Here is a 111,357-nt window from a genome sequence, read left to right as displayed (position 1 = left end):
AGCAGCAGTACGGTATCATATATAGCAGCAGTACGGTATCATATATAGCAGCAGTACGGTATCGTATGTAGCAGCAGTACGGTATCGTATGTAGCAGCAGTACGGTATCGTATGTAGCAGCAGTACGGTATCGTATGTAGCAGCAGTACGGTATCGTATGTAGCAGCAGTACGGTATCGTATATAGCAGCAGTACGGTATCGTATGTAGCAGCAGTACGGTATCGTATGTAGCAGCAGTACGGTATCGTATGTAGCAGCAGTACGGTATCGTATATAGCAGCAGTACGGTATCGTATGTAGCAGCAGTACGGTATCGTATGTAGCAGCAGTACGGTATCGTATATAGCAGCAGTACGGTATCGTATATGGCAGCAGTACGGTATCGTGTGTAGAAGCAGTACGGTATCGTATATAGCATCAGTACGGTATCGTATGTAGCAGCAGTACGGTATCGTATGTAGCAGCAGTACGGTATCGTATGTAGCAGCAGTACGGTATCGTATATAGCAGCAGTACGGTATCGTGTGTAGCAGCAGTACGGTATCGTATGTAGCAGCAGTACGGTATCGTATGTAGCAGCAGTACGGTATCGTATATAGCATCAGTACGGTATCGTATGTAGCAGCAGTACGGTATCGTATGTAGCAGCAGTACGGTATCGTGTGTAGCAGCAGTACGGTATCGTGTGTAGCAGCAGTACGGTATCGTGTGTAGAAGCAGTACGGTATCGTATATAGCATCAGTACGGTATCGTATGTAGCAGCAGTACGGTATCGTATGTAGCAGCAGTACGGTATCGTATGTAGCAGCAGTACGGTATCGTATATAGCAGCAGTACGGTATCGTGTGTAGCAGCAGTACGGTATCGTGTGTAGCAGCAGTACGGTATCATATGTAGCAGCAGTACGGTATCGTATATAGCAGCAGTACAATATCGTATATAGCAGCAGCACGGTATCGTATGTAGCAGCAGAACGGTATATGTAGAAGCAGTACGGTAACGTGTAGCAGCAGTACGGTATCATATGTAGAAGCAGTACGGTATCGTATATAGCAGCAGTACGGTATCATATGTAGAAGCAGTACGGTATCTTATATAGCAGCAGTACAGTAACATGTGTAGCAGCAGTATGGTATCGTATATGGCAGCTGTACAGTAACGTGTAGCAGCAGTACAGTATCGTATACAGCAGCAGTATGGTAACGTGTAGCAGCAGTACAGTATCATATGTAGAAGCAGTACGGTATCGTATATAGCAGCAGTACGGTATCATATATAGCAGCAGTACAGTAACATGTGTAGCAGCAGTACGGTATCGTATATGGCAGCTGTACAGTATACATGTGTAGCAGCAGTACGGTATGCTGTGAGGACTTACAGGGAATAAGCCGCCCTAGAAGCAGTGAGGAGTATACGGTGGAGCGTGCTGTGTGCTGTCACATGTAAATCCCGTACACCCGCCTCATGTACAACCATTTATTGACATAGAATAATACTCTGTTAGTAGATATTTGGTTAGGCTGTTATCATAAAGCTTTCATCCTGCCAGGACATGACGGAGAGGCCCCGGGACCCTGAACAGCATCAAGAGGAGAGGGGGAGGTTCTCATAATCCTGCCCCACACACCCCTCCTATCACCCTGCAGTGGGAGGAGCCAGTTACATCCCTCACCTTCCGCTCTTGTCACCCTGCAGTGGGAGGAGCCAGTTACATTCCTCACACACACCTCCTGTCACCCTGCAGTGGGAGGAGCCAGGTACATCCCTCACCTTCCCCTCATGTCGCCCTGCAGTGGGAGGAGCCAGTTAGATCCCTCACCTTCCTCTCCTGTCACCCTGCAGTGGGAGGAGCCAGTTAGATCCCTCACCTTCCTCTCCTGTCACCCTGCAGTGGGTGGAGCCAGTTACATCCCTCACCTCCCCATACTGTACATATTAGGATATAAATAATTGCCCTGCTTTAGTACATTCCCTATACCCTGGGCCCCGCAGACCTGTGGGCAGTTCATATGTGTTCTATCTGCCCCCTATCCCATTTGGGGTGGCAGGGGAAGGCCTAGGCACCTGGTCCTTCTTGCTCTTAGTGTTTTTCATCCTCCGTGTCTCCCATATGTCGCCCTCGATACCCTGAGGACAGAGGTTTCCCTTCTATGACCGGTGGTCAGGACAGACCCTGGACACGTCTCATTCACACACATTACATGTCACAAGCAGTAAGATCCCGGCATAACCCAATGTTGAGGGCCGACCCCTTCCCTCAGCAGATGAGTCCACGGTAGCCGCCATGCTGATATCAGACACCGTAGCCTCCTGCCTATTCTTCTTCTGCTGGTGGACTTGTTAGTAGACAGTTCACACTTGGCTTTGGAGCCAGTTACGGGGGTCCAGTTTGGTTTTCAGGCTCTTCAGGTTCTTGCGGGTGTGACGCCCCCTTTCGGAGTCGGGCGTGCTGCTGCCACTGCTGCTGCTGCTGCTGTTTCTTGTGTCAGGACCAGGACTTTTAGCCCTGGTTCTAGAAGGTCCGTGGACAGACGGACTCTCAGACAATTTCAGGCCGCGGCTCTTCAGGGACGTCAGTTTAGCGTCCAGGGAAAGCGTTCGAGGTCTGTGTTTGGAGGTCTGAGCTGGAGGACTGTCACATTCAGACGAGGAAGAACAAGAAGGATGTCCTGGGGAAGAGCTGTGGAAGAAAGATGTCCAAGGTGGTGGGTCAAGACCCCTCTGGAGCTCAAACTCCTTCATCCTCTGAGATAGGAGGTCGGGAATGGGGCCCAGGCCCTCAATAGCTGCGGAGCAGAGAAACTAGATTAGTCAATACACCAAGAAGGTGAAGAGACAGAGACCTACAGACCCCACCGAGGGACAAGACCACTAGATACAGACATCAGTATATATCCAGACTACAGACGACTAGGTGAGCCCCAAGAGGTTTCACTAATTGACAGTCTATGAGATACAGGAGCCATAACAGCCCCTGGGGCAAGAGGAGCAGATCCAGAGGACCCTGCCCATACCTTCACTTCTGACTAGGGGGAGGACATGGTCATACTAGGTCAACCACTACACCTAGCTGCACATTGAGCTCTAGTGAGATCTGCGAGGGGTCACATGTGCACAGGGTCACGTCTTACAAACCTTTCTGTGTAATAGGTGCACAGCAGTGATCGGATTTCAGCAGACACTGCATTATCCTGCAGCAGCAACCCCTCATCACTAGGGGCAGCAGAGAGAGCTGAGCGGAAGGAAGGGCATGGACCATGCAAGAGGAGAAGAGCAAGGACAGAGGAGCGAGGGCGCCATGCAAGGCATGCAGACACAAGAGAGAGAAAAAGAGAGTGTTACTATGAATGTAAGAGACAGACGAGTGTAAGGTTAAAGGTCGTGATCAAGGACACCGCAAGTGATCATCATCCATACCAGGGAAGTGACCGAGGACACCACATGTGATCATCATCCATACCAGGGAAGTGACCGAGGACACCACATGTGATCATTATCTACACCAGAGAAGTGACCGAGAACACCACATGTGATCATCATCCATACCAGAGAAGTGATCCAGGACATCACATGTGATCATCATCTACACTAGAGAAGTGATCGAGGACATCACATGTGATCATCATCTACACCAGAGAAGTGACCGAGGACACCACATGTGATCATCATCCATACCAGGGAAGTGACCGAGGACATCACATGTGATCATCATCTACACCAGGGAAGTGACCGAGGACACCACATGTGATCATCATCTACACCAGAGAAGTGATCGAGGACACCACATGTGATCATCATCTACACCAGAGAAGTGATCGAGGACATCACATGTGATCATCATCCATACCAGAGAAGTGACCGAGGACACCACATGTGATCATCATCTACACCAGAGAAGTGATCGAGGACACCACATGTGATCATCATCTACACCAGAGAAGTGATCGAGGACACCACATGTGATCATCATCTACACCAGAGAAGTGATCGAGGACACCACATGTGATCATCATCTGCACCAGAGAAGTGACCGAGGACACCACATGTGATCATCATCTACACCAGAGAAGTGATCGAGGACACCACATGTGATCATCATCTACACCAGAGAAGTGATCGAGGACACCACATGTGATCATCATCTGCACCAGAGAAGTGACCGAGGACACCACATGTGATCATCATCTACACCAGAGAAGTGATCGAGGACATCACATGTGATCATCATCCATACCAGAGAAGTGACCGAGGACACCACATGTGATCATCATCTACACCAGAGAAGTGATCGAGGACATCACATGTGATCATCATCCATACCAGGGAAGTGACCGAGGACACCACATGTGATTATCATCCATACCAGGGAAGTCACCGAGGACACCACATGTGATCATTATCTACACCAGAGAAGTGACCGAGAACACCACATGTGATCATCATCCATACCAGGGAAGTGACCGAGGACATCACATGTGATCATCATCTACACCAGGGAAGTGACCGAGGACACCACATGTGATCATCATCTACACCAGAGAAGTGACCGAGGACATCACATGTGATCATCATCCATACCATGGAAGTGATCGAGGACACCACATGTGATCATCATCTACACCAGAGAAGTGATCGAGGACATCACATGTGATCATCATCCATACCAGGGAAGTGACCGAGGACACCACATGTGATTATCATCCATACCAGGGAAGTCACCGAGGACACCACATGTGATCATTATCTACACCAGAGAAGTGACCGAGAACACCACATGTGATCATCATCCATACCAGGGAAGTGACCGAGGACATCACATGTGATCATCATCTACACCAGAGAAGTGACCGAGGACACCACATGTGATCATCATCCATACCAGGGAAGTGACCGAGGACATCACATGTGATCATCATCTACACCAGGGAAGTGACCGAGGACACCACATGTGATCATCATCTACACCAGAGAAGTGACCGAGGACACCACATGTGATCATCATCCATACCAGGGAAGTGACCGAGGACACCACATGTGATCATCATCTACACCAGAGAAGTGATCGAGGACATCACATGTGATCATCATCCATACCAGGGAAGTGATCGAGGACATCACATGTGATCATCATCTACACCAGAGAAGTGATCGAGGACATCACATGTGATCATCATCCATACCAGGGAAGTGACCGAGGACATCACATGTGATCATCATCTACACCAGGGAAGTGACCGAGGACACCACATGTGATCATCATCTACACCAGAGAAGTGACCGAGGACACCACATGTGATCATCATCCATACCAGGGAAGTGACCGAGGACACCACATGTGATCATCATCTACACCAGAGAAGTGATCGAGGACATCACATGTGATCATCATCCATACCAGGGAAGTGATCGAGGACATCACATGTGATCATCATCTACACCAGAGAAGTGATCGAGGACACCACATGTGATCATCATCCATACCAGGGAAGTGACCGAGGACACCACATGTGATCATCATCTACACCAGAGAAGTGATCGAGGACATCACATGTGATTATCATCCATACCATGGAAGTGATCGAGGACATCACATGTGATCATCATCTACACCAGAGAAGTGATCGAGGACACCACATGTGATTATCATCCATACCAGGGAAGTGACCGAGGACACCACATGTGATCATCATCTACACCAGGGAAGTGACCGAGGACACCACATGTGATCATTATCCATACCATGGAAGTGACCGAGGACACCACATGTGATCATCATCTACACCAGGGAAGTGACCGAGGACACCACATGTGATCATTATCCATACCATGGAAGTGATCGAGGACACCACATGTGATCATCATCCATACCATGGAAGTGACCGAGGACACCACATGTGATCATCATCTACACCAGGGAAGTGACCGAGGACACCACATATGATCATCATCTACACCAGAGAAGTGATCGAGGACATCACATGTGATCATCATCTACACCAGGGAAGTGACCGAGGACATCACATGTGATCATCATCCATACCATGGAAGTGACCGAGGACATCACATGTGATTATCATCCATACCAGGGAAGTGACCGAGGACACCACATGTGATCATCATCTACACCAGGGAAGTGACCGAGGACATCACATGTGATCATCATCCATACCATGGAAGTGACCGAGGACACCACATGTGATCATCATCTACACCAGGGAAGTGACCGAGGACATCACATGTGATCATCATCTACACCAGGGAAGTGATCGAGGACACCACATGTGATCATCATCCATACCATGGAAGTGATCGAGGACATCACATGTGATCATCATCTACACCAGGGAAGTGATCGAGGACACCACATGTGATCATCATCCATACCATGGAAGTGATCGAGGACATCACATGTGATCATCATCTACACCAGGGAAGTGATCGAGGACACCACATGTGATCATCATCTACACCAGAGAAGTGATCGAGGACACCACATGTGATCATCATCTACACCAGGGAAGTGACCGAGGACATCACATGTGATCATCATCCATACCAGGGAAGTGATCGAGGACACCACATGTGATCATCATCCATACCAGGGAAGTGATCGAGGACACCACATGTGATCATCATCTACACCAGAGAAGTGATCGAGGACATCACATGTGATCATCATCTGCACCAGAGAAGTGATCGAGGACACCACATGTGATCATCATCTACACCAGGGAAGTGACCGAGGACACCACATGTGATCATCATCTACACCAGGGAAGTGACCGAGGACACCACATGTGATCATCATCTACACCAGAGAAGTGACCGAGGACACCACATGTGATCATCATCCATACCAGGGAAGTGATCGAGGACACCACATGTGATCATCATCTACACCAGAGAAGTGATCGAGGACATCACATGTGATCATCATCTGCACCAGAGAAGTGATCGAGGACATCACATGTGATCATCATCTACACCAGGGAAGTGACCGAGGACACCACATGTGATCATCATCTACACCAGGGAAGTGACCGAGGACACCACATGTGATCATCATCTACACCAGAGAAGTGACCGAGGACACCACATGTGATCATCATCTACACCAGGGAAGTGATCGAGGACACCACATGTGATCATCATCTACACCAGAGAAATGATCCAGGACACCACATGTGATTATCATCTACACCAGGGAAGTGACCGAGGACATCACATGTGATCATCATCTACACCAGGGAAGTGATCGAGGACACCACATGTGATCATCATCCATACCATGGAAGTGATCGAGGACATCACATGTGATCATCATCTACACCAGGGAAGTGATCGAGGACACCACATGTGATCATCATCTACACCAGAGAAGTGATCGAGGACACCACATGTGATCATCATCTACACCAGGGAAGTGACCGAGGACATCACATGTGATCATCATCCATACCAGGGAAGTGATCGAGGACACCACATGTGATCATCATCCATACCATGGAAGTGACCGAGGACATCACATGTGATCATCATCTACACCAGTGAAGTGATCGAGGACACCACATGTGATCATCATCCATACCAGGGAAGTGATCGAGGACACCACATGTGATCATCATCTACACCAGAGAAGTGATCGAGGACATCACATGTGATCATCATCTGCACCAGAGAAGTGATCGAGGACATCACATGTGATCATCATCTACACCAGAGAAGTGATCCAGGACACCACATGTGATCATCATCTACACCAGGGAAGTGACCGAGGACACCACATGTGATCATCATCTACACCAGAGAAGTGACCGAGGACACCACATGTGATCATCATCTACACCAGGGAAGTGATCGAGGACACCACATGTGATCATCATCTACACCAGAGAAGTGACCGAGGACACCACATGTGATCATTATCTACACCAGGGAAGTGACCGAGGACACCACATGTGATCATCATCTACACCAGGGAAGTGATCGAGGACACCACATGTGATCATTATCTACACCAGAGAAGTGATCGAGGACACCACATGTGATCATCATCTACACCAGAGAAATGATTCAGGACACCACATGTGATCATCATCTACACCAGAGAAATGATCCAGGACACCACATGTGATCATCATCTGCACCAGAGAAGTGACCGAGGACACCACATGTGATCATCATCTACACCAGGGAAGTGACCGAGGACATCACATGTGATCAGAACTTAGTACAGTTGCTCACCCATTTCATGATAGAGAGAGCCTTGCTTGGCGAGAGCTGCTGCGGGCCTCTTAGGTGGTGGAGTTTCTATTTTCATTAAGTCATCACAGCATTGCTTCCACTGACCTGCAGAAGACGATAAGCTGATGAGGAGACATGACAGTGGTCAGGAGGAAGCAGGCAAGGAGAAGAGGTAGCCAGGCTTGAAACATCACTGTCTGTGTCCAATACATACTCATGTCATAGAAGTGCTGCCAGAAGGCCTCCATCCAGCGACGCAGATCTTCTCGACTCTCGGCTTTGGCGGTGTGAGTCACTTCTTCACAGCCGTAGCGGTTGGTGATGGACAAGGTGTGCACCAGGCACTGACCTTCACGATCTGAACACCGGATCCTGGTCTCCTGAGGGTGGATATCAGAAAGACATCATACAGAAGCCCCCAACCATGTAATATCACACATCATACAGATTCATCTCCCCATGTAATACAGTGGCTGATACTGTGTAATATCACACATGTAATACAAACTCTCCTCCCTCTGTAATATCACACATGTAATACAGACATGATTCATGTAATATCACACATGTAATACAGACATGATTCATGTAATATCACACATGTAATACAGACATGATTCATGTAATATCACACATGTAATACAGACATTATTCATGTAATATCACACATGTAATACAGACATTATTCATGTAATATCACACATGTAATACAGACATTATTCATGTAATATCACACACGTAATACAGACATTATTCATGTAATATCACACACGTAATACAGACATGATTCATGTAATATCACACATGTAATACAGACATTATTCATGTAATATCATACATGTAATACAAACATTATTCATGTAATATCACACGTGTAATACAGACATTATTCATGTAATATCACACGTCATACAGACATTATTCATGTAATATCACACATGTAATACACATGTTCCCCATGTAATACAGAGGCTCCTACTGTGTAATATCAAACATGTAATACAAACTCTTCTCCCTCTGTAATATCATACATGTAATACAGACATTATTCGTGTAATATCACACATGTCATACAAACTCTCCTCCCTCTGTAATATCATACATGTAATACAGACATTATTTGGGTAATATCATACATGTAATACACACTCTCCTCACCATGTAATATCATACATGTAATACACACTCTCCTCACCATGTAATATCATACATGTAATCCAGATGTTCCACATGTAATATCACACATGTAATACACTCTCCCTGTGTAATATCACACATGTAAATACAGATGCTGCTTTGCTCCCATGTAATAACACACATATAATACAGACGCTCCTCCCCCTGTAATATCACACATTTAATATAGACACTCCTCCCCATGTTATAACACACATGTAATACAGATGTTATCCATGTAATAACACACATGTAATACAGATGCTCCTCCCCATGTAATGTTTTCACTGAAATGGAAAGACGGCGCTCTCAGGTCACAACAGGATTTTTTTCTCAGTATAATACGTACTCTATCCTCCTGGTGCATTATGCACCATAGAAAGGGATGTTGTCATTATGTTTCTTCAGTATGGTGCCACAACTATGTAATGAAGATGTTACATCTCTTGGTCATGTCACGTTTTATCTATGTCACTAAAAATTATGATTTATTTACTTATTTACCTTAACCTGTTTGAACTATTTTGACTACAATCAGCCAACTTTGTCTGCTTTTGTTCCTGTTTCACTTGCAACTTATCGCATGTATCACAGATGTTGCTTAATTAATTAACTTCCTGTCTATGTGCAGATGGGAGGGGCCTGGATTTTATGTGTGTCTCTTTTATTTTTATATAAGATTGCAGCATATTACAGCTCTGTATGCCATGAGTAAGGGTCTATCCCGAAACGCGTAGGCTTCTGCTACTCCTATTGCTGCACACAGATTTTTTAATGTAGCAACTACAAGTCAATAAAAGTTAAGTTTTATTTTATACGGATACCTGACTGCAGTGCTGGATTTTCTTCAAATTTGCTTCCATTTGACCTCATCTCAGCCGAGAGAGATTTCCTGGCACCGGTCTTGAGGTTCCACGATTTACAGCAACCAGCAAACGGACAGAGTGAGTGCACAAGGTTTTTTACCTATTTTTGAATTGTATGTCACTTTGGAAGAGGGCTGTAGCTATTTTTCTAGTTTTGGACACAACAGGATTTTATTGAATAAGACAATGATGCACAACGCTAAAAAAGCGCGTATGATGATACAATATGTATACATCTTCCGGACTGACCGAGCTTTGTGTGAACTTACGCACTTGAGACTGCGCGATTTTTTAGCGTTGTGCATCATTGTCTTATTCAATAAAATCCTGTTGTGACCTGAGAGCGCTATCTTCCCTGGCCGTGGCCGGTGTCCATCAGACGTGCTGCCTCCTCCACCTGACGGTAAACCCCAAACGTAGTTGTGAGCGATTGTCACAACCTCATCAGGTGAGAGGCCATTTGGTCTTTTTAAATGACATCTTCTGGTTATTTCCACCCATATGTATCAGACATTCTACACTATATAGTGTGCTCGGTGTCTCTTTTGTTTTTTATCCTCCCCGTGTAATGTCACACATGTAATACAGACTCTGCTCCTCCCCATGTAATATCACATATGTAATACCAATACTGTTACCTTATTAACAGAGACAGTCAGTTCTGGTTCTGTCTCAGACCTTGGAGGACATTGTCCTGTGTAGCAGAGCAGACGACATCCACGTAACACACAGAACATTCGCTTCCAGCTCTTCTGTCCCCGGGCCTGTGAATGTAGACATGTTATATGTAGCTCTCAGGTCACGTCATACAGCCATGTAGCAGGATATTCCATATTACCTGGATGTGCAGAACTCCAGACATCATGTCCTGATTCATGCAGTCTGGCTGTGCAGTAAGGCGACAACACACGCTTCCATATAATGGCAGCCAGCAGGAGCTCTCATCTGTAAGGACATCAGCCGGAACTCAACCAAAGAGGTCCACATGTACCCACCCAGTCTGGAAGGAGGACCCTTACACAAGGGTTTGCTATGGGGTCACCCAACTCGCCCCTTCTGATTAGGCCCTCCATTCCCCAGTCAAAAAACCTCCAGGGTTCCCCTCCTTGAAGACTACATGAAGTGGGGACACAGAACTCAGGTTCTTGGATGGAGAAGGACTGATCTCCCAAATCATTATAAGCCCACCGTACAGACATTGTGCAACATCTGATGATCCAGACTAGGAGGCACAACCTCCAGACATCCCCAACAGATTGGGGGGGGGGGGGGGGGGATAAAGAGATCTAGAATATCACCACCAGCCCAGGGATCGCACCCTAGACACCAAGCCTTAGAGACCTCCTACAGACTCCACCTCATGGGGCCTTGTTCCTTACCAGAGCTGCTGATGGTGAGATCGTGAGTCCTGAAGCCATCTTGTACGTGTGCCAAGGTCAGCTTGGTATGGGCTAAGAGTTGAAATTTGGGCCCCCTGAAATACAAGAGAGACCCAATATAATCCAAACCTGGAGCCTGGACAGAGGGGTTCTTATAGGACAGGTCCTTCTATATATGCAGGACTCACGGGAAGCTGGGAGGTGGTAGCAGAATGGGGCTCCCTCCTCCATTACTGCCGGCCCCATCCATGGCAGCTCGTAACCTGCGGCCAGAAGATCTCCCCAGTGAACTGCTCAGTCTGGTGGACAATCTTCTCGGTGTCCCAGAGAGCGAGAAGTCTTCATCCACGGCACAGCTGTAGAGCTGTAGGCTGAGCTCAAACCCGGGGTCCACGTCGGAGCTGGAGAGGACACAACAGGTTAGTTGACAATGACTAGTGGGGGGGGGGGGGGGGCACCATGTCAGTAGGTTCTTGTGGATAAGGCCGTCATAGTGGAGAGATCAGGAAGAAGACACTCACAAGACGATGGCATTCTCAAAGCAGATATCTGTGGAGGTCCGATCCACAAAGACCATCTCAGTGTCGTAAACCTCTCCGCGGATCTGCAGGGCGCAAAACACTGCACATCGATGGAGCTCTGCAATACAAGCAAGTGAAAGATGAAGCAGAGGAAGTATGTGAACCCCTCTAAGTCACCGGAACGTAGGTAAAGACTCCACCATATCTGGTTATCTCAAAAAAATAGGAGAAAAGTCCCCGAGTATTATCATACAAACTAGCCGGCGTCATTAAGGGGAGCTCCGGCCATGTCCCGGCTCCACTGCTGAGGATGCCATACTGCCCCCTGCTGGCCTCAGTAGCAGCTGACTGGCATTGTGCTGGAAGGTAAACTAGATGCTCCTAGGCATTTTTCAGAAATCTCAAGTTGGGCTCCTCATAGACATTGACGTCCCCCATGAGACTACTGTGGCCCGGTCACAAGCCTCAGTGCTGAGCTGGGACCATGAAACTGAGGAGGCCGTGAGACAATGGTGGTGCCCTGGAATGAAGACCAGATGGAGCCCTGGAATTAGGACTGGTGAGTGCGGCCCCTCCGGGTATAAAGGAGTACTCACCGCCTTTATTCCTAAAATATTCACTGTCCTTCCACATCAGCGGGATCCGCAGGTCTGAGGGGAACAAGAAGAACATACAATGTCTGAAAAGTATAATGAACAACTAGAAGGAAGGTGGGTACTGAACCTGCTGAGTTATATGGGGGGTGATACACCTGACAGTGATCCCGAGAGGACTGACTGTTGGCGGACACCTGCTAGGGGCATGTCACCCATGTTGCAGAGTTAGGCTTAGTTCACACAGAGTTTTTTGGTCCGGGTTTTGAAGCCGTATCCGCCTCAAAACGATGACCAAAAAGATGGCTCCCATTGAAATTAATGGGATCCGCCTCAGGTTCCGATCCAAAAAACTCTGTGTGAACTAAGCCTTATAGGGATGTGATATGTCACACCTGACAGAGTTTTGGTGGGGACTGGTTGTTGGGATGTACCCAGTAAGGGCGTCTATGACCCAATTTGTGAGTCACAGAAGCAACTGTGGCTGAAAGTCAAAGCTTGCCTTTGGTCTGTCTATGCAGTACCACCATGGAGGTCACCTTTGTACAGTGCACACTGTTTCACTGATACCGCAGCCCTTAAACCTGTATTCTTCTCCAGTATTTTGAGGGTCCACAGTTTTGTGTTTATTTGGTATACGATTCGATGAAGTCTCCTCTGTCACTTTCGTCAAGCTTTGACTTTTGGCCACAGCAGCTTGTGTCAATCTTTACATACTGAGATGTCATCACAGAACCAGTAGATCTCAACAGTCCCATCAACTTGCCAAGTACCAAGCACACAGCAACAATCCGTACTTCGAGGAACCTGTTAGGTCTGAATATTACAGCCCTACAACTCAGAAACTTTGGTCACAGATGCCCCAACCAGGCATACCCCAAGAATCAGTCCACTATGGAACCTGCTAGATCTGACACCCCTAGAATAGTACAGCAAATATAAAGGTTATCAGCAATGATATAAGTGACATTAATGAGAAAAAAGGGCATTACCAGTGTCAGAAAGGGTTAAATTTGGGTATGTAAAACTAGCATGCTCATATTATTGCCCCAGATACAGCCCCTGCTCATCTATTACCCCAGACAGTATTAGACATGCGTACCTGACAACGACAGTTTTCCTTTGCAAGGTAGACGCTCATCCACACTGCCCCCATCTGAAGGTCTGGAAAACAAAGGTATTGCACCATATAATACACATTACCAAATGTACAGTCACCGCCATATAATACTGAGGTGCAGGGGTAACACAGATCACGTCTCTTCTAACACTTTATGCGCCCACACCTATAGCATACATGTATCTCACATCTAGGTCATGTGATGTCCCATCATACCTGCGTGTACTGTGCTGGAGAACCTGCTCCTCCTTGCGGTGCTGTAGTTCGGACATGTAGGTCATGATACGACTATTACACACCAACAGACTCTTTGCTGCCTCCAGGGCCTGTTCCTTCTGAGTACACGCTCCCAGAAGCTTCACCGCTCCCTCCCGTATTCGCACCTCATGGTCTATACGCTTTTGGATGTCTGTGTCCTGCAAGAAAATATGGAAATCTCAGAAATCCACCTGGCGTCAGGTCAAGAAATACCCATGGTGTCAGGTCAAGAAATACTCATGGTGTCTAGTCAAGAAATACTCATGGTGTCTAGTCAAGAAATACTCATGGTGTCAGGTCAAGAAATACTCATGGTGTCTAGTCAAGAAATACTCATGGTGTCAGGTCAAGAAATACTCATGGTGTCTGGTCAAGAAATACTCATGGCATCTGGTCAAGAAATACCAATGGCATCTGGTCAAGACATACCAATGGCGTCTGATCAAGAAATACCCATGGTGTCAGGTCAAGACATACCAATGGCGTCTGGTCAAGAAATACCCATGGTGTCTGGTCAAGAAATACCCATGGTGTCTGGTCAAGACATACCAATGGCATCTGGTCAAGAAATACCCATGGTGTCAGGTCAAGAAATACCCATGGTGTCAGGTCAAGAAATACCCATGTGTCAGGTCAAGAAATACTCATGGTGTCTGGTCAAGACATACCAATGGCGCCTGGCCAAGACATATCCATGGCGTCAGGTCAAGAAATACCCATGTGTCAGGTCAAGAAATACCCATGGTGTCTGGTCAAGACATATCCATGGTGTCAGGCCAAGAAATACCCATGGTGTCAGGTCAAGAAATACCCATGGTGTCAGGTCAAGAAATACGCATGGTGTCTGATCAAGAAATATCCATGGTGTCTGGTCAAGAAATACCCATGGTGTCAGGCCAAGAAATACCCATGGTGTCAGGTCAAGAAATACCCATGGTGTCAGGTCAAGAAATACGTATGGTGTCAGGCCAAGAAATATCCATGGTGTCTGGTCAAGAAATACCCATGGTGTCAGGCCAAGAAATACCCATGGCGTCAGGCAAGAAATACCCATGGTGTCTGATCAAGAAATACCCTTAGTGTCTGGTCAAGAAATACCCATGGTGTCTGGTCAAGACATACCAATGGCGTCTGGTCAAGGAATACCCATGGTGTCAGGCCAAGACATACCAATGGCGTCTGGTCAAGACATACCAATGGTGTCAGGTCAAGAAATACTCATGGAGTCAGTCCAAGAAATACCCATGGAGTCAGGCCAAGAAATAACCATGGAGTCAGGCCAAGAAATAACCATGGAGTCAGGCCAAGAAATACTCATGGAGTCAGTCCAAGAAATACCCATGGAGTCAGGCCAAGAAATAACCATGGAGTCAGGCCAAGAAATACCAATGGTGTCAGACCAAGAAATAACCATGGCATCAGGCTGGGAACATCAAACATACAGTGGGGCAAAAAAGTATTTAGTCAGTCACCAATAGTGTAAGTTCCACCACTTAAAAAGATGAGAGGTGTCTGTAATTTACATCATAGGTAGACCTCAACTATGAGAGACAAAATGAGAAAACAAATCCAGAAAATCACATTGTCTGATTTTGTAAGAATTTATTTGCAAATTATGGTGGAAAATAAGTATTTGGTCAGTAACAAAATTTCATCTCAATACTTTGTTCTCTCTCCTTTGTTGGCAATGACAGAGGTCAAACGTTTTCTGTAAGTCTTCACAAGGTTGGCACACACTGTTGTTGGTATGTCGGCCCATTCCTCCATGCAGATCTCCTCTAGAGCAGTGATGTTTTGGGGCTGTCGCTTGGCAACACGGACTTTCAACTCCCTCCAAAGGTTTTCTATAGGGTTGAGATCTGGAGACTGGCTAGGCCACTCCAGGACCTTGAAATGCTTCTTACAAAGCCACTCCTTCGTTGCCCTGGCGGTGTGCTTTGGATCATTGTCATGTTGAAAGACCCAGCCACGTTTCATCTTCAATGCCCTTGCTGATGGAAGGAGGTTTGCACTCAAAATCTCACGATACATGGCCCCATTCATTCTTTCATGTACTCGGATCAGTCGCCCTGGCCCCTTTGCAGAGAAACAGCCCCAAACCATGATGTTTCCACCCCCATGCTTTACAGTAGGTATGGTGTTTGATGGATGCAACTCAGTATTCTTTTTCCTCCAAACACGAAAAGTTGTGTTTCTACCAAACAGTTCCAGTTTGGTTTCATCAGACCATAGGACATTCTCCCAATACTCTTCTGGATCATCCAAATGCTCTCTAGCAAACTTCAGACGGGCCCGGACATGTACTGGCTTAAGCAGTGGGACACGTCTGGCACTGCAGGATCTGAGTCCCTGGTGGCGTAATGTGTTACTGATGGTAGGCTTTGTAACATTGGTCCCAGCTCTCTGCAGTTCATTCACTAGGTCCCTCCGCGTGGTTCTGGGATTTTTTCTCACCGTTCTTGTAATCATTTTGACCCCACGGGGTGAGATTTTGCGTGGAGCCCCAGATCGAGGGAGATTATCAGTGGTCTTGTATGTCTTCCATTTTCTAATTATTGCTCCCACAGTTGATTTCTTCAATCCAAGCTGGTTGCCTATTGCAGATTCAGTCTTCCCAGCCTGGTGCAGGGCTACAATTTTGTTTCTGGTGTCCTTCGACAGCTCTTTGGTCTTCACCATAGTGGAGTTTGGAGTCTGACTGTTTGAGGGTGTGCACAGGTGTCTTTTTTATACTGATAACAAGTTTAAACAGGTGCCATTACTACAGGTAATGAGTGGAGGAAAGAGGAGACTCTTAAAGAAGAAGTTACAGGTCTGTGAGAGCCAGAAATCTTGATTGTTTGTAGGTGACCAAATACTTATTTTCCACCATAATTTGAAAAAAAATTCTTACAAAATCAGACTGTCACGGAGCAAAGGTATACGTCTTCCTCCGGATGGTCTTTTGAATCAACACGGACGCAAGAGGTCGGGAGACAACAGCAATTTATTCTAATCCACAAAGTTAGTAGCCGGCGGCGGTCACATCAACCGTAATAACAATAAGTCCACAGAAGTCACAATCCAATGATAGCTTTGGCTCCTTGGTCCTGTAACTAAATCCTGGCTCTCTGCAGAGCTGTGCACAGGCCAGCTAACACATACCAACTGCTAGCTATATACTATATACTAAGACTGTTACACCTATATCTGTGGGTGGGAAGGGCTGAGTCACAGATCCTTCCCCCCTCACCTATACCAAGGAGAGCAGACTCCCTGTCTCCTGTGGACAATGCACCGTCCAACATCTTCTTGGAGACACCGATCAGATTATCTCCACCCATTGTCCTCACTAGTTAGAGGTATTTGCATACAATGTGCTAACACACTAGACCCCAATCAGCCAACTACACATTGATGTATACAACAGGTTAGAGAATACATTCCACATGAAATATATATTACACATTGCCTATAGTATAGACTCTAACCATCCCGTGACAACCCCTCCCCCTCTCAAAACATGTGCATGACACAATTGGCCTACACAGGTAAATTGGGGAATGCACATCAGTCTCTATAGCTCATATGTCTTCCTGCCGGGATAACCCATCTGCGTTCTGGTGCTGGTTCCCTTGGCGGTACTGAATGGTAAAGTTGTAGGGTTGAAGGGCTGGCATCTGGCAGAAAATCCGGTGGATCCCTGAGCTTGGCTTCGGGTCACTGCTCCCACAAAGTGGCACTGTAGATTTCCAACATCGTTGCCTAACAGAACATCAGCCGGCAGCCCGCTCATCACACCAATTGTGCATCGTTTTGGTCCATAACCATAGTCGAGTTCCACGGTAGCTTTAGGAATACGTCTCCGAGTACCTCCTGCCAACTCGATAGAAAGGCCAGGGCCCTCCTCTAGGGCCTCGGGTCGAACCACTCGGGGGTCCACTACCGTTAGGAAAGCTCCCGAGTCCCGGAATCCAACAACTGTTCGGCCATCCAGTAGGACCTCCTGCAAGTGCTTCCGCTGAAGGTTTGCGGGATGTGTGGCGGAGGGCTGAATCCCATAGACCCCTGGAGGTGGAACAGATGGGTCATTCATGGAGTCATCTGGAAATGGGGCCAAACTTTCAGTCCTAGGGGTGGTTCCCAGGTAGTGAATAGGCCGGGATGCCACGGTGGCCCGTGCCCCCATGTTAACAGGGCAACTAGCTTGCAAATGTCCAGGCCGCCCGCACCCAAAACATCTGCGCTCTAGCATTCTTCCAGTAGGTCGTTGTCTAGGGACAGGGTTGTTCATAGCTGGAGGCCGATGGGCTGGGGCAAGGGTAGAGGGGAAATTGTAATCCTGAGGCCGGGCACGAAAGGTGGGTGGCTGGTTGAAGGGTGTCTGGCGGACTGTGGTAGTTTTCCGCTCCTCTGCAAACAACCTCTTCCACTGCGGCTTGATGGTCAGGCCCTCATCTGCAAGAGAAGCAGCTTGCTCAACTGTGGCTGGGTTCCGTTCCAGCACCCACTCACGGATCTCAGCGGGGCACTGGGAAAAGAACTGTTCCTTAATTATGACTTGGAGGATCTTATCGACTGTGACAGCCTCCTCTCCTTCTAGCCAGCGCTTGCATGCTTGCTTCAACTTGTGGGCGAACATGTGGAAGGAGCTTCCCCCATTGTAAGACAAAGAGCGGAACTGAACTCGGTAGGTCTCTGGAGTGACTGCATAATACTTCTGCACCGCTCTTTTAATGGCCTCATAGTCCCGCTGATCACTAGGGTCCATGGCTCTGAGAGCTTCCGCAGCCCCATCCCGTAGGTGCCCCACCAGATACCGGACCCAATCCTTCTCTGGGACTTCCATCAGGTGGCACTGGTGTTCGAAGTCCTGAAAATATCCATCAACATCCCCAGCCGCTTCATCAAAGATCTTGAAGTGTTTATGGGAGACATATGGTGGTTCTCTCACTGTTGGGCTGGGGGTCGACGTTTGATTATAATTCCGCGTAGTTATCTCAGCCATTCGCATTTCATGCGCCATTCTTTCCTTTTCATGCGCCATTCTCTGTTCCTCCTTCTCCGTTTCCTGAGCCCTCTGTAATGCTCTACTCCTTTGCTCTGCAGTTGCTTCTAGCCCCAGCACTGCCAATTCCTCCTCATACAAAACAACCCATCTGCTCTTTTGGGTCTGTACCTGCCACTCCCGTATCTCTACGGTCTCCTGGGGGCAGCCCTCCTCATGGTCGCTTTGCAGGGTCATCTCCTCCAGTGCCTCGATCAGTTGATCTTTCGTTCTTCCCTGGTAACTCAGGTTTAGTTCCCGGGCCCTTACTTGTAGACTTGCCATAGTCCAGTTCCTGTATTCTGAGGTTGTGGCTCCATTAATCGCTGAGCTGTTGTAGTCCATCTCGCTGTCCGCTGTTGATCCCACCGCTGCCAACCAGTTGTCACGGAGCAAAGGTATACGTCTTCCTCCGGATGGTCTTTTGAATCAACACGGACGCAAGAGGTCGGAAGACAACAGCAATTTATTGTAATCCACAAAGTTAGTAGCCGGCAGCGGTCACATCAACCGTAATAACAATAAGTCCACAGAAGTCACAATCCAATGATAGCTTTGGTTCCTTGGTCCTGTAACTAAATCCTGGCTCTCTGCAGAGCTGTGCACAGGCCGGCTAACACATACCAACTGCTAGCTATATACTATATACTAAGACTGTTACACCTATATCTGTGGGTGGGAAGGGCTGAGTCACAGATCCTTCCCCCCTCACCTATACCAAGGAGAGCAGACTCCCTGTCTACTATGGACAATGCACCGTCCAACATCTTCTTGGAGACACCGATCAGATTATCTCCACCCATTGTCCTCACTAGTTAGAGGTATTTGCATACAATGTGCTAACACACTAGACCCCAATCAGCCAACTACACATTGATGTATACAACAGGTTAGAGAATACATTCCACATGAAATATATATTACACATTGCCTATAGTATAGACTCTAACCATCCCGTGACACAGACAATGTGATTTTCTGGATTTGTTTTCTCATTTTGTCTCTCATAGTTGAGGTCTACCTATGATGTAAATTACAGACGCCTCTCATCTTTTTAAGTGGTGGAACTTGCACTGTTGGTGACTGACTAAATACTTTTTTTCCCCACTGTATAACTAGCACACCAGTCTTTTGTAGATCATCATAACAATCATGCATGCGTTCCCGGCTCATCATCTTCATCAGTCTTCCGGTCTCTTGGACTTCTTATTAACCTCTGCGGCACTTCTAAATGTCCCCCTAAACCCCAATTGACCCCATTTCTATAAGGCTTCTGACACCAGCAAGTGTCTAAGTCTTCAGCCATCATGTGTCTCCACTTACACTCCAAGCATCTCCAGCCACCTCCTGCCACCCTGCAAGGTTTCCATACGTCCTCCATGAACTGCCCCTCAAAATGTCTTATGACAAAGATCTCTTGATAAAACCTGAACATCTAGTGGTATCAAAGACCTGACCATGGTTCTCCAGCCTTCTCCATGCCATGTCCTCCTGCTCCATACTTACTGTTCTGTGTTCTTCTCTCTCCATGACTTGTTTATACACTTGTGGTTGTCAAATGGTATCAGGTGTGATGAATGTCCGTAACTACACCAGTGGATTATAAGACCATGGATACAGATGGTTGTGTTCTACTCTAATTGCTTAATAGGAAGCTGTAGCCTACTTGCCTACAGGCGGCTGTGACCTACGTACTTACTGGCGGATGTATCCTATGTGCCTACAAGCGGCTGTGACCTACGTACGTACTGGCGGATGTATCCTATGTGCCTACAAGCGGCTGTGACCTACGTACTTACTGGCGGATGTATCCTATGTGCCTACAAGCGGCTGTGACCTACGTACTTACTGGCAGATGTATCCTATGTGCCTACAAGCGGCTGCAGCCTACGTACGTACTGGCGGATGTATCCTATGTGCCTACAAGCGGCTGTGACCTACGTACTTACTGGAGGATGTATCCTATGTGCCTACAAGCGGCTGTGACGTACGTACTTACTGGCGGATGTATCCTATGTGCCTACAAGCAGCTGTGACCTACGTACTTACTGGAGGATGTATCCTATGTGCCTGCAAGCGGCTGTGACCTACGTACTTACTGGCGGATGTATCCTATGTGCCTACAAGCGGCTGTGACCTACGTACTTACTGGCGGATGTATCCTATGTGCCTACAAGCGGCTGTGACCTACGTACGTACTGGCGGATGTATCCTATGTGCCTACAAGCAGCTGTGACCTACGTACTTACTGGAGGATGTATCCTATGTGCCTACAAGCGGCTGTGACCTACGTACTTACTGGCGGATGTATCCTATGTGCCTACAAGCGGCTGTGACCTATGTACTTACTGGCGGATGTATCCTATGTGCCTACAAGCGGCTGTGACCTACGTACGTACTGGCGGATGTATCCTATGTGCCTACAAGCGGCTGTAACCTACGTACTTACTGGAGGATGTATCCTATGTGCCTACAAGCAGCTGTGACCTACGTACTTACTGGAGGATGTATCCTATGTGCCTACAAGCGGCTGTGACCTACGTACGTACTGGCGGATGTATCCTATGTGCCTACAAGCGGCTGCGACCTACGTACTTACTGGCGGATGTATCCTATGTGCCTACAAGCGGCTGTGACCTATGTACTTACTGGCGGATGTATCCTATGTGCCTACAAGCGGCTGCGACCTACGTACTTACTGGCGGATGTATCCTATGTGCCTACAAGCGGCTGTGACCTACGTATGTACTGGCGGATGTATCCTATGTGCCTACAAGCGGCTGCGGCCTACGTACTTACTGGCGGATGTATCCTATGTGCCTACAAGCGGCTGCGACCTACGTATGTACTGGCGGATGTATCCTATGTGCCTACAAGCGGCTGCGACCTACGTACTTACTGGCGGATGTATCCTATGTGCCTACAAGCGGCTGTGACCTACGTACTTACTGGCGGATGTATCCTATGTGCCTACAAGCGGCTGTGACCTACGTACTTACTGGCGGATGTATCCTATGTGCCTACAAGCGGCTGTGACCTACGTACTTACTGGAGGATGTATCCTATGTGCCTACAAGCGGCTGTGACCTACGTACTTACTGGCGGATGTATCCTATGTGCCTACAAGCGGCTGCGACCTACGTACTTACTGGCGGATGTATCCTATGTGCCTACAAGCGGCTGCAGCCTACGTACTTACTGGCGGATGTATCCTATGTGCCGACAAGCGGCTGTGACCTACGTACTTACTGGCGGATGTATCCTATGTGCCTACAAGCGGCTGTGACCTACGTACTTACTGGCGGATGTATCCTATGTGTAGCAACTATAACTGTAGCACTTATGCGTGTATATGTGTGTAGTAAGTGTAGCTGGAAGTGTACATCTAGGAGTGTGTATGTATGTGTGTACTATGTGTGTATATAAGTGTGCAGTATGTGTGCAGATGTAGGTTTATGAGGAGTGTGTATATAAGGGTCTACTATGTGTGCAGATGTAGGTGTACGTGTATATGCAGTGTGTAGTATGTGTGAAGATATAGGTGTACGTGTATGCAGGCCGTGGTCCCAGCAGCTGCAGTGGATGGAGGAGTGTAAGGAGGGAGGGGGCACAGGCTGTAAATGGTCAGTGCAGAGAGGAAGGAGGAGGCTGTAAGTGGACAGATAGGAAGTGGAGGGGGGGGCTGGCCATAAATGTACAAGCTAAAAATATAAATGGAGGCGGAGGACCCCCAGCAGCTGACAGCGACCCCCACCATCAATACCAGCAACACACAACATAGTATATATACTGTACACACGCTACGTAGTATATATACTGCACACAAACTACATAGTATAGAGACAGAACAGACCACCCTACAATGACAGGTCACTCAGAGACACAGCAGACCACCCTATGGATGGAAATCCTGGCTGATCCATGCCTGATTCATCTTCACAAAATTGAGTCTCTACAAATTTTGGGTGGACAGGTGAGTTCTCCTTGGGGTAACTATGACCCTTGCCGTAATAAACACCCGCTCTGATGTCACACTACTGGACGGGCAGGACAGCTTTCCCAGGGCAAACTCCAGTTGTGCCCACTATTCCAGTTGTGCTGCCCAGAACTCCAGCGGATCTTCCACAATGGGTGGCAGGGTGCACTCTAAGTATGCCACCACCCGCTTGGTCAAGTACTGCTCTGTCTCTAGCTGCTGATGAGCAAATTCTTCACTATGCGGATGAAGAAAGATTCTCATCAGAGACTCTGGGCTCAGGCTGCTGCTGATGGAGCCCAAACTGCTCCTGCCACCCCCACCCCCTCCCACAGATGCCAAGCCAGTGCAAGTTGAGCACTCAGGGCTTCCTTGGTAGGATATGCGAGAGGATGGACGATGTTACAGATAGGCAGCGGCCAGCTTGCTACATAGGATGTCTCTATAGTCGTTCAGTTTGTCCCCCCTTTCAGTGGGGATAAAAAAGGCCCCCATCTTTCCCCGGTAGCGAGGGTCTAACATGATGGAGAGCCAGTAGTCATCCCAATTGTGATCGGCTACTTCATCATCCACTAATCTCTGCAGATCACTGTTGTCATCCTCAACGTTCTCTAAGCCAGTAGCCTGACCGCTCGCAACACCATCTCCCACATCACTCTCCTCATCACTACCACCAGAGGAAGCGGCAGATGTCTCCTCCAGATCTTGGCTGGGCACTAGCTGCTGACTGTCCTGTAGTAGGTCCTCACTGTATAGTTGATCTGAGACCACAGCATAGAGTAATTCTCTAGCTGAGGGAACATAAATGTCAGGACACCTGAGGGCACAGGGCCTGCCCCCGGGCCATGCCATCTAAGGGTTGTGCCTGATGAACCCACTGACTCTTGGCTGGGGGTGTCTGATGTGACTTGGGATGGAGTGGATGACTGAGTCCTCCAGTCTACAATTTTTGAGTCGCTGGTCAACACGCGACTTGACACTGGGAGCTCAGGCCTCTGTGAGTGACCCCTGCTGCCAAGGCCCCTTACTCTGCTGCGACCTGTGCCTGCACCAGAAACATTTAGGCCTATGGCCCTCCCCCGTGCATGGCCTGTCCCCTCTCTGTCTGACATACTGAGAAATGGCCTGTAATTGTATACTCGGAACACAATGGCTAATAAGTCCCTAATTTCTTTCCCCCTATTGAACGCCTTTAAAAAGACGTGAGAACAGCTGAGTGCAGAGATTAGTGGATGATAAATCACTGTGTTATTCCTGTACAAGGCTTGTTGTGTTGCACCTTGTACACACAGGTGAGTAATGAGTAGCAGTATAGCGGCAGTGAGCGCCACAATGTGTAGTGAGTTTCTTTCTGGTAACGACGCTGCGACTTCCCCAAATTCTTCTTTGATTTTCCTCTTTATATTTTCCCTTCACTAGCAATCCCGAACTTCTATCTGTTTTCTCTCCCTGTCCCAATTGATGTCTTTCCCTGCAGTAAGCGTTATGTGAAATGACTGAACCTAAAATGGCTGCTGGTTTTTATAGGGCTGTGACATCACCGGGGCAGCTGATTGGCTGCACGCTTGGCATTGTAGGTGATCCCGCATTTCCAGCCCCTTGTCCTAACATGTGCAGCAGCCATTTTATTAAAAAATGTGATTCGATGCATCGAAGCGTGAAGAAACCCGGATTCTTGGCGAATCGAAGATTTCCTGAAATTTTGATCAAATTCCACTTCTGCAGAATCGATTTGCTCATCTCTAGGCATAACCTTGACTTAATGTTCTCCAAGGTTTCTCTGGTAACACATACACTGCCATCAGTAGTCAACCTCATTCCTCTATCAGCCACAACCCCATCTGACAATGTTCTCCAAGGCTTCTCATGTACTACATATCCATTATCAGTCATGACATTATCTCACCGTCTTCTCCAAGGCTTTTCCTGTACTAACCATCCAACCTATGTCATAACCACATCCCATCATCTCTTCCAAGACTTCTGAACTTTACGTCCATTGTGAGTCCTAACATCTATCCATCTCTTCTACAACTTCTCCTGTACTAAGTGCCCATCAGTCATTACCTCATCTGACCATCTTCTCCGGCTCTTCCTCCATTATTCAGTCCTAACCTTGTCCAACCCTTCTTCCCAATGCTTTATCTATTCAGGTGTCTTCATCGGTCATAGCCTCATCTCACTGTGCTTTGTCAGGCTACTTCTGTACTGCACCACCACCAGTTATAAACTAATCTCACCAGCTTCTCCAAGATCTCTCCTGACCTACAAAGAATTCCATCATCAGTCATGAGTCTATTATACTGTACAATCTCCTTCAAGGATTCTTCTATGTTGCACCTCCACACCTCCATCATCAGTCACAATCTCATTCTCTCATCTCTTCAAAGACTTTTCTGGGACTACACTTCAAACATCAGTCATAACTTCATCTGAACATGTCCAAGACTTCCACTGTACAACCTAGTCTCACCTTCTTCTCCAAGGCTCAATCATCAGACACATCTTAACCAGATCATGATTTTCAGAGGTTTCTAATCTATTACATGTCCATCAGCTATAACTTCATTCTACCATCTCTTTGAAGTCTTCTTCTGTGCTACATATCCAACATCAGTCATAAATTAATTTCCACAATTTCTCCAAGGCTTGACTGTGTCGGAACCTTCATCACCAGTTATAACCTCATCTAGGGCTGGCGATTGTCCCAAATCACAATTAATTGAACATTTCACCTCGATGACAATTAAGGAAGGATTCTTTTCAGACGCTCCTGGTTTTACATGCCACAATCCTTATTTATATGCCACTGACTTTTGGTTTTGGTTACTCACATAGCAATGCTGATTGGATAGCGTACACTCAGTGACAAATCCATTGGCCAATGGCAGCGTGAGACAGGATGGCATGGGTGAAAAATAATGGAAATAATCAATATGGTCCACAGAAATTAATTGAGCCGACTTATGATTTTGGTTATTTTCCAGCCCTCTCTTCTCCAAGACTTCTCCTTATACTACATGTCCATCATCCGTTATAACTGTATCTGACCATATTCTCCAAGACTTCTCCCTTTACATGCATCATCAGTCACAACCTCATCTTACTATCTTCTACAAGTCTTCTCCCTGTCCATCATCTAGTCATACCCTCATCTGATGATCTCCAGGGCTTCTCCAGCTACACCTCCATCATCTAGTCATACTCTCATCTGATGATCTCCAGGGCTTCTCCTGCTACACCTCCATCAGCAGTCATACCCTCATCTGATGATCTCCAGGGCTTCTCCAGCTACACCTCCATCACCAGTCATACCCTCATCTGATGATCTCCAGGGCTTCTCCTGCTACACCTCCATCAGCAGTCACACCCTCATCTGATGATCTCCAGGGCTTCTCCAGCTACACCTCTATCATCCGTCATACCTTCATCTGATGATCTCCAGGGCTTCTCCAGCTACACCTCCATCATCTAGTCATACTCTCATCTGATGATCTCCAGGGCTTCTCCAGCTACACCTCCATCATCTAGTCATACTCTCATCTGATGATCTCCAGGGCTTCTCCAGCTACACCTCCATCACCAGTCATACCCTCATCTGATGATCTCCATGGCATCTCCAGCTACACCTCCATCATCAGTCATACCCTCATCTGATGATCTCCAGGGCTTCTCCAGCTACACCTCCATCATCAGTCATACCCTCATCTGATGATCTCCATGGCATCTCCAGCTACACCTCCATCATCAGTCATACCCTCATCTGATGATCTCCAGGGCTTCTCCAGCTACACCTCCATCATCTAGTCATACTCTCATCTGATGATCTCCATGGCATCTCCTGCTACACCTCCATCAGCAGTCATACCCTCATCTGATGATCTCCATGGCATCTCCAGCTACACCTCCATCACCAGTCATACCCTCATCTGATGATCTCCAGGGCTTCTCCTGCTACACCTCCATCATCAGTCATACCCTCATCTGATGATCTCCAGGGCTTCTCCAGCTACACCTCCATCATCAGTCATACCCTCATCTGACGATCTCCATGGCATCTCCAGCTACACCTCCATCACCAGTCATACCCTCATCTGACGATCTCCATGGCATCTCCAGCTACACCTCCATCACCAGTCATACCCTCATCTGATGATCTCCATGGCATCTCCTGCTACACCTCCATCAGCAGTCATACCCTCATCTGACGATCTCCATGGCATCTCCAGCTACACCTCCATCATCAGTCATACCCTCATCTGATGATCTCCAGGGCTTCTCCAGCTACACCTCCATCATCTAGTCATACTCTCATCTGATGATCTCCAGGGCTTCTCCTGCTACACCTCCATCAGCAGTCATACCCTCATCTGATGATCTCCATGGCATCTCCAGCTACACCTCCATCATCAGTCATACCCTCATCTGACGATCTCCAGGGCTTCTCCAGCTACACCTCCATCATCAGTCATACCCTCATCTGATGATCTCCAGGGCTTCTCCAGCTACACCTCCATCATCAGTCATACCCTCATCTGATGATCTCCATGGCATCTCCAGCTACACCTCCATCATCAGTCATACCCTCATCTGATGATCTCCAGGGCTTCTCCTGCTACACCTCCATCATCAGTCATACCCTCATCTGATGATCTCCAGGGCTTCTCCAGCTACACCTCCATCATCTAGTCATACTCTCATCTGATGATCTCCAGGGCTTCTCCTGCTACACCTCCATCAGCAGTCATACCCTCATCTGATGATCTCCATGGCATCTCCAGCTACACCTCCATCATCAGTCATACCTTCATCTGACGATCTCCAGGGCTTCTCCAGCTACACCTCCATCATCAGTCATACCCTCATCTGACGATCTCCATGGCATCTCCAGCTACACCTCCATCATCAGTCATACCCTCGTCTGATGATCTCCAGGGCTTCTCCAGCTACACCTCCATCATCTAGTCATACTCTCATCTGATGATCTCCATGGCATCTCCTGCTACACCTCCATCAGCAGTCATACCCTCATCTGATGATCTCCATGGCATCTCCAGCTACACCTCCATCATCAGTCATACCCTCATCTGATGATCTCCATGGCATCTCCAGCTACACCTCCATCATCAGTCATACCTTCATCTGACGATCTCCAGGGCTTCTCCAGCTACACCTCCATCATCTAGTCATACTCTCATCTGACGATCTCCATGGCATCTCCAGCTACACCTCCATCATCAGTCATACCCTCATCTGATGATCTCCAGGGCTTCTCCAGCTACACCTCCATCATCTAGTCATACTCTCATCTGATGATCTCCAGGGCTTCTCCTGCTACACCTCCATCAGCAGTCATACCCTCATCTGATGATCTCCATGGCATCTCCAGCTACACCTCCATCATCAGTCATACCCTCATCTGACGATCTCCATGGCATCTCCAGCTACACCTCCACCACCTGTCATACCCTCATCTGACGATCTCCATGGCATCTCCAGCTACACCTCCATCATCAGTCATATCCTGGTCTTCTTCTGTCTCCAAGATTTTACCCACTTTCATTGGAGACTGACTAAGTCATTGCTATAAATCTAGTCACTGATGATACTTTTGGACACCCTCTGAATCCCTGTCACAGTTGTGACTGATCCCTCTATATGGCCCCCATACTTCATAGTTGTTTCAGTTCTTCTTGAGATACACAGTTACTTGTCAGTCATGACTCAGTAGTGGCCAGGCCAAGCACATAGATGAGTCCAGAATGTGTCCTCCCCCTACAGAATCTTCTTGTACCATGTTCTAAGCATGTTTCCCATATAACAGCACGTCGGTTATTGTCATATTGTGTCCCTCCACCACCTTGCTCTTATCTCTAGTGTAAGGCATGAAGGAGTTAATTTTGTGACGTTAGCAGTGCGGGGGACCCGTAGACCCCAATATCCTCTCAAAATGTCAGAAGACAGAGAGAGACACAGAAATCATTGTGTGATTGGCATCTCAGAGCGAGCCTGCCGGCCCCTGACATAATCCTACAGATGGCTGCCCAGATACTGACCTCAGTTTGTATAATAGACACAATGAAGTTTTCTGGGGGTACTGTGACCCAAACTCCTGATCCCTTTACTAAGACCTTCCCCAGATTAGGTCATATATTGTACAGAAGGAATATTGGAACACCAAAAACAGTATAGGCCTTGGGTCAAATACTCCCATAACATCTGCTCGGCAAGTATCCTGCGTATCAGCCCATAGTTCCCTCCATATCCCAGTATACACCAGTCAAACCCCTCAAAGCCAGATACGGGGCCAATATACGACAACATCTCCCCCAACTCACTTCTGTGGGGGCTCCCTCCCATTTGAGAACTCTATAGGGGGCAACTCTATGGGAACTCATATCTGGTATCTCTATGGGGACTCAACCAGTCACTTCTATTGGGGCTTGTAACTATTGCCTTTACAGGGGCTTGTATCTGTCATGTCTATTGGGGGTTCATGTCCGTCACCTCTAAGGGGGCTTATGTCACCTGTACAGGGTGCTCATGACTGTCACTTCTATGGGGGAAGCTCATGCCTGTCACTTCTAAGAGGGAGGGGGCTCCTGCCCGTCACCACTACAAGGGGCTCCTGCCCATCACCTCTACTGGGGGTCTCATGCCCATCACCACTACGAGGGCCTCCTGCCAGTCACCATTACGAGGGGCTCCTGCCAGTCCCCACTACGAGGGGCTCCTGCCAGTCACCATTACGAGGGGCTCATGCCAGTCACCACTACGAGGGACTCCTGCCCGTCACCACTACGAGGGGCTCCTGCCCGTCACCATTACGAGGGGCTCATGCCAGTCACCACTACGAGGGGCTCATGCCAGTCACCACTACGAGGGACTCCTGCCCGTCACCACTACGAGGGGCTCCTGTCAGTCACCATTACGAGGGGCTCCTGTCAGTCACCATTACGAGGGGCTCCTGTCAGTCACCATTACGAGGGGCTCATGCCAGTCACCACTACAAGGGGCTCATGCCCATCACCACTACGAGGGACTCCTGCCCGTCACCACTACGAGGGACTCCTGCCAGTCACCATTACGAGGGGCTCATGCCAGTCACCACTACAAGGGACTCCTGCCAGTCACCACTACGAGGGACTCCTGCCAGTCACCACTACGAGGGGCTCATGCCAGTCACCACTACGAGGGACTCCTGCCCGTCACCACTACGAGGGACTCCTGCCAGTCACCATTACGAGGGGCTCCTGCCAGTCACCATTACGAGGGACTCCTGCCAGTCACCACTACGAGGGACTCCTGCCAGTCACCACTACGAGGGGCTCCTGCCCGTCAGCACTACGAGGGGCTCATGCCAGTCACCACTACAAGGGGCTCATGCCAGTCACCATTACGAGGGGCTCATGCCTGTCACCACTACAAAGGACTCCTGCCCGTCACCACTACGAAGGATCCCTGCCTGTCACCACTACGAGGGGCTCCTGCCCGTCACCACTACGAGGGACTCCTGCCAGTCACCACTACGAGGGACTCCTGCCAGTCACCACTACAAGGGGCTCATGCCAGTCACCATTACAAGGGGCTCATGCCTGTCACCACTACAAAGGACTCCTGCCCGTCACCACTACGAAGGATCCCTGCCTGTCACCACTACGAGGGGCTCCTGCCCGTCACCACTACGAGGGACTCCTGCCAGTCACCATTACAAGGGGCTCCTGCCAGTCACCACTACGAGGGACTCCTGCCAGTCACCACTATGAGGGACTCCTGCCCGTCACCACTACGAGGGGCTCCTGCCAGTCACCACTACAAGGGGCTCATGCCAGTCACCACTACAAGGGGCTCATGCCAGTCACCATTACGAGGGGCTCATGCCTGTCACCACTACAAAGGACTCCTGCCCGTCACCACTACGAAGGATCCCTGCCTGTCACCACTACGAGGGGCTCCTGCCAGTCACCATTACGAGGGGCTCCTGCCAGTCACCACTACGAGGGACTCCTGCCAGTCACCACTACGAGGGGCTCATGCCAGTCACCACTACGAGGGACTCCTGCCAGTCACCACTACGAGGGACTCCTGCCAGTCACCACTACGAGGGACTCCTGCCCGTCACCACTACGAGGGGCTCCTGCCAGTCACCACTACAAGGGGCTCATGCCAGTCACCACTACAAGGGGCTCATGCCAGTCACCATTACGAGGGGCTCATGCCTGTCACCACTACAAAGGACTCCTGCCCGTCACCACTACGAAGGATCCCTGCCTGTCACCACTACGAGGGGCTCCTGCCAGTCACCATTACGAGGGGCTCCTGCCAGTCACCACTACGAGGGACTCCTGCCAGTCACCACTACGAGGGGCTCATGCCAGTCACCACTACGAGGGACTCCTGCCAGTCACCACTACGAGGGGCTCATGCCAGTCACCACTACGAGGGGCTCCTGCCCGTCAGCACTACGAGGGGCTCATGCCAGTCACCACTACAAGGGGCTCATGCCAGTCACCATTACGAGGGGCTCATGCCTGTCACCACTACAAAGGACTCCTGCCCGTCACCACTACGAAGGATCCCTGCCTGTCACCACTACGAGGGGCTCCTGCCCGTCACCACTACGAGGGACTCCTGCCAGTCACCACTACGAGGGACTCCTGCCAGTCACCACTACAAGGGGCTCATGCCAGTCACCATTACGAGGGGCTCATGCCTGTCACCACTACAAAGGACTCCTGCCCGTCACCACTACGAAGGATCCCTGCCTGTCACCACTACGAGGGGCTCCTGCCCGTCACCACTACGAGGGACTCCTGCCAGTCACCATTACAAGGGGCTCCTGCCAGTCACCACTACGAGGGACTCCTGCCAGTCACCACTATGAGGGACTCCTGCCCGTCACCACTACGAGGGGCTCCTGCCAGTCACCACTACAAGGGGCTCATGCCAGTCACCACTACAAGGGGCTCATGCCAGTCACCATTACGAGGGGCTCATGCCTGTCACCACTACAAAGGACTCCTGCCCGTCACCACTACGAAGGATCCCTGCCTGTCACCACTACGAGGGGCTCCTGCCAGTCACCATTACGAGGGGCTCCTGCCAGTCACCACTACGAGGGACTCCTGCCAGTCACCACTACGAGGGGCTCATGCCAGTCACCACTACGAGGGACTCCTGCCAGTCACCACTACGAGGGACTCCTGCCAGTCACCACTACGAGGGACTCCTGCCCGTCACCACTACGAGGGGCTCCTGCCAGTCACCACTACAAGGGGCTCATGCCAGTCACCACTACAAGGGGCTCATGCCAGTCACCATTACGAGGGGCTCATGCCTGTCACCACTACAAAGGACTCCTGCCCGTCACCACTACGAAGGATCCCTGCCTGTCACCACTACGAGGGGCTCCTGCCAGTCACCATTACGAGGGGCTCCTGCCAGTCACCACTACGAGGGACTCCTGCCAGTCACCACTACGAGGGGCTCATGCCAGTCACCACTACGAGGGACTCCTGCCAGTCACCACTACGAGGGGCTCATGCCAGTCACCACTACGAGGGGCTCCTGCCAGTCACCATTACGAGGGGCTCATGCCAGTCACCACTACAAGGGGCTCATGCCAGTCACCATTACGAGGGGCTCATGCCAGTCACCACTACAAGGGGCTCATGCCAGTCACCACTACAAGGGGCTCATGCCAGTCACCATTACGAGGGGCTCATGCCTGTCACCACTACAAAGGACTCCTGCCCGTCACCACTACGAAGGATCCCTGCCTGTCACCACTACGAGGGGCTCCTGCCTGTCACCACTACGAGGGGCTCCTGCCAGTCACCATTACGAAGGGCTCATGCCAGTCACGACTACAAGGGGCTCATGCCAGTCACCACTACGAGGGGCTCCTGTCACCTCTACGCGGGGGCTTATGCATGTCACCACTACGAGGGGCTCCTGTCACCACTACGTGGGAGTTTATGCATGTCACCACTACGAGGGGCTCCTGCCCGTCACCACTACGCGGGGGTTTATGCATGTCACCACTACGAGGGACTCATACCCGTCACCACTACGTGGGGGCTTATGAATGTCACCACTAGGAGGGGCTCCTGCCTATCACCACTACGAGAGGCTCCTGCCCATCAACACTACGAGGGGGCTTATGCATGTCACCACTACGAGGGGCTCCTGCCCGTCACCATTACGAGGGGCTCCTGCCTGTCACCACTACTAGGGGCTCCTGCCCGTCACCATTACGAGGGGCTCCTGCCTGTCACGACTACGCGGGGGCTTATGCATGTCACCACTACGAGGGACTCATACCCGTCACCACTACGAGGTGCTCCTGCCCGTCACCAGGGTCTCTGTCTTTGCATTGAGCTATGTCTGCCCCGTCCACCACTCAGCATGGACACCTATCACATGGGCAGATCCCGGCTCCAGTGCTGCAGATATCTCATATCCCTATCTTTGACCCCTCGGTCCAGGAAAGATTTTGGTGATTACCTGCAGGCTGAGGGCGATCTGCCGGATGTATAACATGTTCATATCTTGTAGGATCCATAGCTTCTCCTCCATATCGGACCACAAGTCCGGGGGCTCCCAAGGACGTCCTTTGTCCTGCGCCATCACCGTACCCCGATCCCCTGCAAACTAATATCTGTCACCCCAAAGCCTGGAAGTCTTACTCCCCTATACCCCATGGACCCCAGAAACTGTCTGCAGAGCATTACATACAGGGATATACAGAGGGCAGGAGGTCATAATGTTATCATGTCTGCAGACTGCTATACATGGACTATATAGAGTGCAGGATACTATAGAGTGTTATAATCTGGGATATACAGACAGCAGAGTGTTATACTGGGAACAGGGAGTGTTATACTGGGGGGGCAGGGAGTGTTATACTGGGGGGGCAGGGAGTGTTATACTGGGGGGGCAGGCAGTGTTATACTGGGAGCAGGGAGTGTTATACAGGGGGCAGAGGGTGTTATACTGGGGAGCAGGGAGTGTTATACTGGGAGCAGGGAGTGTTATACTGGGGGGAAGGAAGTGTTATACTGGGGGGGCAGGGAGTGTTATACTGGGGGACAGGGAGTGTTATACTGGGGGGGGCAGGCAGTGTTATACTGGGAGCAGGGAGTGTTATACTGGGGGGCAGGGAGTGTTATACTGGGGGACAGGGAGTGTTATACTGGGGGGGCAGGCAGTGTTATACTGGGGGGCAGGGAGTGTTATACTGGGGGGCAGGGAGTGTTATACTGGGGGGCAGGCAGTGTTATATAGGGGTATTATATAGAATATTATAGTTATACGGGGGGCAGAGGATTATAGTTATATAGGGGTATTATATAGAGTATTATAGTTATATAGGGGCAGAGAATTATAGTTATATCGGGGGCAGGCAGTGTTATATAGGGGTATTATATAGAGTATTATAGTTATATGGGGGCAGAGAATTATAGTTATATCGGGGGCAGGCAGTGTTATATAGGGGTATTATATAGAGTATTATAGTTATACGGGGGGCAGAGCATAATAGTTATATAGGGGTATTATATAGAGTATTATAGTTATATAGGGGCAGAGAATTATAGTTATATCGGGGGCAGGCAGTGTTATATAGGGGTATTATATAGAGTATTATAGTTATACGGGGGGCAGAGGATAATAGTTATATAGGAGTATTATATAGAGTATTATAGTTATATAGGGACAGAGGATAATAGTTATATAGGGGTATTATATAGAGTATTATAGTTATATAGGGACAGAGGATAATAGTTATATAGGGGTATTATATAGAGTATTATAGTTATATAGGGGCAGAGAATTATAGTTATATCGGGGGCAGGCAGTGTTATATAGGGGTATTATATAGAGTATTATAGTTATATAGGGGCAGAGGATAATAGTTATATAGGGGTATTATATAGAGTATTATAGTTATATAGGGGCAGAGAATTATAGTTATATCGGGGGCAGGCGGTGTTATATAGGGGTATTATATAGAGTATTATAGTTATATAGGGGCAGAGAATTATAGTTATATCGGGGGCAGGCAGTGTTATATAGGGGTATTATATAGAGTATTATAGTTATATAGGGGCAGAGGATAATAGTTATATAGGGGTATTATATAGAGTATTATAGTTATATAGGGGCAGAGAATTATAGTTATATCGGGGGCAGGCGGTGTTATATAGGGGTATTATATAGAGTATTATAGTTATATGGGGGGCAGAGGATAATAGTTATATAGGGGTATTATATAGAGTATTATAGTTATATAGGGACAGAGGATAATAGTTATATAGGGGTATTATATAGAGTATTATAGTTATATAGGGACAGAGGATAATAGTTATATAGGGGTATTATATAGAGTATTATAGTTATATAGGGACAGAGGATAATAGTTATATAGGGGTATTATATAGAGTATTATAGTTATATAGGGACAGAGGATAATAGTTATATAGGGGTATTATATAGAGTATTATAGTTATATAGGGGCAGAGGATAATAGTTATATCGGGGGGCAGGCAATGTTATATAGGGGTATTATAGTTATATAGGGGCAGAGGATTATAGTTATATCAGGGGCAGGCAATGTTATATAGGGGTATTATATAGAGTATTATAGTTATATAGGGGCAGTGAATTATAGTTATATCGGGGGGCAGGCAATGTTATATAGGGGTATTATATAGAGTATTATAGTTATACGGGGGGCAGAGGATTATAGTTATATCGGGGGCAGGCAGTGTTATATAGTGGTAATATATAGAGTATTATAGTTGTATAGGGGCAGAGGATAATAGTTATATAGGGGTATTATATAGAGTATTATAGTTATACGGGGGGCAGAGGATAATAGTTATATAGGGGCATTATATAGAGTATTATAGTTACATAGGGGCAGAGAATTATAGTTATATCGGGGGGCAGGCAATGTTATATAGGGGTATTATATAGAGTATTATAGTTATATAGGGGCAGAGAATTATAGTTATATCGGGGGGGCAGGCAATGTTATATAGGGGTATTATAGTTATACGCGGGGGCAGAGGATTAGTATTACACAGGGGTCAGGCACAGCACGGTGTAGCGTATTATTAGGGAGTCCCCTGTATATACACACATATAGGGTCCGGCTGGCTGCTGTCCCTCACGGTCCACGTCCTTCTCCTTCTCCTCTTCCTCTCTCCAGTACTTTCCTTCCGCCTCTGCCTGTCCCTCCTGCTCAAAGACCTCCATTCATCGCCAGCCCCCTCCCCCCAAACCAAGTATTAACCCCTCACACCCTGGCCACTGTACATTATAAATCACACCGCAAAATACAGAACGTATCCTGTGGGGGGCAGTATGGAGTAATAGGAGGGGTAATAAGGAATAACAGGAAGGGTAATATGGAGGAATTGTAGGGGTAATATGTAATAAGGGGAATACACTGTGTGCAGAATTATTAGGCAGGTTGTATCTGACAGGATTCTTTTTATTATTGTTCAACAACTCTGTTCTCAATCAGCCCAAAAGCTTCATATTTTTTGAAGTTGGAGTGGGGTTTTGTTAGATTTGGCTATTTTAGGAGGAGATCTTGGACGGATATGGCCGCCTTTCTATACAATGACACTCAGAAGCCTTCCATCCATAGATTGTGTCAGTTGCTTGATCTGTTTGCGTTGCGTGCCGCGGCCACTATGGCCTCCCAGGGACTGCTTTCCCTCGCCATTTCATCAGTCCATAAAACCTTAGAATCAGTCTTAAGCTCTGTCTTGGCCCAGTCTTGACCTTGTATATTATGTTTCTCAGCCTTCCTTCCTTGGGCCATGTCCCTGAGTATCGCGCACCTTCTGCTCTTTGATACTCCAGTAACATTGCAGCTCTGAAATACGGCAAAACTGGTGGCCAAAGAGATCTTGGCAGCTTCACGCCTGGTTTTCCTCAATTCAGTTATTTTGCACCTTTTTTATCAGCACGCTTCTTGCGCCCCTGTTGGCTATTGGCCATGAAACGCTCGATAGTTCGGTGATTCCAGACTGCGGCCTCCCTCTGCAGCACATCGCACAATGTGTGACGCTTCACAGTCCCTCACATCTCTATTCTGACCCAAAGGAAAGCAAGTTGCCTAATATATAGGGTGATGATGTCATTAGATCACACCCCTCCTCATTACAGAGATGCAAATCACCTGATTTACATAATTGATAGTAAGCTTTCAAGCCTTTACAACTTGGATTAGGACGACATGTATAACAAGGAGGATGTGATCAAAATACTCATGTGCCTAATAATTCTGCACAGTGTATGTAATAATAGGAGGGGTAATATGGGATAATAGGTGGGGTAATATGTAATAATAGGTGGGGTAATATGTAATAATAGGAGAGGTAATATGTAATAATAGGAGAGGTAATATGTAATAATAGGAGGGGTAATATGGGATAATAGGATGGGTAATATGTAATAATAGGATGGTTAATATGTAATAATAGGAGAGGTAATATGGGATAATAGGAGAGGTAATATGTAATAATAGGATGGTTAATATGTAATAATAGGAGGGGTAATATGTAATAATAGGTGGGGTAATATGTAATAATAGGTGGGGTAATATGTAATAATAGGAGAGGTAATATGTAATAATAGGAGGGGTAATATGTCATAATAGGAGGGGTAATATGTAATAATAGGAGGGGTAATATGGGATAATAGGATGGGTAATATGTAATAATAGGATGGTTAATATGTAATAATAGGAGGGGTAATATGGGATAATAGGAGAGGTAATATGTAATAATAGGATGGTTAATATGTAATAATAGGAGGGGTAATATGTAATAATAGGTGGGGTAATATGTAATAATAGGTGGGGTAATATGTAATAATAGGAGGGGTAATATGTAATAATAGGAGACGTGATATGTAATAATAGGAGGGGTAATATGTAATAATAGGAGGGGTAATATGTAATAATAGGAGAGGTAATATGGGATAATAGGAGAGGTAATATGGGATAATAGGAGGGGTAATATGTAATAATAGGAGGGGTAATATGTAATAATAGGATGGTTAATATGAGATAATAGGAGAGGTAATATGTAATAATAGGAGACGTGATATGTAATAATAGGAGGGGTAATATGTAATAATAGGAGAGGTAATATGTAATAATAGGAGGGGTAATATGTAATAATAGGAGAGGTAATATGTAATAATAGGAGGGGTAATATGTAATAATAGGAGGGGTAATATGGGATAATAGGAGAGGTAATATGTAATAATAGGAGACGTGATATGTAATAATAGGAGGGGTAATATGTAATAATAGGAGGGGTAATATGTAATAATAGGAGAGGTAATATGTAATAATAGGAGGGGTAATATGTAATAATAGGAGAGGTAATATGTAATAATAGGAGGGGTAATATGTAATAATAGGAGAGGTAATATGTAATAATAGGAGGGGTAATATGTAATAATAGGAGAGGTAATATGTAATAATAGGAGAGGTAATATGTAATAATAGGAGGGGTAATATGTAATAATAGGAGGGGTAATATGTAATAATAGGAGAGGTAATATGTAATAATAGGAGGGGTAATATGTAATAATAGGAGGGGTAATATGGGATAATAGGAGAGGTAATATGTAATAATAGGAGAGGTAATATGTAATAATAGGAGAGGTAATATGTAATAATAGGAGGGGTAATATGTAATAATAGGATGGTTAATATGAGATAATAGGAGAGGTAATATGTAATAATAGGAGGGGTAATATGTAATAATAGGAGGGGTAATATGTAATAATAGGAGGGGTAATATGGGATAACAGGAGAGGTAATATGTAATAATAGGAGACGTGATATGTAATAATAGGAGGGGTAATATGTAATAATAGGAGGGGTAATATGTAATAATAGGAGGGGTAATATGTAATAATAGGAGGGGTAATATGTAATAATAGGAGGGGTAATATGTAATAATAGGAGAGGTAATATGTAATAATAGGAGGGGTAATATGTAATAATAGGAGAGGTAATATGTAATAATAGGAGGGGTAATATGTAATAATAGGAGGGGTAATATGGGATAATAGGAGAGGTAATATGTAATAATAGGAGAGGTAATATGTAATAATAGGAGAGGTAATATGTAATAATAGGAGGGATAATATGGGATAATAGGAGAGGTAATATGTAATAATAGGAGGGGTAATATGTAATAATAGGAGAGGTAATACGTAATAATAGGAGGGGTAATATGTAATAATAGGAGGGGTAATATGTGATAATAGGAGGGGTAATATGGGATAATAGGAGAGGTAATATGGGATAATAGGAGGGGTAATATGTAATAATAGGAGGGGTAATATGTAATAATAGGATGGTTAATATGAGATAATAGGAGAGGTAATATGTAATAATAGGAGACGTGATATGTAATAATAGGAGGGGTAATATGTAATAATAGGAGAGGTAATATGTAATAATAGGAGGGGTAATATGTAATAATAGGAGAGGTAATATGTAATAATAGGAGGGGTAATATGTAATAATAGGAGGGGTAATATGGGATAATAGGAGAGGTAATATGTAATAATAGGAGGGGTAATATGTAATAATAGGAGAGGTAATACGTAATAATAGGAGGGGTAATATGTAATAATAGGAGGGGTAATATGTGATAATAGGAGGGGTAATATGGGATAATAGGAGGGGTAATATGGGATAATAGGAGGGGTAATATGGGATAATAGGAGGGGTAATATGGGATAATAGGAGAGGTAATATGGGATAATAGGAGGGGTAATATGTAATAATAGGAGGGGTAATATGTAATAATAGGAGAGGTATTATGTACACACATTTTGTGGAGGAGGGGGGGGAGTGGTGTCCCGGGGGACGGGGGGTGTCCGGCGGGGAGAGGGTGTCCTGGGCAGGGGGGGGGGGGGGGGCGGGGCTAGGGGATGTCCCCCGGTCGGTGTCCCCAGCTTCAGTTCCCCCCGTGTAGAAACACTCACCTTGGTCTCCTTCGCTTCTGTGTGTGTGCTGGCTGACTGCATACACTTCGCGGCCGGCTGCCTGTGAGTCCGATATGAAGCACAGCAAGCTCCGGCGTCTGGTTGCTATAACGCCGGAGCTCAGTCTGCTACATAAATGACACACAGGCAACAGCACGAGAAGTCTATGCAGGCAGCCAGCACACACAGGAGCACAGGAAAGAGACACAGGTGAGTGGTACTACACGGGGGCTGCTGTGGGGGGGGGGGGGCATGAAGCCGGGGGCAGAGATGGGGTGGCATGAAGCCGGGGGCAGAGATGGGGTGACATGAGACTGGGGGGCAGACATGGGGGGGGAAAGAAACTGGAGGTAGAGATGGGGGGGCCATAAAGCTGGGGCCAGAGATGGGGGGACATGACACTGGAGGGCAGACATAGGGGGGAGAAACTGGAGGCAGAGATGGTAGGAGAGCAGGAAGCTGGGGGCAGAGATGGGGGGACATGAGACTGGGGGGCAGAGATGGGGGGGAAGAAACTGGGGGCAGAGATGGGGGGACATGAGACTGGGGGGCAGAGATGGGGGGAAGAAACTGGGTGCAGAGATGGGGGGGCGCATGACGCGGGGGGCAGAGATGAGGGACATGAGACTTGGGGGCAGAGATAGGGGGGGAGAAACTGGGCAGAGATGGGGGCAAGAAACTGGGGGCAGAGAAGGGGGGACATGAAGCTGGGGGCAGAGATGGGGGGAAGAAACTGGGAGCAGAGATGGGGGGGACAAGATACTGGGGGCAGAGATGGGGGGGCATGAAGCTAGGGGCAGAGATGGAGGGGAGAAGATACTGGGGGCACGGATAGGGGGACAAGAAATATAAGCGGTTCGGCGCCACCGCCAACCCGCAGACGAAGTCGCGGGTAACTGCTAGTATGTAATAATAGAAGAGGTAATATGGGATAATAGGAGGGGTAATATGGAATAATAGGAGGGGTAATATGTAATAATAGGAGGGGTAATATGGAATAATAGGAGGGGTAATATGTAATAATAGGAGGGGTGATTGTAAGGATTGGAGTCAGGGTCAGGCAGTGCAAAGTGACACAGCTGGGAAAGCAACACTGTGCAACTAATGACAAAAGGGGTCACAGGCCCTGCAGCTATAACTATGCTGTAATATCTGAGATGAGGCAGACCCATGCACTTCCTAATTAAAGTGCGCCTACCACGGCTCCTAACCTTCTATCCGGCGGCTAGGATAAGGGGAGAGGAGGCCCTGAAAGTCCTAGGGACTGGAGTCACGGGGTCACACCTAAACAGAAAGCACAGTGTAACTGCAATGCAAAACAAAAGACTAAACAGCATGGAACCAGGGAGGACCACAAGTCCCAGCAAGACACAGAAGAGAAGGCGAGGTCAGATGAGCAAGAGGTCGAGCCAGGAGATATAATAAAGATACCAAATCAAAAGACAAGGGATAGCCAAAAATACAAGCCGGGTAAATAAACCAAGAAACATATGGAATACAAACAGACAGGGAATCAGACTGAGCAGGGGACCAGGAAACACAAAGTGAATGGCTGGCAAGGATCCATGCCTGGGTGGGGATTAAATAGCAGCAGAGAACACACCTGATGGCTAATGACATGGAGACTGAAGGCAAGGAAAAGATTAACCCTTAATGACCTAAGCACACCCAATAGAACTCCTAACACGTCTCCCAGGGAGACGCCGCGCAGCAAGGAGACCGCGGCGACTCCGTATCCTGACAGTACCCCCCCTTTGAGGAGGGGCCTCCGGACCCTCAAGAGGACCCCCTGGCTTAGTAGGGTAAGAACGGAAAAACTTCTCCACCAATCTAGGAGCGTGAAGGTCTCTGGCTGCCACCCAAACACGCTCCTCTGGTCCATACCCCTTCCAATGTATGAGGAACTGAAGGGAATTCCGCACTCTGCGTGAATCAATGACCCGTTCCACCTCATACTCTAGTTCCCCCTGAACGATCACTGGCTCGGGTGGGGAACGAGTGACCATTGCCGGAACATACTTTTTGAGTAGGGACTTATGAAAAACTGGGTGAATATGGAGGGACCTAGGAAGTGGTAATTTGAATGACACAAGGTTGATTATTTCAGAGATGGGATATGGACCAATAAAACGCGGGGCAAACTTAGAAGATGGAACACGAAGTTGGAGATTTTTAGTGGATAACCAGACCTTGTCACCCACCACAAAGTCAGGTCCAGGGCGGCGCTTTCTGTTGGTGAAATTGACTTGATTAGCCTGGGCTTTTCTCAGCGATGCCAGGCTTTCAGCCCATACAGTACAGAGAGATTTAGCAACGTCCTCTACTGAGGAAAAGGCGAATTCATTGCCTGTTCCTGAGGAGAATCTGGGCTGAAAACCATAGTTAATGTGGAAAGGAGACGACCGAGTCGAGGAGGTGACATGATTATTTAGTGCAAACTCAGCCATGGGCAAATATTCCCTCCATTTATCTTGGCAATCAGACACCAAGCACCTCAAATACTGTTCTAAAGATTGATTCAATCTCTCTGTTTGACCGTTAGTCTCTGGGTGGAAGGCTGAGGAGAAAGAAAGAGAGACTTCCAACCTGTTACAAAAGGCTTTCCAAAACCTGGACACAAACTGTACGCCCCTGTCCGACACCACATTAGAAGGAATACCATGCAGACGTAAAATGTGGCGGATAAACAACCAGGCCAACAATTTAGCTGAGGACCCAGGTTTGCTTCATTTCTCTCTACGCCTTTCCCTAAGCCTCCTATCAATAGAAATAGCCAAGGACATAAAGTCTCCTAGATTTTCAGGGACTGGATGACTTACTAGAGCATCTTTTACAGAATCAGATAAGCCTTGTCTAAAAAGGGTTAACAAAGGTCTGTCTGTCCACCCTGACTGCGAGCTCCACTGACGAAACTCCGTACAATAATCTTCGGCAGTTCTAACTCCCTGCTGAATAGACAACAGATGGGACTCGGCCAAGGCAACTCTATTAGGGTCATCATAAATCTGACCTAATGTTTGAAAAAACTTATTTAACGAATTCCATTCAGGAGCTCCAGCAGGTAGAGCCAAGGCCTAGTCTTGTGGTGACCCTCGTAGAAGGGACACCACCAGCGCCACCTGCTCTGCTTCAGAAGAAAGGAAATTAAAACGAAAAAATAAATGGCAAGATTCCCGAAATGTTCGGAATCTGTCTGGTTTACCGTCAAAACGGTCAGGCAAGAGCATTTTAGGATCCTGACGGGTATTCAATGTGGGAAAAACTGGCGTTTGAATAGAAGAACCTGCAGCGGCTGATGCTGGATCAGGCAAAGCCTCCAGACGCTGCGAGACTTAGTTAATTAACCCAGCCATGCCCTGCACCTGTCTTGACAGTTCGTCCAGGCGGTCAGTTACGGAGTGCTCGGCATCCATACTAAACCGCCGGGCGGCCTGCCTAGGGTAAGGGCCAGCCATTATGTAAGGATTGGAGTCAGGGGCAGGCAGTGCAAAGTGACACAGCTGGGAAAGCAACACTGTGCAACTAATGACAAAAGGGGTCGCAGGTCCTGCAGCTATAACTATGCTGTAATATCTGAGATGAGGCAGACCAATGCACTTCCTAATTGAAGTGCGCCTACCACGGCTCCTAACCTTCTATCTGGCGGCTAGGATAAGGGAAGAGGAGGCCCTGAAAGTCCTAGGGACTGGAGTCACGGGGTCACACCTAAACAGAAAGCACAGTGTAACTGCAATGCAAAACAAAAGACTAAAACAGCATGGAACCAGGGAGGACCACAAGTCCCAGCAAGACACAGAAGAGAAGGCGAGGTCAGACGAGCAAGAGGTCGAGCCAGGAGATATAATAAAGGTACCGAATCAAAAGACAAGGGATAGTCAAAAATACAAGCCGGGCAGATTAACCAAGAAAACAAACCGAATATTAACAGACAGGGAATCAGACTGAGCAGGGGACCAGGAAACACAAGTGAATGGCTGGCAAGGATCCATGCCTGGGTGGGGTTTAAATAGCAGCAGAGAACACACCTGATGGCTAATGGCATGGAGACTGAAGGCAAGGAAAAGATTAACCCTTAATGACCTAAGCACACCCAATAGAACTCCTAACACGTCTCCCAAGGAGACGCCGCGCAGCAAGGAGACCACGGCGACTCCGTATCCTGACAGTGATATGTAATAATAGGAGAGGTAATATGTAATAATAGGAGGGGTAATATGGGATAATAGGAGGGGTAATATGTAATAATAGGATGGTTAATATGTAATAATAGGAGGGGTGATATGTAATAATAGGAGGGGTAATATGTAATAATAGGAGGGGTGATATGTAATAATAGGAGGGGTAATATGTAATAATAGGAGGGGTAATATGTAATAATAGGAGGGGTAATATGCAATAATAGGAGGGGTAATATGTAATAATAGGAGGGGTAATATGTAATAATAGGAGGGGTAATATGTAATAATAGGAGGGGTAATATATAATAATAGGAGGGGTAATATGGGATAATAGGAGGGGTAATATGTAATAATAGGATGGTTAATATGTAATAATAGGAGGGGTGATATGTAATAATAGGAGGGGTAATATGTAATAATAGGAGGGGTGATATGTAATAATAGGAGGGGTAATATGTAATAATAGGAGGGGTAATATGTAATAATAGGAGGGGTAATATGCAATAATAGGAGGGGTAATATGGGATAATAGGAGGGGTAATATGTAATAGGAGGGGTTATATGGGATATTAGGAGGGGTAATATGGGATAATAGGAGGGGTAATATGTGATAATAGGAGGGGTAATATGTAATAATAGGAGGGGTAATATGTAATAATAGGAGGGGTAATATGTAATAATAGGAGGGGTGATATGTAATAATAGGAGGGGTAATATGTAATAATAGGAGGGGTAATATGTAATAATAGGAGGGGTAATATGCAATAATAGGAGGGGTAATATGGGATAATAGAAGAGGTAATATGCAATAATAGGAGGGGTAATATGTAATAATAGGAGGGGTAATATGTGATAATAGGAGGGGTAATATGTAATAATAGGAGGGGTAATATGTAATAATAGGAGAGGTAATATGGGATAATAGGAGGGGTAATATGTGATAATAGGAGGGGTAATATGTAATAATAGGAGGGGTAATATGTAATAATAGGAGGGGTAATATGTAATAATAGGAGGGGTAATATGTAATAATAGGAGGGGTAATATGCAATAATAGGAGAGGTAATCCTATTAATATTATAAATGTGAAAGTTTGTGGGTTTGTGTGTTTGCATGTTCGGATGTTTGTTCCTCAATCACGGAAAAAACGCTCGATCGATTCGGCTGAAATTTTCCACAAACATAGTCATTACACTCGATTAAACAATAGGCTACTTTTCGTCACAATAGCGCACATACGTTTGTGCCAGGACCCCCACAAAACCCAAACTCACACCACCATCTCTGCAATCTCACACACTTTGGACCATAGCAAGCCACAAAATTCATATTGCCCTCTTCAGCCTCGCCCCTAACCCCACACAATCTCATATACATAGACTTTACCACTTTGCCCCTCACCTTAACGATACTCCAGGAGGTTCTCTTTAACGCTCCGGAGCAGCCATGTTTGCCGACCCCCACCGCTCTGACAATCCGCGACACCGCCCACCCATGTCAATACCCCTAGGCGGTCTAAAAAATGCAAAAATTTTTTTTTTTTTTAAAAAAAAGTAAAAAAAATATAAAAAAAAATTAAAAAGGATTAAAAATTCAAATCACCCCCTTTTCTCTAGAACACATATAAAAGTACTTAAAAACTGTGAAACACATACATGTTAGGTATCCCCGCGTCCGAAATCGCCCGCTCTACAAAGCTATACAAATATTTTTCCTGTTCGGTAAACGCCGTAGCGGGAAAAATGGTCAAAAGTGCCAAACCGCTGTTTTTTCACTGTTTTGATTCTGATACAAATTTGAATAAAAAGTGATCAAAGCAATAACATTTCCCGAAAATGGTAGAACTACAAAGTACACCCGACCCCGCAAAAAAAGACGCCCTATACATCCCCGTACACGCACGTATAAAAAAGTTACGGCTGTCGGAATATGGCGACTTTTCAAAAAAAAAGTTTTAAACACAGTTTTGGATTTTTTTTTTAAGGGGTCAAAATGTAACTAAAACCATATAAATTTGGTCTCCCCGGAATCGTAACGAAACACAGAATACAGGGGACATGTCATTTTGGTTGCACAGTGAACGCCGTAAAACCAAAGCCCGTAAGAAAGTCGCAGAAATGCATTTTTTCTTGAAATCCACCCCATTCTGAATTTTTTCCCTGCTTCCCAGTACATTATATAGAATAAATAATGGCGGCATCATGAAGAAAAATTTGTCCCAGGAAAAATTAAGACCTCCTATGGCTCTGGGAGCGGAGAAATAAAAAAGTTATGGGGTTTAGAAGGAGGGGAGTCAAAAACGAAAATCAAAAAATGCCATCGGCGGGAAAGGGTTAACTTCAAATACTTCTGTCCCAAAGTCACTATGTACAGTATATACCAACACCGTATATATAGCAGCGCAAATACAAAGTAACTGCAACACAAAAGTCTCACGGATTCTCTGAATTACAGCAACAACAAGATACAAAGTTACATTTCATATCCCATCCCTTATACACAGTACGGAAACCTTACCCCCGCCTGTATATACCCACTGCTACAATCACCGCAGACCAAGTCGCAGGTACCAGCTAGTATGTAATAATAGGAGGGGTAATATGTAATAATTGGAGGGGAAATATGTAATAATAGAAGAGGTAATATGGGATAATAATAGGGGTAATATGTAATAATAGGAGGGGTAATATGTGATAATAGGAGGGGTAATATGTGATAATAGGAGAGGTAATATGTAATAATAGGAGAGGTAATATGTAATAATAGGAGGGGTAATATGTAATAATAGGAGAGGTAATATGTGATAATAGGAGAGGTAATATGTAATAATAGGAGAGGTAATATGTAATAATAGGAGAGGTAATATGTGATAATAGGAGAGGTAATATGTAATAATAGGAGGGGTAATATGTAATAATAGGAGGGGTAATATGTCATAATAAGAGGGGTGATATGTAATAATAGGAGGGGTAATGTGTAATAATAGGAGGGGTAATATGTAATAATAGGAGGGGTAATATGTAATAATAGGAGGGATAATATGGGATAATAGGAGGGGTAATATGTAATAATAGGAGGGGTAATATGTAATAATAGGAGGGATAATATGTAATAATAGGAGGGGGTTATATGGGATAATAGGAGGGGTAATATGGGATAATAGGAGGGGTAATATGGGATAATAGGAGGGGTAATATGTAATAATAGGGGGGGTAATATGTAATAATAGGAGGGGTAATATGGGATAATAGGAGGGGTAATATGGGATAATAGGAGGGGTAATATGGGATAATAGGAGGGGTAATATGTAATAATAGGAGGGGTAATATGCAATAATAGGAGGGGTAATATGGGATAATAGAAGAGGTAATATGCAATAATAGGAGGGGTAATATGTAATAATAGGAGGGGTAATATGTGATAATAGGAGGGGTAATATGTAATAATAGGAGGGGTAATATGTAATAATAGGAGAGGTAATATGGGATAATAGGAGGGGTAATATGTGATAATAGGAGGGGTAATATGTAATAATAGGAGGGGTAATATGTAATAATAGGAGGGGTAATATGTAATAATAGGAGGGGTAATATGTAATAATAGGAGGGGTAATATGCAATAATAGGAGAGGTAATATGCAATAATAGGAGGGGTAATATGTAATAATAGGAGGGGTAATATGTAATAATAGGAGGGGTAATATGTAATAATAGGAGGGGTAATATGTAATAATAGGAGGGGTAATATGTAATAATAGGAGGGGTAATATATAATAATAGGAGGGGTAATATGGGATAATAGGAGGGGTAATATGTAATAATAGGATGGTTAATATGTAATAATAGGAGGGGTGATATGTAATAATAGGAGGGGTAATATGTAATAATAGGAGGGGTGATATGTAATAATAGGAGGGGTAATATGTAATAATAGGAGGGGTAATATGTAATAATAGGAGGGGTAATATGCAATAATAGGAGGGGTAATATGGGATAATAGGAGGGGTAATATGTAATAGGAGGGGTTATATGGGATATTAGGAGGGGTAATATGGGATAATAGGAGGGGTAATATGTGATAATAGGAGGGGTAATATGTAATAATAGGAGGGGTAATATGTAATAATAGGAGGGGTAATATGTAATAATAGGAGGGGTGATATGTAATAATAGGAGGGGTAATATGTAATAATAGGAGGGGTAATATGTAATAATAGGAGGGGTAATATGCAATAATAGGAGGGGTAATATGGGATAATAGAAGAGGTAATATGCAATAATAGGAGGGGTAATATGTAATAATAGGAGGGGTAATATGTGATAATAGGAGGGGTAATATGTAATAATAGGAGGGGTAATATGTAATAATAGGAGAGGTAATATGGGATAATAGGAGGGGTAATATGTGATAATAGGAGGGGTAATATGTAATAATAGGAGGGGTAATATGTAATAATAGGAGGGGTAATATGTAATAATAGGAGGGGTAATATGTAATAATAGGAGGGGTAATATGCAATAATAGGAGAGGTAATCCTATTAATATTATAAATGTGAAAGTTTGTGGGTTTGTGTGTTTGCATGTTCGGATGTTTGTTCCTCAATCACGGAAAAAACGCTCGATCGATTCGGCTGAAATTTTCCACAAACATAGTCATTACACTCGATTAAACAATAGGCTACTTTTCGTCACAATAGCGCACATACGTTTGTGCCAGGACCCCCACAAAACCCAAACTCACACCACCATCTCTGCAATCTCACACACTTTGGACCATAGCAAGCCACAAAATTCATATTGCCCTCTTCAGCCTCGCCCCTAACCCCACACAATCTCATATACATAGACTTTACCACTTTGCCCCTCACCTTAACGATACTCCAGGAGGTTCTCTTTAACGCTCCGGAGCAGCCATGTTTGCCGACCCCCACCGCTCTGACAATCCGCGACACCGCCCACCCATGTCAATACCCCTAGGCGGTCTAAAAAATGCAAAAATTTTTTTTTTTTTTTTAAAAAAAGTAAAAAAAATATAAAAAAAAATTAAAAAGGATTAAAAATTCAAATCACCCCCTTTTCTCTAGAACACATATAAAAGTACTTAAAAACTGTGAAACACATACATGTTAGGTATCCCCGCGTCCGAAATCGCCCGCTCTACAAAGCTATACAAATATTTTTCCTGTTCGGTAAACGCCGTAGCGGGAAAAATGGTCAAAAGTGCCAAACCGCTGTTTTTTCACTGTTTTGATTCTGATACAAATTTGAATAAAAAGTGATCAAAGCAATAACATTTCCCGAAAATGGTAGAACTACAAAGTACACCCGACCCCGCAAAAAAAGACGCCCCTATACATCCCCGTACACGCACGTATAAAAAAGTTACGGCTGTCGGAATATGGCGACTTTTCAAAAAAAAAGTTTTAAACACAGTTTTGGATTTTTTTTTTAAGGGGTCAAAATGTAACTAAAACCATATAAATTTGGTCTCCCCGGAATCGTAACGAAACACAGAATACAGGGGACATGTCATTTTGGTTGCACAGTGAACGCCGTAAAACCAAAGCCCGTAAGAAAGTCGCAGAAATGCATTTTTTCTTGAAATCCACCCCATTCTGAATTTTTTCCCTGCTTCCCAGTACATTATATAGAATAAATAATGGCGGCATCATGAAGAAAAATTTGTCCCAGGAAAAATTAAGACCTCCTATGGCTCTGGGAGCGGAGAAATAAAAAAGTTATGGGGTTTAGAAGGAGGGGAGTCAAAAACGAAAATCAAAAAATGCCATCGGCGGGAAAGGGTTAACTTCAAATACTTCTGTCCCAAAGTCACTATGTACAGTATATACCAACACCGTATATATAGCAGCGCAAATACAAAGTAACTGCAACACAAAAGTCTCACGGATTCTCTGAATTACAGCAACAACAAGATACAAAGTTACATTTCATATCCCATACCTTATACACAGTACGGAAACCTTACCCCCGCCTGTATATACCCACTGCTACAATCACCGCAGACCAAGTCGCGGGTACCAGCTAGTATGTAATAATAGGAGGGGTAATATGTAATAATTGGAGGGGAAATATGTAATAATAGAAGAGGTAATATGGGATAATAATAGGGGTAATATGTAATAATAGGAGGGGTAATATGTGATAATAGGAGGGGTAATATGTGATAATAGGAGAGGTAATATGTAATAATAGGAGAGGTAATATGTAATAATAGGAGGGGTAATATGTAATAATAGGAGAGGTAATATGTGATAATAGGAGAGGTAATATGTAATAATAGGAGAGGTAATATGTAATAATAGGAGAGGTAATATGTGATAATAGGAGAGGTAATATGTAATAATAGGAGGGGTAATATGTAATAATAGGAGGGGTAATATGTCATAATAAGAGGGGTGATATGTAATAATAGGAGGGGTAATGTGTAATAATAGGAGGGGTAATATGTAATAATAGGAGGGGTAATATGTAATAATAGGAGGGATAATATGGGATAATAGGAGGGGTAATATGTAATAATAGGAGGGGTAATATGTAATAATAGGAGGGATAATATGTAATAATAGGAGGGGGTTATATGGGATAATAGGAGGGGTAATATGGGATAATAGGAGGGGTAATATGGGATAATAGGAGGGGTAATATGTAATAATAGGGGGGGTAATATGTAATAATAGGAGGGGTAATATGGGATAATAGGAGGGGTAATATGGGATAATAGGAGGGGTAATATGGGATAATAGGAGGGGTAATATGGGATAATAGGAGGGGTAATATGTAATAATAGGAGCGGTAATATGTAATAATAGGAGAGGTAATATGTATTAATAGGAGGGGTAATATGTAATAATAGGAGGGGTAATATGTAATAATAGGAGGGGTAATATGTAATAATAGGAGGGGTAATATGTAATAATAGGAGGGGTAATATGTAATAATAGGAGGGGTTATATGGGATAATAGGAGGGGTAACATGGGATAATAGGAGAGGTAATATGTAATAATAGGAGGGGTAATATGTAATAATAGGAGGGGTAATATGGGATAATAGGAGGGGTAATATGGGATAATAGGATGGGTAATATGGGATAATAGGATGGGTAATATGGGATAATAGGAGGGGTAATATGTAATAATAGGAGGGGTAATATGTAATAATAGGAGGGGTAATATGTAATAATAGGAGGGGTAATATGGGATAATAGGAGGGGTAATATGGGATAATAGGATGGGTAATATGTGATAATAGGAGGGGTAATATGTAATAATAGGAGGGGTAATATGTAATAATAGGAGGGGTAATATGTAATAATAGGAGGGGTAATATGTAATAATAGGAGGGGTAATATGTAATAATTAGAGATGAGCGAACACTAAAATGTTCGAGGTTCGAAATTCGATTCGAACAGCCGCTCACTGTTCGAGTGTTCGAATGGGTTTCGAACCCCATTATAGTCTATGGGGAACATAAACTCGTTAAGGGGGAAACCCAAATTCGTGTCTGGAGGGTCACCAAGTCCACTATGACACCCCAGGAAATGATACCAACACCCTGGAATGACACTGGGACAGCAGGGGAAGCATGTCTGGGGGCATAAAAGTCACTTTATTTCATGGAAATCCCTGTCAGTTTGCGATTTTCGCAAGCTAACTTTTCCCCATAGAAATGCATTGGCCAGTGCTGATTGGCCAGAGTACGGAACTCGACCAATCAGCGCTGGCTCTGCTGGAGGAGGCGGAGTCTAAGATAGCTCCACACCAGTCTCCATTCAGGTCCGACCTTAGACTCCGCCTCCTCCGGCAGAGCCAGCGCTGATTGGCCGAAGGCTGGCCAATGCATTCCTATGCGAATGCAGACTTAGCAGTGCTGAGTCAGTTTTGCTCAACTACACATCTGATGCACACTCGGCACTGCTACATCAGATGTAGCAATCTGATGTAGCAGAGCCGAGGGTGCACTAGAACCCCTGTGCAAACTCAGTTCACGCTAATAGAATGCATTGGCCAGCGCTGATTGGCCAATGCATTCTATTAGCCCGATGAAGTAGAGCTGAATGTGTGTGCTAAGCACACACATTCAGCACTGCTTCATCAAGCCAATACAATGCATTAGCCAGTGCTGATTGGCCAGAGTACGGAATTCGGCCAATCAGCGCTGGCTCTGCTGGAGGAGGCGGAGTCTAAGGTCGGACCTGAATGGAGACTGGTGTGGAGCGATCTTAGACTCCGCCTCCTCCAGCAGAGCCAGCGCTGATTGGCCGAATTCCGTACTCTGGCCAATCAGCACTGGCTAATGCATTGTATTGGCGTGATGAAGCAGTGCTGAATGTGTGTGCTTAGCACACACATTCAGCTCTACTTCATCGGGCTAATAGAATGCATTGGCCAGCGCTGATTGGCCGAATTCCGTACTCTGGCCAATCAGCGCTGGCCAATGCATTCTATTAGCGTGAACTGAGTTTGCACAGGGGTTCTAGTGCACCCTCGGCTCTGCTACATCAGATTGCTACATCTGATGTAGCAGTGCCGAGTGTGCATCAGATGTGTAGTTGAGCAAAACTGACTCAGCACTGCTAAGTCTCTGCATTCGCATAGGAATGCATTGGCCAGCCTTCGGCCAATCAGCGCTGGCTCTGCCGGAGGAGGCGGAGTCTAAGGTCGGACCTGAATGGAGACTGGTGTGGAGCGATCTTAGACTCCGCCTCCTCCAGCAGAGCCAGCGCTGATTGGTCGAGTTCCGTACTCTGGCCAATCAGCGCTGGCCAATGCATTCTATTAGCTTGATGAAGCAGAGTGTGCACAAGGGTTCAAGCGCACCCTCGGCTCTGATGTAGCAGAGCTGAGGGTGCACAAGGGTTCAAGTGCACCCTCGGCTCTCCTACATCAGAGCCGAGGGTGCGCTTGAACCCTTGTGCAGCCTCGGCTCTGCTACATCAGAGCCGAGGGTGCGCTTGAACCCTTGTGCACACTCTGCTTCATCAAGCTAATAGAATGCATTGGCCAGCACTGATTGGCCAGAGTACGGAATTCGGCCAATCAGCGCTGGCCAATGCATCCCTATGGGAAAAAGTTTATCTCACAAAAATCACAATTACACACCCGATAGAGCCCCAAAAAGTTATTTTTAATAACATTCCCCCCTAAATAAAGGTTATCCCTAGCTATCCCTGCCTGTACAGCTATCCCTGTCTCATAGTCACAAAGTTCACATTCTCATATGACCCGGATTTGAAATCCACTATTCGTCTAAAATGGAGGTCACCTGATTTCGGCAGCCAATGACTTTTTCCAATTTTTTTCAATGCCCCCGGTGTCGTAGTTCCTGTCCCACCTCCCCTGCGCTGTTATTGGTGCAAAAAAGGCGCCAGGGAAGGTGGGAGGGGAATCGAATTTTGGCGCACTTTACCACGTGGTGTTCGATTCGATTCGAACATGGCGAACACCCTGATATCCGATCGAACATGTGTTCGATAGAACACTGTTCGCTCATCTCTAGTAATAATAGAGGTAATATGTAATAATAGGAGGGGTAATATGTAATAATAGGAGGGGTAATATGGGATAATAGGAGGGGTAATATGTAATAATAGGAGGGGTAATATGGGATAATAGGAGGGGTAATATGGGATAATAGGAGGGGTAATATGGGATAATAGGAGGGGTAATATGGGATAATAGGATGGGTAATATGGGATAATAGGAGGGGTAACATGGGATAATAGGAGGGGTAATATGTAATAATAGGAGGGGTAATATGTAATAATAGGAGGAATAATATGTAATAATAGGAGGGGTAATATGTAATAATAGGAGGGGTAATATGGGATAATAGGAGGGGTAATATGGGATAATAGGAGGGGTAATATGGGATAATAGGAGGGGTAATATGTAATAATAGGAGGGGTAATATGTAATAATAGGAGGGGTAATATGTAATAATAGGAGGGGTAATATGGGATAATAGGAGGGGTAATATGTAATAATAGGAGGGGTAATATGTAATAATAGGAGGGGTAATATGGGATAATAGGAGGGGTAATATGGGATAATAGGAGGGGTAATATGGGATAATAGGATGGGTAATATGGGATAATAGGATGGTTAATATGGGATAATAGGAGGGGTAATATGTAATAATAGGAGGGGTAATATGTAATAATAGGAGGGGTAATATGTAATAATAGGAGGGGTAATATGTAATAATAGGAGGGGTAATATGGGATAATAGGAGGGGTAATATGGGATAATAGGAGGGGTAATATGGGATAATAGGAGGGGTAATATGGGATAATAGGAGGGGTAATATGGGATAATAGGAGGGGTAATATGGGATAATAGGAGGGGTAATGTGTAATAATAGGAGGGGTAATATGTAATAATAGGAGGGGTAATATGTAATAATAGGAGGAATAATATGTAATAATAGGAGGGGTAATATGTAATAATAGGAGGGGTAATATGTAATAATAGGAGGGGTAATATGTAATAATAGGAGGGGTAATATGGGATAATATGAGGGGTAATATGTAATAATAGGAGGGGTAATACGTAATAATAGGAGGGGTAATATGTAATAATAGGAGGGGTAATATGTAATAATAGGAGGGGTAATATGGGATAATAGGATGGGTAATATGGGATAATAGGAGGGGTAATATGGGATAATAGGAGGGGTAATATGTAATAATAGGAGGGGTAATATGTAATAATAGGAGGGGTAATATGGGATAATAGGAGGGGTAATATGGGATAATAGGAGGGGTAATATGGGATAATAGGAGCAGCTGTGTATCTAATCCTATCCTGTGTGATACTGTATACTGAGCTGTATCTAATCCTATCCTGTGTGATACTGTATACTGAGCTGTATCTAATCCTATCCTGTGTGATACTGTATACTGAGCTGTATCTAATCCTGTCCTGTGTGATACTGTATACTGAGCTGTGTATCTAATCCTATCCTGTGTGATACTGTATACTGAGCTGTGTATCTAATCCTGTCCTGTGTGATACTGTATACTGAGCTGTGTATCTAATCCTATCCTGTGTGATACTGTATACTGAGCTGTGTATCTAATCCTATCCTGTGTGATACTGTATACTGAGCTGTGTATCTAATCCTATCCCGTGTGATACTGTATACTGAGCTATGTATCTAACCTATCCCGTGTGATACTGTATACTGAGCTGTGTATCTAATCCTATCCCGTGTGATACTGTATACTGAGCTGTGTATCTATTCCTATCCTGTGTGATACTGTATACTGAGCTGTGTATCTAATCCTATCCTGTGTGATACTGTATACTGAGCTGTGTATCTAATCCTATCCTGTGTGATACTGTATACTGAGCTGTGTATCTAATCCTATCCTGTGTGATACTGTATACTGAGCTGTATCTAATCCTATCCTGTGTGATACTGTATACTGAGCTGTGTATCTAATCCTATCCTGTGTGATACTGTATACTGAGCTGTGTATCTAATCCTATCCTGTGTGATACTGTATACTGAGCTGTATCTAATCCTATCCTGTGTGATACTGTATACTGAGCTGTATCTAATCCTATCCTGTGTGATACTGTATACTGAGATGTGTATCTAATCCTATCCCGTGTGATACTGTATACTGAGCTGTGTATCTAATCCTATCCCGTGTGATACTGTATACTGAGATGTGTATCTAATCCTATCCTGTGTGATACTGTATACTGAGCTGTGTATCTAATCCTATCCTGTGTGATACTGTATACTGAGCTGTGTATCTAATCCTATCCTGTGTGATACTGTATACTGAGCTGTGTATCTAATCCTATCCTGTGTGATACTGTATACTGAGCTGTGTATCTAATCCTATCCTGTGTGATACTGTATACTGAGCTGTATCTAATCCTATCCTGTGTGATACTGTATACTGAGCTGTATCTAATCCTATCCTGTGTGATACTGTATACTGAGCTGTGTATCTAATCCTATCCTGTGTGATACTGTATACTGAGCTGTGTATCTAATCCTATCCTGTGTGATACTGTATACTGAGCTGTATCTAATCCTATCCTGTGTGATACTGTATACTGAGCCGTGTATCTAATTCTATCCTGTGTGATACTGTATACTGAGCCATGTATCTAATCCTATCCTGTGTGATACTGTATACTGAGCCGTGTATCTAATCCTATCCTGTGTGATACTGTATACTGAGCTGTATCTAATCCTGTCCTGTGTGATACTGTATACTGAACCGTGTATCTAATCCTATCCTGTGTGATACTGTATACTGAGCTGTGTATCTAATCCTATCCTGTGTGATACTGTATACTGAGCTGTGTATCTAATCCTATCCTGTGTGATAATGTATACTGAGCTGTGTATCTAATCCTATCCTGTGTGATACTGTATACTGAGCCGTGTATCTAATCCTATCCTGTGTGATACTGTATACTGAGCTGTGTATCTAATCCTATCCTGTGTGATACTGTATACTGAGCTGTATCTAATCCTATCCTGTGTGATACTGTATACTGAGCTGTGTATCTAATCCTATCCTGTGTGATACTGTATACTGAGCTGTATCTAATCCTGTCCTGTGTGATACTGTATACTGAGCCGTGTATCTAATCCTATCCTGTGTGATACTGTATACTGAGCTGTGTATCTAATCCTATCCTGTGTGATACTGTATACTGAGCTGTGTATCTAATCCTATCCTGTGTGATACTGTATACTGAGCTGTGTATCTAATCCTATCCTGTGTGATACTGTATACTGAGCTGTGTATCTAATCCTATCCTGTGTGATACTGTATACTGAGCTGTATCTAATCCTATCCTGTGTGATACTGTATACTGAGCCGTGTATCTAATCCTATCCTGTGTGATACTGTATACTGAGCTGTGTATCTAATCCTCTCCTGTGTGATACTGTATACTGAGCTGTATCTAATCCTATCCTGTGTGATACTGTATACTGAGCCGTGTATCTAATCCTATCCTGTGTGATACTGTATACTGAGCTGTGTATCTAATCCTATCCTGTGTGATACTGTATACTGAGCTGTGTATCTAATCCTATCCTGTGTGATACTGTATACTGAGCCGTGTATCTAATCCTATTCTGTGTGATACTGTATACTGAGCTGTGTATCTAATCCTATCCTGTGTGATACTGTATACTGCGCTGTGTATCTAATCCTATCCTGTGTGATACTGTATACTGCGCTGTGTATCTAATCCTATCCTGTGTGATACTGTATACTGAGCTGTATCTAATCCTATCCTGTGTGATACTGTATACTGAGCCGTGTATCTAATCCTATCCTGTGTGATACTGTATACTGAGCTGTGTATCTAATCCTATCCTGTGTGATACTGTATACTGAGCCGTGTATCTAATCCTATCCTGTGTGATACTGTATACTGAGCTGTATCTAATCCTATCCTGTGTGATACTGTATACTGAGCCGTGTATCTAATCCTATCCTGTGTGATACTGTATACTGAGCCGTGTATCTAATCCTATCCTGTGTGATACTGTATACTGAGCTGTATCTAATCCTATCCTGTGTGATACTGTATACTGAGCCGTGTATCTAATCCTATCCTGAGTGATACTGTATACTGAGCTGTGTATCTAATCCTATCCTGTGTGATACTGTATACTGAGCCGTGTATCTAATCCTATCCTGTGTGATACTGTATACTGAGCCGTGTATCTTATCCTATCCTGTGTGATACTGTATACTGAGCCGTGTATCTTATCCTATCCTGTGTGATACTGTATACTGAGCCGTGTATCTAATCCTATCCTGTGTGATACTGTATACTGAGCTGTGTATCTAATCCTATCCTGTGTGATACTGTATACTGAGCTGTATCTAATCCTATCCTGTGTGATACTGTATACTGAGCTGTGTATCTAATCCTATCCTGTGTGATACTGTATACTGAGCTGTATCTAATCCTATCCTGTGTGATACTGTATACTGAGCTGTATCTAATCCTATCCTGTGTGATACTGTATACTGAGATGTGTATCTAATCCTATCCCGTGTGATACTGTATACTGAGCTGTGTATCTAATCCTATCCCTGTGTGATACTGTATACTGAGATGTGTATCTAATCCTATCCCGTGTGATACTGTATACTGAGCTGTGTATCTAATCCTATCCTGTGTGATACTGTATACTGAGCTGTGTATCTAATCCTATCCTGTGTGATACTGTATACTGAGCTGTGTATCTAATCCTATCCTGTGTGATACTGTATACTGAGCTGTGTATCTAATCCTATCCTGTGTGATACTGTATACTGAGCTGTATCTAATCCTATCCTGTGTGATACTGTATACTGAGCTGTATCTAATCCTATCCTGTGTGATACTGTATACTGAGCTGTATCTAATCCTATCCTGTGTGATACTGTATACTGAGCCGTGTATCTAATCCTATCCTGTGTGATACTGTATACTGAGCCGTGTATCTAATCCTATCCTGTGTGATACTGTATACTGAGCTGTGTAGCTAATCCTATCCTGTGTGATACTGTATACTGAGCTGTGTATCTAATCCTATCCTGTGTGATACTGTATACTGAGCTGTGTATCTAATCCTATCCTGTGTGATACTGTATACTGAGCTGTATCTAATCCTATCCTGTGTGATACTGTATACTGAGCCGTGTATCTAATCCTATCCTGTGTGATACTGTATACTGAGCTGTGTATCTAATCCTATCCTGTGTGATACTGTATACTGAGCTGTGTATCTAATCCTATCCTGTGTGATACTGTATACTGAGCCGTGTATCTAATCCTATCCTGTGTGATACTGTATACTGAGCCGTGTATCTAATCCTATCCTGTGTGATACTGTATACTGAGCCGTGTATCTAAGCCTATCCTGTGTGATACTGTATACTGAGCTGTATCTAATCCTATCCTGTGTGATACTGTATACTGAGCTGTGTATCTAATCCTATCCTGTGTGATACTGTATACTGAGCCGTGTATCTAATCCTATCCTGTGTGATACTGTATACTGAGCTGTATCTAATCCTATCCTGTGTGATACTGTATACTGAGCTGTGTATCTAATCCTATCCTGTGTGATACTGTATACTGAGCCGTGTATCTAATCCTATCCTGTGTGATACTGTATACTGAGCTGTATCTAATCCTATCCTGTGTGATACTGTATACTGAGCTGTGTATCTAATCCTATCCTGTGTGATACTGTATACTGAGCTGTATCTAATCCTATCCTGTGTGATACTGTATACTGAGCCGTGTATCTAATCCTATCCTGTGTGATACTGTATACTGAGCTGTGTATCTAATCCTATCCTGTGTGATACTGTATACTGAGCTGTATCTAATCCTATCCTGTGTGATACTGTATACTGAGCCGTGTATCTAATCCTATCCTGTGTGATACTGTATACTGAGCTGTGTATCTAATCCTATCCTGTGTGATACTGTATACTGCGCTGTGTATCTAATCCTATCCTGTGTGATACTGTATACTGCGCTGTGTATCTAATCCTATCCTGTGTGATACTGTATACTGAGCTGTATCTAATCCTATCCTGTGTGATACTGTATACTGAGCCGTGTATCTAATCCTATCCTGTGTGATACTGTATACTGAGCTGTATCTAATCCTATCCTGTGTGATACTGTATACTGAGCTGTATCTAATCCTATCCTGTGTGATACTGTATACTGAGCCGTGTATCTAATCCTATCCTGTGTGATACTGTATACTGAGCCGTGTATCTAATCCTATCCTGTGTAATACTGTATACTGAGCTGTGTATCTAATCCTATCCTGTGTGATACTGTATACTGAGCTGTATCTAATCCTATCCTGTGTGATACTGTATACTGAGCCGTGTATCTAATCCTATCCTGTGTGATACTGTATACTGAGCTGTATCTAATCCTATCCTGTGTGATACTGTATACTGAGCTGTGTATCTAATCCTATCCTGTGTGATACTGTATACTGAGCCGTGTATCTAATCCTATCCTGTGTGATACTGTATACTGAGCCGTGTATCTAATTCTATCCTGTGTGATACTGTATACTGAGCCGTGTATCTAATCCTATCCTGAGTGATACTGTATACTGAGCTGTGTATCTAATCCTATCCTGTGTGATACTGTATACTGAGCTGTGTATCTAATCCTATCCTGTGTGATACTGTATACTGAGCCGTGTATCTTATCCTATCCTGTGTGATACTGTATACTGAGCCGTGTATCTAATCCTACCCTGTGTGATACTGTATACTGAGCTGTATCTAATCCTATCCTGTGTGATACTGTATACTGAGCTGTGTATCTAATCCTATCCTGTGTGATACTGTATACTGAGCTGTGTATCTAATCCTCTCCTGTGTGATACTGTATACTGAGCTGTGTATCTAATCCTATCCTGTGTGATACTGTATACTGAGCGGTGTATCTAATCCTATCCTGTGTGATACTGTATACTGAGCTGTGTATCTAATCCTATCCTGTGTGATACTGTATACTGAGCTGTATCTAATCCTATCCTGTGTGATACTGTATACTGAGCTGTGTATCTAATCCTATCCTGTGTGATACTGTATACTGAGCTGTGTATCTAATCCTACCCTGTGTGATACTGTATACTGAGCTGTATCTAATCCTATCCTGTGTGATACTGTATACTGAGCTGTGTATCTAATCCTATCCTGTGTGATACTGTATACTGAGCTGTATCTAATCCTATCCTGTGTGATACTGTATACTGAGCCGTGTATCTAATCCTATCCTGTGTGATACTGTATACTGAGCTGTGTATCTAATCCTATCCTGTGTGATACTGTATACTGAGCTGTATCTAATCCTATCCTGTGTGATACTGTATACTGAGCTGTGTATCTAATCCTATCCTGTGTGATACTGTATACTGAGCCGTGTATCTAATCCTATCCTGTGTGATACTGTATACTGAGCTGTATCTAATCCTATCCCGTGTCACCCCCTGCTGCCTGACGTCATACACTGTGAGTCATGTGAAAGTCATTGTACACTCCATGTAATGTGACTGTGGAGAATCTCGGACCCCGGGGGAGGGGGCGCCGCTTCTTGCAGAGACCCTGGGATGTTTCTTCCCCACAAGATGCTGGGTAGGATCCTGACACCCTGCAGTGTAAGAGTTAATGTCCCCTTGTGCTATACTCTGATAGAGTCCCTGCACCCCCCCCCCCCATAGTTGTAATCGCTCGGGTGATGGCCCCTGCAGTGTAAGGGTTAATGGCAGGCTCTGTAATGGTGTAAGGGGTTAATGTCCCTGTATATTATATTGTTATAAAGCCGTATTCCGCCTCTTCCTCACTGATTGCTCCGATCACTGGGGTCCTGGCCCCCGGCAGTCACAGCACAGATTGCTCCGATCACTGGGGTCCTGGCCCCCGGCAGTCACAGCACTGATTGCTCCGATCACTGGGGTCCTGGCCCCTGGCAGTCACAGCACAGATTGCTCCGATCACTGGGGTCCTGGCCCCCGGCAGTCACAGCACAGATTGCTCCGATCACTGGGGTCCTGGCCCCCGGCAGTCACAGCACAGATTGCTCCGATCACTGGGGTCCTGGCCCCCGGCAGTCACAGCACAGATTGCTCCGATCACTGAGGTCCTGGCCCCCGGCAGTCACAGCACAGATTGCTCCGATCACTGGGGTCCTGGCCCCTGGCAGTCACAGCACAGATTGCTCCGATCACTGGGGTCCTGGCCCCCGGCAGTCACAGCACAGATTGCTCCGATCACTGGGGTCCTGGCCCCCGGCAGTCACAGCACTGATTGCTCCGATCACTGGGGTCCTGGCCCCCGGCAGTCACAGCACAGATTGCTCCGATCACTGGGGTCCTGGCCCCCGGCAGTCACAGCACAGATTGCTCCGATCACTGGGGTCCTGGCCCCCGGCAGTCACATCACTAATCGCTCTGATTATTCGGGTCCCGGCCCCGGCCATCACACCAGAGGGACCTTCACTTACCTGTGGGGTGTCCACCAACATGCTCCTCCGAAACCGCCCTCTCCGGATTTCCATCTCCAGTGCAGAACATCGCGCCACGGTGACTCGACTGCGGTGGTTACGACAAAACATGATGGGACTGGAGCGACCTAGAAAGAGGGACGATCAGGATCCAAACTTCTAGAGGAGACTCCTGGGAATTCCAGAGGGGATTATTGAGTGCGGAGCAGAGACGGTCAGCCTCCGCCCCTCAGCCAGGGACTACTCCTCCCACACACTCACCTCGTACCTGCCAGGCCCTCCTCCAGAAAGGGATGGGGAGCCTGCACAACCACCCACACACAGCACTGCCAGCCAGAAGGCAAGATACAGCCTGTGATATGTGTCCTCTCCTGATATCTGTCACTATTCACTGCTATGAAGGAATGTATGCATGCTACATGTGTGAGATTACACTGCAAGAATGTCTGTATTACATGTGTGATATCACACTGTAAGAGTGTCTGTATTACATGTGTGATATCACACTGCAAGAGTGTCTGTATTACATGTGTGATATCACACTGTAAGAGTGTCTGTATTACATGTGTGATATCACACTGTAAGAGTGTCTGTATTACATGTGTGATATTACACTGCAAGAGTGTCTGTATTACATGTGTGATATTACACTGCAAGAATGTCTGTATTACATGTGTGATATTACACTGCAGGAGTGTCTGTATTACATGTGTGATATCACACTGCAAGAGTGTCTGTATTACATGTGTGATATTACACTGCAAGAGTGTCTGTATTACATGTGTGATATCACACTGCAAGAGTGTCTGTATTACATGTGTGATATCACACTGTAAGAGTGTCTGTATTACATGTGTGATATCACACTGTAAGAGTGTCTGTATTACATGTGTGATATTACACTGCAAGAGTGTCTGTATTACATGTGTGATATTACACTGCAAGAATGTCTGTATTACATGTGTGATATTACACTGCAGGAGTGTCTGTATTACATGTGTGATATCACACTGCAAGAGTGTCTGTATTACATGTGTGATATTACACTGCAAGAGTGTCTGTATTACATGTGTGATATCACACTGCAAGAGTGTCTGTATTACATGTGTGATATTACACTGCAAGAGTGTCTGTATTACATGTGTGATATCACACTGCAAGAGTGTCTGTATTACATGTGTGATATTACACTGCAAGAGTGTCTGTATTACATGTGTGATATCACACTGCAAGAGTGTCTGTATTACATGTGTGATATCACACTGCAAGAGTGTCTGTATTACATGTGTGATATCACACTGCAAGAGTGTCTGTATTACATGTGTGATATCACACTGCAAGAGTGTCTGTATTACATGTGTGATATCACACTGTAAGAGTGTCTGTATTACATGTGTGATATCACACTGCAAGAGTGTCTGTATTACATGTGTGATATCACACTGCAAGAGTGTCTGTATTACATGTGTGATATCACACTGCAAGAGTGTATTACATGTGTGATATCACACTGCAAGAGTGTCTGTATTACATGTGTGATATCTCACTGAAAGAGTGTCTGTATTACATGTGTGATATCACACTGCAAGAGTGTCTGTATTACATGTGTGATATTACACTGCAAGAGTGTCTGTATTACATGTGTGATATTACACTGCAAGAGTGTCTGTATTACATGTGTGATGTTACACTGCAAGAGTGTCTGTATTACATGTGTTATTACACTGTAAGAGTGTCTGTATTACTTGTGTGATGTTACACTGCAAGAGTGTCTGTATTACATGTGTTATTACACTGTAAGAGTGTCTGTATTACTTGTGTGATGTTACACTGCAAGGGTGCATGCACACTGAGTAACGCCGGGCGTGTATGAGAGCCGTACACGCCGGCGTTACAGCAGGGCTGCTGAACACTTCCCATTCACTTCAATGGGAGCGCTCGTAAACGTCGCTGTTACGAGCGCTCCCATTGAAGTGAATGGGAAGTGTTCGGCAGTCTGCTGTAATGCCGGCGTGTACGGCTCTCATACACGCCCGGCCTTACTCAGTGTGCATGCACCCCAAGAGTGTCTGAATTACATGTGTGATATCACACTGCAAGAGTGTCTGTATTACATGTGTGATATTACACTGCAAGAGTGTCTGTATTACATGTGTGTTATTACACTGCAAGAGTGTCTGTATTACATGTGTTATTACACTGTAAGAGTGTCTGTATTACATGTGTGATATTACACTGAAAGAGTGTCTGTATTACATGTGTGTTATTACACTGCAAGAGTGTCTGTATTACATGTGTTATTACACTGTAAGAGTGTCTGTATTACATGTATGATATCACACTGCAAGAGTGTCTGTATTACATGTGTGTTATTACACTGTAAGAGTGTCTGTATTACATGTGTGATATTACACTGCAAGAATGTCTGTATTACATGTGTGATATTACACTGCAGGAGTGTCTGTATTACATGTGTGATATCACACTGCAAGAGTGTCTGTATTACATGTGTGATATCACACTGCAGGAGTGTCTGTATTACATGTGTGATATCACACTGCAAGAGTGTCTGTATTACATGTGTGATATCACACTGCAAGAGTGTCTGTATTACATGTGTGATATTACACTGCAAGAGTGTCTGTATTACATGTGTGTTATTACACTGTAAGAGTGTCTGTATTACATGTGTGATATTACACTGCAAGAATGTCTGTATTACATGTGTGATATTACACTGCAGGAGTGTCTGTATTACATGTGTGATATCACACTGCAAGAGTGTCTGTATTACATGTGTGATATTACACTGCAGGAGTGTCTGTATTACATGTGTGATATCACACTGCAAGAGTGTCTGTATTACATGTGTGATATCACACTGTAAGAGTGTCTGTATTACATGTGTGATATTACACTGCAAGAATGTCTGTATTACATGTGTGATATTACACTGCAGGAGTGTCTGTATTACATGTGTGATATCACACTGCAAGAGTGTCTGTATTACATGTGTGATATTACACTGCAAGAGTGTCTGTATTACATGTGTGATATCACACTGCAAGAGTGTCTGTATTACATGTGTGATATCACACTGTAAGAGTGTCTGTATTACATGTGTGATATCACACTGTAAGAGTGTCTGTATTACATGTGTGATATTACACTGCAAGAGTGTCTGTATTACATGTGTGATATTACACTGCAAGAATGTCTGTATTACATGTGTGATATTACACTGCAGGAGTGTCTGTATTACATGTGTGATATCACACTGCAAGAGTGTCTGTATTACATGTGTGATATTACACTGCAAGAGTGTCTGTATTACATGTGTGATATCACACTGCAAGAGTGTCTGTATTACATGTGTGATATTACACTGCAAGAGTGTCTGTATTACATGTGTGATATCACACTGCAAGAGTGTCTGTATTACATGTGTGATATTACACTGCAAGAGTGTCTGTATTACATGTGTGATATCACACTGCAAGAGTGTCTGTATTACATGTGTGATATCACACTGCAAGAGTGTCTGTATTACATGTGTGATATCACACTGCAAGAGTGTCTGTATTACATGTGTGATATCACACTGCAAGAGTGTCTGTATTACATGTGTGATATCACACTGTAAGAGTGTCTGTATTACATGTGTGATATCACACTGCAAGAGTGTCTGTATTACATGTGTGATATCACACTGCAAGAGTGTCTGTATTACATGTGTGATATCACACTGCAAGAGTGTATTACATGTGTGATATCACACTGCAAGAGTGTCTGTATTACATGTGTGATATCTCACTGAAAGAGTGTCTGTATTACATGTGTGATATCACACTGCAAGAGTGTCTGTATTACATGTGTGATATTACACTGCAAGAGTGTCTGTATTACATGTGTGATATTACACTGCAAGAGTGTCTGTATTACATGTGTGATATCACACTGCAAGAGTGTCTGTATTACATGTGTGATATTACACTGCAAGAGTGTCTGTATTACATGTGTGATGTTACACTGCAAGAGTGTCTGTATTACATGTGTTATTACACTGTAAGAGTGTCTGTATTACTTGTGTGATGTTACACTGCAAGAGTGTCTGTATTACATGTGTTATTACACTGTAAGAGTGTCTGTATTACTTGTGTGATGTTACACTGCAAGGGTGCATGCACACTGAGTAACGCCGGGCGTGTATGAGAGCCGTACACGCCGGCGTTACAGCAGGGCTGCTGAACACTTCCCATTCACTTCAATGGGAGCGCTCGTAAACGTCGCTGTTACGAGCGCTCCCATTGAAGTGAATGGGAAGTGTTCGGCAGTCTGCTGTAATGCCGGCGTGTACGGCTCTCATACACGCCCGGCCTTACTCAGTGTGCATGCACCCCAAGAGTGTCTGAATTACATGTGTGATATCACACTGCAAGAGTGTCTGTATTACATGTGTGATATTACACTGCAAGAGTGTCTGTATTACATGTGTGTTATTACACTGCAAGAGTGTCTGTATTACATGTGTTATTACACTGTAAGAGTGTCTGTATTACATGTGTGATATTACACTGAAAGAGTGTCTGTATTACATGTGTGTTATTACACTGCAAGAGTGTCTGTATTACATGTGTTATTACACTGTAAGAGTGTCTGTATTACATGTATGATATCACACTGCAAGAGTGTCTGTATTACATGTGTGTTATTACACTGTAAGAGTGTCTGTATTACATGTGTGATATTACACTGCAAGAATGTCTGTATTACATGTGTGATATTACACTGCAGGAGTGTCTGTATTACATGTGTGATATCACACTGCAAGAGTGTCTGTATTACATGTGTGATATTACACTGCAGGAGTGTCTGTATTACATGTGTGATATCACACTGCAAGAGTGTCTGTATTACATGTGTGATATCACACTGCAAGAGTGTCTGTATTACATGTGTGATATTACACTGCAAGAGTGTCTGTATTACATGTGTGTTATTACACTGTAAGAGTGTCTGTATTACATGTGTGATATTACACTGCAAGAATGTCTGTATTACATGTGTGATATTACACTGCAGGAGTGTCTGTATTACATGTGTGATATCACACTGCAAGAGTGTCTGTATTACATGTGTGATATTACACTGCAGGAGTGTCTGTATTACATGTGTGATATCACACTGCAAGAGTGTCTGTATTACATGTGTGATATCACACTGTAAGAGTGTCTGTATTACATGTGTGATATTACACTGCAAGAATGTCTGTATTACATGTGTGATATTACACTGCAGGAGTGTCTGTATTACATGTGTGATATCACACTGCAAGAGTGTCTGTATTACATGTGTGATATTACACTGCAAGAGTGTCTGTATTACATGTGTGATATCACACTGCAAGAGTGTCTGTATTACATGTGTGATATTACACTGCAAGAGTGTCTGTATTACATGTGTGATATCACACTGCAAGAGTGTCTGTATTACATGTGTGATATCACACTGCAAGAGTGTCTGTATTACATGTGTGATATCACACTGCAAGAGTGTCTGTATTACATGTGTGATATCACACTGCAAGAGTGTCTGTATTACATGTGTGATATCACACTGTAAGAGTGTCTGTATTACATGTGTGATATCACACTGCAAGAGTGTCTGTATTACATGTGTGATATCACACTGCAAGAGTGTCTGTATTACATGTGTGATATCACACTGCAAGAGTGTATTACATGTGTGATATCACACTGCAAGAGTGTCTGTATTACATGTGTGATATCTCACTGAAAGAGTGTCTGTATTACATGTGTGATATCACACTGCAAGAGTGTCTGTATTACATGTGTGATATTACACTGCAAGAGTGTCTGTATTACATGTGTGATATTACACTGCAAGAGTGTCTGTATTACATGTGTGATATCACACTGCAAGAGTGTCTGTATTACATGTGTGATATTACACTGCAAGAGTGTCTGTATTACATGTGTGATGTTACACTGCAAGAGTGTCTGTATTACATGTGTTATTACACTGTAAGAGTGTCTGTATTACTTGTGTGATGTTACACTGCAAGAGTGTCTGTATTACATGTGTTATTACACTGTAAGAGTGTCTGTATTACTTGTGTGATGTTACACTGCAAGGGTGCATGCACACTGAGTAACGCCGGGCGTGTATGAGAGCCGTACACGCCGGCGTTACAGCAGGGCTGCTGAACACTTCCCATTCACTTCAATGGGAGCGCTCGTAAACGTCGCTGTTACGAGCGCTCCCATTGAAGTGAATGGGAAGTGTTCGGCAGTCTGCTGTAATGCCGGCGTGTACGGCTCTCATACACGCCCGGCCTTACTCAGTGTGCATGCACCCCAAGAGTGTCTGTATTACATGTGTGATATCACACTGCAAGAGTGTCTGTATTACATGTGTGATATCACACTGCAAGAGTGTCTGTATTACATGTGTGATATCACACTGTAAGAGTGTCTGTATTACATGTGTGATATCACACTGCAAGAGTGTCTGTATTACATGTGTGATATCACACTGCAAGAGTGTCTGTATTACATGTGTGATATCACACTGCAAGAGTGTATTACATGTGTGATATCACACTGCAAGAGTGTCTGTATTACATGTGTGATATCTCACTGAAAGAGTGTCTGTATTACATGTGTGATATCACACTGCAAGAGTGTCTGTATTACATGTGTGATATTACACTGCAAGAGTGTCTGTATTACATGTGTGATGTTACACTGCAAGAGTGTCTGTATTACATGTGTTATTACACTGTAAGAGTGTCTGTATTACTTGTGTGATGTTACACTGCAAGAGTGTCTGTATTACATGTGTTATTACACTGTAAGAGTGTCTGTATTACTTGTGTGATGTTACACTGCAAGGGTGCATGCACACTGAGTAACGCCGGGCGTGTATGAGAGCCGTACACGCCGGCGTTACAGCAGGGCTGCTGAACACTTCCCATTCACTTCAATGGGAGCGCTCGTAAACGTCGCTGTTACGAGCGCTCCCATTGAAGTGAATGGGAAGTGTTCGGCAGTCTGCTGTAATGCCGGCGTGTACGGCTCTCATACACGCCCGGCCTTACTCAGTGTGCATGCACCCCAAGAGTGTCTGAATTACATGTGTGATATCACACTGCAAGAGTGTCTGTATTACATGTGTGATATTACACTGCAAGAGTGTCTGTATTACATGTGTGTTATTACACTGCAAGAGTGTCTGTATTACATGTGTTATTACACTGTAAGAGTGTCTGTATTACATGTGTGATATTACACTGAAAGAGTGTCTGTATTACTTGTGTGATGTTACACTACATGAGTGTCTGTATTACATGTGTGATATTACACTGCAAGAGTGTCTGTATTACATGTGTGATATTACACTGCAAGAGTGTCTGTATTACATGTGTGTTATTACACTGCAAGACTGTCTGTATTACATGTGTGTTATTACACTGCAAGAGTGTCTGTATTACATGTGTTATTACACTGTAAGAGTGTCTGTATTACATGTGTGATATTACACTGAAAGAGTGTCTGTATTACTTGTGTGATGTTACACTACATGAGTGTCTGTATTACATGTGTGATATTACACTGCAAGAGTGTCTGTGTTACATGTGTGATATTACACTGCAAGAGTGTCTGTATTACATGTGTGATATTACACTGCAAGAGTGTCTGTATTACATGTGTGATATTACACTGCAAGAGTGTCTGTATTACATGTGTTATTACATGAGAAGGAATGTTTGTACTACATGTGGGCTACTATACAAGGAGGGACGTTTATATTACACGTGAGTTATTACATGAAGAGGAGTATTACATGCGTGCTATTACATGAGGAGGAGTGTCTTTATTACATGTGTATTCTTACATGTAGAGGAGTGTCTATGTTACATATGTGATATTACATGAGGAAGAGTGTCTGTACTGCATGTGGGATACTGTAAGAGGAGGGACTTCTATATTACATGTGAGCTATTACATGGAGAGGAATGTCTGTACTACATATGGGATACTAGCTTCTGCCCGTGACTTCGTCTGCCTGTGACTTCGTCTGCCGATGATCCTCGTCAGCTCCGCTTGAGGAGAACTCTGGGACTTCTGGCTCCTTCATCGCTCTCGTTGTTTGTGACAAATTAGATTTTCTTTTTCCCGCCATGTTTAATATCAGCAAACTGCCAATGTGGAGTAAAGGGGTTTGCCCATCCAGTGTGTCAGCACTGCCTGGAGCAGATCAGATAATATGCAGCTGCTTGTACACAATGGACTGAGGGTTAGCTGAGTGTTACATAGAGAGATAACAGATCTGGGACCTGAGATAAGCGGCTGCAGGAGCAGTGTAATATAGTATGTGACCATCAATCCAGAACAGTAGTGAAGCCATGTCATGTACCGGGATACAAAGTAGCCGATGTGTTACTCCAGGTTACAGAGTATCTATGGGACATGTAATATAGTATGTGACCATAAACCCAGAACAGTAGTGAAGCCATGTCATTTACCGGAATACAAAGTAGCCGATGTTTTACTCCAGGTTACAGAGTATCTATGGGACATGTAATATAGTATGTGACCATAAATCCAGAACAGTAGTGAAGCCATGTCATTTACCAGGATACAAAGTAGCCGATGTGTTACTCCAGGTTACAGAGTATCTATGGGACATGTAATATAGTATGTGACCATCAATCCAGAACTGTAGTGAAGCCATGTCATGTACTGGGATACAAAGTAGCCGGTGTGTTACTCCAGGTTACAGAGTATCTATGGGGCAAATCTCATCCAAATCCGCTCAGTGGTTTATGTGATTGAGGAGCAAACACCCAAAGTGTCACATGTATAATATTAGGACAATGAGAGCTATGAAGGAGCCAGAAGTCACAGAGTTCTCCTCAAGCAGAGCTGAGGGGATCATCAGCGCCAACAACACGCTCATTATATGGCGTCCCAGCGAGCTGCTGAGATGTCGGAACAATCACAGACACAGTGTGAGAAACAAGTTCAGCAGCAGGACAGCTTGAGAGCTGCCGAAACCCCGGAGCAGGCAAACCATCGACGGCAGCAGTTTTCTGAATATAGGCAGATCAACGACGCCAACAACATGCAGACGAAATTTCAGGCAGAGGCTAGTGTCATATAATACAAAGATTATATAATAAATGTGATATTACATGGAGAGAGGTTTTTATTCTATGAAGATAGTAAATAGTGTGATATAACATATTAGGGAGTAGTGTATTTGTAATATATTTCCCCCTTGTGTAATTTCGTCATTAAAAGTTTTATTGAAATTTTTCATTAACACATATGTGGGGATACACCAACAGAGGGGGATGGGGGGAGCAGGAGAGGGGCAGAACCTGGAGCAAGAAGTGAGGGTGGGATATTGGCATAAGGGCAACAATGGCAGCGGGAGGGGGAAGTAAGGGAGGCAACATAATACCCTGACGCAGCAGTGTCAAATAACAGATGAGCTCAACCAATAAGAAAAAACATCAGTAAAAGAGAAGAATCCAAGCGGAAAAGCAAAGTCAGGGGGACACAGAAGGGAAATGGGCGGAGTAGTAGAAGTGGCTCCAAGGGCGCCATGTCTGCGGATGCCCTCTATCGTCCTGCTGAAGCTCAGCCACCAGGCTTTCCATTGAGTGGAAGCTAAGGAGCTCCTTTAGCCAAGATAGAAGCGTAGGGGGTGTCGGAGACTTCCACAGTCTGGGAATGACCCACCTCGCTGCCACTACTATGAATCCTGTGAGTCTATGGGGGGGGGGTTCCTGAATTCACGAGAGAAGATGGAGAGGAGTAGCGGGACGGGATCGTCTGACAAGTCAACCCCATAACTTGTAGGATAAGTCGACAAACTCCAGACCAAAAGGAGCGTAGAAGAGGGAATCCCCACCAAATGAGGACCATCGTGCCTCGTTCAGCACCTATCCCAAGTGGAGGGAATAATTTCATGGAGGACAGCCGGAACTCTGCACCACCTAGAAGGTACTTTATAATTAGTCTCCCGTGCTTTGCATGAGATGGAGAACTTGTGGCACGCATGGAAGGCAGAGGACCATGCACCCGGTGGGAATGAGACCCCCAGTTCCCTCTCCCAGCTATCCTGTGAATGGAGGCAAGGCACCATCAGGATCCTCCATCAACATACCATACAGGTGGGAAACAGTGTGAGTGAGGGGCAAAGATGTTCAAAGGGAAGCAGCGCCCTATGGAGATCACCAGAAAGTTTCAAAGAGGAGTAGAAATGGGTGAGTTGCGTATATTGCCAGTGGAGGGCAACTAAGTCAGGGCGTGAAGTCTGGGCTAATAAGTCAGCACAGGGAAGAAGAGGGGGGAAGGCTGGGTTGCTCGAGATCGGAGTCAAAGGACCGTCGTTTGTGAAGAGCTTCCGCGTTACCTCATATAGGCGGCACACCCCCAGCACCTGTCGAGCAACAAAGGGGAGCAGGAGAGTCTTACTGTCAGTCCAGTGCCTCTTATGAAGCCAAGGTAGAGCAGTGAGAGGTAAAGGACACAGCGACTCCTCAAGAGCAACCCAGAGTTTGGAGCGACCAAAGTGGTGTCAGTCAAGAATGTGCGTGGCAACCAAAATAATATTTAGCACAATCCGGGACAACTAACCCGCCTCTCCGTTCGGACCTGAACAGGGTGGACCTGGTGATCCGTGGTGGCCCAGAAGCCCAGATGAACTTGCTGAAAGCCTGCCCCACCACTGAGAAAAACCAGGACGGTAGAATCGCAGGGACAGCGGCCCAGCCATGAAAGGCCCTTGGTGTGTCATCGCGCTAGGTCATCCTGCAAGGTGCGGAGGATCAGGAGAACATTTAACGAGTCACATTATATCCATCACATTAGGCGCACCCTCAAGTATTTAATGGACCTAGAGGACCACGAGAACGGAAAGAAGGAGCGCAGGGCACCAAGGACCGTCTCTGGCAGGGAAACATTAAAGGGATCCTATCAGTCACACACAATTTTTTGTAGGTACCACGTCGGAATAGCATTAAGAAAGGCTATTTGTCTTCTACTTCGTCGTCTTCCCCGCACCGCCGTTCGCCTACAATCCCGGTTCTTGTCCGTATGTAAATTAGTTCTTTCGCAGCACTTGAGGTGGGCCCCAGCACTCAAACAGCACTGGAGGCGGCCCCAATGCTGCGAGAGAACTCTCTACATCGCCACCTCTTCTTCTTCAGCAGCGTCATCTTCAGCCTCTTCTTCCGGTGGTGGCTTGTAACTTCTAAGGCCTTGGGCAGAGTAGACTGCACATGCTCACAGGTCACAAGAAAATGGCCGCTTGCACAATATTGTAAGAAGAGGAGGAGGCTGAAGATGATGCTGCTGCAGAAGGAGGCGGCGGCGCCGGAGAGAGTTCTCTCACAGCATTGGGGCCACCCCCAGTGCTGTCTGAACGCTGGGGCCCACCTCCAGTGCTGCAAAAGAACTCATTTACATACCGACAAGAACCAGGATTGTAGGCGAACGGCGGCGCGGAGAAGACGACGAAAGGTTGAGATGAGATAGCCTTTCTTAAGGCTATTCCGATGTGGTACCTGCAAAAAATTGTGTCTGACTAATCCCTTTAAGGGCAGTACTTTTAGTTACTGTAAAAGCTATAGATACTGATTTCCTGCAGGATGGAGCGAAGGAAGGTGAGCGGATGAGTAACAAAAAGGAGGACATCGTCCGCGAACGCTGATACGAGTGCATACAGCAGCAGGGAGAGAGGGCATCCCTGCCGAGGGCCATTACAGATAGTGAAGGGGGAAGAAAGCGAGTCGCTCACCGGAACACAAGTAATACAGGCGTACCATCAGGTACAATATCACACATGTAATACAGGCGTACCATCAGGTACAATATCACACATGTAATACAGGCGTACCATCAGGTACAATATCACACATGTAATACAGGCGTACCATCAGGTACAATATCACACATGTAATACAGGCGTACCATCAGGTACAATATCACACATGTAATACAGGCGTACCATCAGGTACAATATCACACATGTAATACAGGCGTACCATCAGGTACAATATCACACATGTAATACAGGCGTACCATCAGGCACAATATCACACATGTAATACAGGCGTACCATCAGGTACAATATCACACATGTAATACAGGCGTACCATCAGGTACAATATCACACATGTAATACAGGCGTACCATCAGGCACAATATCACACATGTAATACAGGCGTACCATCAGGTACAATATCACACATGTAATACAGGCGTACCATCAGGTACAATATCACACATGTAATACAGGCGTACCATCAGGTACAATATCACACATGTAATACAGGCGTACCATCAGGTACAATATCACACATGTAATACAGGCGTACCATCAGGTACAATATCACACATGTAATACAGGCGTACCATCAGGTACAATATCACACATGTAATACAGGCGTACCATCAGGTACAATATCACACATGTAATACAGGCGTACCATCAGGCACAATATCACACATGTAATACAGGCGTACCATCAGGTACAATATCACACATGTAATACAGGCGTACCATCAGGTACAATATCACACATGTAATACAGGCGTACCATCAGGCACAATATCACACATGTAATACAGGCGTACCATCAGGCACAATATCACACATGTAATACAGGCGTACCATCAGGCACAATATCACACATGTAATACAGGCGTACCATCAGGCACAATATCACACATGTAATACAGGCGTACCATCAGGTACAATATCACACATGTAATACAGACATTCCTCCCCATGTGCAATTACACATATAACACCAATGCTCCTCCCAGTGTAATAACATACGTGTAATACAGACTTTCCTCCCCATGTGTTATAAGACGCTCCTGTCTGTAATATTACACATGCGATACAGACACTTTTAACCATTTAATTTCACACCTCCTCAAAGCATTTAATATAGACCCTACCCTCCATGTCTAATATCACAAAAGTAATACAAACCCACCCCTGTGTAACACAGACAGTACATGTGTGAGGTTACACACATTAGCTGTGTAATATTACATAATATAATAATCATCTGTGATAGTGAGTGAGCAGATATGTCAGGGATTCCACCTGCGCGGCCCCCCACCCCATGCTGTACAGGTAGTTGTCTTCAGATGATGGCAATGAGCTCATACATAGATCGCGCCTCTACTTGATGGTCCAGTGAATTATTTACAGCAGAAGATGGAGAAAAGCGCCGGGTGAGACGCCCACCAGAGACACAGGAAGCCGATCCTGGGCCCGCGCCAGCTCCAGATGGTGACAACCACACAGAGGAACACTGCGGCCTTAACTCTGTCACTACCACATCACATAGCATGACTCCCTACCCTTCCAGATAGCAAAAACTACCAGACTGGCACCGCGACAGACACGACCACACTGGCACGGGTACACCGACAACTACCACACTGGCACGGGTACCGACAACTACCAGACTGATACCAGTACACCAACAACGACCAGAGTGACAACAGTACACCGACAACTACCAGACTGGCACCGGTACCAACAACTACCAGACTGGCACCGGTAGAGTAAACTACCAGACTGACACCAGTACCAACAACTACCAGAATGACACCAGTACCAACAACTACCAGACTGGCACGGGTAGCGACAACTACCAGACTGATACCAGTACACCGACAACGACCAGACTGACACCAGTACACCGACAACTACCACACTGGCACCGGTACCAACAACTACCAGACTGATACCAGTACCAACAACAACCAGACTGGCACCGATAGAGTAAACTACCAGACTGACACCAGTACCAACAACTACCAGACTGATACCAGTACCAACAACTACCAGACTGACACCAGTACCAACAACTACCAGACTGACGCGGGTACCGACAACTACCAGACTGACACCAGTACACCGACAACTACCACACTGGCACCGGTACCAACAACTACCAGACTGATACCAGTACCAACAACAACCAGACTGATACCAGTACCAACAACTACCAGACTGGCACCGATAGAGTAAACTACCAGACTGACACCAGTACCAACAACTACCAGACTGATACCAGTACCAACAACTACCAGACTGACACCAGTACCAACAACTACCAGACTGACGCGGGTACCGACAACTACCAGACTGGCACCGATATCAACAACTACCAGACTGGCACCGATAGAGTAAACTACCAGACTGACACCAGTACCAACAACTACCAGACTAACATCAGTACCAACAACTACCAGACTGGCACCAGTACACCAACAACTACCAGACTGACGCGGGTACCGACAACTACCAAACTGACACCAGTACCAACAACTACCAGACTGAAACCAGTACCAACAACTACCAGACTGGCACCAGTACCAACAACTACCAGACTGACACTAGTACCAACAACTACCAGACTGAAACCAGTACCAACAACTACCAGACTGGCACCAGTACCAACAATTACCAGACTGACACCAGTACCAACAACTACCAAACTGACACCAGTACCAACAACTACCAGACTGAAACCAGTACACCAACAACTACCAGATTGACGCAGGTACCGACAAATACCAGACTGGCACCAGTACCAACCACTACCAGACTGGCACCGATAGAGTAAACTACCAGACTGACACCAGTACCAACAACTACCAGACTGACGCAGATACCGACAACTACCAGACTGACACCAGTACCAACAACTACCAGACTGACACCAGTACCAATAACTACCAGACTGACACCAGTACACCAACAACTACCACACTGGCACCGGTACCAACAACTACCAGACTGACACCAGTACCAACAACTACCAGACTGACACCAGTACACCAACAACTACCACACTGGCACCGGTACCAACAACTACCAGACTGACACCAGTACCAACAACTACCAGACTGACACCAGTACCAACAACTACCAGACTGGCACCGATAGAGTAAACTACCAGACTGACACCAGTACCAACAACTACCAGACTGACACCAGTACCAACAACTACCAGACTGACACCAGTACCAACAACTACCAGACTGGCACCGATAGAGTAAACTACCAGACTGACACCAGTACCAACAACTACCAGACTGACACCAGTACCAACAACTACCACACTGGCACCGATAGAGTAAACTACCAGACTGACACCAGTACCAACAACTACCAGACTGACACCAGTACCAACAACTACCAGACTGACACCAGTACCAACAACTACCAGACTGACACCAGTACCAACAACTACCAAACTGACACCAGTACCAACAACTACCAAACTGACACCAGTACCAACAACTACCAGACTGACACCAGTACCAACAACTACCAGACTGACGCGGATACCGACAACTACCAGACTGACATCAGTACCAACAACTACCAGACTGGCACCGATAGAGTAAACTACCAGACTGACACCAGTACCAACAATTACCAGACTGACACCAGTACCAACAACTACCAAACTGACACCAGTACCAACAATTACCAGACTGACACCAGTACCAACAACTACCAAACTGACACCGGCACCGACAACTACCAGACTGATACCAGTACACTGACAACTACTAGACTGGCTTGGGTACCGACAACTACCACACTGGCACCGGTACACCGACAATGACCAGACTGACACCAGTACACCAACCATTACCAGACTGACACCAGTACCAACAACTACCAGACTGGCACGGGTACTGACAACTACCAGATTGGCTAAGATACATTCAACTAGCAGACTGGCACCAGCAACAACGACCAAACTGGCACCAGAACTGTCAACTACCATCGAGACAAAATAAGGGTAAATGGTAAAAAAAAGTTTAATAAAGCCCCTCCGGACTACGGCCACACCTGGGCTCTAATCTACGTAGTGTCATAACTGAGTACTCAAAGCCAGGACCCACAATACAGACCCCAGACCAGAAATATCATCCCCATAGTGGTGTCTATACAGTAATATCTTTGTCCATACAGTGTGAGCGCCCCCAGTCTGTGGTGTATCTTCTATATGTGACGTGTATATAGCGCCCCCTGTCTGTGGTGTATTTTCTATATGTGACGTGTATATAGCGCCCCCTGTCTGCGGTGTATCTTCTATACGTGACGTGTATATAGCGCCCCCTGTCTGTGGTGTATCTTCTATACGTGACGTGTATATAGCGCCCCCTGTCTGTGGTGTATCTTCTAGATGTGACGTGTATATAGCGCCCCCTGTCTGCGGTGTATCTTCTATACGTGACGTGTATATAGCGCCCCCTGTCTGTGGTGTATCTTCTATACGTGACGTGTATATAGCGCCCCCTGTCTGTGGTGTATCTTCTATACGTGACGTGTATATAGCGCCCCCTGTCTGTGGTGTATCTTCTATACGTGTCGTGTATATAGCGCCCCCTGTCTGTGGTGTATCTTCTATATGTGACGTGTATATAGCGCCCCCTGTCTGTGGTGTATCTTCTATATGTGACGTGTATATAGCGCCCCCTGTCTGTGGTGTATCTTCTATACGTGACGTGTATATAGCGCCCCCTGTCTGTGGTGTATCTTCTATACGTGACGTGTATATAGCGCCCCCTGTCTGTGGTGTATCTTCTATACGTGACGTGTATATAGCGCCCCCTGTCTGTGGTGTATCTTCTATACGTGACGTGTATATAGCGCCCCCTGTCTGTGGTGTATCTTCTATACGTGACGTGTATATAGCGCCCCCTGTCTGTGGTGTATCTTCTATACGTGACGTGTATATAGCGCCCCCTGTCTGTGGTGTATCTTCTATACGTGACGTGTATATAGCGCCCCCTGTCTGTGGTGTATCTTCTATACGTGACGTGTATATAGCGCCCCCTGTCTGTGGTGTATCTTCTATATGTGACGTGTATATAGCGCCCCCTGTCTGTGGTGTATCTTCTATACGTGACGTGTATATAGCGCCCCCTGTCTGTGGTGTATCTTCTATACGTGACGTGTATATAGCGCCCCCTGTCTGTGGTGTATCTTCTATACGTGACGTGTATATAGCGCCCCCTGTCTGTGGTGTATCTTCTATACGTGACGTGTATATAGCGCCCCCTGTCTGTGGTGTATCTTCTATACGTGACGTGTATATAGCGCCCCCTGTCTGTGGTGTATCTTCTATACGTGACGTGTATATAGCGCCCCCTGTCTGTGGTGTATCTTCTATACGTGACGTGTATATAGCGCCCCCTGTCTGTGGTGTATCTTCTATATGTGACGTGTATATAGCGCCCCCTGTCTGTGGTGTATCTTCTATACGTGACGTGTATATAGCGCCCCCTGTCTGTGGTGTATCTTCTATACGTGACGTGTATATAGCGCCCCCTGTCTGTGGTGTATCTTCTATACGTGACGTGTATATAGCGCCCCCTGTCTGTGGTGTATCTTCTATACGTGACGTGTATATAGCGCCCCCTGTCTGTGGTGTATCTTCTATATATGTCGTGTATATAGCGCCCCCTGTCTGTGATGTATCTTCTATATGTGACGTGTATATAGCGCCCCCTGTCTGTGGTGTATCTTCTATATGTGACGTGTATATAGCGCCCCCTGTCTGTGGTGTATCTTCTATATGTGACGTGTATATAGCGCCCCCTGTCTGTGGTGTATCTTCTATACGTGACGTGTATATAGCGCCCCCTGTCTGTGGTGTATCTTCTATACGTGACGTGTATATAGCGCCCCCTGTCTGTGGTGTATCTTCTATATGTGACGTGTATATAGCGCCCCCTGTCTGTGGTGTATCTTCTATACGTGACGTGTATATAGCGCCCCCTGTCTGTGGTGTATCTTCTATACGTGACGTGTATATAGCGCCCCCTGTCTGTGGTGTATCTTCTATACGTGACGTGTATATAGCGCCCCCTGTCTGTGGTGTATCTTCTATACGTGACGTGTATATAGCGCCCCCTGTCTGTGGTGTATCTTCTATATATGTCGTGTATATAGCGCCCCCTGTCTGTGATGTATCTTCTATATGTGACGTGTATATAGCGCCCCCTGTCTGTGGTGTATCTTCTATATGTGTCGTGTATATAGCGCCCCCTGTCTGTGGTGTATCTTCTATATGTGTCGTGTATATAGCGCCCCCTGTCTGTGGTGTATCTTCTATACGTGACGTGTATATAGCGCCCCCTGTCTGTGGTGTATCTTCTATATGTGTCGTGTATATAGCGCCCCCTGTCTGTGGTGTATCTTCTATATGTGTCGTGTATATAGCGCCCCCTGTCTGTGGTGTATCTTCTATACGTGACGTGTATATAGCGCCCCCTGTCTGTGGTGTATCTTCTATACGTGACGTGTATATAGCGCCCCCTGTCTGTGGTGTATCTTCTATACGTGACTTGTATATAGCGCCCCCTGTCTGTGGTGTATCTTCTATATGTGTCGTGTATATAGCGCCCCCTGTCTGTGGTGTATCTTCTATACGTGACGTGTATATAGCGCCCCCTGTCTGTGGTGTATCTTCTATATGTGTCGTGTATATAGCGCCCCCTGTCTGTGGTGTATCTTCCTCTACCTCACTGACATGGCGCTCGGTTTCTCCCTCAGTATTTTCCCGCCCTTTCTCCTCACACACAGATGCTGGCACTTCCGCCTCCACTAATATGGCGCCCGCTTAGTTCCGCTTCTCTCTCGTTAGTTTCATTCGCCTCTCTATATATGGCGTCCTATCGCCGTTGTGTGCCGGTCTCATCATCTTCCCCGGATACTGGAGACGCACTATTACGTTCCGGATCATTTGTTGATGCTCGGATTTATTGGTTGCACCCGGTAAGAAGCCTTGTATTTCCGGGAAGAGCATCCGGACACGGCCATGGATGTAGTAGGTGAGAGACTTACTCTGTGTATCAGTATATATGGTATATACCGAGCACATACAGTATACATGTAATGGACATACTGGAGTCAGGACCATATTATCACCTGTATATTACACGTCCTCCTCACATATAGCACAGTAAGGAGTCACATCACATATGTAATATATATATATATATATATATAATGGACATACTGGAGTCAGGGCCATATTATCACACCTATCAGTATATTACACGTCCTCCTCACATATAGCACAGTAAGGAGTCACATCACATATGTAATATATATATATATATATATATAATGGACATACTGGAGTCAGGGCCATATTATCACACCTATCAGTATATTACACGTCCTCCTCACATATAGCACAGTAAGGAGTCACATCACATATGTAATATATATATATATATATATATATATATATATATATATATTGGACATACTGGAGTCAGGGCCATATTATCACACCTGTATATTAGATGTCCTCCTCACATATAGCACAGTAAGGAGTCACATCACATATATAATATATATATATAATGGACATACTGGAGTCAGGGCCATATTATCACACCTATCAGTATATTACACGTCCTCCTCACATATAGCACAGTAAGGAGTCACATCACATATATAATATATATATATATAATGGACATACTGGAGTCAGGGCCATATTATCACACCTGTATATTAGATGTCCTCCTCACATATTGCACAGTAAGGAGTCACATCACATATATAATATATATATATAATGGACATACTGGAGTCAGGGCCATATTATCACACCTATCAGTATATTACACGTCCTCCTCACATATAGCACAGTAAGGAGTCACATCACATATATAATATATATATATATAATGGACATACTGGAGTCAGGGCCATATTATCACACCTGTATATTAGATGTCCTCCTCACATATAGCACAGTAAGGAGTCACATCACATATATAATATATAAATATAATGGACATACTGGAGTCAGGGCCATATTATCACACCTATCAGTATATTACACGTCCTCCTCACATATAGCACAGTAAGGAGTCACATCACATATATAATATATATATATATAATGGACATACTGGAGTCAGGGCCATATTATCACACCTATCAGTATATTACACGTCCTCTTCACATATAGCACAGTAAGGAGTCACATCACATATATAATATATATATATAATGGACATACTGGAGTCAGGGCCATATTATCACACCTATCAGTATATTACACGTCCTCTTCACATATAGCACAGTAAGGAGTCACGTACCATCCATAGGTCCAACCTCCAAGGCTGATCATATAACATACGCCATCTTCCATATAGAAGCACCGTCACCTCCACCTGCAGCCCCTACACATGTTTGGCCTGTCTTATACTATAGTGAGGAGTAACCTACAGGGGAGGGGTCCTGATCATGGCTATACAGACACAGCGCCCCCTATACTGACCTCTATACGTCATATATGTGTGATATTTGGCCTCTCAGGTGATGACGATGATGTTGCATCTCACGGGCTTCACAAGAAAAAACACAAGAAGCACAAAAAACATAAGAAGAAGCATCACCAGGAGGGCGGCGCCACCGCGCACACACCGAATCGTATTGCTGATACAAAGACTGTACAGAAACCACAGCTCCGCCTCAAGATCAAGCTGGGGGGACAGGTGCTCGGTACAAAGAGGTAATTCCCCCCCCTCCCCCGTCCTCGCACAGGACTCCCTGTGTGTGCAGACCTCTCACAAGGATCTTCTCTTGCCACAGTGTCCCCACTTTTACCGTCATCCCTGAACAGTCCCGTTCTCAGTCCCCTCTGATGGTGGTGGATGAAGATGACGAGCACCTGGAAGGCGTCCCCATAGAGCAGTACCGAGCATGGCTGGGTGAGGACCACTGTAGAGTTGCTGAGGATGCTTATGGGCGGTGGCCGGAGTATGGCAGATGATCCTGTGTATCAAGGACATGAAGGTGGTTGAGGGTCTGTAGAGAAGGCGAAGTGTTGAGGGAGGATGATGGTGAGACCCTAGTAGTGGTGGTGCCTATCAGATGGACTTTGGTGCTCTCCACCAGTAGTCTGTCCCTTAATTATAACATAGTTAGGACAAAGGGAAAATGGAAATGTTATACTCAGCCCTCCTGCAGTAGCCCTTCAATGCTTCTTTGAAGTCCGATATCCACCATGTATCTGCGAACTTGCCCGGATGAAAAACTCCCTCGGTACGGAGTTAAATGGCAAAGGTAAATATGGAGGAATCATCCAGCAACGAAACCAGGATATGAAATCAATTCCTTTCTTTATTTCATGTTCGTAGAAAATAAAAAGTCTGACGCAAGCTTTCTATTCCTTGTAGACTGCATGTTTTATTTTATTTTTTGATATATTTTCTACGAACATGAAATAAAGAAAGGAATTGATTTCATATCCTGGTTTCGTTGCTGGATGATTCCTCCATATTTACGTCTGTCCCTTAAGGTGGTGATGGTATGTTTCATCCTCTGGTGGTTTGGAACAAGATATCTGTTCATGGTTTAGGACAATGAAGGTTTAATGGTGGAAAGTCTTTACTGGTTTGGTTGGCATTGAATATGGCAAAGGGTCAGTTCGATCATCTGGTGGTTGATGATGCTTGTGGGCAGCCGTAGTGATGTCGGCATTATCCTGGTGGCCATGAGTGTTATATATTATAGTCATGGTAGGAGTCCTCTAGAGGTTGATGGCCTTGGTGGATGAGGGTCAGTATAATCCCCTGGTGGTGGTTGTGCTGGCATCCCTTGGTGATTGACCGTGTTGGTGGTCAAGGTAGCTGATGATGGTAATGGTGAGGTATTTGATAAGACTGGTCTTGAACATGAAGGTGGCTGAGGGTCCGTGTAATTCTATAGAAGTCGGGGATGGTCGTCTTCTGGTGGTTGATCATATTGGCCATGAAGCTGTTTGAGATTTGGTTGAGTTTTCTAGAAGCTGAGGGTTATGGTGATGTAGAATGATTATGGGATTGGATATGATGATGGTACAGGATGATGTTGGTCATGACCATATAATCATCTGCAGGTTGGGAGTGATGATTGTTGGTTGAGGAGGATGATGATGGTTGTGGAAGCTTTTCCATATTGGCGGCAATGATGGTGGACGTGGCTGAGGCTCAGTATAATTCTCTGGAGATTGAGAATGATGGTTGGTGGATAAAGATGATGATCGTTGTGCTGAGTGATAATCTTGGTCAACGTGGTGGTCATAATGGTGGCTGATCTGGAGGTTGGGCGTGATAGTCGGTGTAGTAGTGGAGGTCTTTGCCATGATCATGAGGCTGACTGAGGGTCCGGAGGATATATAGTGCTACAGTAGATTATGGTCCGTGGTTGGAGATTGGTGGTGATGATGACTGATGGGACACCCTCCATGATATCTCCGGCAGTTGTATAGAGATGATTGCACGTGGATCCTCTTGGTGATGACTTTCCATGTGTCTCCAGATGAGGACAGTAACATGGACCCGCTGCCCTCTCCCGCTGGGGCTCCGGTGTCTGAGCAGGATGAGGAGATGCGCTGGTTGGACGCTCTAGAGAGGGGAGATCTGGATGTCAATGGCGATCTGAAGAGAGAGACTGATGAAAGCTTGCTGACGGCTCGCCAGGTGAGTGCTGGCCGGGGGGACACCGACCTTATTTGTGGTGATAGTGTAATGTGTGACTTTATGGTGTCTTGTCCACAGAGAGCCCTTTTGCAGAAGCAGCAGACCCCCGCCGCCCCTCTGTACCCCCCAGCTGTGTACACACGTCCTCCGCAGGAGATGTCTCAAGAGATGTTGGTGAAGAGGGAGGAGAAAGCTCGAAAAAGGAGACTGCAGGCGGCCAAGAAGGCTGAGGAAAGCAAGAAGCAGACCATCGAGAGACTGACCAAGACCTTGAAATCTCGGGGTACCAAACCTGCACTGGGGAGGAGGGGAGGACGCCAGCCACCCTGCCCCACCGTCCACTACCAGAACAGTGCACATAGTATTACTGTGTCCTATCCTCCGGGAGTTCCCTACCCCGTCCCTACAGAACCACAGGCCGCATTGCCTGCCCCACAGCTCTGCGGCGCCCCCGGATGTGCTAACCCGAAAAAATACTCCTGTTCTAAGACTCAAGTCCCTGTGTGCAGTCTAGAGTGTTACCGGAGGAATCTGGAGGTCCTCCGTCACCAGAGCCCTGAGAGGAACCAAGGACTAAACATGGAGGGTTGTTGATGGTGGTTGTTATACTTTATAAAAAAAAAAAAAAAAATGATGTAAATTTCCAAAATGTATAAATAAAGAGAATTTTACAACATTACAACAACATAGACATAGGGGGCAGTATTATACATAGAGGGTATGTACGTACACGGTGTATTATTAGGTGTACAGGTAGGTGTAGTCCTCAGTGATGTGTATGTACACGCTGTATTATTAGGTGTACAGGTAGGTGTAGTCCTCAGTGATGTGTATGTACACGGTGTATTATTAGGTGTACAGGTAGGTGTAGTCCTCAGTGATGTGTATGTACACAGTGTATTATTATTAGGTGTACAGGTAGGTGTAGTCCTCAGTGATGTGTATGTACACGCTGTATTATTAGGTGTACAGGTAGGTGTAGTCCTCAGTGATGTGTATGTACACGCTGTATTATTATTAGGTGTACAGGTAGGTGTAGTCCTCAGTGATGTGTATGTACACGCTGTATTATTAGGTGTACAGGTAGGTGTAGTCCTCAGTGATGTGTATGTATACGGTGTATTATTATTAGGTGTACAGGTAGGTGTAGTCCTCAGTGATGTGTCTGTACACGGTGTATTATTAGGTGTACAGGTAGGTGTAGTCCTCAGTGATGTGTATGTACACGCTGTATTATTATTAGGTGTACAGGTAGGTGTAGTCCTCAGTGATGTGTATGTACACGCTGTATTATTAGGTGTACAGGTAGGTGTAGTCCTCAGTGATGTGTCTGTACACGGTGTATTATTAGGTGTACAGGTAGGTGTAGTCCTCAGTGATGTGTATGTACACGCTGTATTATTATTAGGTGTACAGGTAGGTGTAGTCCTCAGTGATGTGTATGTACACGCTGTATTATTAGGTGTACAGGTAGGTGTAGTCCTCAGTGATGTGTATGTATACGGTGTATTATTATTAGGTGTACAGGTAGGTGTAGTCCTCAGTGATGTGTATGTACACGCTGTATTATTATTAGGTGTACATGTAGGTGTAGTCCTCAGTGATGTGTATGTATACGGTGTATTATTAGGTGTACAGGTAGGTGTAGTCCTCAGTGATGTGTATGTACACGGTGTATTATTATTAGGTGTACAGGTAGGTGTAGTCCTCAGTGATGTGTATGTACACGCTGTATTATTAGGTGTACAGGTAGGTGTAGTCCTCAGTGATGTGTCTGTACACGGTGTATTATTAGGTGTACAGGTAGGTGTAGTCCTCAGTGATGTGTATGTACACGCTGTATTATTAGGTGTACAGGTAGGTGTAGTCCTCAGTGATGTGTATGTACACGCTGTATTATTAGGTGTACAGGTAGGTGTAGTCCTCAGTGATGTGTATGTACACGCTGTATTATTATTAGGTGTACAGGTAGGTGTAGTCCTCAGTGATGTGTATGTACACGCTGTATTATTATTAGGTGTACAGGTAGGTGTAGTCCTCAGTGATGTGTATGTACACGCTGTATTATTAGGTGTACAGGTAGGTGTAGTCCTCAGTGATGTGTATGTACACGGTGTATTATTAGGTGTACAGGTAGGTGTAGTCCTCAGTGATGTGTATGTACACGCTGTATTATTATTAGGTGTACATGTAGGTGTAGTCCTCAGTGATGTGTATGTATACGGTGTATTATTAGGTGTACAGGTAGGTGTAGTCCTCAGTGATGTGTATGTACACGCTGTATTATTAGGTGTACAGGTAGGTGTAGTCCTCAGTGATGTGTATGTACGCGCTGTATTATTATTAGGTGTACAGGTAGGTGTAGTCCTCAGTGATGTGTATGTACACGCTGTATTATTATTAGGTGTACAGGTAGGTGTAGTCCTCAGTGATGTGTATGTACACGCTGTATTATTATTAGGTGTACAGGTAGGTGTAGTCCTCAGTGATGTGTATGTACACGCTGTATTATTATTAGGTGTACAGGTAGGTGTAGTCCTCAGTGATGTGTATGTATACGGTGTATTATTATTAGGTGTACAGGTAGGTGTAGTCCTCAGTGATGTGTATGTACACGCTGTATTATTATTAGGTGTACAGGTAGGTGTAGTCCTCAGTGATGTGTATGTACACGCTGTATTATTAGGTGTACAGGTAGGTGTAGTCCTCAGTGATGTGTATGTACACGCTGTATTATTATTAGGTGTACAGGTAGGTGTAGTCCTCAGTGATGTGTATGTACACGCTGTATTATTATTAGGTGTACAGGTAGGTGTAGTCCTCAGTGATGTGTATGTACACGCTGTATTATTAGGTGTACAGGTAGGTGTAGTCATCAGTGATGTGTATGTACACGTTGTATTATTATTAGGTGTACAGGTAGGTGTAGTCCTCAGTGATGTGTATGTACACGCTGTATTATTATTAGGTGTACAGGTAGGTGTAGTCCTCAGTGATGTGTATGTACACGCTGTATTATTATTAGGTGTACAGATAGGTGTAGTCCTCAGTGATGTGTATGTACACGCTGTATTACTAGGTGTACAGGTAGGTGTAGTCCTCAGTGATGTGTATGTACACGCTGTATTATTAGGTGTACAGGTAGGTGTAGTCATCAGTGATGTGTATGTATACGGTGTATTATTAGGTGTACAGGTAGGTGTAGTCCTCAGTGATGTGTATGTACACGCTGTATTATTAGGTGTACAGGTAGGTGTAGTCATCAGTGATGTGTATGTATACGGTGTATTATTAGGTGTACAGGTAGGTGTAGTCCTCAGTGATGTGTATGTACACGCTGTATTATTAGGTGTACAGGTAGGTGTAGTCCTCAGTGATGTGTATGTACACGCTGTATTATTAGGTGTACAGGTAGGTGTAGTCCTCAGTGATGTGTATGTACACGCTGTATTATTAGGTGTACAGGTAGGTGTAGTCCTCAGTGATGTGTATGTACACGGTGTATTATTATTAGGTGTACAGGTAGGTGTAGTCCTCAGTGATGTGTATGTACACGCTGTATTATTAGGTGTACAGGTAGGTGTAGTCCTCAGTGATGTGTATGTACACGCTGTATTATTATTAGGTGTACAGGTAGGTGTAGTCCTCAGTGATGTGTATGTACACGCTGTATTATTAGGTGTACAGGTAGGTGTAGTCATCAGTGATGTGTATGTATACGGTGTATTATTAGGTGTACAGGTAGGTGTAGTCCTCAGTGATGTGTATGTACACGCTGTATTATTAGGTGTACAGGTAGGTGTAGTCCTCAGTGATGTGTATGTACACGCTGTATTATTAGGTGTACAGGTAGGTGTAGTCCTCAGTGATGTGTATGTACACGCTGTATTATTAGGTGTACAGGTAGGTGTAGTCCTCAGTGATGTGTATGTATACGGTGTATTATTATTAGGTGTACAGGTAGGTGTAGTCCTCAGTGATGTGTATGTACACGCTGTATTATTATTAGGTGTACAGGTAGGTGTAGTCCTCAGTGATGTGTCTGTACACGGTGTATTATTAGGTGTACAGGTAGGTGTAGTCCTCAGTGATGTGTATGTACACGCTGTATTATTATTAGGTGTACAGGTAGGTGTAGTCCTCAGTGATGTGTATGTACACGCTGTATTATTAGGTGTACAGGTAGGTGTAGTCCTCAGTGATGTGTATGTACACGCTGTATTATTATTAGGTGTACAGGTAGGTGTAGTCCTCAGTGATGTGTATGTACACGCTGTATTATTATTAGGTGTACAGGTAGGTGTAGTCCTCAGTGATGTGTATGTACACGCTGTATTATTATTAGGTGTACAGGTAGGTGTAGTCCTCAGTGATGTGTCTGTACACGGTGTATTATTAGGTGTACAGGTAGGTGTAGTCCTCAGTGATGTGTATGTACACGCTGTATTATTATTAGGTGTACAGGTAGGTGTAGTCCTCAGTGATGTGTATGTACACGCTGTATTATTAGGTGTACAGGTAGGTGTAGTCCTCAGTGATGTGTATGTACACGCTGTATTATTATTAGGTGTACAGGTAGGTGTAGTCCTCAGTGATGTGTATGTACACGCTGTATTATTAGGTGTACAGGTAGGTGTAGTCCTCAGTGATGTGTATGTACACGCTGTATTATTATTAGGTGTACAGGTAGGTGTAGTCCTCAGTGATGTGTATGTACTACGCTGTATTATTAGGTGTACAGGTAGGTGTAGTCCTCAGTGATGTGTATGTACACGCTGTATTATTATTAGGTGTACAGGTAGGTGTAGTCCTCAGTGATGTGTATGTACACGCTGTATTATTAGGTGTACAGGTAGGTGTAGTCCTCAGTGATGTGTATGTACACGCTGTATTACTAGGTGTACAGGTAGGTGTAGTCCTCAGTGATGTGTATGTACACGCTGTATTATTAGGTGTACAGGTAGGTGTAGTCCTCAGTGATGTGTATGTACACGCTGTATTATTATTAGGTGTACAGGTAGGTGTAGTCCTCAGTGATGTGTATGTACACGCTGTATTATTAGGTGTACAGGTAGCTGTAGTCCTCAGTGATGTGTATGTACACGCTGTATTATTAGGTGTACAGGTAGGTGTAGTCCTCAGTGATGTGTATGTACACGCTGTATTATTAGGTGTACAGGTAGGTGTAGTCCTCAGTGATGTGTATGTACACGCTGTATTATTAGGTGTACAGGTAGGTGTAGTCCTCAGTGATGTGTATGTACACGCTGTATTATTATTAGGTGTACAGGTAGGTGTAGTCCTCAGTGATGTGTATGTACACGCTGTATTATTATTAGGTGTACAGGTAGGTGTAGTCCTCAGTGATGTGTATGTACGCGCTGTATTATTAGGTGTACAGGTAGGTGTAGTCCTCAGTGATGTGTATGTACACGCTGTATTATTATTAGGTGTACAGGTAGGTGTAGTCCTCAGTGATGTGTATGTACACGCTGTATTATTAGGTGTACAGGTAGGTGTAGTCCTCAGTGATGTGTATGTACACGCTGTATTATTATTAGGTGTACAGATAGGTGTAGTCCTCAGTGATGTGTATGTACACGCTGTATTACTAGGTGTACAGGTAGGTGTAGTCCTCAGTGATGTGTATGTACACGCTGTATTATTATTAGGTGTACAGGTAGGTGTAGTCCTCAGTGATGTGTATGTACACGCTGTATTATTAGGTGTACAGGTAGGTGTAGTCCTCAGTGATGTGTATGTACACGCTGTATTATTATTAGGTGTACAGGTAGGTGTAGTCCTCAGTGATGTGTATGTACACGCTGTATTATTATTAGGTGTACAGGTAGGTGTAGTCCTCAGTGATGTGTATGTACACGCTGTATTATTAGGTGTACAGGTAGGTGTAGTCCTCAGTGATGTGTATGTATACGGTGTATTATTATTAGGTGTACAGGTAGGTGTAGTCCTCAGTGATGTGTATGTACACGCTGTATTATTAGGTGTACAGGTAGGTGTAGTCCTCAGTGATGTGTATGTACGCGCTGTATTATTAGGTGTACAGGTAGGTGTAGTCCTCAGTGATGTGTATGTACGCGCTGTATTATTATTAGGTGTACAGGTAGGTGTAGTCCTCAGTGATGTGTATGTACACGCTGTATTATTAGGTGTACAGGTAGGTGTAGTCCTCAGTGATGTGTATGTACACGCTGTATTATTATTAGGTGTACAGGTAGGTGTAGTCCTCAGTGATGTGTATGTACACGCTGTATTATTATTAGGTGTACAGGTAGGTGTAGTCCTCAGTGATGTGTATGTACACGCTGTATTATTAGGTGTACAGGTAGGTGTAGTCCTCAGTGATGTGTATGTACACGCTGTATTATTATTAGGTGTAGTCCTCAGTGATGTGTATGTACACGCTGTATTATTATTAGGTGTACAGGTAGGTGTAGTCCTCAGTGATGTGTATATACACGCTGTATTATTAGGTGTACAGGTAGGTGTAGTCCTCAGTGATGTGTATGTACACGCTGTATTATTATTAGGTGTACAGGTAGGTGTAGTCCTCAGTGATGTGTATGTATACGGTGTATTATTAGGTGTACAGGTAGGTGTAGTCCTCAGTGATGTGTATGTACACGCTATATTATTAGGTGTACAGGTAGGTGTAGTCCTCAGTGATGTGTATGTACGCGCTGTATTATTAGGTGTACAGGTAGGTGTAGTCCTCAGTGATGTGTATGTACACGCTGTATTATTAGGTGTACAGGTAGGTGTAGTCATCAGTGATGTGTATGCACACGTTGTATTATTATTAGGTGTACAGGTAGGTGTAGTCCTCAGTGATGTGTATGTACACGCTGTATTATTATTAGGTGTACAGGTAGGTGTAGTCCTCAGTGATGTGTATGTACACGCTGTATTATTAGGTGTACAGGTAGGTGTAGTCCTCAGTGATGTGTATGTACACGCTGTATTATTATTAGGTGTACAGGTAGGTGTAGTCCTCAGTGATGTGTATGTACACGCTGTATTATTATTAGGTGTACAGGTAGGTGTAGTCCTCAGTGATGTGTATGTATACGGTGTATTATTATTAGGTGTACAGGTAGGTGTAGTCCTCAGTGATGTGTATGTACACGCTGTATTATTATTAGGTGTACAGGTAGGTGTAGTCCTCAGTGATGTGTATGTATACGGTGTATTATTAGGTGTACAGGTAGGTGTAGTCCTCAGTGATGTGTATGTACACGCTATATTATTAGGTGCACAGGTAGGTGTAGTCCTCAGTGATGTGTATGTACACGCTGTATTATTATTAGGTGTACAGGTAGGTGTAGTCCTCAGTGATGTGTATGTACACGCTGTATTATTATTAGGTGTACAGGTAGGTGTAGTCCTCAGTGATGTGTATGTACACGCTGTATTATTATTAGGTGTACAGGTAGGTGTAGTCCTCAGTGATGTGTATGTATACGGTGTATTATTAGGTGTACAGGTAGGTGTAGTCCTCAGTGATGTGTATGTACGCGCTGTATTATTATTAGGTGTACATGTAGGTGTAGTCCTCAGTGATGTATATGTACACGCTGTATTATTATTAGGTGTACAGGTAGGTGTAGTCCTCAGTGATGTGTATGTACACGCTGTATTATTATTAGGTGTACAGGTAGGTGTAGTCCTCAGTGATGTGTATGTACACGCTGTATTATTATTAGGTGTACAGGTAGGTGTAGTCCTCAGTGATGTGTATGTACACGCTGTATTATTAGGTGTACAGGTAGGTGTAGTCCTCAGTGATGTGTATGTACACGCTGTATTATTAGCTGTACAGGTAGGTGTAGTCCTCAGTGATGTGTCTGTACACGGTGTATTATTAGGTGTACAGGTAGGTGTAGTCCTCAGTGATGTGTATGTACACGCTGTATTATTATTAGGTGTACAGGTAGGTGTAGTCCTCAGTGATGTGTATGTACGCGCTGTATTATTATTAGGTGTACAGGTAGGTGTAGTCCTCAGTGATGTGTATGTACACGCTGTATTATTATTAGGTGTAGTCCTCAGTGATGTGTATGTACGCGCTGTATTATTATTAGGTGTACAGGTAGGTGTAGTCCTCAGTGATGTGTATGTACGCGCTGTATTATTATTAGGTGTACAGGTAGGTGTAGTCCTCAGTGATGTGTATGTACACGCTGTATTATTAGGTGTACAGGTAGGTGTAGTCCTCAGTGATGTGTATGTACACGCTGTATTATTATTAGGTGTACAGGTAGGTGTAGTCCTCAGTGATGTGTATGTACACGCTGTATTATTATTAGGTGTACAGGTAGGTGTAGTCCTCAGTGATGTGTATGTACACGCTGTATTATTATTAGGTGTACAGGTAGGTGTAGTCCTCAGTGATGTGTATGTACACGGTGTATTATTAGGTGTACAGGTAGGTGTAGTCCTCAGTGATGTGTATGTACACGGTGTATTATTAGGTGTACAGGTAGGTGTAGTCCTCAGTGATGTGTATGTACACGCTGTATTATTTGGTGTACAGGTAGGTGTAGTCCTCAGTGATGTGTATGTACACGGTGTATTATTAGGTGTACAGGTAGGTGTAGTCCTCAGTGATGTGTATGTACACGCTGTATTATTAGGTGTACAGGTAGGTGTAGTCCTCAGTGATGTGTATGTACGCGCTGTATTATTATTAGGTGTACAGGTAGGTGTAGTCCTCAGTGATGTGTATGTACACGCTGTATTATTATTAGGTGTACATGTAGGTGTAGTCCTCAGTGATGTATATGTACACGCTGTATTATTAGGTGTACAGGTAGGTGTAGTCCTCAGTGATGTGTATGTACACGCTGTATTATTAGGTGTACAGGTAGGTGTAGTCCTCAGTGATGTGTATGTACACGCTGTATTATTATTAGGTGTACAGGTAGGTGTAGTCCTCAGTGATGTGTATGTACACGCTGTATTATTATTAGGTGTACAGGTAGGTGTAGTCCTCAGTGATGTGTATGTACACGCTGTATTATTATTAGGTGTACAGGTAGGTGTAGTCCTCAGTGATGTGTATGTACACGCTGTATTATTATTAGGTGTACAGGTAGGTGTAGTCCTCAGTGATGTGTATGTATACGGTGTATTATTAGGTGTACAGGTAGGTGTAGTCCTCAGTGATGTGTATGTACACGCTGTATTATTATTAGGTGTACAGGTAGGTGTAGTCCTCAGTGATGTGTATGTACACGCTGTATTATTAGGTGTACAGGTAGGTGTAGTCCTCAGTGATGTGTATGTACACGCTGTATTATTATTAGGTGTACAGGTAGGTGTAGTCCTCAGTGATGTGTATGTACGCGCTGTATTATTATTAGGTGTACAGGTAGGTGTAGTCCTCAGTGATGTGTATGTACACGCTGTATTATTATTAGGTGTAGTCCTCAGTGATGTGTATGTACGCGCTGTATTATTATTAGGTGTACAGGTAGGTGTAGTCCTCAGTGATGTGTATGTACGCGCTGTATTATTATTAGGTGTACAGGTAGGTGTAGTCCTCAGTGATGTGTATGTACATGGTGTATTATTAGGTGTACAGGTAGGTGTAGTCCTCAGTGATGTGTCTGTACACGGTGTATTATTAGGTGTACAGGTAGGTGTAGTCCTCAGTGATGTGTCTGTACACGGTGTATTATTAGGTGTACAGGTAGGTGTAGTCCTCAGTGATGTGTCTGTACACGCTGTATTATTATTAGGTGTACAGATAGGTGTAGTCCTCAGTGATGTGTATGTACACGCTGTATTATTATTAGGTGTACAGGTAGGTGTAGTCCTCAGTGATGTGTATGTACACGCTGTATTATTATTAGGTGTACAGGTAGGTGTAGTCCTCAGTGATGTGTATGTACACGCTGTATTATTAGGTGTACAGGTAGGTGTAGTCCTCAGTGATGTGTATGTACATGCTGTATTATTAGGTGTACAGGTAGGTGTAGTCCTCAGTGATGTGTATGTATACAGTGTATTATTATTAGGTGTACAGGTAGGTGTAGTCCTCAGTGATGTGTATGTACACGCTGTATTATTATTAGGTGTACAGGTAGGTGTAGTCCTCAGTGATGTGTATGTATACGGTGTATTATTAGGTGTACAGGTAGGTGTAGTCCTCAGTGATGTGTCTGTACACGGTGTATTATTAGGTGTACAGGTAGGTGTAGTCCTCAGTGATGTGTATGTACACGCTGTATTATTATTAGGTGTACAGGTAGGTGTAGTCCTCAGTGATGTGTATGTACACGCTGTATTATTATTAGGTGTACAGGTAGGTGTAGTCCTCAGTGATGTGTATGTACACGCTGTATTATTATTAGGTGTACAGGTAGGTGTAGTCCTCAGTGATGTGTATGTACACGCTGTATTATTAGGTGTACAGGTAGGTGTAGTCCTCAGTGATGTGTATGTACACGCTGTATTATTAGGTGTACAGGTAGGTGTAGTCCTCAGTGATGTGTCTGTACACGGTGTATTATTAGGTGTACAGGTAGGTGTAGTCCTCAGTGATGTGTATGTACACAGTGTATTATTATTAGGTGTACAGGTAGGTGTAGTCCTCAGTGATGTGTATGTACACGCTGTATTATTAGGTGTACAGGTAGGTGTAGTCCTCAGTGATGTGTATGTACACGCTGTATTATTATTAGGTGTAGTCCTCAGTGATGTGTATGTACACGGTGTATTATTATTAGGTGTACAGGTAGGTGTAGTCCTCAGTGATGTGTATGTACACGCTATATTATTAGGTGTACAGGTAGGTGTAGTCCTCAGTGATGTGTATGTACACGCTGTATTATTAGGTGTACAGGTAGGTGTAGTCCTCAGTGATGTGTATGTACACGCTGTATTATTATTAGGTGTACAGGTAGGTGTAGTCCTCAGTGATGTGTATGTATACGGTGTATTATTAGGTGTACAGGTAGGTGTAGTCCTCAGTGATGTGTATGTACACGCTGTATTATTAGGTGTACAGGTAGGTGTAGTCATCAGTGATGTGTATGTACACGGTGTATTATTAGGTGTACAGGTAGGTGTAGTCCTCAGTGATGTGTATGTACACAGTGTATTATTATTAGGTGTACAGGTAGGTGTAGTCCTCAGTGATGTGTATGTACACGCTGTATTATTAGGTGTACAGGTAGGTGTAGTCCTCAGTGATGTGTATGTACACGCTGTATTATTATTAGGTGTACAGGTAGGTGTAGTCCTCAGTGATGTGTATGTACACGCTGTATTATTATTAGGTGTAGTCCTCAGTGATGTGTATGTACACGCTGTATTATTATTAGGTGTACAGATAGGTGTAGTCCTCAGTGATGTGTATGTACACGGTGTATTATTATTAGGTGTACAGGTAGGTGTAGTCCTCAGTGATGTGTATGTACACGCTGTATTATTAGGTGTACAGGTAGGTGTAGTCCTCAGTGATGTGTATGTAAACGCTGTATTATTATTAGGTGTACAGGTAGGTGTAGTCCTCAGTGATGTGTCTGTACACGGTGTATTATTAGGTGTACAGGTAGGTGTAGTCCTCAGTGATGTGTATGTATGCAGTGTATTATTATTAGGTGTACAGGTAGGTGTAGTCCTCAGTGATGTGTATGTACACGCTGTATTATTAGGTGTACAGGTAGGTGTAGTCCTCAGTGATGTGTATGTACACGCTGTATTATTAGGTGTACAGGTAGGTGTAGTCCTCAGTGATGTGTCTGTACACGGTGTATTATTAGGTGTACAGGTAGGTGTAGTCCTCAGTGATGTGTATGTACACGGTGTATTATTAGGTGTACAGGTAGGTGTAGTCCTCAGTGATGTGTATGTACACGCTGTATTATTATTAGGTGTACAGGTAGGTGTAGTCCTCAGTGATGTGTATGTACACGCTGTATTATTAGGTGTACAGGTAGGTGTAGTCCTCAGTGATGTGTATGTACACGCTGTATTATTATTAGGTGTACAGGTAGGTGTAGTCCTCAGTGATGTGTCTGTACACGGTGTATTATTAGGTGTACAGGTAGGTGTAGTCCTCAGTGATGTGTATGTACACGCTGTATTATTAGGTGTACAGGTAGGTGTAGTCCTCAGTGATGTGTATGTACACGCTGTATTATTATTAGGTGTACAGGTAGGTGTAGTCCTCAGTGATGTGTATGTATACGGTGTATTATTAGGTGTACAGGTAGGTGTAGTCCTCAGTGATGTGTATGTACACGCTATATTATTAGGTGTACAGGTAGGTGTAGTCCTCAGTGATGTGTATGTACGCGCTGTATTATTAGGTGTACAGGTAGGTGTAGTCCTCAGTGATGTGTATGTACACGCTGTATTATTAGGTGTACAGGTAGGTGTAGTCATCAGTGATGTGTATGCACACGTTGTATTATTATTAGGTGTACAGGTAGGTGTAGTCCTCAGTGATGTGTATGTACACGCTGTATTATTATTAGGTGTACAGGTAGGTGTAGTCCTCAGTGATGTGTATGTACACGCTGTATTATTAGGTGTACAGGTAGGTGTAGTCCTCAGTGATGTGTATGTACACGCTGTATTATTATTAGGTGTACAGGTAGGTGTAGTCCTCAGTGATGTGTATGTACACGCTGTATTATTATTAGGTGTACAGGTAGGTGTAGTCCTCAGTGATGTGTATGTATACGGTGTATTATTATTAGGTGTACAGGTAGGTGTAGTCCTCAGTGATGTGTATGTACACGCTGTATTATTATTAGGTGTACAGGTAGGTGTAGTCCTCAGTGATGTGTATGTATACGGTGTATTATTAGGTGTACAGGTAGGTGTAGTCCTCAGTGATGTGTATGTACACGCTATATTATTAGGTGCACAGGTAGGTGTAGTCCTCAGTGATGTGTATGTACACGCTGTATTATTATTAGGTGTACAGGTAGGTGTAGTCCTCAGTGATGTGTATGTACACGCTGTATTATTATTAGGTGTACAGGTAGGTGTAGTCCTCAGTGATGTGTATGTACACGCTGTATTATTATTAGGTGTACAGGTAGGTGTAGTCCTCAGTGATGTGTATGTATACGGTGTATTATTAGGTGTACAGGTAGGTGTAGTCCTCAGTGATGTGTATGTACGCGCTGTATTATTATTAGGTGTACATGTAGGTGTAGTCCTCAGTGATGTATATGTACACGCTGTATTATTATTAGGTGTACAGGTAGGTGTAGTCCTCAGTGATGTGTATGTACACGCTGTATTATTATTAGGTGTACAGGTAGGTGTAGTCCTCAGTGATGTGTATGTACACGCTGTATTATTATTAGGTGTACAGGTAGGTGTAGTCCTCAGTGATGTGTATGTACACGCTGTATTATTAGGTGTACAGGTAGGTGTAGTCCTCAGTGATGTGTATGTACACGCTGTATTATTAGCTGTACAGGTAGGTGTAGTCCTCAGTGATGTGTCTGTACACGGTGTATTATTAGGTGTACAGGTAGGTGTAGTCCTCAGTGATGTGTATGTACACGCTGTATTATTATTAGGTGTACAGGTAGGTGTAGTCCTCAGTGATGTGTATGTACGCGCTGTATTATTATTAGGTGTACAGGTAGGTGTAGTCCTCAGTGATGTGTATGTACACGCTGTATTATTATTAGGTGTAGTCCTCAGTGATGTGTATGTACGCGCTGTATTATTATTAGGTGTACAGGTAGGTGTAGTCCTCAGTGATGTGTATGTACGCGCTGTATTATTATTAGGTGTACATGTAGGTGTAGTCCTCAGTGATGTGTATGTACACGCTGTATTATTAGGTGTACAGGTAGGTGTAGTCCTCAGTGATGTGTATGTACACGCTGTATTATTATTAGGTGTACAGGTAGGTGTAGTCCTCAGTGATGTGTATGTACACGCTGTATTATTATTAGGTGTACAGGTAGGTGTAGTCCTCAGTGATGTGTATGTACACGCTGTATTATTATTAGGTGTACAGGTAGGTGTAGTCCTCAGTGATGTGTATGTACACGGTGTATTATTAGGTGTACAGGTAGGTGTAGTCCTCAGTGATGTGTATGTACACGGTGTATTATTAGGTGTACAGGTAGGTGTAGTCCTCAGTGATGTGTATGTACACGCTGTATTATTATTAGGTGTACAGGTAGGTGTAGTCCTCAGTGATGTGTATGTACACGCTGTATTATTAGGTGTACAGGTAGGTGTAGTCCTCAGTGATGTGTATGTACGCGCTGTATTATTATTAGGTGTACAGGTAGGTGTAGTCCTCAGTGATGTGTATGTACACGCTGTATTATTATTAGGTGTACATGTAGGTGTAGTCCTCAGTGATGTATATGTACACGCTGTATTATTAGGTGTACAGGTAGGTGTAGTCCTCAGTGATGTGTATGTACACGCTGTATTATTAGGTGTACAGGTAGGTGTAGTCCTCAGTGATGTGTATGTACACGCTGTATTATTATTAGGTGTACAGGTAGGTGTAGTCCTCAGTGATGTGTATGTACACGCTGTATTATTATTAGGTGTACAGGTAGGTGTAGTCCTCAGTGATGTGTATGTACACGCTGTATTATTATTAGGTGTACAGGTAGGTGTAGTCCTCAGTGATGTGTATGTACACGCTGTATTATTATTAGGTGTACAGGTAGGTGTAGTCCTCAGTGATGTGTATGTATACGGTGTATTATTAGGTGTAAAGGTAGGTGTAGTCCTCAGTGATGTGTATGTACACGCTGTATTATTATTAGGTGTACAGGTAGGTGTAGTCCTCAGTGATGTGTATGTACACGCTGTATTATTAGGTGTACAGGTAGGTGTAGTCCTCAGTGATGTGTATGTACACGCTGTATTATTATTAGGTGTACAGGTAGGTGTAGTCCTCAGTGATGTGTATGTACACGCTGTATTATTATTAGGTGTACAGGTAGGTGTAGTCCTCAGTGATGTGTCTGTACACGGTGTATTATTATTAGGTGTACAGGTAGGTGTAGTCCTCAGTGATGTGTATGTACACGCTGTATTATTATTAGGTGTACAGGTAGGTGTAGTCCTCAGTGATGTGTATGTACACGCTGTATTATTAGGTGTACAGGTAGGTGTAGTCCTCAGTGATGTGTATGTACACGCTGTATTATTATTAGGTGTACAGGTAGGTGTAGTCCTCAGTGATGTGTATGTACGCGCTGTATTATTATTAGGTGTACAGGTAGGTGTAGTCCTCAGTGATGTGTATGTACACGCTGTATTATTATTAGGTGTAGTCCTCAGTGATGTGTATGTACGCGCTGTATTATTATTAGGTGTACAGGTAGGTGTAGTCCTCAGTGATGTGTATGTACGCGCTGTATTATTATTAGGTGTACAGGTAGGTGTAGTCCTCAGTGATGTGTATGTACATGGTGTATTATTAGGTGTACAGGTAGGTGTAGTCCTCAGTGATGTGTCTGTACACGGTGTATTATTAGGTGTACAGGTAGGTGTAGTCCTCAGTGATGTGTCTGTACACGGTGTATTATTAGGTGTACAGGTAGGTGTAGTCCTCAGTGATGTGTCTGTACACGCTGTATTATTATTAGGTGTACAGATAGGTGTAGTCCTCAGTGATGTGTATGTACACGCTGTATTATTATTAGGTGTACAGGTAGGTGTAGTCCTCAGTGATGTGTATGTACACGCTGTATTATTATTAGGTGTACAGGTAGGTGTAGTCCTCAGTGATGTGTATGTACACGCTGTATTATTAGGTGTACAGGTAGGTGTAGTCCTCAGTGATGTGTATGTACATGCTGTATTATTAGGTGTACAGGTAGGTGTAGTCCTCAGTGATGTGTATGTATACAGTGTATTATTATTAGGTGTACAGGTAGGTGTAGTCCTCAGTGATGTGTATGTACACGCTGTATTATTATTAGGTGTACAGGTAGGTGTAGTCCTCAGTGATGTGTATGTATACGGTGTATTATTAGGTGTACAGGTAGGTGTAGTCCTCAGTGATGTGTATGTACACGCTGTATTATTATTAGGTGTACAGGTAGGTGTAGTCCTCAGTGATGTGTCTGTACACGGTGTATTATTAGGTGTACAGGTAGGTGTAGTCCTCAGTGATGTGTATGTACACGCTGTATTATTATTAGGTGTACAGGTAGGTGTAGTCCTCAGTGATGTGTATGTACACGCTGTATTATTATTAGGTGTACAGGTAGGTGTAGTCCTCAGTGATGTGTATGTACACGCTGTATTATTATTAGGTGTACAGGTAGGTGTAGTCCTCAGTGATGTGTATGTACACGCTGTATTATTAGGTGTACAGGTAGGTGTAGTCCTCAGTGATGTGTATGTACACGCTGTATTATTAGGTGTACAGGTAGGTGTAGTCCTCAGTGATGTGTCTGTACACGGTGTATTATTAGGTGTACAGGTAGGTGTAGTCCTCAGTGATGTGTATGTACACAGTGTATTATTATTAGGTGTACAGGTAGGTGTAGTCCTCAGTGATGTGTATGTACACGCTGTATTATTAGGTGTACAGGTAGGTGTAGTCCTCAGTGATGTGTATGTACACGCTATATTATTAGGTGTACAGGTAGGTGTAGTCCTCAGTGATGTGTATGTACACGCTGTATTATTAGGTGTACAGGTAGGTGTAGTCCTCAGTGATGTGTATGTACACGCTGTATTATTATTAGGTGTACAGGTAGGTGTAGTCCTCAGTGATGTGTATGTATACGGTGTATTATTAGGTGTACAGGTAGGTGTAGTCCTCAGTGATGTGTATGTACACGCTGTATTATTAGGTGTACAGGTAGGTGTAGTCATCAGTGATGTGTATGTACACGGTGTATTATTAGGTGTACAGGTAGGTGTAGTCCTCAGTGATGTGTATGTACACAGTGTATTATTATTAGGTGTACAGGTAGGTGTAGTCCTCAGTGATGTGTATGTACACGCTGTATTATTAGGTGTACAGGTAGGTGTAGTCCTCAGTGATGTGTATGTACACGCTGTATTATTATTAGGTGTACAGGTAGGTGTAGTCCTCAGTGATGTGTATGTACACGCTGTATTATTATTAGGTGTACAGGTAGGTGTAGTCCTCAGTGATGTGTATGTACACGCTGTATTATTATTAGGTGTACAGGTAGGTGTAGTCCTCAGTGATGTGTATGTACACGCTGTATTATTATTAGGTGTAGTCCTCAGTGATGTGTATGTACACGCTGTATTATTATTAGGTGTACAGATAGGTGTAGTCCTCAGTGATGTGTATGTACACGGTGTATTATTATTAGGTGTACAGGTAGGTGTAGTCCTCAGTGATGTGTATGTACACGCTGTATTATTAGGTGTACAGGTAGGTGTAGTCCTCAGTGATGTGTATGTACACGCTGTATTATTAGGTGTACAGGTAGGTGTAGTCCTCAGTGATGTGTATGTAAACGCTGTATTATTATTAGGTGTACAGGTAGGTGTAGTCCTCAGTGATGTGTCTGTACACGGTGTATTATTAGGTGTACAGGTAGGTGTAGTCCTCAGTGATGTGTATGTATGCAGTGTATTATTATTAGGTGTACAGGTAGGTGTAGTCCTCAGTGATGTGTATGTACACGCTGTATTATTAGGTGTACAGGTAGGTGTAGTCCTCAGTGATGTGTATGTACACGCTGTATTATTAGGTGTACAGGTAGGTGTAGTCCTCAGTGATGTGTCTGTACACGGTGTATTATTAGGTGTACAGGTAGGTGTAGTCCTCAGTGATGTGTATGTACACGGTGTATTATTAGGTGTACAGGTAGGTGTAGTCCTCAGTGATGTGTATGTACACGCTGTATTATTATTAGGTGTACAGGTAGGTGTAGTCCTCAGTGATGTGTATGTACACGCTGTATTATTAGGTGTACAGGTAGGTGTAGTCCTCAGTGATGTGTATGTACACGCTGTATTATTATTAGGTGTACAGGTAGGTGTAGTCCTCAGTGATGTGTCTGTACACGGTGTATTATTAGGTGTACAGGTAGGTGTAGTCCTCAGTGATGTGTATGTATACGGTGTATTATTATTAGGTGTACAGGTAGGTGTAGTCCTCAGTGATGTGTATGTACACGCTGTATTATTATTAGGTGTACATGTAGGTGTAGTCCTCAGTGATGTGTATGTATACGGTGTATTATTATTAGGTGTACAGGTAGGTGTAGTCCTCAGTGATGTGTATGTACACGCTGTATTATTATTAGGTGTACAGGTAGGTGTAGTCCTCAATGATGTGTATGTATACGCTGTATTATTATTAGGTGTACAGGTAGGTGTAGTCCTCAGTGATGTGTATGTACACGGTGTATTATTAGGTGTACAGGTAGGTGTAGTCCTCAGTGATGTGTATGTACACGGTGTATTATTAGGTGTACAGGTAGGTGTAGTCCTCAGTGATGTGTATGTACGCGCTGTATTATTATTAGGTGTACAGGTAGGTGTAGTCCTCAATGATGTGTATGTATACGCTGTATTATTATTAGGTGTACAGGTAGGTGTAGTCCTCAGTGATGTGTATGTACACGGTGTATTATTAGGTGTACAGGTAGGTGTAGTCCTCAGTGATGTGTATGTACACGCTGTATTATTATTAGGTGTACAGGTAGGTGTAGTCCTCAGTGATGTGTCTGTACACGGTGTATTATTAGGTGTACAGGTAGGTGTAGTCCTCAGTGATGTGTATGTATACGGTGTATTATTAGGTGTACAGGTAGGTGTAGTCCTCAGTGATGTGTATGTACACGCTATATTATTAGGTGTACAGGTAGGTGTAGTCCTCAGTGATGTGTATGTACACGTTGTATTATTATTAGGTGTACAGGTAGGTGTAGTCCTCAGTGATGTGTATGTACACGCTGTATTATTAGGTGTACAGGTAGGTGTAGTCCTCAGTGATGTGTCTGTACACGGTGTATTATTAGGTGTACAGGTAGGTGTAGTCCTCAGTGATGTGTATGTACACGCTGTATTATTAGGTGTACAGGTAGGTGTAGTCCTCAGTGATGTGTATGTACACGCTGTATTATTATTAGGTGTACAGGTAGGTGTAGTCCTCAGTGATGTGTATGTACACGCTGTATTATTAGGTGTACAGGTAGGTGTAGTCCTCAGTGATGTGTATGTACACGCTGTATTATTATTAGGTGTACAGGTAGGTGTAGTCCTCAGTGATGTGTCTGTACACGGTGTATTATTAGGTGTACAGGTAGGTGTAGTCCTCAGTGATGTGTATGTATACGGTGTATTATTATTAGGTGTACAGGTAGGTGTAGTCCTCAGTGATGTGTATGTATACGGTGTATTATTATTAGGTGTACAGGTAGGTGTAGTCCTCAGTGATGTGTATGTACACGGTGTATTATTAGGTGTACAGGTAGGTGTAGTCATCAGTGATGTGTATGTACACGCTGTATTATTATTAGGTGTACAGGTAGGTGTAGTCCTCAGTGATGTGTATGTACACGGTGTATTATTAGGTGTACAGGTGGGTGTAGTCCTCAGTGATGTGTATGTACACGCTGTATTACTAGGTGTACAGGTAGGTGTAGTCCTTAGTGATGTGTATGTACACGCTGTATTATTATTAGGTGTACAGGTAGGTGTAGTTCTCAGTGATGTGTATGTATACGGTGTATTATTAGGTGTACAGGTAGGTGTAGTCCTCAGTGATGTGTCTGTACACGGTGTATTATTAGGTGTACAGGTAGGTGTAGTCCTCAGTGATGTGTATGTACACGCTGTATTATTATTAGGTGTACAGGTAGGTGTAGTCCTCAGTGATGTGTATGTACACGGTGTATTATTAGGTGTACAGGTAGGTGTAGTCCTCAGTGATGTGTATGTACACGCTGTATTATTATTAGGTGTACAGGTAGGTGTAGTCATCAGTGATGTGTATGTACACGCTGTATTATTATTAGGTGTACAGGTAGGTGTAGTCCTCAGTGATGTGTATGTACACGCTGTATTATTATTAGGTGTACAGGTAGGTGTAGTCATCAGTGATGTGTATGTACACGCTGTATTATTATTAGGTGTACAGGTAGGTGTAGTCCTCAGTGATGTGTATGTACACGCTGTATTATTATTAGGTGTACAGGTAGGTGTAGTCCTCAGTGATGTGTATGTACACGCTGTATTATTATTAGGTGTACAGGTAGGTGTAGTCCTCAGTGATGTGTATGTACACGCTGTATTATTAGGTGTACAGATAGGTGTAGTCCTCAGTGATGTGTATGTACACGCTGTATTATTATTAGGTGTACAGGTAGGTGTAGTCCTCAGTGATGTGTATGTACACGCTGTATTATTATTAGCTGTACAGGTAGGTGTAGTCCTCAGTGATGTGTATGTACACGGTGTATTATTATTAGGTGTACAGGTAGGTGTAGTCCTCAGTGATGTGTATGTACACGCTGTATTATTATTAGCTGTACAGGTAGGTGTAGTCCTCAGTGATGTGTATGTACACGGTGTATTATTATTAGGTGTACAGGTAGGTGTAGTCCTCAGTGATGTGTATGTACACGCTGTATTATTATTAGGTGTACAGGTAGGTGTAGTCCTCAGTGATGTGTATGTATATGGTGTATTATTAGGTGTACAGGTAGGTGTAGTCCTCAGTGATGTGTATGTACACGCTGTATTATTAGGTGTACAGGTAGGTGTAGTCCTCAGTGATGTGTATGTACACGCTGTATTATTATTAGGTGTACAGGTAGGTGTAGTCCTCAGTGATGTGTATGTACACGCTGTATTATTATTAGGTGTAGTCCTCAGTGATGTGTATGTACACGCTGTATTATTATTAGGTGTAGTCCTCAGTGATGTGTATGTACACGCTGTATTATTATTAGGTGTACAGATAGGTGTAGTCCTCAGTGATGTGTATGTACACGCTGTATTATTATTAGGTGTACAGGTAGGTGTAGTCCTCAGTGATGTGTATGTACACGCTGTATTATTAGGTGTACAGGTAGGTGTAGTCCTCAGTGAGGTGTATGTACACGCTGTATTATTATTAGGTGTACAGGTAGGTGTAGTCCTCAGTGATGTGTATGTACACGGTGTATTATTATTAGGTGTACAGGTAGGTGTAGTCCTCAGTGATGTGTATGTACACGCTGTATTATTAGCTGTACAGGTAGGTGTAGTCCTCAGTGATGTGTATGTACACGGTGTATTATTAGCTGTACAGGTAGGTGTAGTCCTCAGTGATGTGTATGTACGCGCTGTATTATTATTAGGTGTACAGGTAGGTGTAGTCCTCAGTGATGTGTATGTACACGCTGTATTATTATTAGGTGTACAGGTAGGTGTAGTCCTCAGTGATGTGTATGTACACGCTGTATTATTATTTGGTGTACAGGTAGGGGTAGTCCTCAGTGATGTGTATGTACACGCTGTATTATTATTAGGTGTACAGGTAGGTGTAGTCCTCAGTGATGTGTATGTACACGCTGTATTATTAGGTGTACAGGTAGGTGTAGTCCTCAGTGATGTGTATGTACACGCTGTATTATTATTTGGTGTACAGGTAGGGGTAGTCCTCAGTGATGTGTATGTACACGCTGTATTATTAGGTGTACAGGTAGGTGTAGTCCTCAGTGATGTGTATGTATTCTTCAGTGTAGGTGCGGTATACGGTGTATTATACGGTGTACTCGTTGCGGTATACGGTGTATTATTATTCGGTGTAGGTGCGGTATACGGTGTATTATTCGGTGTAGGTGCGGTATAGGGTGTATTATTATTCTGTGTAAGTGCTGTATACTGTGTATTGTTGTTCGGTGTACTCCTCGGTGTGGTATACGGTGTATTATTATTCAGTGTAGGTGCGGTATACGGTGTATTATTATTCGATGTACTCCTTGCTGCGGTATACGGTGTATTATTATTCGGTGTACTCCTTGGTGCGGTATACGGTGTATTATTATTCGGTGTAGGTGCAGTATACGGTGTATTATTATTCGGTGTAGGTGCGGTATACGGTGTATTATTATTCAGTGTAGGTGCGGTATACGGTGTATTATTATTCGGTGTACTCCTTGGTGCTCTATACGGTGTATTATTATTCGGTGTAGGTGCGGTATATGGTGTATTATTCGGTGTAGGTGCAGTATACGGTGTATTATTATTCGGTGTAGGTGCGGTATGCGGTGTATTATTATTCAGTGTACTCCTCGCTGCGGTATACGGTGTATTATTTTTCGGTGTAGGTGCGGTATACGGTGTATTATTATTCGGTGTACTCCTTGGTGCTCTATACGGTGTATTATGATTCGGTGTAGGTGCGGTATACGGTGTATTATTATTCGGTGTAGGTGCGGTATACGGTATATTATTATATGGTGTACTCCTCGCTGCGGTATACGGTGTATTATTCGGTGTAGGTGCGGTATACGGTGTATTATTCGGTGTAGGTGTGGTATACGGTGTATTATGATTCGGTGTAAGTGCAGTATACGGTGTATTATTCGGTGTAGGTGCGGTATACGGTGTATTATTCGGTGTAGGTGCTGTATACGGTGCATTATTCGGTGTAGGTGCGGTAAACGGTGTATTATTATTATTCGGTGTAGGTGCGGTATACGATGTATTATTATTCGGTGTACTCGCTGCGGTATACGGTGTATTATTCGGTGTAGGTGCGGTATACGGTGTATTATTCGGTGTAGGTGCGGTATACGGTGTATTATTATTCGGTGTAGGTGCGGTATACGGTGTATTATTATTCGGTGTAGGTGCGGTATACGGTGTATTATTATTCGGTGTAGGTGCGGTATACGGTGTATTATTATTCGGTGTAGGTGCGGTATACGGTGTATTATTATTCGGTGTAGGTGCGGTATACGGTGTGTTATTATTCGGTGTAGGTGTGGTATACGGTGTATTATGATTCTGTGTAGGTGCAGTATACGGTGTATTATTCGGTGTAGGTGCGGTATACGGTGTATTATTCGGTGTAGGTGCAGTATACGGTGTATTATTATTATTCGGTGTAGGTGCGGTATACGATGTATTATTATTCGGTGTACTCGCTGCGGTATACGGTGTATTATTCGGTGTAGGTGCGGTATACGGTGTATTATTCGGTGTAGGTGCGGTATACGGTGTATTATTATTCGGTGTAGGTGCGGTATACGGTGTATTATTATTCGGTGTAGGTGCGGTATACGGTGTATTATTATTCGGTGTAGGTGCGGTATACGGTGTATTATTATTCGGTGTAGGTGCGGTATACGGTGTATTATTATTCGGTGTAGGTGCGGTATACGGTGTATTATTATAAGGTGTAGGTGCGGTATACGGTGTATTATTATTCGGTGTAGGTGCGGTATACGGTGTATTATTATTCGGTGTAGGTGCAGTATACGGTGTATTATTATTCGGTGTACTCCTCGCTGCAGTATACGGTGTATTATTATTCGGTGTAGGTTCGGTATACGGTGTATTATTATTCGGTGTAGGTGCGGTATACAGTGTATTATTATTCGGTGTAGGTGCGGTATACGGTGTATTATTATTCGGTGTAGGTGCGGTATACGGTGTATTATTATTCGGTGTAGTTGCGGTATACGGTGTATTATTCGGTGTAGGTGCGGTATACTGTGTATTATTATTCGGTGTAGGTGCTGTATATGGTGTATTATTCGGTGTAGTTGCGGTATACGGTGTATTATTATTCAGTGTAGGTGCGGTATACGGTGTATTATTATTCGGTGTAGGTGCGGTATACGGTGTATTATTATACGGTGTAGGTGCGGTATACGGTGTATTATGATTCGGTGTAGGTGCGGTATACGGTGTATTATGATTCGGTGTAGGTGCGGTATACGGTGTATTATGATTCGGTGTAGGTGCGGTATACGGTGTATTATGATTCGGTGTAGGTGCGGTATACGGTGTATTATGATTCGGTGTAAGTGCGGTATACAGTGTATTATTATACGGTGTAGGTGCGGTATACGGTGTATTATTATACTGTGTATTCCTCGCTGCGGTATACGGTGTATTATTATTCGGTGTAGTCCTCGCTGCGGTATACGGTGTATTATTATTCGGTGTAGGTGCGGTATACGGTGTATTATTATACGGTGTACTCCTCGCTGTGGTATACGGTGTATTATTATACGGTGTAGGTGCGGTATACGGTGTATTATTATACGGTGTACTCCTCGCTGCGGTATACGGTGTATTATTATTCGGTGTAGTCCTCGCTGCGGTATACGGTGTATTATTATTCGGTGTAGGTGCGGTATACAGTGTATTATTATTCGGTGTAGGTGCGGTATACGGTGTATTATTATTATTCGGTGTAGGTGCAGTATACGGTGTATTATTATTCGGTGTAGGTGCGGTATACGGTGTATTATTAGTGAGGTATAGATGCGGTATACGGTGTATTATACGGTGTAGGTGCGGTATACGGTGTATTATACGGTGTAGGTGCGGTATACGGTGTATTATTATACGGTGTAGGTGCGGTATACGGTGTATTATTATTCGGTGTAGGTGCGGTATACGGTGTATTATTATACGGTGTAGGTGCGGTATACGGTGTATTATTATTCGGTGTAGGTGCGGTATACGGTGTATTATTATTCGGTGTAGGTGCGGTATACGGTGTATTATTATTCGGTGTAGGTGCGGTATACGGTGTATTATTATTCGGTGTAGGTGCGGTATACGGTGTATTATTATACGGTGTACTCCTCGCTGCGGTATACGGTGTATTATTATTCGGTGTAGGTGCGGTATACGGTGTATTATTATACGGTGTACTCCTCGCTGTGGTATACGGTGTATTATTATTCGGTGTAGGTGCGGTATACGGTGTATTATTATTCGGTGTAGGTGCGGTATACGGTGTATTATTATTCGGTGTAGGTGCGGTATACGGTGTATTATTCGGTGTAGGTGCAGTATACGGTGTATTATACGGTGTAGGTGCGGTATACGGTGTATTATTATTCGGTGTAGGTGCGGTATACGGTGTATTATTATTCGGTGTAGGTGCGGTATACGGTGTATTATTATTCGGTGTAGGTGCGGTATACGGTGTATTATTATACGGTGTACTCCTCGCTGCGTTATACGGTGTATTATTATTCGGTGTAGGTGCGGTATACGGTGTATTATTATTTGGTGTAGGTGCTGTATACGGTGTATTATTATTCGGTGTAGGTGCTGTATACGGTGTATTATTCGGTGTAGGTGCAGTATACGGTGTATTATTATTATTCGGTGTAGGTGCGGTATACGGTGTATTATTATTCGGTGTACTCCTCGCTGCGGTATACGGTGTATTATTATTCGGTATAGGTGCGGTATACGGTGTATTATTATACGGTGTACTCGCTGCGGTATACGGTGTATTATTATTCGGTGTAGGTGCGGTATACGGTGTATTATTATTCGGTGTAGGTGCGGTATACGGTGTATTATTCGGTGTAGGTGCTGTATACGGTGTATTATTATTCGGTGTAGATGCGGTATACGGTGTATTATTATTCGGTGTACTCCTCGCTGTGGTATACGGTGTATTATTATTCGGTGTAGTCCTCGCTGCGGCATACGGTGTATTATTATTCGGTGTAGGTGCGGTATACGGTGTATTATTATACGGTGTACTCCTCGGTGCGGTATACGGTGTATTATTCGGTGTAGGTGCAGTATACGGTGTATTATTATTCGGTGTAGGTGCGGTATACGGTGTATTATTATTCGGTGTAGTCCTCGGTGCGGTATACGGTGTATTATTATTCGGTGTACTCCTCGTTGCGGTATACGGTGTATTATTATTCGGTGTAGATGCAGTATACGGTGTATTGTTATACGGTGTAGGTGCGGTATACGGTGTATTATTATTCGGTGTACTCCTCGCTGTGGTATATGGTGTATTATTATTCGGTTTAGTCCTCGCTGCGGTATACGGTGTATTATTATTCGGTGTAGGTGCGGTATACGGTGTATTATTATACGGTGTACTCCTCGGTGCGGTATTATTCGGTGTAGGTGCTGTATACGGTGTATTATTATTCGGTGTAGGTGCGGTATACGGTGTATTATTATTCGGTGTAGTCCTCGGTGCGGTATACGGTGTATTATTATTCGGTGTACTCCTCGGTGCGGTATACGGTGTATTATTCGGTGTAGGTGCGGTATACGGTGTATTAGTCGGTGTAGGTGCGGTATACGGTGTATTATTATTCGGTGTAGTCCTCGGTGCGGTATACGGTGTATTATTCGGTGTAGGTGCGGTATACAATGTATTATTCGGTGTAGGTGCGGTATACGGTGTATTATT

The 111,357-nt window shown here is 44.4% G+C and overlaps 2 protein-coding genes across 7 annotated transcripts; one reads left to right on the top strand and one right to left on the bottom strand.

Annotated features, from left to right (window-relative positions):
• Window positions 1–1,474: 1,474 nt before the first annotated feature.
• Window positions 1,475–62,581, bottom strand: RTKN (rhotekin). Of its 6 annotated transcripts, XM_075261274.1 has the most exons (14): window positions 36,306–36,393; window positions 33,668–33,807; window positions 14,118–14,317; window positions 13,884–13,945; window positions 12,785–12,838; window positions 12,189–12,306; window positions 11,856–12,068; window positions 11,668–11,762; window positions 11,127–11,233; window positions 10,927–11,052; window positions 8,461–8,626; window positions 8,247–8,351; window positions 3,138–3,234; window positions 2,671–2,788 (listed from the first exon to the last, which is right to left on the bottom strand). In XM_075261274.1, the coding sequence occupies exons 2-14, from the start codon at window positions 33,788–33,790 to the stop codon at window positions 2,782–2,784; spliced, it is 1,473 nt and encodes a 490-aa protein (XP_075117375.1). In that variant the 5' UTR covers window positions 33,791–33,807; window positions 36,306–36,393; the 3' UTR covers window positions 2,671–2,781. The 6 variants fall into 6 exon arrangements, with proteins under 6 accessions (XP_075117377.1, XP_075117371.1, XP_075117373.1 ...); XM_075261276.1 differs by lacking the exon at window positions 3,138–3,234 and having other exon boundaries at window positions 1,475–2,788; window positions 36,306–36,413; XM_075261275.1 differs by lacking the exons at window positions 33,668–33,807; window positions 36,306–36,393 and adding an exon at window positions 62,410–62,581.
• An 18,571-nt stretch (window positions 62,582–81,152) lies between these two features.
• Window positions 81,153–85,633, top strand: INO80B (INO80 complex subunit B). The gene is made up of 5 exons (XM_075261284.1): window positions 81,153–81,326; window positions 82,834–83,029; window positions 83,110–83,228; window positions 84,820–84,980; window positions 85,059–85,633. Exons 1-5 carry the CDS (start codon window positions 81,314–81,316, stop codon window positions 85,572–85,574), a joined length of 1,005 nt encoding a protein of 334 aa, XP_075117385.1. The 5' UTR covers window positions 81,153–81,313; the 3' UTR covers window positions 85,575–85,633.
• Window positions 85,634–111,357: the final 25,724 nt, after the last annotated feature.

The sequence above is a fragment of the Leptodactylus fuscus genome, unplaced genomic scaffold, assembly GCF_031893055.1.
Source record: "Leptodactylus fuscus isolate aLepFus1 unplaced genomic scaffold, aLepFus1.hap2 HAP2_SCAFFOLD_102, whole genome shotgun sequence".
Lineage (NCBI taxonomy): Eukaryota > Metazoa > Chordata > Amphibia > Anura > Leptodactylidae > Leptodactylus > Leptodactylus fuscus.
This window is presented reverse-complemented; position numbering and strand designations above follow the sequence as displayed.

What these genes read in the sequence shown, in the direction of transcription:
- RTKN (XM_075261276.1), bottom strand. Translation starts at nt 33,790, where the DNA reads ATGGCGCAGGACAAAGGACGTCCTTGGGAGCCCCCGGACTTGTGGTCC. An exon ending in CTCCAGCACAGTACACGCAG is followed by an intron (nt 13,946 to 14,117) that starts GTATGATGGGAC and finishes TTTGTTTTCCAG; the next exon opens with ACCTTCAGATGGGGGCAGTG. An exon ending in TCTCACCATCAGCAGCTCTG is followed by an intron (nt 11,234 to 11,667) that starts GTAAGGAACAAG and finishes ATGTCCTTACAG; the next exon opens with ATGAGAGCTCCTGCTGGCTG.
- INO80B (XM_075261284.1), top strand. An exon ending in CAGGTGCTCGGTACAAAGAG is followed by an intron (nt 83,030 to 83,109) that starts GTAATTCCCCCC and finishes CTCTTGCCACAG; the next exon opens with TGTCCCCACTTTTACCGTCA. An exon ending in GCTTGCTGACGGCTCGCCAG is followed by an intron (nt 84,981 to 85,058) that starts GTGAGTGCTGGC and finishes TCTTGTCCACAG; the next exon opens with AGAGCCCTTTTGCAGAAGCA.